Raw genomic sequence first — 101262 nt, 5'->3', positions numbered from 1 at the left:
TTTGGTAGAACGATTTGTTTTCTTTTGGATATATCCCCAATAATGGGATTGCTTTTCTTTGTTTCCGAAACAGTTTTGCTCTTGTTGCCCAGGCTGGAATGCAGTGGCACAATCTTGGCTCACTGCAACCTCCTCCTCCCGGGTCCAACTGATTCTCCTGCCTCCTGGGTAGATGGAATTACAGGTATCTGGCACCACGCCCAGCTAATTTTTTGTGTTTTTAGTAGAGACGGGGTTTCACCATGTTGGCCAGGCTGGTCTTGAACTCTTGATCTCAGGTGATCCACCCACCTCAGCCTCCCAGAGTGCTGGGATTACAGGTGTGAGCCATTGTGCCCAGCTGGGATTGCTTTTCTTGTTCCAAGGGGAATGCTCTAGTGTTTGCCTGTTCACTATGATGTTGGCTGTGGGTTTATCCAAGATGGCTCTTTTTTTTTTTTTTTTTTTTTTTTTTTTTTGAGACGGAGTTTCGCTCTTGTTACCCAGGCTGGAGTGCAATGGCGCGATCTCGGCTCACCGCAACCTCCGCCTCCTGGGTTCAGGCAATTCTCCTGCCTCAGCCTCCTGAGTAGCTGGGATTACAGGCACGCGCCACCACGCCCAGCTAATTTTTTGTATTTTTTAGTAGAGACGGGGTTTCGCCATGTTGACCAGGATGGTCTCGATCTCTTGACCTCGTGATCCACCCGCCTCGGCCTCCCAAAGTGCTGGGATTACAGGCTTGAGCCACCGCGCCCGGCTCAAGATGGCTCTTATTATTTTGACATATGTTCCTTCAATGCCTAGTTTCTTGAGGGTTTTTATCATGAAAGGATGTTGGATTTTATTGAAAGCATTTTCTGCATCTATTGGGATGACGATTTTTGCTTGTAATTCTGTTTATGTGGTGAATCATATTTACTGATTAGTGCTTTTTTTTTTTTTTTTTTTTTTTTTTTGAGACAGAGTCTTGCTTTGTTGCCCAGGCTGGAGTCCAGTGGCATGATCTCAGCTCACTGCAACCCCCACCTCCCGGGTTCAAGCTATTCTCTTGCCTCAACCTCCTGAGTAGCTGGGACACAGGTGCTCGACACCACGCCTAGCTAATTTTTGTATTATTGATAGAGACGGGGTTTCACCATATTGGCAGGGTGGTGTTGAACTCTTGACCTCCACCCACCTCAGCCTCCCAAAGTGCCGGGATCACAGGTGTGAGCCACCGTGCCTGGTCAACTTTTTGATGTGCTATTGAATTCAGTTTGCTAATATTTTCTTGAGGATTTTTGTGTGTATGTTCATCAGGGATACTGGCCTGAAGTTTTCTTTTTTTCACTGTTTCTTTGCCAGATTTTGAGGTCAGGGTGAAGCTGGCTTCATAGAATGAAGTTCTACATCAAAATAATAAGAGCTATCTAGGATAAACCCACAGCCAACATCACATCACACTGAACAGGCAAACACTAGAGCATTCCCCTTAGAACAAGAAAAGCAATCCCAGCTGGACGTAATGGCTCACGCCTGTAATCCCAACACTTTGGGAAAGGAGTCAGAAATGAGTTCCTCCTACCTGATTTTTTTGGAGTAGTTTCAGTAGAATTGGTACCAGCTCTTCTTTGTACATCTGGTGGAACGTGGCTGTGAATCTAACTGGCCCAAAGCTTTTTTTGGCTGGTGTTTTAGTACTGACTCAATTTCTGAACGTGATATTGGTTTGTCTTTCCATTTCTTTCTCATTCAATCTTGGGAGACAGTGTCTTTCCAGGAGTTTCTCTGTTGCGTCTAGATTTTCTCGTTTGTGTATATAGAGTTGTTCATAATAGTCTCTGAGGACCTTTTGTATTTCTTCTCTGTTGTGAAGTCACTTGTAATGTCACCTTTGTTATTTCTGAGTGTGCTTATGTAGATCCCTTTTTTTCTTTGTTAATCTAGCTAGCGGTATATTGATTGTGTTTATCCTTTCAAATAAGCAACTTTCGGTTTTGCTGATTCTTTGCATGAATTTTTGTGTCTCAATTTCATTTAGTTCCACTCTGATTTTAGTGATTTCTTCTATCTTCTGGGTTAGTTTGTTCTGGTTTATCTAGTTCCTCTGTGTATGATATTAGATGGTTCATTTGAGGTCTAGCTTTTTGAGGGAGGCATTTAGCACTATCGACTTTCCTCTGAACACTGCTTTTGCTGCATTCCAGAGATTTTGGTATGTTGTATCTCTGTTTTCTTTCAAAGAATTTTTTGATTTCTGCTTTGATTTTGTTGTTTACCCCAAAAATCATTCAGAAGGAAGTTATTTAATTTTCACATAGTTGTATGATTTTGAGAGATCTTCTTTTTTTATTATTATTTATTTTTTGAGACAGATGTTGCTCTGTTGCCCAGGCTGAAGTGCAGCGGTATGAACTCAGCTCACTGCAACCTCTGCCTCCCAGGTTCAAGTGATTCTCCTTCTTCAGCCTACGGAGTAGCTGGGATTACCGGTGCCCACCACCACACTTAGCTAATTTTTTTTTTATTTTTTATTTTTTGGTATTCTTAGTTGAGACAGGGTTTCACCATGTTGGTTAGGCTGGTCTCAAACTCCAGACCTTAAGTGATCTCTCCACCATTGCCTCTCAAAGTGCTAGGATTACACATGTGAGCCACCGCACCTGGTCAAAATCTTCTTAGTATTTTCTGTCTTTATTCTACTGTGGTCCAAGAGTTTGGCTGGTGTGATTTTGATTTTTTTGAATGTACTGAGACTTGCTCTTTGGCCAAGCATGTGGTTGATCTCGGAGTATGTTCCATGTGCGAATGAGAAAAATGTATATTCTGTGGCTGATGGGTGGAGTTTTCTGCAGATGTCTAATAGGTCCAATTGGTCAAGTGCTGAGTTTAAGCTCAGAATGTCTTTGTTAATTTTCTGTCTTGATGTTCTGTCTAATGCTGTCAGTGGGGGGTTGAAGTCTCCCACTATTGTGGGGCTAAAAGACCCTGTCTTTAAAAAAAAAGAAGTCCAGATCTCCTTAAGTGTTTCTTCATATATACAAGTAGAGTGCCCTGAGGTTAGCCTCCCTCTTGCTTTAATCTGATGCCCCCATTTTCCTATATGGGCATCTCAACTTCATCCACCCATCTGCCATCCTCATCATCACATCACCTGCCGAGCTCATCATTCTCTGTGAAAAATCTCTTGCCAGTAAGCTCCTGTTTCTGATCAGTCTTGCTCCCTAGAGTCTGAAACCTGTGCTTCCTGAATATTTATTTGTTTTGTTTTGGTTTGGTTTGGTTTTCCTTCCTGAATGTTTACACCTGAGAACATTAAGGAGCCAAACACTCCTGGAACTGGCCAGGTGCAGTGGCTCCTGCCTGAAATCCCAGCACTTTGGGAGGCCAAGGAGGAAGGATCACTTGAGCGCAGGTATTGGAGACCAGGCTGGGCAATGAAGTGAGATCCTGTCTCTAAAAGAAAACAAAACACTTGGCTGGGTGGTGTGGCTTATGTTTGTAATCCCAGCACTTTGGGAGGCCGAGGCGGGCAGATCACCTGAGGTTGGAAGTTTAAGACCAGCCTGACCAACATGGAGAAACCCCCCGTCTCTACTAAAAAAAGAAAAGAAAAAAAAAACATATATATATATATATATATATATATATATACACACACATACTAGCCAGGTGTGGTGGCAATGCCTATAATCCCAGCTACTAGGGAGGCTGAGGCAGGAGAATCACTCACTATAACCTAGGAGGCGGAGGTTGCAGTGAGCCAAGATTGTGCCATTGCACTCCAGCCTGGGCAACAAGAGTAAAACTGCATCCCAAAAAAAACAAAAGCAAACAAAAAAACAAAACACTTGGCTGGGTGCCATGGCTCATGTCTGTAATCCCAACACTTTAAGAGGCTGAGGCAGGTGGATCACTTGAGGTCAGGAATTCGAGACCACCTCTGGCCAACACGGAAACCCCATCTCTACTAAAAATACAAAAATTAGCCCAGTATGGTGGCAGCTGCTGCAATCCCAGCTCCTTGGGAGGCTGAGGCAGGAGAATTGCTTGAACCAAGAAGGTGGAGGTTGCAGTGAGCCGAGATCAGACTATTGCACTCCAGCCTGAGCAACAGAGTGAGACTCCATCTCAAAAAACAAAAACAAAACAAAACATCAACACTCCTGAGCTGACCACCTCTGCCCATCATCCTCCAGACCTATTTCCTGTGCCCTTGGTCTCCCAACAGGTTGGCAAATAACCATCAGCCATACCCATGCCCTGGAGGTAGGGTCATCTGGAACCAAGGCTGATCCCTTCTGGACTCAGGACTGGCTTTGTAATTTGTGAGGCCCAGTGCAAAATAAAAATATGGGGCCCTTTGGAAAATGATTAAGAATTTCAAGACAGTGACAACTAGGGCCAAATGTGGGGCCTGAGGATGAGCCCTGTGTGACTGTGGAGGCTGTACATCTATGAAGCTGCCCTGCTGGTGGCAGAGACCTTTCCAGCCCTCCAGGCCCAGTTTCCCTGGAATTCCCCATGCCCCATGTCGGCTCCCCTCCTCTGCTCTCCCTTTTCCTTCCCCAGTGCCCTCTCACATCTTCTTTTCTGCAGAGGGAGTCAGGAATCTTGGCTGGCGTGGCCTTCCCTTGATGTCTTCAGGGCTATTGGGTTTCCCTTGACATTCGTCTGGGGGACTCTGCCTCTTGCTCTGGCCTCATTTCGTCCGTCTCCTGCCATGGCTGGCTGCATGTTGGGGACCTGAATCACATGGGGCTAGATTGCAAATTGGTACCCCATGTTTCTCACACTGGGCCAGCCCACTTCTCCAGCCTCGTGCTCTCACATGCTGAGCAACAATCTCAAGGCATTCTAGGCCCTGACATGACTACGAGCTTTCGAATAGTGTGGCAGAGATGAGCTGTATAGTTACTAATTTCATTGTACACACGTCCTAGCTCACTGGAAGACTACATTTCCCAGTGGCCCTTGCATACAGGTGAGATCACATGACCTGAAACGGCCAATGAAAAGTGAAGGGAAATGAAGTACAGGACTCCTAGGCCATGTCCCTCTGCCATGCTTGCTCCCAAACTTGCCGGTTTGTGACACAGATGGTGGAGCTGTAAGATGGAAGCATTCCCTTATACTCTGTAGTCTTTCTTAGAGACTACATGATGCCCTTCTCCCAGCCAAGGGCTCAGGGAACACATCTAGGGAGTTTAGCTTTCTCCCTATTTTCTGAGGTGGGTCCTTGCCACCAGCTTCCATGTTTTCAGGAAGCTCCATGCAGCCACGGACATAACATTGGCCACAGAGGCAAAGTCATGGTGGGGGCTGGGCGCCGTGGCTCACACCTGTAATCCCAGCACTTTCGGAGGCCGAGGCAGGTGGATCTCTTGAGTTCAGGAGTTAGAGACCAGCCTGGCCAACATGGCAAAACCCCGTCTCTACTAAAAATACAAAAATTAGCTGGGCGTGATGGTGCATGCCTGTAATCCCAGCTACTTGGGAGGCAGAGGCAGGAGAATTACTTGAACCTGGAAGGTGGAGGTTGCAGTGAGCAGAGATCAAGCCACTGCACTCCAGCCTGGGTGACAAAGTGAGACTCCGTCAAACAAGAACAACAACAATAAAAAAACAAAGTCACGGTGGGGCCTTGGACATGAATTCTGCTCTCTGGGCCTCAGCTCCCCCGCTGGAAAGAAGGCAATCTCCCAGCCTCACATGATGGAAATCTGGTCCTGGGGGCAGATGACAGCTGTCCCCTCACTCTCTCTGGCTACACCCAAGGGAAGACCTGACTGTGATCTTGGCATGGAGCCCCCACAGGTCACCTCCTCTGAGCTTGGCATAGTTTGTAGAAGCCTGAAGATGATAACCCTCTGGAAGTAGTTTTCCAATATGAATAGGTGGGAATGGGCAAGTGCGGCTTCAAAGTGGTAAAAAGGGTTCAATCCAGCTTTGCCTCCACTTACCAGCAGGATGACCTTGGGCCAGGAACACCTTCTGTCTACAGAAGAGACTTTATCCACCCAGGATTAAGTGATGGCAGCACAGACTTTATTTCTCCAAGACTCAATTTCCTCATCTATAAAACGGGAATAGAACTATACCTACCTCGGCCGGGTACGGTGGCTCACGCCTGTAATCCCAGCACTTTGGGAGGCCGAGGTGGGCGAATCATGAGGTCAAGAGATCGAGACCATCCTGGCCAACATGGTGAAACCCCATCTCTACTAAAAGTACAAAAAATTAGCCGGGCATGGTGTTGCATGCCTGTTGTCCCAGCTACTCGAGAGGCTGAGGCAGAAGAATTGCTTGAAACCGGAAAATGGAAGTTGCAGTGAAAAGGGATCGCGCCACTGCACTCCAGCCTGGCAACAGAGCGAGACTCTGTCTCAAAAAAATAAAAACAAAAAAAAAAAAACAAAAAACTATACGTACCTCATGGGGTTGCTGGAAGAGTCAAAGGAAATAAGGCACCGTGTATAGAGTAGAGCAGGAAGCCTGGTCCTAGGGTGTTTGGTGAATGTCAATGTCAAGATGACCAATGCCTGCCACTCAGCAGCCTTGCTTCTCCCAGCTCTGCATGCATGCTCTGGAGCTTCCCTCAAGTGGTCTGATGAATGCTAGGGCTTCTCACAGCCCTTCATCTGGAATGGCGTGCAGCAGTGTGGGGGCCTTCTTGGTGGGGGGTCCCTAGTACCTCGTTTGGAGTTATTATTTTTTGAGACAGTTTTACTCTTGTTGCTCAAACTGGAGTGCAATGGTGTGATCTCAGCGTACCAAAACCCCCGCCTCCTGGGTTCAAGTGATTCTTCAAGTAGTTGGGATTACAGGCATGCACCACCATGCCTGGTTATGATTATTATTATTTATTATTATTATTATTTTTTTTTTAGCAGTGATGGGGTTTCTCCATGTTGGCCAGGCTGGTCTCGAACTCCTGACCTCAGGTGATACGCCCGCCTCGGCCTCCCAAAGTGCTGGGATTACAGGTGTGAGCCACCACCCCAGGCCTCATTTAGAGTTTAAGAGGCAGAGAGTGTCCTTTGCAGAGAGCATTCCAAGGCCTGGAAGCTCCACCAATCACCAAGTTATAGCCCAGGCCCAATCAATCACTCCCACAACCTTCTGCAGACCGGCTGGCAGAAGATCAGACGCCTCAGTTGCTGAGGGTTAATTACTAACTTGGCACCCATGGCTCAGGGAGAACTTGCAAGAGTCTTTCTTTCTCTTTCCAAAGGCATAAACATTTGTATTGCAAGTGGCCCAGGGGGTCTGGAGATGTTTATTTTGTAGTTAACAAAGAGAAGGACATTTTGGCTTGGGAGCTGAGTGTTCTGCTGGCCCACAGAAGCTTTTGGGAGACTCTCTGTACCAGGAGGTGTCTCCAGGAGTGACTCAGGGTGGGGCAGGGCAGTGGCGTGGGTGATGCTAGGCAGCAGGATAGATGTCCAGTCCAGTGGTATTGGCTAGGTCCCCTTCCGGGGCAAGCAGGGGAAGCAGTGTTTCTCAGTGGTCCTAGCATGTGCTGGAAACACACACACTGGCATTTTGACAGTGCTTCTGCTGAGCAGTGTGACAGTGAGAGACTTATGTAGTTCTTTTTGTTTTGTGTGCTTTCCAATTTTTTTTTTTTTTTTTTTTGAGACAGAGTTTTGCTCTTTTTGCCCAGGCTGGAGTGCAGTGGCACCATCTCAGCTCAGTGAAACCTCCGCCTCCCAAATTCAAGTGATTCTCCTGGCTCAGCTTTCCGAGTAGCTGGGATTACAGGTGCGCGCCACCACGTCTTGCTAATTTTTGTATTTTTGGTAGAGATGGAGTTTTGCCATGTTGGCCAGGCTGGTCTTGAACTCCTGACCTCAGTGGTTCACCCACCTCGGCCTCCCAAAGTGCTGGGCTTACAGGCATGAGTCACCGTGCCCGGCCTCCAAATTTTTAAATAATCATCGTGCATTTTATTTTAAACTTGCACATGTAATGCATGAATGTAAAAGATTCAAGCCACATATAAATACATCAAATAAAATGTGAAAATATAAGTGTCCTCACCTCCTCTCTTCCTTTTCTTGGAGTACAGGGTTTCACTCTGTTGCCCAGACTGGAGTGTAGTAGCGCAATCATGGCTCACTATAGCCTAAACCTCCCAGGTTCAAATGATCCTCCCACCTCAGCCTCCTCATTAGCTAGGACTACAGGCACACGCCACCATGCTTGGCTAATTTTTATATTTTCTTGTAGACACAGGGTTTTGCCATGTTGCCCAAGCTGGTCTCAAACTGAGATCCACTTACCTTGGCCTCCCAAAGTGCTGGGATTACAGGTGTGAGCCACTGTACCTGGCCTCCTGCTCTCTTCCTCCCTTTTCCAAAGGTGACCATGATAAGAGTTTGGCACAGACCTCTCAGGACTTTGCTGGTGCCTTCATATACACATTCATACACGTGACAAAAAAAAAAAATTACACTTATGCTTTAGTCTGTGACTTGATTTTTTTCACTGAAGATACTCCGATACAGTATCTGTAGAGGCACTACATTAATTTTTCTTTTTCTTTTTTTTTTTTTCAGTGCTTTGGAGATTATGCACCACGTTAATTTCCATGGTGACGTAGGATTTCATAGTATGGAGGTAAAATAATTCATCTGATCACTTCTCTGATGAAATGAGTTCTTTAGGGGGCTTAGTGAGTGAGACCTCTTAGTGAGTGAGACCCCTTAGTGAGTGAGACCTGGCTAATGTCCAGGTTTAGGGTCAGGAAACCTGTGACATTATTTTTTTCTTTTTGAGATAGGGGTCTCGCTATTTAGCCCAGGCTAATTCTGAACTCCTGGGCTCGAGCGATCCTTCCCCTCAGCTTCTGGAGTAGCTGGGATTATAAGCACGCACCACCGCGCCGGGTAAAATATCCTGATAGCAATAATGGACGGGCTTGCGTGCAGTCGGCGGTTCAGGGCTGGCTTTCTTCCGCAGATCTCCGGTCTTACCACAGGGCGGCGCTGGTGAGCAAGCCTGCGCCGGGATGGCTGCCGCAGCGGGAGCCGGGCGGACAGATGGCGGAGGCAGCTCCTTATCTCTGCCAGCTGGCCCAGGGGCCTTAGCCTGTTTGCCCACCTGCAGCATTGGGGGATCTATGAGGACATTAAATTTCTGCATTTGTTCCCTTACCTGAAGCAACAGGTGAAGAAATCCTCTGCAGGCAGGGAGTTGGCAGAAAAGGGTATTTTCACCCAACAGTTAGGTCCCTAAGAAAGTGAAGGTCAGTAGATACTTTTATTAAATGGGGTCACATATTGAAGGTCTTGGGGAAAACCAGCTACTTGGAGGAACCAAGTCAGGAATTATTTTCTAAGGAGGGAACTGCCCCTACTTCGTGCATTGTGAACTTGGAGTTTGATAAATGGGGTTCTCAATGTGAAAGGCAGGGCTCTTCTGGGGGCCCCCCTGCTCCTGGTGGTCCCCTTAGTTTACTGATAAAAATCATTAAAATTTATTGAGGACTCACAGGCCAGTCACTGAGCTAAATATTGTACCTTTATTATTTCATTTAATCTTCACAACAACCCTATGAGAAACTACTGCTGTATCTCTTTTCTTTTCCTTCCTTTTCTTTTCTCTCTCTTTTTTTTTTTTTTTTTGGAGACTGTGTCACCCAGGCTGAAGTGCAATGGTTTGATCTCTGCTCACTGCAACCTCCGCCTCCTGGGTTCAAGCGATTCTCCTGCCTCAGCCTCCCGAGTAGCTGAGACTGTAGTTTCACTCCTGACCTCAGGTGATCTGCCCGCCTCGGCCTCCCAAAGTGTTGGGATTATAGGCATGAGCCACCACACCCAGCCTGTATCTATTTGCTAGATGAATAAACGGAGGTTATAAAGGAGCCAGGCATGGTGGTTTAGGCCTATAATCTCAGCACTTTGGGAAGCCAAGATGAGAGAAAGCATCTTGAGCCCAAGAGTTCAAGACCAGCCTGGGCAAATAGTGAGACCCTGTTTTACAAGAATTTTTTTTTAAAAAGCAGCTGGACATGGCAGCTCATGCCTGTGGTCCCATCTACTCAGGAAGCTGAGATGGGAGGATTGTTCAAACCCAGGAGGTTGAGGCTGCAGTGAGCTATGATTGTGCTGTCAGAGGCATCGGAACCAGAGTGACTCCATCTTGAATAGGGGCTGAGTAAAATGAGGCTGAAACCAGCTGGGCTGCATTCTCAGGAGGTCAGGCATTCTTAGTCACAGGATGAGATACGAGGTCAGTGGGAGCGGTTTCACAAGATACAGATCACAAAGACCCTGAGGATAAAATGAGATGCAGTAAAGAAGCCAGACAAAACCTACCACAACCAAGATGGCAATGAAAGTAACCTCTGGTTGTCCCTACTGGTCATTAGATGCTAATTATGATGCATTAGCATGCTAACAGGCACTCCCACAGGGCCGTGATAGTTTATGAATGCTATGGCAATGTCTGGAAGAAGTTACGCTATGTGGTCTAAAACAGGAAGGAACCCTCAGTTCCAGGAACTCTCCACCCCTTTCCCGGAAATCTCATGAATAATCCATTCCTTGTTTAGTATATCATCAAGAAATAACCGTAAGTACACTCCAAGCAGCTCATGCCACTGCCCTGCCTATGGAGTAGCCATCCTTTATTCTTTTACTCTGTAAGAAATAGACCTGCTTTCATTTTACTCTATCAGCTCACTCTTGAATTCCCTCCTGCTCAAAGCCAGGGACCCATTCGTAGCCTCCCAGGCTGGATCCCAGTTTTGGAGTTTACCTTGTGACGGTGGCACTGCTCTCCAGCCTGGGCAACAGAGTAAGATCCCGTCTTTAGGGAAAAAAAAAAAAAAAAAAAAGGTTGTCCTTGGCAGGCAGTGCGCCAAAGCCCCAGAGTCAGCAGGGGGGAGTGGGCGAGGAGCTGAAGAAAGTTGAGCCGATTCTGTCTCCTGCTTTCCTAAGAGATACGGGGGCAGATCCCAGCCAAGTAAGTCAGCTCGCAGAAGGGCAGGCCTTGCCTGCTGGTCTCACAAGGCTGAGAAGAAAGACGAGTTTCTAAGAGACGGAAGGACTCCCTACATGGGAAAGGGAAGTGATTTTAGCCGAGTTTGGCTGGGAGTGTGGCTGACGGTTCCAACTCATGCGTATTAGCAAAGGGGAACAAGGAATTGCTGAGGGCGGCAAATTGGTTATAATTAAGAGAACCTGGGAGACGAGAAACAATGTGAAGGCCACCAGCTGTCCTGGATCTGTCCTGGGTCTGGAGCCAGGGGGTTGGAGGGATGGCTCAGGAAACCAGCCGCCCTCCCCTGCAGTGTAGACCATTCAGCAGGACGGAGCCTCTCTGCCTTACATTCCCAGGGTCCACGGGATGCCCTTGCTCTGGGTCTTCCTTCCTGCTTCACTGTCACCTTCTCTTCCTCCACAATTTAAATGCGCCCATCTTGTCACTTAGGAAAAGCAAACAGGCGTTGGAGTGGGCTCAAGTTCTGACTCTATGTTTTTTTAATTTTTTTTAAAATTTTAGACAGAGTCTTGCTCTGTCGCCCAGGCTGGAGTGCAATGGTACAATGTTGGCTCACTGCAGCCTCTGCCTCCCGGGTTCAAGCCGTTCCCTTGCCTCAGACTCCCAAGTAGCTGGGATTACAGGAATCTACCACCACGCCCAGGTAATTTTTGTGTTTTTAATAGAGATGGGGTTTTACCATATTAGCCAGGCTAGTCTCAAACTCCTGACCTCAAGTGATCCACCCACCGAGGCCTTCCAAACTGCTGGGATTACAGGCATGAGACATCATGCCTGGCTGGTTTTTACATTTTTTAATTTTGGGGGAAAAAAATCAAAAGAATAGCATTTTGTAGCATTTAATGACGTGTGAACGTTATATAAACTTCAAGTTTTGGTGTCCGTGAAGTTTTATGGGAACACAACCACGCCCATTTGTTCACATATTGTCTGTGGCTAATAACAAAGGGAGGTTGGCGGACCCTTATCCTCCACTCCTCAGGGAGTTGCCCTGATGGCTTCAGGACTTGTTGGAGTCATTGAGGGTCAAAGTGGCGCCTGTGGTTCTGGTCAATGGATCTGAGACTATAGGGTGTGCAAAGTCTAAAATATTTAGTATTTAGCCTTTTACAGAAAATGTTTGCTGACTCCTGACATAAGTGGTCAGTAAAATGTATCCTGTTATTAGTAGTATTATTACTGCTACTGTTATCTGTTTTGACTTCATTTAAACTTTCAAATAATCATGCTCATGCCTTAATAGAGAGATTCTAAACCTGAGATCCATGGAAGGGTTTCAGGAGGGGGAGGGGGAGTGGTCTCTGGACCTCTGCAGTTTGGCAGATGGAGTCCTTCTTCAGGGAAGAGGTTCCATTCCAACCCCTAGTCCTCAAAGGGGATTGTGTCATCAAATAGGTAAAGAAGGGTAGGTTTGATTCCTTCCTTGACCTAGGCAAATGGATCTGCACTTTCCCTGGGCTGTCTGGAGGCCACATCCTTAAAGATGAGCTTTTTGGGGTCCCACCCACTGCCTGTGTTGAGGGGCCTGCAGTTCAACAGGAGTGAGGACCCCCAGCTTTGGAGCCAGTGGTCCCAGGCTGAGTCCGAACCTTGGCAGCCCCTGGCTGGACCCCTTCTCTGACCCTCGGTTTCCTTGTTGGGTTGCTGCAAAGATGAAATCGGTAATGTCTGTTGGTTACTTGAAACAGCGTCTGGTACATGATAGGTACTACAGAGACGGGAGTGATTATTAATCTTATTGTCCTTGCGCATTCAAAAGTGCTTTCCTCAGCTCACTCAGACTCAGAAAAAGCTGCCTCTGTATTTGGCTGAATTTGAGATCTGAATACCCCTCGAGGGCTCTTAATCTGTATCTTTGGTACTAGCGACTAAGGCAAGTCCACTAAGCATACACATAATCAATATGCAAAGAAGCAGTTCTCTCAGTGATGTTTTTAGAAGTTCAGTGACCTCATTTGAACAGAGACAATCGTATTAAGAGTGAAATAAATGGGATCTGCAGCTTCACTATTGCAAGAGCCTTGGCTGTTGTGGAGCGTTTGGTGTTTCCCTCGGAGGGGTTACTCTGGAGCTCAAGCTTAGGTATACTTTCCCCCTGAAACGCTTCTCGCGGAGCCCCTTTTCCCAGTCCAGTCACCCAGAGCTAACAGGTTTATTCCAAAGCCCAGCAACCACCATCGGGAGGGTACAGGGTGTCCTTGCAGCCAAGCTGTCCTGGAGATGGGCGTCCTGCACACAGACTGGTTCCTATCCAGCCCGGCAGGCACTGCCCGCCCGCAGCTGCTGGGCATTGGCCCATTCAGCCGAGGCCTGGTGGCTCCAGACAACAGCTGGAGACCAGAAATGAAGACTTCCAGCTACAAGCAAATGTTGCTGCTTCTTGAGGTTGAAATATTCTATCCCTAAAAGTGTCCCTTTCAGCTGAGCAAAAACAATCCCCCATCGGGACCCGACCTCGCCACAGAGTAACAAAAGCTTCCCAGTTCTCTGAGCCCCAGAGACTGTCTGCAGTTTCAGGCACGCATGGCCCAGAGGGAAGAGAAGATGGTCATGTGACTTCCAAGCTTGGAGACAAGGTCACCCTTGTCCAGTGCTTTTCCCCTTCACAGGAAGAAAAGCTTTTGAGTGTCTGACAAAGGATGGGCTGGTGCTGCCCTGGTGCTGGCTCCCGGAGTGGTGGGCTCTCCAATATCTGTGTCCCTCAGGTTCAGAACACAGGTCAAGGTCAGTGGTCCCCAGAGGCCACTCAAATGTGTTTGGGGGTCTCACCCTGTCCTCACTGTCCCATCACCCTAAAGGGGTTCTTTAGGTAGGACAGTTGTGCGTTCTGGCTCCATTTATTTATTTTTCTGTGGCAGCCTAAAGCCTAATTTGTCTCTAGGAAATTCACCAGCAAGGCCACCCCGTTTGTTTTCCACCAGCCATTTCCTGCCATTACAAATATTTTCCTTCATGGAAGGAAAGAGCTTCTGGGAGAGAGAAGGAAAGCCCCATGAAGATAAACACTCAAGTGAGGCTGACCTTTAAAGGTGCCATCACATTGCAACAGCTGCAGCTGTGTTCGGGGTGGAGGCAGAAGTTAGCCAGGGTGGGGGACAGTGGTGAAATCAAGGGCGCAGACTCCATGTCGAGGCCACGCTTCCAGGGATTCTGACTGGGTTGGGGCCCAGGGGCCTGCAGTTTAACAGATCACGTAGGGATTCCCAGGCAAGTGGTCAAATGCATCACACCGAGAGCCACGTCTGCGTCTATGGCAGTGGTAATATTCTTTAGTGGGACTGGGCTGTGCTTTCTTTTCTCCGAGAACCCTATCCTAGCAAAAACTGGCTGGATGAGGGAGACCACCTGGCTAAACTGTCTCCTGAGAATCTGGAACTGGAACTCGAAGCACCAGCAGTTTGTGTGTGCTGGTCAGGTTAGAAGCTTTGCCAGGCCAGGTGGCTCACGTCTGTAATCCTAGCACTTTGGGAGGCCGAGGAGAGGGAGATCATCTGAGGTCAGGAGTTGGAGACCAGCCTGGCCAACATGGTGAAACCCCGTCTCTACTAAAAATACAAAATTTAGCCGGGCGTGGTGGCAGGCGCCTGTAGTCCCAGCTACTCAGGAGGCTAAGGGAGGAGAATTGCTTGAACCCAGGAGGCAGAGGTTGCAGTGACCCAAGATCATGCCACTGCACTCCAGCCTGGGTGAGAAGAGCAAAACTCTGTCTCAAAAAAAAAAAAAAAAAAAAAGGCAGCTTTGCTTGTGGGTTCTTTGGCTTCCAGGCAAGTCCCCGTCTCCTGTCCTACTCTGCCCACCCTGGTCCTGCCAGGCGCTCCCTCACTGCCTCAGTGCATCCCAGGACACTGTCCCCCACAGCCTTCTGAGGGGTGGTCCCGACACTTACCCTGAGGATGCCGCCTGTGCTCATGTTCCCATGGGTTGGGGTTCAGGCTGTCTGTCCAACACCTGCCGAACAGCTCTGCCTCAGAGTCCCACAGGGACCGCAGTGGACTTAGCTCCCAGAAGGAGCTCATCAGGTTTCTTCTCACACCTGGTGCCATTTACGTTCCTTATGTCAAACAATGGCCCCTGTCTCCACTCAGAAACCCATGTTAGGATACCCGAGCACCATCCCAGACACCTCCTCATTCTTACCCCCCACCTCTATTCTAGGATGAAAGGACCATCTACCTTTGATGGAAAACATACTGCAGGTAATAATAATTCATAGCCCAATGCCACATAAAGGCAGATACTGTAACTGCCCCCATTTGACAGGTGAGAAAACAGGTACACAGGGCTGCATTACTCACCCCAGGTCACATGGTGAGTGGTGGAGTTGGGATGTAAGCCTGAGCTACCCAGCCCCACAAATGTGCCCCTGCCCTGGGGGTGCAGTCAGCTTCTCTCTCCACAGCACTGCTGTGGGGGCCTAGGCATGCTCTCAGTATCTCCTGGCTGGGCCTGTAGAGTCTCTTGACTGGTTTCCTTGCCCTTGGTCTTACCCCACTCTGATCTGTTTCCCCAGATGCAAGGAGGAGAACTTTCTAAACTGGGACTCTGATGTCACTCCTCTGCTGAAACCCTTCAAAGGCTCCCTGTTTTACCCTCACTGGCCTCATAATCAGTGGAGGAAGCTGAATCCTGGAGGGCTGACTCCAGGGCTATGCTCCCAGCTACTGTCCCCCATGGCTTCTCCAAACCTCACCTGTCTCATCTGCAAAAGAGGGAAAGTGATACCCATGGTGAAGAACTGGAGGATGTGCACAGTGCCTGAAGCGGAGTGCCTGGTGCATGGTGGGTGGCTCATACATGGAGCTTCTAGTAGTCTTACTAAAAAGGAAAAGGTATGGCAAGAAGGGGTGGAGAGGAGGAACTGGATGCTCTGAGAGGCAAGGTAAATTCCACCTGGGATAAAAATTACATAAGCATGTCCAGAGTCTCCTGAAGAATAGATTCCATTCCTCTTTCCAGACGGGGAGGCTGAGGCTGAGGATGACAGTGATGGTTCCAGGCCGGCCTAAGCCCAGATCTTTTGGGGGCAGAGCCCTCCCCTGCCCTGGCCCTCCTCGGCTCTGCGCTGCCATGCACTGGTTTGGAATTCCTCATCTTTCGGGTCTTCCCAGCCGAAGGTCAGCTCTGGGTCAAAGCCGTGACAAGACTAGAAGAAATTTGGAGGCACTTAGGAAAAAGTGAGCAAAAGGTGAGCTGGCACTCGAGGAAAGGTAAGAATCCCACCACAGACACCCTCCTCTCGTCCCACAGTCCCTGGGGAAGGCTCATGGAAATGACAAGGTAGGGCCCATCACTGTTTCTACAACAATGAGAATATTTATTTTTTTTCCAGACAGTAAAAATAACATTTTTTTCTCTTTTGTAAAAGTACCATTACATTCCACTTTCTTAAATAACAAAATCCTAAAAATATATATTAAATTGTATACAGTGCGTCACACTTCATCTTATATTTTAAAATACATGATGTTTCTATTTCATTCTCAAAGTTGCATATTAAGAGCATATTTACAAATAAAGCCTTGTCATCCAAAGTCAAAATCCCTGCTGGAAGGTGAGTTTGGATGTGGGAAGGTCTTGACGTGCATGAGCCCCACGGATGGTAGCTCCCCACAAGTGGGGAAGGGCCCCCCAGTCTGTGTTTAAAGACCCTTCCTTTCTGAAGCAGATTTCCCTCTGACTGTCCTCCACGCCCCACTTCTGCCTCCATATCCAGCTCAGCAAGACAAAAGCCTGTGAGATGTGCCTACCAGGGGACTGCAGGCAGAGGGTGAAGCCCTGTCACCCCTGAGCCATCCAGCCTGAGGGAGATAGCTGTGGCTGGAAGGCTTGAAAAACACCCCATACCAGGGAAGCTAAGCTGAGACCTGGCCAGGAGGTAGAACAGTGAGGAAGGTAAACAAAGACACCAGAGGAAACAATCCAAACTCCCAAGGTAGGAACAAAAGCCGACATCAAACACCACACGGGAGATCTGAAACCTAATGGTGCCAGGTGACTGGGTGGTGGGTAGGGAGCTGCCTGGCTCCGTTGGAGACCTGGCCTGGTCTCAGCAGACCCAGGAGGCAGGGTCTCAGAGGCCATCGGCGTATAAGTGCTTGTGAAGAGTAAGTGTGCAGTGCTGGGATGCGTTGGGGCTGGGTGATAGTCTGGAGGAGGGCTCCTGCCTGGGCTGACAGTGGGTATGTGGGTGGAACCACACCCAGGCACACCCGTGGGTTCTGCCCGAGGGCCAGGACAGCTGAACTTACTAGTGCTTTGATCTCTGGGCTTCTGGCCGATTGAAGTCTTGAGCCAGAGCCCACTCTTCTGAAGTTAGAGCAGCCTGGTTTCCTCACTCACACCCAGAGAGGCCTCAAGCCTGTCCTGATGTGGGGGACAGGGTGGGTGAAGGCACTTGGGTTCATTCCTACTCATTCTCTGCTTTGCAAGTGACTGCACAAAAGGGGAGGAACAGGGCACTGTGTGCCTCCTGCCTGCCTTCTCAGAAGGGCCAAGAACACAGAAATGCTGCTAGAAACTAGGGGCCACAGCCGGCTGAGACACAGTAACCACGGGGAGTGACAAGATTGGCTGGTGAGGGGCCGGGCATGGTGGCTCAAGCCTGTAATCCCAGCATTCTGGGAGGCCGAGACGGGTGGATCACAAGGTCAAGAGATCGAGACCATCCTGGTCAACATGGTGAAACCCCGTCTCTACTAAAAATACAAAAATTAGCTGGGCATGGTGGCGCGTGCCTGTAATCCCAGCTACTCGGGAGGCTGAGGCAGGAGAATTGCTTGAACCCAAGGGACGGAGGTTGCGGTGAGCCGAGATCGCACCATTGCACTCCAGCCTGGGTAACAAGAGCGAAACTCCATCTCAAAAAAAAAAAAAAAAAAAAAAAAGATTGGCTGGTGAGGGCACACGTGCCAAGAAGGCAGGGCCTGGTGCCAGTGGGGAACAGGGGTGAGGATGGCACGCAGGCCCAGTGCCCCTGCAGCCTCCTCCCATGCTCTGTCACCCCAGCAGAGGCTTTGGGCAGGGTGCTTTCAGAGCTCCGTCCATAGCGGTCCCCAAAGCCCTTCCCCTGCCTCTCCCACATGCTTCTGCCATGTGTTCTGACATTTACTTTCACAGGGTTACCCTCTTCCCACCACCTCCAACCGCTACTTTATCTCGTCTAGGGAGTTTCCTAAAAGTTCAAGTGCCACCTTCTCCGTGCTCCTGGAAGCCCACATCATCTCTTCTGGGACAGTTTCTTTCTTAGGTGCTTACTTAGCCACAGTGGCCTTCTGTGGGGTGTTGATGACTTTCTAACTGGTTCTAACTGAGGCCATGGCCAGACTGCGGCAGGACCCAGTGCCCATGGAGATTTAGCCTGGGATGATTTGCAGCCCCCCTGCCCCCACTGTCCTGAGGCAGTTTTAGGTTTCTCGGGGCTGCTCCACGGATGGTAAGTTGATCCTGGAGGCACTGGGCCATGGCAGGGCCAGGCAGGAAGAGAAGCGCTGGGGCATTCCCAGCACCTCCCAGCCCCTCAGAGGAAGTGCCACCCCCATTGCAGGCTCTGACAGCACACTGGCTTGGGCAGGGCCTCCGCTGACTGAGATGTGAGGAGGGCAAGGTGTGCAGGCAGGCTGCAGGACACCCCAAAGGCCAGTGGTCAGTGTCAGCCCCAGGCAACTGAACAACTGCCCCGTGGCCAGGTGACCTCTTCCTGGGGCCACTTGCCACATTCCCTTTGTGCTGCACATGGATCTATTCACAGCACAGGACCTGCTGGGATGACACACACCTGGCACTTGTGTTTGAGATTCCACAAACAGCACTAATAGCTTGGCGGGGAGACTGCACATGTGGATGTGTTTCCAGAGGTCCTCCTCTTAGAGACAGAGGCCTGTGGACAGCTGCTCTTTCCAGATCAAAGCATGAAGGCTGCACTGTGAAGCTCTGTGCCCTCAGCAGGACTCCTGTGGGGCGGGGGGCAGCAGTCCTGCCCCTGCCTGCCTATGACACACTGCCCGGTTTCCTTCCTCTGAAGGCCTCTCCACCTGAAGCTCTGAGCATCTCTCCTGAACTCAGGCTGGCAAGTGTCACCTCTCCCTGTGGACACTTCCCTTGTGGCCCTCTCTCTTCCCAGGAGTGGCAGGTGCAGATGTGTTGCCAGACCCTCAGTAGGAGCCCCAGCAGGCAGTGGCTCAGGGCTTGGGGGAGGCAGGCCAAGTGCGGCAAAGAGGAAACACCAAGGCCAGGGGCGCAGCAAGCACCGAGGCCTGAGTGCGCTGGGGAGACGCACGTTCTGATGAGGGCCTGGGCCTGGCCAGCAGAGGCACCGGCTGCTTTCCTCAGCTGCTGTTGACAAAGCCTGCTTCCGGATGGCGAGGACTTTTAAATTAGCGATGGCACTTAATCTCGCAACTGGCAGCCGCTACAGCTGTAGCTCTCAATCTCACAGCTGATCCTTGGAGGATCTCCAATTCCCAAACCCACACTTTCCTAGCACCAATCTCTGCAGTTCACCTCCCTATCTAAGGGACAGGGTGGCATGGGGCTGGGGACAAGAGCGCTCTCCTTTCTGAGCCATTCCAAACCCCACTCGGTCCCCACAGAAGCAGCAGAGAGCACAGATGGCCCTGGGGGTGTTTTTCATCTTTTAACACGGGGGACACCAGAAGGAAGAACCGCAGGTCCCATGTCTCATATTGTACTGCCTAAAGGCAAAACCACAAGATTGATACTCTCTGTTCTGAACCGAGAGTTAGCTGAGCCAATCATGGAGAGACCAAGGCCTGGGTCAGGTTCCAAAGGACTACGAGCTGCTCAGGGGCAAGGCCAATCAACCCAATCCTGAATACTTACTAAGTGCCCATAAAAGCCTGCAGGAGAATTGGTTGTATGAGTAAATGAGTGGATGTTTTATACGACCAAAGCTCTTCAAGCTTTCTCTGCAGCTCCATGAGCTATGGAAAGAAGAATCTAGAAAGAAGCCCGTGTGTGAAAAGCGTCAGGTTTGATATAAATGGGGGTCACTAGATCTTATTCTCAGACCCTCGTAGGCTGGAGGAGGCCCTCCTAGTCCAGCATCTGGGGAGCAAAGCTGTCGGGGCAGCACAGACACCACCCTCTGTACACTTTGCTAATGTCCAGGAGTCCACACTTGTATGGGACCAGACCAACTCCCAGGAGTACCTGAGAGTTCTCCCTGTCTGGCCCTGTTCCAAACTGTAAAGACCAGGAGAAACCGATTTGTATGTGGACAAAATAGAGAAGAAGCAAGAAAGATTCAATGTAACTAAACCTACCCACCACCTGACAGTCATCTAGAATGTACCTGAGCCCAGTGCCAGCCATGATCACCTCTGTCACCTCAGCCTCACTGTCCTGACACCCCCATTGCTAGCTAGATCAGAGAGAGAGATGCAGAGAGGGCTGGGCCCCAGGGCCTTGAGTCTCTCTCCTAAGTGCAATCGATGAAGCAGGAGGAATCCAGGCTCTGCCTTCCTTGGCAGCAGGGCACCTCTTCCTGGTCTGTAGGAGAGCACCCTCCGAAGAGGCCAAGGCAGAGGGAGAGGCGGGGAAGAGTCTGTCAGAGAAGAACCACAGGAGAGGTTGACCCCAGCAGCCTTGAGCTCAAGGAGGGACCTCGAGTCCTAGGCACAGTGGGGTTTTTAGTCACTCACAAGGGGATTGCGGTCATCTTGTTGACTCTGACCCTTGAGTTTCTTCTTAAAGATGGAAATTGAAGTGGAAGGCTTGTAAAAAATGCTCCAGATTTCCCCCGAAGTCCCTGGTTGATGACAATCCCTAAGGTCCCCTGAAGCAGGAACACGATGGGATCTGTCAAGTAGAAATAATTTTTCCAACAGATCAGAACAAAGCACTCCAAACAACCTATCATCTCATGAGATGCTGTACCTATGGAAGGGGGTGGGGCAAGGTCTTGGGAAAGACCTCACAGCTACCTCTAAAGATCTGAAGGACCAGTGTGCAGCTGAAATGTGGCCTGTGGCCATCAGGGGCTGAGGCCAAGTACAGCAGAGCAGAGACCACATCAGAATAACAAAGAACTTTCTACCTAGCAGAATTCTTCAAATCTGGAAAAGTTCATCCTGAGAGATAATGAATTTTCAAATTCTTTTATTTTTAATAAAAGAACTATCTTCAAATGCCATGTACCTGGAAGCCCACCTAGCTGAAACAAGAGAAAGGCAAAACCTCTCTGCTTCAAGCAGAGACCCATCTAACCTCCAGCACCGGACTCTGTTGAGCCCCCATGGCTGCCTGGCAGGGAAGCTGCAGCTGATGTCAGAGGAGAGTCAGGCATGCACTTTAGGGCCTCAGCCATGCTGCCAGATGCTGGACGCTGCAGGAAGCATTGGGCTGTCTTGCTGCCACAGAGGATGGGTCAGGACTGAGCCTGAGAGGCTTCCCCAGAACATGTGAATTGTGACTTTAAAACACACACAGACACATAGACACGGACACAAACTGTCTATGTGGGATTTCTGCAAGATATGAAGTAGACGGGGTGGGGAGTATTCAGAATTAGGGGAGGAAATGCAAGGTAGGGGAATAGGAAGATATTTATGGCATATTAAAAGCAGGAAAAAAAAACACACACATAGACACACACACACACACACACACACACACACACGCACACACACTAGGACATTATTTCCACTGAAAAATTTCAAGTGTAGGGTGGAGGTGACTATGTAAAGTGGTTCCAGTGTGGCCAAAGGCAGCCTTCACGAGGCAATGGAAGAGCTCATATTTAATGTATAAGAAGTCTGTAGCAGAGGGCAAGTGAGACAGTCAGGAAAAAGACAGCTTTTAGTGGACATAAATTTTCAAGGACGCTGCAAAATGAGAAGAGCCTGGACTAGAAACCACAGAAAGATAGAGTGGGGGTCTAGGAAAAATTAGAATGAACTCCCTTCTAAGTACACAAACATCAGTAGCATGAACAATTACCTTTCCTGGAAGCTGGACCTGTTAGACTTGAGTAGCAAAATCAGGGAAGGAAATATATTTTTTCCCCAAATTGGTCAGAATTGGATGATAAAGCTTCCATAAGTTTCTTCAGTAACTGTTTAAAAATAACTGCTAAGCAATAGTTAATAAAATGTGAGAATTCTCTTCCTAAGGATGTCTCTCAATTTCTAGAAGGCATCAACACATACGCATGGCATTGTCCTAGGTATCTTCACTCTTGCATAAAGATCTCTGTAAGGGACTGCACAAGCCAAAAAATGAAAATTGTTGCTTTTGAAGCCAGGAATGTTGCAATCCTCCTTCAAATTGTATGCTTTGGACACACAGCAAACAAAATGCCTCAAACCTTAATGAGATTTGTCCAGTTGTACATTTCACTCTACAGAGGAGGAGGAATGTCTGCTGCCTTCGGTTCCCTCAGACTGAGGCTTTGGAATCATGTGCTGATTGTACAGTTGTACCCAGACAAATGAAGCATCATAGAAAATGAACTCTGAGCCTTCCCCTTCCTGGAATCAGGGAAGCTCCCCCTTGTACTCACTTGAATGTGACGTGCAGAAGTATCTTTGCTACAATGGCTGTGACTGTGAGGATGAGGAGAGTTGCCAGACCATATACTGTCCATCCTGCAAGTGCAAAAGACAGAGCTTACCACACCTGGTTGTGGCTGATTTTCGAAAGGAGGTCTGCAGGGATACCCAAGTGAGTAAGTCTGGCTGAGGGGCTCCCTGCAGGCCAGTGTGGGAGGGCAGCCAGCAAACCCAGCCTCAGGAGCAGCTGAGAGCCAGGCTAAGCATGAGGCCCCAGGTGTTGTGAATACTTCCCTTTGTTCTACAGTCACCCTCAGAGAGGGGCAGGCAGGATGATCCAGAGTCTACTGGACTCAGACTCTAAAGCAGGCATCCCCAATCCGGCCCCCCGCCGCACTTCAGGAAGGGGCACCTCTTTCATTGGTGGTCAGTGAGAGGAGCACAGTATGTAGCTACCCTCCAACGGTCTGAGGGACAGTGAACTGGCCCCCTGTGTAAAAAGTTTGGGAACGCCTGCTCTAAAGGGATGACATGCATTTTGTCTCTGCCACTGGACCCCTGTGCAACCAAGATGAGTTATGTAAACTCTTCGGGCCTCAGCTTCTCCTTCGAGGAATGAGATGTGTGACCCATGAGATACTGCTGAGATCCACAGCCAAATGAAGCACAGGAAGCACTGGACAGGCCCTTCCCCCTGACCTTCTATGGTGGGTCCTGCAGGGACCTGGGGCAGTTTCAAAGCCTCCAGGCTAGGTCACCACTGAGGGTACTTTCCAGTTCTACCAGCTCATAAAGGCCGCACTTCCTTGACTCACTGCATCCTCAAACTCCTGGGCTCAAGCAAACCTCCTGAGTAGCCGAGACTATAGGCATGTGCCACTATGCCCAGCTAATTTTTCTTTTCTCTTTTTGTTGAGACAGGGTCTCATTCTGTCACCCAGGTTTGAGTGTAATATAATGGTGCAATCAGAGCTCACTGCATTCTTGGGACTCCTGGGCAACTCCTATCTCAGCCTCCTAAGTAGCTGGGAACACAAGTGCACACCACCACATCCAGCTAATTTTTAAATGTTTTGTAGAGATAGCGTCTCCCTATGTTGCTCAGGCAGGTCTCGAACTCCTGACCTCAAGCAATCCTCCTGCCTTGGCCTCTCAAAGTGCTGGGATTACAGGCATGAGCCAATGCGCCTGGTCTGCATGACTTTTCTTCATAGCTGTTATCTGATTTTTATTTTGCTTTCCATCTTTCTCCTTTCATGTATATGCCACAGAGGGGCATGGATTGTGTTTGGTTCACTATATAATCCAGCGCCCAGAACACTGCCTGGCACCACTGAAGCACTTATATACCTTTTGAATGAATGAGTGAGTGAGTGAATGAATGGAGTTCTTGCAAATGCCAGTGGATGTAGGTAGTTTCAATGTGGGGCTCTAGAAAGATAATCTCAATGTGAGAAAATACGGGATTAGCTGATTAGTCACAATGTTCAAAAGGTACACTTGCCTAATCTTTGGAGGTTAGCACTTTTTCCTTGGGACTAAGGAACCAAGCTAATAAGAAAATTTCCCTCAAAAGCCAGGACAGACTATGGGTCACAGAGTCAATATCCCAACCTGCCTTTGAATGAGAAACACCCAAGTACTTTTGTCTTTGTAACTGTCAAGAGCGCTACCTTCAACTCTGTGGCTTCCAGCCCCTATGGGTGGCGCCCAGGAATTGCTACCTGGGACAGTCTGAGGTGGGTGGCTGGGGCTGGTGGTGATGACATAGAGGACTTTGGAGGACCGGGCAGCGCTGACGCTGAGGTTGGCCTGCTCTGTGATCACCTCAGCCACCGTCTGGTTGACAGTGGGCCTCTCCTGTGGCAGTTCTTCTTTGACAGCTGGAAGAAAAAAACAAATTAACCGGGCAGAGGGCTATGGAGACAACAAAGAGCTGTGCAGGAGGAGAGCATGAGTGACCTCCTTCTCTGACTCCATTCTGTGTGCAATGCCCTCCATGGGTGGGTCCTACCAGCGCCAAAACAGAACCTGTCAGGCTCTCGCCCTTTAGGAGGCAGAAGGGTGAAGCTGTCAACTTCACTGTTGGTGGCTAGTCTCATCTCAGACACCTGGGTGTGCTTTCCAGGTCCTCTGCCCCTGCACTTGGCAGCTATGGCTCCCTAGGCCTGCTAGGTTGTCTTCTTTCCTACTGATCCAGATCCTGCCTGTTCTTCAAGACTGTCCCACCTGCAGAGGAGGCCTCTTCCCATGGTTCTCCTGGAGCACACACTGCCGTAACTTTTCTTGAGGTTTGTTATCCAGGACAAAGACAAGGTCTCACACACCTTCTGTGTTTCTTGTGTCCAGGCAAAGAGACATGCCCAGCACACATGTGTTCACATTACAGAGGCAGAGGGAGTGGCTCCACCTTGGCAGGGTTTGAAGAAAGATGGTAAGCCAGTCTTTTGGAATTAGCTAAGATGTTTAGAGGCAGGAGGATGGATCAGATGACCTTTTGAGAACCTTACAATTGTCCCAATCTCAGTTGTTCCTTTTATTCTGTTTCTTTATTCTTTTAACCCTCCCGTGAAAACTGTCATTAGACTTACTAAAATAGCCAAATTGACAGGTTTTCGCCTCTTTTCTGTCTGGTGAAACATAAACGAGTTATGAAATGGGGGTGATCTACAAGTTGAGTCAGTAGTTCCTGAGGCCCAATCAGGAACTGCCCATGTCTCAAGGGTAAGGAACAGAAGCCCAAGGCACGCAGGCCCTGCATAGCCCCCAAGGAGGCGAGGATATCTTACCTTCGTATAAAACAGCAAATCCCTGGGCCTGATTGATGCGATCAGAGAAGAAATACAAGATGACGAAGTCCAGAGAGACATTGAAGGACAGAGGTGGGCGGCTCCTCCCGTGGAAGCGGGCTAGGACATGGTGGGTGTAGCCGTCCAGAAGCTCCACCATGTCCGCCGAGTCCCTGATGTCAAATAGGGGGAAGCTGAAGTGGATGCGGGAGGCCCCCGGAACCCGGATGGTCCAGTAGCAGACCCTCCCTGTAGCATAGGTGTCGGGGAAGTCAGGGGAATAGACCACAGAAGACATGGCTGAGTAGTTCCCACCACAGGCGCCGACGAGAGCTGGAGGAGAGAAAAAGACACCACGCCCTCAGTCTGGGCCTCTGCCACAGGCGTGCTTCCAACACCAAGGCACTAAGCTTCCTAATGAGCAGGATCCCATTTAGGACATTGTTTCTATCTATAAAACCAGACAGTCTTATGTTTCAGGATCCAGTCACAAAATGAATCGCTGAGACTGGACAAATGACTGTGGAGATGTTCCCCCCTCCGCAGAGACCTTAGAATTAGCACACAGCACAGTGGTGTGGCCTAGGTTGGGGCTGGGCTGGAGTCAGAGAGTCTGGATTTGGGACTGGCAGGGCCAAGTGATGGCAGGGGTGGCACTTCACTCGCAGGCCTCTTGTTTCTCTCAGTTTCAAGGCTGGAAAGAGCACCACCTGCTCCTGTATGACGGGAATGTGCGATGGCGCATGAGACAAAGCACACGAACCACTCAGGCCTCTCTGCAGGGGAGCCACCCGATAAGGTAAAGTCGTCAAAAGAGAAGGGCTTTATAGCTGCTCATGTATCCCTGATCCCCTTGCAATGCTCCCTGAGGGGTCACATTTTCAAGCAGGGAAACTGCGGCACGATAAATGACTTTATGCAGTGAGGAAACATGCTAGATTCTGACCACTCTGTACTGAGCACATTTGATTTCTCTGGACTCCTGTTTTTGATAGGTTCTAGAAAGGGGATGCAGGGATTTCCCATCTTACACTGTGAAATCTAAACAACCTCTTAGAACTGAAACTCCTTGGGAGGGAGTATAGGGCTAGGATTTAAAAAGCAGGCTTTGGGGTAATTCTTCTTCCCTTTAGGAAGAAGAAAACAACAAGCAGGCCGTTTGCAGTGGCTCACGCCTGTAATCCCAACACTTTGGGAGGCCGAGGCAGGTGGATCACCTGGGGTCAGGAGTTTGAGACCAGCCTGACCAATATCGTGAAACCCTGTCTCTACTAAAAATACAAAAATAAGCCGGGCATGGTGGCATGCAACTGTAGTTCCAGCTACTAGGGTGGCTGAGACAGGAGAATCGCTTGGACCCAGCAAGCGAAGGCTGCAGTGAGGCAAGATCATGCCATTGCACTCCAGCCTGGGCAACAGAGCGAGCTGTCTCAAAACAACATCAATAAGTGAATGCTGCTTCTAGCCTAACAATGAGAAAAAGTTTAAAACTCAGAAAGCTAAGGTTTCGTGACAACCAGGGGAACTTAATTCTACAAAATCAAAGGTCCACCAAGGAGAGTCAGGCCACACAAATAGTTTCGTCTTTGAGAGAAGACAGAAGGAAGAGGTGACTGCCAGATAAGTAACCAGAAAGCACTAAAATTTTAACAAACTCTTAAAGGCTAAGAGCGAGTGAGTGTCTCAGCTTTAGGGCAACTGGGAGTCCCAGACACGATGGGCATTTTGCACTCACTTGCGAGCTTTTCTGCACAGACTCTACTCAATGCTTTCACAAGTGACTTGGGTTGGGCAGCAAACCACAGTCCCCCTGGGTGGCATGAATGTGCAGGAGGTGACAGGCTGCCACTGGGGGACAGGCATGAAATACTGCCCACTTCCTCCTCTTTGTACCTGCAGGAGGGGACTCTCCTCTCAAAGAAAGCAAAAGCCTTCAGCTGCTAGGAGAGGGGAAGCAAATCCTCTTACTCCTAGGGCCACTGAAAACAGGCAGAAGCAAAATCTGTTTGCCTCTGGGGGAGGGAGGGAGAAATTCTCCTTCCTGTCAAAGTAACCAGGTGAAGATCCACTGCTTCTGGAGGAAGAGCAGAAGTAAAAGCCATTGGTCCCTGGTTGCCTTGAGCCCCCCACCCTTTTTTTTTTTTTTTTTTTTTTTTTTTTTTTTTTTTTTTTTTTTTTTCAGATGGAGTCTTGCTCTGTCACCAGGCTGGAGTGCAGTGGCATGATCTTGGCTCACTGAAGTCTCCACCTGCTGGGTTCACACGATTCCCCTGCCTCAGACTCCGGAGCACTCCGGACAACAGGTGCACATCACAACGCCCGGCTAGTTTTTTGTATTTTTAGAAGAGACAGGGTTTCACCATGTTGGACTGGATGGTCTTGATCTCCTGACCTTATGATCCGCCCACCTCAGCCTCCCAAGGCGCTGGGATTACAGGCATGAGCCACCACACCTGGCCCGCCTTGAGCCCTCTTGAGCCCAAGATCCTGCAGCCAATGCAAAGTAGAGCTCTACTACTCCTAGAGGGAGGGCAGGAAATTCTCTTTTCCAAGATCTACCACAGACACAAGGCAGTGCTTGGCTGCCAGGGAGAGAAGGGTATGGGAATGCTAACAAGACCTCAGGCTAGTGGCCTTTTCACATCCTGTGTAAGACTGAAGACAGGGCAGGACAACCAAGAACTAGCTCCATGACCTCACCATGAGTACAGCCAGGTAACAAGCAGCAATAACCTACCACTGAGGGAGGGAAAGAGGGTGGAGAAAGAGCTTCTCTTTGGCACAGGCATGTAAGAACACCTTAAAGCTGAGGATGGAACAGGACTACTGAGGAAAACATATGGGTACCCTAGGCTTCACACTAAACACAAGCTGATAGCAGGAGGAATTGAAAGCCTGACGTGCATTGAGAGCAGTGACAGAAACAAGCCAGCTCAACCTCTGACAGTCCGGCTCAGTCCCTACACTATACAGATCTGCGCAAGCGTAAACACTATCTCAGCCCCTTGTGTTCTTCTATACAGTGTATGACATTCAATAAGAAAATTACAACACACATATAAAAGCAAGGGTAGTGGGGGGAAAGACTTATTGTTAAGCAATAAAACAATCTACATAACTAGACTCAATAATGACCCAGATGCTAGAATTATCAGACAGAGACTACACAATGAATACAGTAAAGAATCTACTGGAGGCGAGGCATGTAGCTAATGCCTGTAATCCCAACACTTTGAGAGGCCAAGACAGGAGGATCTCTTGAGGCTAGGAGTTCAAAACCAGCCTGAGTAACAGAGTGAGAACCCATCTCTACAAAAAATTTAAAATTAGCCATGCACGGTGGTGTATGCCTGTAGTCTCAGCTACTCAGGATGCTGAAGGAGGAAGGTCACTTGAGCCCAGGAGGTCAAGGCTGCAGAGAGCTTTGATTGCACCATTGTACTCCAGCCCGGGCAACAGAGTGAGACCCTGTCTCTTTAAAAAAAAAAAAAAAGACTCTACTGGAAATCAAATAATATTGGTGATGAATTCTTTTTTTAAAAAAATTATAGAATGCTTCATGAATTTGCCTGTCATCCTTGCACAGGGGCCATGCTAATCTACTCTGTTTTGTTCCAATTTTAGTATATGTGCTGCTGAAACAACCATTGAAGAATTCCTTTGGTGGGCTTATCAGCAGACTAGACATAGCTGAGGAAAGAATCCATAAACTTGACAGGTCAATAGAATTTATCAAATGGGCCGGGCGTGGTGGCTCAAGCCTGTGATCCCAGCACTTTGGGAGGCCGAAGCGGGTGGATCACGAGGTCGAGAGATCGAGACCATCCTGGTCAACATGGTGAAACCCCGTCTCTACTAAAAATACAAAAAATTAGCTGGGCATGGTGGCACATGCCTGTAATCCCAGCTACTGAGGAGGCTGAGGCAGGGGAGTTGCCTGAACCCAGGAGGCGGAGGTTGCAGTGAGCCGAGATCGCGCCATTGCACTCTAGCCTGGGTAACAAGAGCGAAACTCTGTCTCAAAAAAAAAAAAAAAAAAAAAAAAAAAAAAAAAGAATTTATCCCCAAATGAAACAAAGAGAACAGAACACCCAACAGCTATAGGACAGTATCAAATGGTCTAACATATGTGTAACTGGTGTGCCAAAAGAAGAAAATAAGAATGGAGCAGAAGAAATATTTGAAGAAGTAATGGTGAAAAATGTTCCAAAATCAATACATGGTGACAAACTACAGACCCAAGAATCTCAGCAAACCCAAGCAAACCAACAAAAAATTAAAACAAAAGTGAAAAAAAAGAAGAAGAAGAAGAAAGAAACCAAGTAACAAACAAAGAAGATACACTTGGACACATCATAGTTAAATGTTGAAAACCAATCTGGGCATGGTGGCTCATGCCAGTAATCCCAGCACTTTGGGAGGCAAAGGCAAGAGGATTGCCTGAGCCCAGGAGTTCAAGACCAGTTTGGGTAACATAGAGAGACCTTGTCTCTACACAAAATTCAAAACGTAGCTGGGTATGGTGGCACATGCCTGTAGTCCCAGCTACTCAGAAGGCTAAGGCAGGAGGATTGCTTGAGCCCAGGATGTCAAGGCTGCAGTGGGCCATGATTGCACTACCGCACTCTAGCCTGGGTGACGGAATAAGACCCTGTCTCAAAAAAAAAAAAAAAAAAAAAAAAAGGTTGAAAACCAAAAACAAAGATAAAATCTTGAAGGCAGGCAGCGAAGGGGAAAAGATTACATACAGGGGAATAAACATAGAGCAGACATCTCTAGAAACTATACAACTCACAAGAATATGGAGCAACATCTTTGAAGTACTGAAAGAAAAAAGCTGTCAGCACAGAAATCAATACCCAGTAAAAATTACTATAAAAAAATGAAGGTGAAATAAAGCTTTTAAAAACAAAAGCTGAATGAAGCCACTGACAGTCAATCCATAATAGAGAAACTGCTAAAAGAATTTCTTTAGGGCAAAGGAATATACCAGATGGCAAATACAAATATGAAAAGATGCTGAATATCATTGGTAATTAGATAAATGCAAAGTAAAACCACAATGAGATACCACTACATACCTACTAGAATGGATCACATTTAAAAACAGATCGCACAAAAGTATCTGTAGCTGGAGAGAATGTGGAGCAAATGGAAATCTTACTATTGTTGGTGAGAATGCAAAATGGCACATCCTCTTTGGAAAATAGTTGGCATTGACTTATAATGCTAAATATGCACTTAGCACATGACCCAGCAGTCCCACTCCTAGGTATGTAAGAGAAATGACAACATATGTCCACATAAGCATCTGTACTTAGACGTTTATAGCAGCTTTATCGTAGATAAACCAATGTTTATCAGTTGGTGAATGGATGAACAAATTTCGATACATCTGTACAAAGGAATGTTTCTTAGCAATAGAAAGGAGAAAACTACTGATACAGGCAACAACCCAGGTGAATCATAAAGCGTTATTCTAAGAGACAGAAGCCAGAAGCCAGATACAAATGGTTATATGCTATGATTCCATTTATATGATATTCTGCAAAACACAAAACTATATGAACAGAATACAGATCAGTTGTTGCTGAGGAGTTGGGCTGGGAAAGGGAACTGAACACAAAGGAGCAGAGGGAACTTCTGAGGTGATAAAATGACCTAATCTTGATTGCTTAGATACTTGTCAAATCCCACTGAACTATACAACTGAAGGTGATTTTTACTGCATGTAAATTATACCTAAAATTAAAACCTAATTTAAGAAAAAATCAGGCTAGGTGCAGTGGCTCACGCCTGTAATCCCAACACTTTGGGAGGCTAAGGCAGGCTTATCACCTGAGGTTGGGAGTTTGAGATCAGTCTGACCAACATGGAGAGACCCCATCTCGACTAAAAATATGAAATTAGACAAGCATGGTGGCACGTGCCTATACTCAAGAGGCTGAGGCAGGAGAATCACTTGAATCTGGGAGGTGGAGGTTGCAGTGACTTGAGATCATGCCATTGCACTCCAGCCTGGACAACAAGAGCGAAACTCAAAAAATAAATAAATAAGCTTTGGAGAAAGACTTCCTGAGTTCGAATCCTGACTTCACCATGTATAACTATGAATTTGAGCAGATTCTGAACCTCTGTATATTTCAGTTTATTAATCTATAAAATGAAAATAATAGTTTCTCATGGGGTCATGAGAATTAGCATGAGTAATGCTTATAAAGGGTTTAGTATAAGGTGTGGCACACAGTATAAGCTCGGTAAGTGTTGGCTATTCCATTTTTACCATTATTTGAAAGAATAAAGTATCCAGCTTAAACTGGTAGTTTTCAATAGCAAGGGCAGACCTTAAACCTAAAATGTTGGATTCCATGCTGACAGCACATGTAATTCAGCAATTTTGAGAATAAACAGATGATACTTATAATAGATTATTAAAAATCAGTCATAATCCAACAGGAAACTTGAAATACAGTAGTCAAGACCTTATTTTTTGAAGGAGAGATTAGCCCGACATATACAATCTGGATGAGTGGAGGGCACAGGATATACTTGGGCAAGCCCTCCATGGCAGGGAGCTGGTGTCCTCCTGCCTTCTGTGATTTCTATTCAATCTTCCTTCTCCTCATCAATGCTAGCTGAGTCCACTTCTTTGGGAAAAAGCCTCAGGCACCAGTCAGGACAGGCAGCTTCCCTGAGCCCCAGCTGAGTGCTCAGCTTCTAGACAGAAATGATAATGGGCGTGTCTCAGGATACAAACCTCAACCAAATGGGTCCCAGCCATGAATCAGATTCCACTCAGGATGGAAAGATTCCACTCTTTCTTGGCAGCCTTAGAAAGACAGCTGGTACCATACTTCATCAATTCTAACAGATACGTTTTAATCTTTAAAACTGGGATGTCTCTTTTACTCGATGCATGTCATTGTTAAATTGGAAATTTTTTCCCTTAATGATGTATAAAATAATGTTGCACCTCAAAACTGAGGCATCTTAGAGTCTATGAAATACAGGTGCTAACACAGTCCCAGGAGCCAGACCCTACCCATCCTTAGACCCTCAATCATTTTCATAATTAATCTCTTCACTTCCTACTAAAATATAAGTTCCATGAAGACAGAATCTTTATCTGTGGGACTTTGGACAAATTACTGAACTTTTATGAGCCTCAGTTTTCTCATCTGTAAAATAAGCATAACAGTACCTGCTTCATAGTACTGTGAGAATAAGGGAGACAATGGATGTAAACTGAAGAGCACAGGACCCTGTCAATGATAAGTGTTCAACTAATGCTACAAAATGAGGCCCAATTCGGATGACTGACCCCTCCCTTCAGGGCCTGCAAGCTGAGGGAGTCCCAAGAGGCCAGCCTGGGCAGTCCCTGTGACCCACTGTTGACTCTGACCTACATGTTCTTTTATTTGGTTCTGTTAATTCAATAAATTATAATCCGAGGGGTAACAGAGGCTTTGAAGCCCCCATCAGTGTTGTGTTTACACACAACACACAGCTCACCTCAGTGACCTCTCCAAGTCCATGAGAGCTTGCTGAAAAATCAGTCAGAGAATCTGTGACAAATTACTTCATGTAGCAATGATGACCAAGCAGACAGCTTCTGCCAGCTGCCCCTTACCCCCCACCCTCGCTAGCCCCGTCGTCTCTCTCCCGAAGAGTAAACAGAGCTTGAGTGCTTCTAGTGCAGAGGAGCCTGGGTGTTCCTCTAATCAGCAGAGGTCAGGAAGATCTCGCTGACACTCTGACTGAGACCCGGATTCGAGATATGCTGGTAGCGGGGCCTCATTATCTGGGAAATAGACTGTAACCTGGTCATTTCTCACTACCTAACTTCGCCAATATCTTTAGGGAGACATCTTCACCCTCCCAAATCATGGAACAGTCTGTGGTCACCATCCAAAGTGCTCAGCCTTGTTCAATGAGTCATAAGGGGCGGTACTTGAGCTATGCAAACTATTTTACTCTCTACCAGACAAACCTTTTTTTTTTTTTTTAGATGAACTCTCACTCTGCCGCCTAGGCTGGAGTGCAGTGCGTGATTTCAGCTCACTGAAACCTCTGCCTCTCAGGTTGAAGTGATTCTCCTGCCTCAGCCTCCCACGTAGCTGAAATTAGAGGCCTGTGCACCCACGCCTGGCCTCTAGATGCACCTTTACAGAATGTTTCTACAGTGCTGCATTTTGTACCTTTCTCAGCAGAGCAATGGCATGTGAGTTACAGAACTGGCTACTGTCAGGGCTCCTGTAGTCCACACGCATCCAGGCCTCTGGAGGATGGCGTGAGCAGCCTCTCAATGCCAGCCTTCTTAGTCCTTGAGCAAGTGCAGGCCAGAAAGGGCAGCTTCTGGAAAGCTGCACAAGGGGCCAATGTGGTAATAATGAGAACTGGGAATACTTTATTCATATACCTTTAAAGCATAAAACTGGATCCATTATTATAATCTATTTTACTTTGTTAATAAAGGGGATTTTAGCTGCTGAAAATAGAAAAATTTCAAATGTGGCAAACCACTGTTTGAATCCTGGCTGTGGCACTTACTAGCACAGACAAATGACTTCATCTTTTGATCCATAGTTTTCTTATCAACAGGGCTGCTATGAGGATTAAATAACATAAAATACACAAAAGCACTTGGCATCAAGTCTAGCACACAACATGTGCTCAAAAAATAGCAATAATTTTTGTTGTAATTAATTCAGTTTAGTGCATTTTTATGGGAGGACCAGTACTATTTCCTAGTAGTACCAAAGATGCTACTTCATACATATTTTAGGGATTATTTCTACAGTGCTGCATTTAAAATTTAATCCAAATTATTTCTACTTGACACCCCCAGTAAAGACATTATACTAAAGAAAACATAATTTTATCTGCCACACAGCAGATGCACAATGAAAATGTGCTAAATGAAAAATTGTCATATAAAACCTATATTCTATTTTTTCTTGATCTAAAACAGGCGTCCCCAAACTACGGCCCGCGGGCCGCATGCGGCCCCCGAGGCCATTTATCCAGCCCCCCGCTGCACTTCAGGAAGGGGCACCTCTTTCATTGGTGGTCAGTGAGAGGAGCACAGTATGTGGCGGCCCTCCAACGGTCTGAGGGACAGTGAACTGGCCCCCTGTATAAAAAGTTTGGGGATGCCTGATTTAGAGAAAGCCTTCACACATACTAGGTACACAAGAAATATTTATTTCCTTTTCACTTAAGAATATACCAGGCATTTTGCAAGCTCAGAAAACTTACTCTCCTGACTTAGAGTGTTAAGGCACAGAATCTTACAATAATGAACTCTAGAATAAAAGGTTAAATAAATGTGCAGTGCATAATTATTTGCCAACTAAGCATTAGCAAGATGTCTTAATCATTAGCCAAAGTTCAGTCTTTAGCCAAAACAAAGGTATCAAACTAAGCACTGGTTTGGACTTAACAGGATGTATAGGAAGCAACTGGCAATCTCCAATGGGCACACTTAGCTAAAAAAAAACCAAATGACTGTGAGTTCTGTTCATTAATCCTTCTCCCATTTTCCCACCCCCAAATACAAACACACTTTAGCCAATGTCTAAGCTATAACATGCAAAAGGCTCAGTTATAAACCTGGGCTGGGTTTTACGGTCACCGTATATAGTGACTGAACTGTGATCCCCAGAAAGAATACGTTCAAGTCCTAACACTTGGTCCCTGTGAATGTTATGTAACTGAGTTAGGATGAGGCTATACTAAGTCCAATGACTGGTTCCTTTTAAGGAGACACACAGAGACGTACACACACAGACACACACAGAGGGAAGATGGCCATGCAAAGGAGAAGGCAGAGATTGGAGTGGTGCAGCCAACAAATGCCAAGGATCTCCCACAACCACCAGAAGTGAGGAAGGCAGGCTTCCCTGGAGATGTTGGAGAGAGCACAGCCCTGCTGACACCTCGATTTTGGACTTCTAGCCTCCAGAACTGTCAGAGTATGAATTTTAATTGTTTTAAGCCATCCAGTTTGTGATAATTTGTTATGGCAGCCCTAGGAAACTAATAGATGGTATGACATTTTTGCTCAAAACTAGCCACACTACCTGGTTGAGATTTCAGGAGTGTACCTCCTCTAGGCTAAAGGCTAAAGACATCACAGACACTAGAGTATTTCTCAAGCCTTTTATTTTGTCTGCCTCCACTATCTTGAAATCTGGTGCTGCACTGGTGCTGTAACTCTCATAAAGTCTCACTGCCACTGAGTGGATGCTGGTGGATTACGATGAGGAATCAGTTGGCTCAGTGGTTAGAACACGATGTTGGCAGGGTCGAGAACCCACTCCCATTCTCAACACACTTGGCCCCTGGCCAACATCTCACAAATTCAGGAGTTTAGAGAGAAGGTGGGTCAGGGCAAACCCAATGCCAGGCCTGGAAAAACAACTTAGAGCTATGTTCTCTTCTCAGGTGTATCACAATAAGATGTAAATCCCAAATGCCAATAAAAAAGGAGTAAAAAGGGCTTGGAAATTATATTAAAGCAAGAGGATAATAAAGCTGATACTGAATTGTTATATTAGTGTCTATGGAAAGGTTGTATTTTCTAGGTTGTGTAAGCATCACACAATAGGCCATGTTGCTTCAAACCATTTGGCATGACTGTAGCTAATCACTTGTTAAGTGTCTGTTCTCTCTTCTACAAGGCTGGGGATGAGTCTTCATTCATTGTGCTATATTCCCAGGATCTAGTCACAAGTATGGCCCATTGCCAAGTGAATGAATGAACGCATGAAAGGGAGGGACGGTGGGCAGCCTCCTTGCTCTGGTTCAAGGGTTCCTGTACCTTGGGCAGTGATGAGCACAGGGCATACTCACTATCAAAGAGGATGATCCTGCCATCGCCACCACACGGTTGGGTGTGATCCCCGAAGCAGACGCTGTTGCACTCGGTACTGGCTGCCTCCCCGTACTTCCAGTAATCAGGATTGTTTCCACAGAAGCAAGCATAGCCTGACTCCATCCCAGCAAACTGCCACAACAGAGAAGCAGCACACAGTAAGCATTATTAGGGATGTCAGATGGTGTGAAGAAGCCTGGCAGGGTGGGCTTCCAGTCGTCAGCTTCATCTTCCCAGGGACCCTTCCCCTGGGGCCTTCTGCTTCTTCTACTCTTGTAACACTTAATTCCAAGCTGACCAATAAGTACGTAACCACCAACGTATTTTCCTGTCAGCAAGCATCCCTTTTTAATGTTTGTGTTTCTACTGCACTTAAGTAAGTTTTAAGAGGGATAAAATCTTATAAACTTTAAACATGAGTAAGAGCTAAACATTTTATTGACTGTTTACTATGTGCCAGGTAGTGAGTGCTTTATGGCTAACCCTCAAGGCCCCATTTTACAATTTGGTTTTTATATTACTACATAGTATTTTGGTATATAATTCTGTACATTTTAACACTTGTATAGATTTGTGCAAACACAGCCAGGCATGGTAGCTTATGCCTATAATCCCAGCACTTTGAAAGTACGAAGCAGATGGATCACTTGAGGTCAGGAGTTAGAGACCAGTCTGGCCAACAAGGTGAAACCCCATCTTTACTAAAAATATAAAATATAAAAATTAGCTGGGCATGGTGATGGGCACTTGTAATCCCAGCTACTCGGGAGGCTAAGGCAGAATTGCTTGAACCCGGGAGGTGGATGTTGCAGTGAGCCGAGATTGCTCCATTGCATGCAATCTGGGCAACAGAGTGAGACTCTAACTCAAAGAGAAAAAAAAGATTTGTGCAACCAGCAGTACAATCAGGGATTCCGAACAGATGCATTACCCCGATAATTTTCTTTGCACTATTGCTTTATAGGCCCACTCCCCCAGAACCCCTGGCAACCACTGAACCGTCTTCCATTATCATAGTTTTGTCTTTTCGAGAATGTCATATATATGGAATCATGTAGTATGTAATCTTTCTGAGACTGGCTTCTTTCAGTCAGCATAATGTCTTTGAGGTTCATCCAAACTGGTGTTTTTATCAATAGTTTACTCCTTCTTTTTTTTTTTTTTTCTTTTGTAGACAGAGTTTCGCTCTTGTTACCCAGGCTGGAGTGCAATGGCACGATCTTGGCTCACCGCAACCTCCGCCTCCTGGGTTCAGGCAATTCTCCTGCCTCAGCCTCCTGAGTAGCTGGGATTACAGGCACGTGCCACTAGGCCCAGCTAATTTTTTGTATTTTTAGTAGAGAGGGGGTTTCACCATATTGACCAGGATGGTCTCGATCTCCTGACCTTGTGATCCACCTGCCTCGGCCTCCCAAAGTGCTGGGATTACAGGTGTGAGCCACCGCACCTGGCTACTTTACTCCTTCTTATTGCTGAGCACAGTTCATTGTATGGATGTATCACAGCTTGTTTATCTGTTAGGCTGTTTCTAGTTATTCATGATTATGAATAGAGCTGCTATAAGCACTTGTGTAGAGATTTTTATGTGAATATAAGTTTTCATTTCTCTAGGGCAGGCATCCCCAAACTTTCTACACAGGGGGCCAGTTCACTGTCCCTCAGACCGTTGGAGGGCCGCCACATACTGTGCTCCTCTCACTGACCACCAATGAAAGAGGTGCCCCTTCCTGAAGTGTGGCGGGGGGCCGGATAAATGGCCTCAGGAGCCTGCATGCGGCCCACAGTCCATAGTTTGGGGACACCTGCTCTAGGGTAATAACTAGAAATGGAGTTGCTAGGTCATGTTGTAGATACATATTTAACTTTATAAAAAAGTATCAAACTTTTCCAGAATGACTGTAGACAGAATGACTTTAGATCCACACCAACAACTTATGAAAGTCCCACTTGCTCTGTATCTTTGTCAGCACTTGTTATTTTCAGTATACTTTATTTTAGCCATTCTAATAGGTATGTAGTAGTATCTCAATGCAATTTAAATTAGCATTACCTTAATGGCTAATGATGTTGACTATCTTTTCTTTTTCTTTCTTTTTTTTTTTTTGAGACAGAGTCTCACTGTGTCATCCAGGCTGGAGTGCAGTGGTATGATGTTGGCTCACTGCAACCTCTGCCTCCCAAGTTCACACGATTGTTCTGCCTCAGCCTCCTGAGTAAGACTACAGGTGCACTACCATGCCCAGCTAATTTTTGTATTTTTAGTAGAGACAAGGTTTTGCCATGTTGGCCAGGCTGGTCTCGAACTCCTGACCTCAAGTGACCCTTTTGCTTTGGCCTCCCAAAGTGTTGGGATTACAGGCGTGAGCCACCCACGCCCAGACAACTATCTTTTCATGTGCTCATTTGCCATCTGTATATCCTCTCTGGCAAAATAGCTGTTCAAGTCTTTGCCCATTTTAAAATTGCTTTGTTTTTTTGTTGTTGTTGTTCGTTGTTTTTTTTTTTTTTTACTGTTGAGGTTTTTTTTTTGTTTTTGTTTTTTTTTTAATTTTACACGTTATGGATACAAGTCCTTTGTCGCATAAGTGATTTGCAAATATTTTCTCCCAGGCTATAGCTTGTCTTTCATTCTATTAAAAATATCTTTCACAGAGCAAGATCTTTAAATTTTGGTGAAGTCCAAATTAAAATGTACCAATTTTTTCTCATCATGGGTCATGTTTTTGGTGTCTCATGTAAGAACTTTTTGCCTAAACTCAGGTCATGAAGATTTTCTCTTATATTTTCTTTTTTTTTTTTTTTGAGACGGAGTTTCGCTCTTGTTACCCAGGCTGGAGTGCAATGGCGCGATCTTGGCTCACCGCAACCTCCGCCTCCTGGGTTCAGGCAATTCTCCTGCCTCAGCCTCCTGAGTAGCTGAGATTACAGGCACGTGCCACCATGCCCAGCTAATTTTTTGTATTTTTAGTAGAGACGGGGTTTCACCATGTTGACCAGGATGGTCTCGATCTCTCGACCTCGTGATCCATCCGCCTTGGCCTCCCAAAGTGCTGGGATTACAGGCTTGAGCCACCGCGCCCGGCCTATATTTTCTTCTAGAAGTTTTATGGTGCTACATTTTAGAGCTAGATCTAGGATCCATTTTGAGTTCAGTATGTAGTCTTGTGTTTAAATTCTTTCAACTGGCATACTGTTTTAAAGATTCATCCGTGTGGTGTGTATCAGCGTGTCTTAATATGTCTCTTTTTATTGCTGAGTGGCATTCCACAGTATGGATATGTTATTCTTTGTTTTTCCATTCATCTGTTAATGGGTGTTTAGATTATTGACAGTTTGGAGCTATTATGAATAATGCTGCTATGAACATTCATGTATAAGTCTTTGTGTGAACACAGGTTTTAATTTATCTTGGGTAACTATCCAGGTGTGATATTGCTGAGTTTTAAGGTATATGCATATTTAACTTTAAAAGAAACTTTAAGATCTTTCTTCAGAGAGGCTGTAGCATTTTACATTCCTACTAGCAGTCTGTGAGAGTTTCAGTTGCTCCACATCCTTATCAATTCTTAGCATTTTAACTTCAGACATTCTGAAGTAGTGTGCAGTGGTATCTCATTGTGGTTTTAATTTGTATTTCCTTGACAAATACTGGTGATGCTGAGCATCTTTTTATGTGGTTAATGGCCATCTATATATTTTTAGAGATAAAATGTCTCTTCAAATTTTTTGCTCACTTTAAAAATCAAGTTATCTTATTGTTGAGTTGTAAGTGTTCTTTCTATATTCTGCATACAAGTCCTTTATCAGATATATATTTAACAACTACTTTCTCCTGGTCTGTGGCTTGCCTTTCATATTCTTAACTCTATTTTTTGAAGATAATATTTTCACCAACTTTTAAAAATGATTTGTGTCCAATTTAAGAAATCTTTGTCTAACCCAATATTTTAGGATTTTTGTTTTTCTAGAAGTTTAGTTGTTTTAGCTTTTTAAAAAATTGAAATGTAATTCACATAACATTCACTGTTTCAGTGTATACTTCAGTGGTTGTTGGTTTAGTCACTGTGTTGTGCAATCACCACCATCTAATTCCAGAACATTCGTAACCCCGAAAAGAAACTCTGTACTGATTAGCAGTTAGTACCAATTCCTCCCACCTCCCACCATCTGGCAACCACTAACCTACTTTCTATCTCTATGGATTTGCCTCTTCTAGACACTTCATTTAAGTGGAATCCTACAATATGTGGCCTTTTGTGTCTGGCTTATTTTATTTAGCACTTATTTTTAAGTTATCTCAGCAAAATGCATGTACAGCTTTATATTTTGTTATAGTTACATAGCCACAGAGTCATCACCTTGAACCTCTGACTCCGACAAAAACTGATGCAAGTTTGTATGGTGAGTTTGTTGGATGTTTTACTGGTGCCAGTTAGAGGAGGTGGGTTTCCATGATCCTTGTAGCAGCCAAGGTTTCCGGGCACTAGAGAAAAAAGAAAAACAAAAGAATGTCACAACATCTGGCTGTGAAACACCAAGAAGGAAAAGCGATTTGTGGTTAAGTACTTTCATCTCAGCCAGTATTTCCACTCCTGAGGTACAAATAAACAATAAGCAACCAGCTTTAAAAATTGAAGCCTTAGTGTCCTCTACTAAATACCATGTTTTTGTTTTATTTTGAAGAGGAAGTGAGACCTAGGTCTATTCTTTAACTAACCAAATACTTTAAAAAAAAAAAACTGTTTAATATTGATAGGATTTAGTACTGAAGAGAACTAGGAACAATTTTCTAAAAACAGAAAGACTCCAATAATGTAAATTATGTTTCAGAGTTACCAGAGGGTAGGCAAAGCCCTCAGAAGCCCATTATCCTGTACCTTCTATGTAAGCCCCCAGTTCCTTAAAAAATTCCACAAGTGGGTTTCCTCAAGGACTTTTGGTGAGTGTATTAGTTTCCTGATGCTGCTGGGACAAATTACCATAAACCTAGTGGCTTAAAATAACATAAATTTATTATTTTTCAGTTCTGGACGTCAGGAGTATTAAGCGGGGTTTATGGAGCTAAACTCAAGGTGTTAGTTAGCAAAGCCAAGTTCCTCCTGGGGGCTCATGGGAACATCTTTGGAGGGCCCTTCTTCAGCCCACCACGCTGAGCATATTAATGTTTCACAGCCATACATCAGATGGTTTGGTCTAGTAGAAAAAGCTGTAGCTGAGAACAAAGAAAGCTAAATTATATGTACCAACTCTGGTAGACACCTTTCAAAAATGGACTTCAATGATTCTGCTATACACCAGATGTCTGCATACCCCTGTGACACCTGGTCTCTGCCCTGGCACACAGCAACTCTCTGGGAATTTTCTGGGTGACCAGAGCATCTCTCGTTCTAATGAGGCAACTTTTGGTAGGATCCTCAATGGCTTCAGGATGGAGGTTGGTCAAAAGAAAGATCAAGCCATGATTAAAAGCTTGGAACTTTCAGTCCCACACCCCAACATCCTCTAGGGAGGGGAGAGAGTCTAGAAATTCAGTTAATAATCAATCATGCCTATGTAATGAAGCCATCATTAAAATTCCTAAAAGATACAGTTTGGAGAGTTTCTGGGTTGGTGAACACACATCTGTGCCAGGTTTGGTGAACTCCACAAGAACAGAAGCTCCGGTGTACAGGATCCTTCCTGACCTCACCCTATATATCTCTTCATCTGCAGTTCATCTATAGCCTTTTAATTTTTTTATTATTGAATTGAGATGGGATCTTACTATTTTGCTCAGGCTGGTCTCGAATTCCCAGGCTCAAGAGATCCTTCTGCCTCAGCCTCCCAAAGTGCTGGGATTACAGGTATGTGCCACCATGCCCAGCCAAACCTATATTCTTTATAATAAACTGGTAAGTATAAGTGTTTTCCTGTATTTTGTGAGCTATTATAGCAAATTATCAAACCAGAGGAAGAGGTTGTGGGAACTCCCACTTTGTTTTTTTTTTTTTTTTTTTTTGAGACGGAGTTTCGCTCTTGTTACCCAGGCTGGAGTGCAATGGTGCGATCTCGGCTCACCGCAACCTCCGCCTCCTGGGTTCAGGCAATTCTCCTGCCTCAGCCTCCTGAGTAGCTGGGATTACAGGCACGTGCCACCATGCCCAGCTAATTTTTTGTATTTTTAGTAGAGACCGGGTTTCACCATGTTGACCAGGATGGTCTCGATCTCTTGACCTCAGTGATCCACCCGCCTCGGCCTCCCGAAGTGCTGGGATTACAGGCTTGAGCCACCGCGCCCGGCGGGAACTCCCACTTTGTAATTGGCATCTGAAGTTGGGGGCAGTCTTGTGGGACTGAGTTAGGTAATGCCATAACTTAATTGTAGGACTCCCAGAGGGTGTCTGGAGACTTGGAGAATTGGCTGGTTTGAGACAAATCCATCCATTTGGTGTCAGAAGAGAAGTGTATAAATTATGGGAAAAGATTTTTCCCCCAATGTTCCCTAAAATTAATATACTGAAGCCTGAATTTCCAATATGAAGGGATTTGGAGGTGAGGCCTTTGAGAGGTCATTAGGTTTAGATGAGGTTATGAGGGTTGAGCCCCCATGACAGGATCACTGCCCTTATATGAGGAAGAGACCAGAACTCCCTCTCTCTCTGCAGCAAGAAGGTAGCCCCTAGCAAACCAGAAAGAAAGGCCTCACCAGGCACTGAGCCACCAGCACCTTGACCTTGGACTTCCCAGCCCCCAGAACTGTGAGAAATAAATGTCTGTTGTTTAAGCCATCCCCTCTATGGTATTTTGTTACAGCAGCCCGAACTGCCTAAGAAAGATCCCCCCTTCCTGGTATTCATGCCCTTTTATAATCTCCTCCCCATGAGTGTGGGCTGGACTGTTGATGTTGATGTGCTTCTGACCAGTAGAATGTGGCAAAGTTGATGGGATGTCACTTCTGGGATTAGGTTACAAAAGATTATGACTTCATCTTGCTTGCAGACTTCTATTTTTTTCTCAATTTACATATTTCCATGAAGCAATATCATGCCAGGGGCTGTGTGGTAAGGAACTGAGGGTGGCCTTCAGCCAACATCCAGCAAGAAACAGAATTTCACCCAGTGGTCCACAAATAACTAAATCCTACCAATAACTATGTGAGGTTGCAAGTGGATCTTTCAGTTGAGCCTTCAGATGAGACTCCAGCCCTGGCAGACACCTGGATTGCAGCTTTGTGAGAGATCTTGAAGCAGGATCTTGCTAAGTCATACCCCAGATTTCCTGACCCATGGAATGTATGAGATAGTAAATGTGTGTTGTTTTAAGCCACTAAGTTTTGAGGTAATTTGTTAGGCAGTAATAGATCATTAATATGCCTTATAATACTAAATATAGCTTATAGCTCTATTGAGTAAAGAAATTAATTCATCATGGGTCACGGACAGTGAATCTCTGTGGACCTTAGTTTTCCATCTATCAGCTGAAGTCCTTTCCTTTTCTCCATTTCTTCCTCATGGTTTATATAACTGAAGATATAACAAAACACACACGAGGCCTGGTCTCAGCACTTCCAGGTCAGCTAAGAGTTATGTATCATACAATTCCAAAGTGACAGACATATAGACTCTGAGATAGCATTTTTTTTCCTTGATGTTTCAGACTGGAAAACAGCATGGTGCAGTTTAATAAGCTTTATATCCACATTCGTTTTTTTTTGGCATATAAAAATATATTCATGTGTATGTGTACATGTACACACACACACATTTTAACCAGCTCATTTTAAATTGGCAGGAAGTACCTCTGTTAACCTAAAGATTCACCCTTCCCCCTCTAAGCCAAATGCTTACCTTTCTCCCTTGCGTCACACATGGTTCAAATACAACAAATGTGGCTTACCACACAAAAGTTAAAATGCATCCTTCGGAAACAAACTAAATCTCTATAGTAGCAAATGTAAACAGAAAAGCTCTATGCAGTAGGAGTCCAGGGTTCGGGTGGTGGGGGTTGGCTTGGGAATGTCTGGGTTTAAGGGTTTAAACAACTGCAATGAGTCAAGCTTCTCTAGTCAAGAGCATATGATATAAACTGAGTTTGTTAAAGGGATCTTGTGCATGGAAACCCGACCAGGCATTTAATGGTTCTTAATAAGAGCTACTTGATGATGATCATCTTGGCCATTTAGTCTGATTTTTGTCTCATTTATTCCATTATGCTTATAAGTAAGCATGTTATTACGTATTAGTTTACAGAGAGCCTAAGGCATATAATCATATGTTAAGGTTAGACATAAACAAGGCCATGGCTTGCAATAACGCAGCTGGAACCTCTAAGCTTTATTAATTTGTTGAGCAAATCCAGGTGGTTTGTGTTCCAATGGGACAGTGAGGTCTTGAAACACATCATGAAGTAGATCAATGGGAATCAGACCACAGCCTACTGCCCTTCTACCCCATTTGAATTTCAATGCTTAAGGTATCAAACTTGCCCCCCAAGGCAATGACCTGCCAATTGTGACACTGTCAATTCTACCTCCTACAATATCACATACATCTGCCCTTGCCTCTCTGTTCACACTGCCACTTCCCCAGTTTGGGTCACCATTTCCTTTCACTTAGGCCACTGCATCAGACTCCTATTCTGTCTCCATTTCTAGGCTCACCCTGTTCTAATCTAGTTAACACGCTGCAACCAGAATAATCTTTATGGTACATTCCAGACAGAAGTGCAAAGGCCTGAGGCAAGAAAGATTGTGGCCTTGGCAGGAACTACAAGAATTAAGTGTGACTGGTGACAGAGAAAGGGAAAAGCAGCAGCAGCTGGAGAGGTAAGTGGAGCCCTTCCCCAAACCCTCAAAGCTCTCTGGTTGCCCCCTAGGATAAAGTCCAAACTTTCTCACATGGTATACAAAGGCCCTGCCCCATCTGTACTGCTCCTCCTTCTCTCCCTCCACCATGACCTCTCTACCCTTCAGTTCACATTCTATACAGAGGCCAAACTGTAGTGTATTTGGAAGCTTCCCAACTGCACTTTGCTCTCTGGTCTCCGGATTTTTGCACATGCTATTCCCTGTGCTTAGAATATTCTTCCCTTCTTAAGATTTCAGCCTGACATCCTTTCCCCTGGGAAGCCCCATGGCCCTCCCATCCTCCCCACCCTGCCCCCACAAAAAAGAGGGTTACATGCCCTGCTGTGTAGTCCTACAGCAGTATATGCTGAGTTGGATTCTGAACACCTGTTTACTTGTCTCTCTACCTGAATAACTAAGAACAACTTAAGGGCAGGACTGTATCTTCCACGCACCCCTATATTCCCAGGTCACAAAGCAGGTGCTCCAGGACTATATGCTGAATGAACAGGCACTTTATGTGTCACCCACTGAAATCATGGAACGAGTAGATAAAAGTACTTCTTTTTTTAAAATTTCCATAGGTTACTGGGGAACAGGTGGTGTTAGGTTACATGTGTAAGTTCTTTAGTGGTGATGTGTGATATTTTGGTGTACCCATCACCTGAGAAGTATACACTGCATCCAATTTGTAATTTTTTTTTTTTTTTTTTGAGACAGAGTTTCGCTCTGTTGCCAGAGCTGGAGTGCAGTGACATGATCTCGGCTCACTGCAACCTCCACCTCCTGGGTTCAAGCGATTCTCCTGCCTCAGCCTCCTGAGTAGCTGGGACTATAGGCACGTGCCACCATGCCCAGCTAATTTTTGTGTTTTTAGTAGAGACAGGGTTTCACCATGTTAGCTAAGATGGTCTCAATCTCTTGACCTAATGATCCGTCCGCCTCAGTCTCCCAAAGTGCTGGGATTACAGGCATGTGCCACTGCGCCTGCCTGGTTATTTATTTATTTATTTATTGAGATGGAGTCTCACTCTGTTGCCCAGGCTGGAATGCAGTGGTGCGATCTTGGCTCACTGCAACCTCTGCCTCCTGGGTTCAAGTGATTCTCCTGCCTCAGCCTCCCGAGTATCTGGGATTGCAGGTGCATGCCACCATGTCTGGCTAATTTTTTTTTGTATTTTTAGTAGAGATGGAATTTCACCGTGTTAGCCAGGAAGGGTCTTGATCTCTTGACCTTGTGATCCGCCTGCCTCAGCCTCCCAAAGTGCTGAGATTACAAGCGTGATCCACTGCACCCAGCCCAATTTGTAGTCTTTTATCCGTCACCCCCTTCCCACCTTTTCCCCGAGTCCTCAATGTTCATTGTGTCATTCTTATGCCTTTGCATCCTCATAGCTTAGCTCCCAATTATGAGTGAGAGTGTACGATGTTTGGTTCTCCATTCCTGAGTTGCTTCACTTGTAATAATAGTCTCCAATCCCATCCAGGTTTCTGCGAATGCCATTAGAGTGGATAAAGGTACTTCTTTGGCAGAGTGAATGAACAGGGTAGAGTGAAAGTGGAAAGCACTATAATGACATCCACTTATAGCTAGGAACAGTTGGTTTTGACTCCATTCTTCTCACTGTCGTCTTTGGCTTTGTAGAAACATCATTCTAGATAACCGAATTTTCCATAAAGCTTAACTTTAGGCTGGGCGCGGTGGCTCACGCCTATAATCCCAGGACTTTGGGAGGCCGAGGCGGGTGAATCACGAGGTCAAGAGATCGAGACCATCCTGGTCAACAAGGTAAAACCCTGTCTCTACTAAAAATACAAAAATTAGCTGGGAATGGTGGTGTGCACCTGTAATCCCAGCTACTCAGGAGGCTGAGGCAGGAGAATTGCCTGAACCCAGGAGGCGGAGGTTGCAGTGAGCTGAGATTGTGCCATTGCACTCCAGCCTGGGTAACGAGAGTGAAACTCCATCTCAAAAGAAAAAAAAAAAAAGCTTAACTTTAAAACAACATTTTATCTTACTCATTTTGGATGAAACCTTTGCGTTAGATCTTTCTTAAACAAATTTAACACAGTTTAGCCTACTTTAAATTTTTCCTGTTAACTTGAGGTCATCAAATATACTTTAACATGGCCCCAGGCTGGCGTGCTGTTTTATGTTCCAATGTCTGACTTCAGTTGCTGTCTCCTTGGTTGCTGTCTCAGTCAACTCAGGATGCTATAACAAAATACCATAGGGTGATGGCTGAAACAATGGACATGGCTCTGGAGGCTGAGAAGTCTAAGGGCCAGATACTGGCAGTTTCAGTTCCGGATGAGGGCTCTCTTCCTGGTTTGCAGACCAAAACCTTGCTGTGTCTTCACATGGCAGAAGGAGAGGGAGCTCTGGTTTCTCTTCCTTTTCTTATGAGGACACTATAATCCCATCATGGGAGTCCTACTCTCATGACCTCATCTAAACTGATTAACTCCGCAAGGGCCCCATCTCCAAATATCATCACACTGCAGGATTAGGGCTTCAACAGAATAATAGTGGGGGCCAGGAGGGGGTGGGGAGACAAACATTTAGTCTAAAACAGTTTGCTGTCAAGGCTGCTGTGACCTCAGAACATTAGAACTGAAAGGGGTCTCTGAAAGCATCTACTTCTTATTACTGTCAGTGCCCGCAGTCTTTGCTTATCCTCTTCTTAATTTGCTGCTTCTTAGGCTTAGAACAAAACTGTGGAGCTTATAAAAAGTGTATGAAAAATAGAACATGCAGCTTCTAAAAGAGGGAGGGGTTGGGCGTGGTCCCAGCACTTTCGGAGGCCAAGACAGGCAGATCACCTGAGGTTGGGAGTTTGAGACCAGCCTGACCAACATGGAGAAACCCCACCTCTACTAAAAATACAAAATTAGCTGGGTGTGGTGGTGCATGCCTGCAATCCCAGCTACTCAGGAGGCTGAGGCAGAAGAATCACTTGAACCTGGGAGGCTGAGGTTGCAGTGAGCCGAGATCATGCCACTGCACTCCAGCCTGGGCAAGAAGAGCGAAACCCCATCTCAAAATAAATAATAAAATAAAAATAAAAGAGGGAGGGCCTTTATGCTCCTCACTTTCTGCCATCCACATTGTGGCTCAGGAGTGGGTTTTGCTTGCTCCCTTCCTAGGACTTGGCAATGTTCTGAAGGGCACTGGTGCTACCATTATGTGTCCAGAAGCAGCTGGCCTTTTACAGTGAGACAAACCCTAGGGTAAATTTTGGCTTCTCCATGACAGCCTTTCTCAGCTCAGTTTCATCAACAACGAAATGAGAATCGATACAGACCTCAAAGGGTTCTTTTGAGAAAGAAAATGAGTTAATATAAATAAAGTAAATACCACAAGGTCTGGGAGAAAAGAATGTTCTGAATAAATAGTGTTTATTATCATTATATACAATAATGCTTTCATAATTCACCACACAAACAACTTGCTGAGTAATAGAAAAATAAAATAGACTGATTTAAAAAACAAAAATCAAAGGCAGCCACCTCAGAAAATGGTTTGATTCCGGATATTAAAATATTAATCTCTTACATCTGTATAGTATAAAGTGCATTTTCACATAAGTCCGCTCATAGGAAGCTCTAGCCCTTTCAGGAAGGCCAGGACAGATGATATTATTCCTACTGGCCAAAGAAAAAACCAGTCTAACAAGGTTAAGGGCCTTGTACGGGGACACACAAGACAGAACTAGAGAGTCAGGGTAAGCTCCAGGGTTGCAGACTCCCATTCCACGGTTTTTCTTTCTTTCTTTCTTTCTTTTTTTTTTTTTTTTTCCCCCATGTCTCTGACTCCTTTCTTATAGGACCAGTCTGGGAAACTAAATGAATGTGACTCCCTGAGATTCAAGACTGAATTCTCAAACGCATTAGTCCTTCAACACTCTGTACCATGAGGGAAGCCTCTGAGGTCACAGTCAGCCTCTGAGGAGGCCACTGCCCTCTGACTTGTTCTGGAAAGTGTGGCTCGAAGTCTAGCCAGAGAAGACACGTCATGTTGTCTTCAAAAGCATGACTTCTCAACTGAGTGGATTTCTAGATCATGTCCCACCCTTAGCTCTTCCCAGAAGCAGGGAGAAAAAGTCAATTTGAAAAAGGATATTTGTCCTCAGATTCCTTTTTCATTTCAAGCCTACTTTGAAGTCCTTGTGGCTTGCTCATGCATTTTTCCTCTTACCAAAGAGACTTCATCACTTTCAATTTTTAAAAAATTATCTTAACATACAAATAGACCCCTTGTTTATCATAGCTGAGGCTTCAAAACTCATGAACATTAATTACAAACATTCAGATGTTCAAGATAAAAATTTTAGAGGAGTTAAAGAGAGATGGTCCTCCATTCACATTAACCCAGGAACTATCATTCTTTTACTATGATAAGAAACAACTGGGAAGCAATCAGGCAGGCTCACTAAACATTGTCACATTTGAATACAACTGTGGCTTCATTGTGAAGGTGCTGCTGACACCTCCGTAGGGGCCTCCATGGCTGACAGCCCTTCTCTGAGAACCACCTATTATCCACAGCTGCTTCTCAGATAATCTGCTCCCAAAACTGCTGCTGGTTGGGGACCAAGACAAAGAGCTCCATCCTCTGGCCACAGCTGCCTGACACACTGGGGTGACCACATTCCCTTTCTTAGGAAGCTGGAATTGGGATCCACTCCGTGAATGCAGGCACTGAAATTGTAGAGATCTGTCAAGTAGGAGTTGAGGCAACCACACTCAAGTTTGGGCCATGTGAGTGGGTGAGTGAGCCAATTCTGCTGGTCCACAGAGAGGAAGAAGGATGGATAACAAGCTGAGAGAGAGGCAAAGATGGGAGAGGAAGTAGCCACAGAGAGAGATGTCTGAAAGTGCCTGCTTTCTTTCTAGTTTCTTGGGACACTGGGGTTGGGTTCTGTGATATATCCCAATGGTCTTCAAATAGATTTCTTTTGCTCAAGTTAGTTTGAGTGAGTTCCAGTCCTGGTAACCAAAATCACTCCTGTCAAAGACAGAAGGCATACCCATCACAGCAAAAGCTCAGTTTGAATCCAAATCTTCACTTGGTAATTTACTAAGAAACAGCACTGACTATTATGTTTTCGATTCCACTGCTCTGACCAGATCTGGGATATTTGCTTTAAGAAGCCAGAAGCTAAGCTCTTGTCCTCTGTCTTAGAAAACTCTTCCCAAGGCTCTGCAGAGCTCCTTTTTTTTTTTTTTCTTATAACTACAATCTGCTTCTTCAGAAATGATACAGTTCCTCTGTTGATTTTTTGTTAGTTTTAAACAGACAGGCTCTCACTCTGTTGCCCAGGCTGGAGTACAGTGATGCAATCATACTCACCGAAGCCTTGAACTCCTGAGTTCAAGTGATCTTCCCATCTCAGCCTCCTGAGTAGCTGGGACTACAGGTGTGTACTACCATGGCTGGCTAATTGTTTGTGTATCTTGTAGAAATGGGGTCTCGCTATGTTGTCCAGGCTGGTCTCAAACTTGTGGCCTCAAATGATCCTCCCACCTCAGCCTCCCAAAGTGCTTCTCTGCTGATTTTAAATGTCATTTAACCTTGTGTCAATACTATCTTCTGCCTCAAGGACCCCACACTGGTGTTTCAGTAGCTGATTTCTCTCCTCCATGGAAACAAAAACTATGTACACCTGAGGTGCAGCAGCTGGTATCCTATTCAATGACCAATCTATTTGAATACTTCTTTCAGAGCATCAACAGGTTAAGTGTGGATTTATCCACACCCTCAGACCTGTGACCGTAAGCTCACTAAACTTCATCTGCAACTTCCATTCCAAATCTGACAGCTGCCATCTTGGTCCAACTCCTTCTCACAATATGGCCCCACCCTACCTCTATAACTTTATTTCTAAACATAAACTTCCTTTTCGGTCACTCTGATTCTTCAAGCAGTCTTACTTGTGCCCCTGAGTCTTAGAGCAACACACCCAAATAAATAAATAAGCACAGCCTTTTCTTCCCCTGTGAAATTCTGCCCTTAGTGGGAGGTAGTAAGAGTTCCTAAAGATCCTTTTCCCATCAGGCCAGGATGTATCACAGCAGTAGTTCCCTCCTGTGTGAGTTCCTTCTCTGAAATTTAGTTTCCGGTGAGTTAATGTGGTAGAGGTCAAAAAAGGCTCTAGTAATTTCTCCCCTCCCTGTATATGTGTATTGCTCCCACTTTATTAGATGTCCCCACTTCTTGAATCAGGGCTGGCCTTGCAACTTGCTTTGATTCATAGAATGTGGTGGACTTCTGAGTTCACACCTTCTAGAGGAATGGCAGCTTCCGCTGCTTCTCTCTTGGAAGCCAGCCACCATATAAGAAGTCTGAATACATGGCTGTGGAAAGAAGTCACGGGATAGAGGTCTGAAGCCCCCTTGAATGCCAGCAGAGGTCCTAGTTGAATGCAGGCATGTCACTGAGCCCAGGTGACAGCAGCAGAAGGACCACTCAGCTGAAACTCAGTTGACCCACAGAACTGGGAGAAATGATAAACTGCTGGTGCTTAAGTCAATAGGACTGGGGATGGTTCATTACACAGCAATAAACAACTAGTACAGCTTACTTGGTAAAAGGTCAGTCCCAGTTCAAGAGGAAAGATAACCGCTGTGTCCCTGGGAAGAAAAGCTCGTTTGTTGACTTGGACTTTTTTTTCAGGGACACCACAAATATCCCAGGCAAGGAACCTCTTCCTGCTATTTCATCCCTTATACATTCCATTTGTCATCAAACTCTGTCTTCTTCCTAAACACATTTTGGACTTAATCCTTCCTGTCTGGTCTCACTGCTGCCATGACAGCTCAGGCTCTTATCTCCCGAGTTTAGAAATCTACACCCATCCTCTCTTTCCCAAACTTTCTTCCTTTGATCCGTCCTGTAAAGGACACTGGGCTTGCTTTTCTTCTTAAACTATGACTTTCAGCGTATTAGTCCCATCTAATCAACTCTTGCTTTCTAGGTCTGACCTGGTTCCTTTCTGTCCACTCCTCTACTCAGGAAGCCTGGATCCCAACCCACACACACATCAAGTCTGTGCTTCCTACAAGCCTCTGTCCTGTTATTCCCTGACCCATCCAGCCACCAGTCACCTTTTCCCAGTTTCCACAATACTGAGTCTTCCTGTCTTCAAAACTCACAACACTCTACCTCGTAATTCAACACTTATTTATATAATTGGTGTGCTCATCTGCAATTTTCTCTTAGGTTTATAACTCAGATTCCCAATTACATCACAAGACTGAGGGGCTATTTCTTACATTTATGTATGTTCCTTACAGGCAAGGGCTGGTATAAAGATTTTCAGTGAAGTCATCTCTATCAATTTGAATGAGTTTTCCTTTTTAAGTCAGTAGTGTGCTTTACACAACTGTGCTTTAGAACATTTGCATCTGTCACTGAACCAATATCCATTTGGTTCAGAAAGTCTGTATTTTTTGAATGGAAAATTAGATAATACCCACTGGCAAAACCAAAAAATAATTGAGTACATGCCAGATCTGAAACCCTAAAACTGCATTGTAGGAACAAACGTGGGAGCCAGGCACAGTGGCTCACACCGATAATCCTAGTACTTTGGGAGGCAGAGGTGGGAGGATTGCTTGAGCCCAGGAGTTTGAGACCAGCCTGGGAAATACAGCAAGACCCCATCTCTACAAAAAGTAAAAATATTTGCTGGGCATGGTAGTGCGTACCTGTAGTCCCAGCTTCTTGGGTGGGAGGATCACTTGGGTCCGGGAGGTAAAGGCTGCAGTGATCCATGAGCATGCCACTGCACTCCAGCCTGGGCAACAGAGCAAGACCCTGTCACAAATAAACAAACAAACCAAGAAATGTGGCTCCTCTTGTGTTCCCGGAGTTCAGTGCTGCAGCAGGCCACAGGGAACAATCACTTGCAGCAGCTGACATTAAGACCCATAGTCAGTCAGATAAAAAAGGGATGGGCAGAAATAAAATGCAGGTTATGAATAACATATTCTAGGAATTAGATAACGGGTATACTAACGATAGTCCATTCCCTGAGAAGAGCATACCATCACAGTACCTACTGGTACATTCATGTCTACTTGATATGTGCTAGGACTTGGGGTAGTATGCGCATTTTATTCATTTAATCTTCAGAATAACCCTGGAAGGCACAGATGAGGAAACCCAGCACAACTGAGAGTCATTGTTCTAAAGCTATTAAGTGGATAACGATTCAAACTAACTGGGTGTGACTCAGATGTCCACATTCTTTTCATCTTTCCACCAGCTTGTGTTGTCTCTTATGGGAAGAGAGGAAGAGATAAGAATTCATGGCATCAAGAAAGAATTTTTTTTTTGAGACAGGGTTTCACTCCCATCATCCAGACTAAAGTGCCATAGTGCAATCTAGGCTTACCGCAACCTCTGCCTCCTGGGCTCAAATAATTCTCCTGCCTTAGCCTCCCAAGTAGCTGGACTAAAGGCATATGCCCACCACACTTGGATAATTTTTGTATTTTTCGTAGAGATGGGGTTTCATCACATTGCCCAGGCTTGTCTCGAACTCGTGGGCTCAAGCGATCTGCCCATCTTGGCCTCCCGAAGTGTTGGGATTACAGGCGTGACCCATCACGTCCAACCAAGAAAGAATATTTAGCAAGCACTTACACAATTCCCACTGTACTAGGTGTGGGAAAGATTGTTGAAATACATGGCTCTTTTTAATGGCTACCAAGGAGCGGCTTGACAGGGTAAAGCCCCCATAAATTCCAACAGCACTGCTCCACAAATTAAAGTACAATCAAGCAAAACAAGGGTGTCTGTGATGCGAGCTCAGCCTCAACCTCCTGAGCTCAAGCGATCCTCCTGAGAAGCTGGGTCCATAAGTGTATGCTACCACATCTGGTGAATTTTTAAATTTTCTATAAAGACAGGGTCTCCCTATGTTGCCCTGACTAGTCTTAAGCTCCTGGGCTCAAGGTATTCTCCCATCTCAGTCTCCAAAGTGCTGGAATTATAAGTGTGAGCCACCTTGCCCAGACTATTAATGTTCATTTCAATATTGCTTTGTCTATCAAAAAAAGTTGGGAGTTTTCACTTTAGCTGTAAGGTATAAATGGTACACGGCTGGGTGCAGTGGCTCACGCCTATAATCCCAGCACTTTGGGAGGCCGAGGTGGGTGGATCACAAGGTCAGGAGTTGGAGACCAGCCTGGCCAACATGGTGAAACCTCATCTCTACTAAATATACAAAAATTAGCCGGGTGTGGTGGCAGGTGCCTATAATCTCAACTACTCGGGAGGCTGAGGCAGGAGAATTGCTTGAAACTGGAAAGTGGAGGTTGCAGTAAGCTGAGATTGTGCCACTGCACTCCAGCCTGGACAACAAGAGCAAAACTGCGTCTCAAAAAAACAGTATAAATGGGACCTAGGGATGTGTCACTTTAGAGAAGTGAACTTCAGCCCATAGCAGTGACAACATGGTATTGGGAGAGAGCCTAGGGCCCGGACAAAGCTGCTGATGAACTGTTTTGTGCAGTGGGTCCAACCCCAGGGGAGCCCTTTCCTAGCTGAAAACAGCTGGTCTGGGAACACCCACAGAGATAACCCAGCATTCTGCAGAGCAGCTCTGCTGGGCAGCAAATGCTTCCCAGATCCTGTCTCAGCCTGCTTTACTCCTGGGGCTTGGGATTTCCCAAAGCCAAAGAAGAAAAGAAAATGACTTAGAGCTAACAGCATGAACTGCAGACCCTCTGTCGCCACTGAGTTAATCCTTTGGTTTCCACAATGTCACAAAAGCAATCTTAATAATTCACCATACTATCAGAATTTCAAACTTTAATTCCCAAACAATTGACAAAGAAAATTCTGAAGAATGACCTCAACAGTAGCCCAAATCCATCCCAGAGCCCCTGTTTTCAAGGAAATAAAGGAAATGGGACTGTTCTCAAGTACTAGAAGGAAAAGGCACTGGTCTTGCTATCAGAAGTCCTAGTCAAAAATCCTGTTCGACTCAGAGTATAATCCTCACCAAATCACTTAACCATGTAGGCTCAATTTTCTTATCTGAGAAATGGAGGCAGGAGAGTAGGCATGCCTCCTGCTTCATAGGATTGTTGAAAAGGTTAAATATAATAATGTGAATATAAGTGGCTTTTTGTACATAGTAGGCACTCAGCAATAGCTGAAACATACTAAAAAGCAGTGCTGACATTGAAACACAGAAAGTGCTGACAGAAACAAAACATTTTCTATAATTGAGAAACTACCCTGACCACCACTGCCACAGCACCGTTGGCTTTTTACTCAAACTCTACACACAGTTTTAAAAACTCTTATTGGGGATCATAATAGGAAGCTTTCACATCCTATTTTTTGGGCTGATTTTTGTAAGGCAAATACTAACATCTGAAATCTATTTTAAATCTATTTTTAACAAGTCCAGGTATTATTTAGTTAAAAGAAACCTGAGCCAGTGAGGTTACCAGCTGAGATGGACCTAAGGTTCCACATGTATGGCAGAGATGTGACTGCTAGCATCCTCTTAGGGCTAATCTGTGTGAATGAGATAATCACTAAAGAACTTCTTTTTTTTTTTTTTTGAGACAGAGTTTTGCTCTTGTTACCCAGGCTGGAGTGCAATGGCACAATCTTGGCTCACCGCAACCTCCGCCTCCTGGGTTCAGGCAATTCTCCTGCCTTAGCCTCCCAAGTAGCTGGGATTACAGGTACGTGCGACCATGCCCAGCTAATGTTTTGTATTTTTAATAGAGACGGGGTTTCACCATGTTGACCAGGAAGGTCTCGATCTCTTGACCTCGTGGTCCACCCGCCACAGCCTCCCAAAGTGCTGGGATTACAGGCGTGAGCCACTGTGCCTGGCCCTGAGAATTTCTTATAGGTTAAAAGCAGGCAATCTTGATCCAAATCCCTAATAGAGGTTTAAGGAACTATGAGGAAATGTCTCCTTCAGACACTCAGCCTTCACCTCAGCTTCATCACCATCTTCCTGGATCACGCCCAAGCTTCATACCCGGACCGTAAGACCTGACATCACCTAGTCCTGTCTACTTCTCAGACCTTATCTCATGCCCCTTTCTCCTTAAAATGTATGTTTCAGCACACCAACTTGTTTGGAATTCATCAGTGCATGTGTGTGTGTGTGTGTGTGTGTGTGGGCGCGCGCATGCACATGCGGGTGCAAACTGTTTCCTTTGCCTCCAATGCCCTCACTACCTCCACCCCACCCAGCCCTAACATCTAGAACCTTGCTACTTAAAGTGTAGTCCTGCAGCTCTGGCATCCTACAACCTTGTTAGAAAGGTAGCCTCTCAGGCCTGTTCTAGACCTAATGTTAAGAATCTGTATTTTTTTTTTTTTTTGAGACGGAGTTTCACTCTTGTTACCCAGGCTGGAGTGCAATGGCGCGACCTCGGCTCACCGCAACCTCCGCCTCCTGGGTTCAGGCAATTCTCCTGCCTCAGCCTCCTGAGTAGCTGGGATTACAGGCACGCGCCACCACGCCCAGCTAATTTTTTGTATTTTTAGTAGAGACGGGGTTTCACCATGTTGACCAGGATGGTCTCGATCTCTTGACCTTGTGATCCACCCGCCTCGGCCTCCCAAAGTGCTGGGATTACAGGCGTGAGCCACCGCACCTGGCCCAAGAATTTGTATTTTAATAAGACTCCAGGAGATTGGATGTAATTTAAAGTGGAGAAGCCCTAAACTAAGACCCTACTCTTTCTAGAAGCCTTCTTTGACAGACAATAGCCCCTGCCTCCCTGCCATGCCAGACAGATGCCTCCTCTTGGGTGTTCCCAACCTTTTGCTCATCTCATTTATTATAGAGTAATTTGCATATGCTTATCTGTTCATGTGTCGGTCTTCTGTCCCAGAGTGAGGGCTCCTCACAGGCTGCAGAACATACCGTCCTTGTGTCTCCCATTTTGCACAAGTCCTGACAGATGGTCAGCGCTTAAGAAATGCCATTTGATACAACTAATAACTTTTTTTTTTTTTAATTGAGATGGAGTCTTGCTCTGTCGCCAGGCTGGAGTGCAGTGGCGCAATCTCGGCTCACTGCAACCTCCACCTCTTGGGTTCAAGCGATTCTTCTGCCTCAGCCTCCCGAGTAGCTGGGACCACAGGCGTACGCCACCACGCCCAGCTAATTTTTGTATTTTTAGTAGAGACAGGGTTTCACCATGTTGGCCAGGATGGTCTCGATCTCTTGACCTCGTGACCCACCCACCTCGGACTCCCAAAGTGCTGGGATTACAGGCGTGAGCCACTGTGCCCAGCCAAGTTCTTATGATTTTAAATTTTATATACTAACTTTAATAGGTTGTTTTTGTTTTTTGAGATGAAGTCTTACTCTGTAGCCCAGGGTGGAGTGCAGTGATGCAATCTCGGCTTACTGCAACCTCCGCCTCCCAGGTCCCAGTTCAAGCAATTCTCCTGCCTCAGCCTCCCAAGTAGCTGGGATTACAGGCATGCACCACCATGCCCAGCTAATTTTTTTTTGTATTTTTAGTAGAGACGGGGTTTCACCATTTTTGCCAGGCTGGTCTTGAACTTCTGACCTCATGATCTGCTGCCTCGGCGTCCCAAAGTGCTGGAATTACAGGCATGAGCCACCATGCCTGGCCCTTAAATAACTAATAGTTTTAACAAGTTCAGTAACTATAACTTTAATAACTAACTTTAACAATGACATCAGATACTTGTGGGCTATGTGTAAAAGTATTACAATTGGCTGGGCGCAGTGGCTCATACCTGTAATCACAGCAATTTGGGAGGCCAAGGCAGGAGGACTGCTAAACTCAGGGATTCGAGACCAACTAGGGTAACAAGGCGAAACCTTGTCTCTACAAAAAATATAAAAATTATCTGGGTGTGCCAGGCGCGGTGGCTCACGCCTGTAATCCCAGCACTTTGGGAGGCCGAGGCAGGTGGATCACAAGGTCAAGAGATCGAGACCTTCCTGGTCCACATGGTGAAACCCCGTCTCTACTAAAAATACCAAAAATTAGCTGGGCATGGTGGCGCGTGCCTGTAATCTCAGCTGCTCAGGAGGCTGAGGCAGGAGAATTGCCTGAACCCAGGAGGCGGAGGTTGCGATGAGCCAAGACTGTGCCATTGCACTCCAGCCTGGGTAACAAGAGTGAAACTCCGTCTAAAGAAAAAAAAAAATTATCCGGGTGTAATGGCATATGTCTGTAGGCCCAGCTACTTAGGAGGCTGAGGTGGGAAGACTGCTTGAGCCTAAGAGGGAGAGGCTACAATTAGCCAAGATTTCGCCACTGCACTCCAGCCTGTATGACAGGGCAAGGCTCTGTCTAAAAAAAAAAAAGCATTACAATTTAGGTTAATCATGTTACATATTTGAATCTAGATACTCAGAATGCTGTGTTTATGTATTCTTCATATTTAAAATATTATACAATTAATTTTAAATTGTATTATGTAAAGTTTCAAACACACATAAAAGTGGGGAAGAATAAAGAACCCCTCACCCAACATCGACAAATATCCACTTTTTTTTTAACCATTCTTGTTTCATCTATTTCTGTCACCCTCACTTAGTCACTCTTTGTGGGGGGCTGGATTGTTTTCAAACAAATCCAAAATATGACGCCATTTCAACCACAAATATTTCAGTATGTATCTGTAATTTTAATGGACTTAACCACCATGCCATTATTGTAGCTAATAAAATTGACAGTAATTCCTTAATATAATCTAATACTCAGTCTGTATTCAAATTTCCCTGTTGCAAAGATCAATTTTTATAGCTGGATTTGTAGAAATTAGTGGGGAGAATGTTTTTCAGCAAACAAAAAATAGTTCTCAATAGTCAAACCAACAGGCCCTAGAGATCTAAGGCGTGGGATCTAGAGACATAAACCTGATAACATTGGAATTTGCTTTTGAAGTCTGCATTTCTCCTGGCTGCAGTAAGAACTTGGGGTTTCTGAGAAACATACTGGCAGAAGCAGTTTCAGGGGTAAATCCAATTACTTCCGAGTTGTTCTTTTAACGGTAAGTTCTGATCCGTGCTCTGCAGGTCAAGAGCACAGTTCGGATTTCTCTCTGCTCCCATTTGAGTGGCACTTCAGGTCTGCCTCCTGCTTGTTGCAGCTCTACACATAACACACAAGGGGCAGAGATCTGGTTTCCATACAATGGCCCACCATTCAGCCAGATTCTGCTTTGTCCCTGTACATTCACTCCCCCTGGCTCCTGCTGGGTCTGTTATATTCAGATATGAACTTTCCAGGAATATGATCATGTCACAGGCCTTTTTCTGTATGACAAGTTCAATGCTAATCATGAATAGCAGGCTTCATACAGAGAGTTAGTATTATTCATGAAAACTGTGACTTCGCATCCAGAAATAGGACAAAAGTGGCCTAAAATAGGCAAGCTGTATCTCGGTTAAATCCACCAGGCAATTACCAACGTCTCTTGCTATGAACAGTACAAGAGTTTTTGCTCAACTATGTTAATCAGACATACTAGAAGCACAATATTCTGCCAGACTCAATGTCTGAGGTCCGGCTTGATGGGGAGCCCTGCTGCCCACAGGGTAAACTGAAGGGTTTTCCAAAGGACCAAAGCCAGACACCGCCCATCCTCTATCCCCAGAAACCAGGTTCTATAGAGCTCTCATTCCCAACTTCTACAAAGCTCTCTGCCCAGACCACTTCAAGGCCATCTTTAGAGATTTAGGAGAGTTATCAAGGGGCCACAGAAAAACTGAAATAATATTTAATTTTCCTTTTCTGGAACAGTAAAGCATATATGGTAAATATTACTAATTAGAGGCATACTAAATGGTTTGTAGCATTTTATAATTCTCTCCTCTAGAACCTGGTTTCAATGACCACATGAATCAGTTACTATTGGCCCAGATTGTATTTTAGAAATGCAAGTCGAAGATTATCTTTCCAAATAAAAGTGCCCAGATTGAAACCCCCTCTTTACCACTCCCAAGAGAATGACACAGGCTGGTACTAAAAGACCATCTTTGTGTTGAACAAATGGACCGAGGAAAATCTGCTTTCCTCTCCTTCTGCCTCTTTCTTCTTTACATAACTAGAGGCAAATGAGATGTTTTTCGTTTTAAAAATTTGATTAAGCAGACTGAGCAAAAGCCCATTCTTCTGTTCTTTACCATTTTCTCAATTTGGGGACTGGATTAAGGCACACTCAGGTTGGAAGGACAGTGAAGCTAAGGCCTAACTGCCAGGCAGTGTTGACATCTGGGCATTTAAATTACAAAATGTGAGTACTAGGTCTGCAGCACTGGTTCAGGGGCTGTCTTTCCCCCTGGAGGCCTTGGAATTCAGACTGCTATTCCAGGTGCCACTGAAAGGGTCCCCAAGTCCCATACACAAGCCTCCTGACCTGAGAGGTAAGAAAGATGGCAGGGCAAAGAATAGGTTTAAATAATAACCTACCTAAATAATTAGAAGAAAAATAACCCAGATAGAATGGTTATGAATGTACTGTCTTTTTCTTCAGCTACAGGCACTGAGCTGTTTTGGCAATTTTTTTTTTTTTTTTGAGACGGAGTTTCACTCTTGTTACCCAGGCTGGAGTGCAATGGCGCGATCTCGGCTCACCGCAACCTCCGCCTCCTGGGTTCAGGCAATCCTCCTGCCTCAGACTCCTGAGTAGCTGGGATTACAGGTGCACGCCACCATGCCCAGCTAATTTTTTGTATTTTTTAGTAGAGACGGGGTTTTACCATGTTGACCAGGATGGTCTCGATCTCTTGACCTCATGATCCACCTGCCTCGGTCGCCCAAAGTGCTGGGATTACAGGCTTGAGCCACCTCGCCTGTCCTTTTTTATTTTTAATTTTTATTTTTTTGGTGAGATGGAGTCGCACTCTGTCACCAGGCTGGAGTGCAGTGGCATGATCTCAGCTCACTGCAATCTCTACCTCCGGGGTTCAAGCAATTCTCCTGTCTCAGCCTTCCAAGTAGCTGTGACTACAGGTACCCACCACCACGCCCACCTAATTTTTTTGTATTTTTAATAGAGACAGGGTTTCACCATATTGGCCAGGCTGGTCTTGAACTATCTGACCTTGGGCAGGGGCCCTCCCTCTCTGCACTCTTAGTGTTCAGTTCTGTAAACCATCACACTAGGTATTGCGGTCTTACTCTGGCAAGCAGGTATCTCACAGTACTTCCAGTAGACACCATCCTCATGCTCCGCCACATAGCACCAGGGGCTCACATCTCCATCTGGGTTTCTGTTGGGGAAAAGGATAAAACTGATGATTTCTGATGTGTTAACGTAGCTGGTTCATTGCTTTTCAGTTTTACAGAAAAGGAAATGCTTTGCTTCTGTATTGTTTCTAATACTAGGTCTGTATCTCAGTGCCATCTCTTGTCAAAAAGGAAAATATGGTAATATTACAAGAACAAACATATCTACCATGACATATACTTCAGAGTCTGGACAAAAGTGAGCAAAGGTAATATATGTTTAGGTAAATTCACTATAGTTTAACTGGGACAAATGACCACTGCACACATCATGCCAAATAGCACTGGCACCTTGAATGTGAACACGGAGATTCCAAGGCTGAGTGAGCACAGGGGCTCTCAGTGCTGCTGATGAATATGCAAACCGACACAACCGGTCAGAGCAGCAATTTGGTAATTAGAGCCAAAGGCCCTAGAAATATGCAAACCCTCCACTTGGCAATTTCCTCTTTAGAAATTTATTCTAAGGAAAGCTCACCTATATAGATGTTCAACAAAACACTTTTTTTTTTTTTTTGAGATGGAGTTTCGCTCTTGTTACCCAGGCTGGAGTGCAATGGCGCGATCTCAGCTCACCGCAACCTCCGCCTCCTGCGTTCAGGCAATTCTCCTGCCTCAGCCTCCTGAGTAGCTGGGATTACAGGCACACGCCACGATGCCCAGCTAATTTTTTGTATTTTTAGTAAAGATGGGGTTTCACCATGTTGACCAGGACGGTCTCGATCTCTTGACCTCGTGATCCACCTGCCTGGGCCTCCCAAAGTGCTGGGATTACAGGCGTGAGCCACCGTGCCCGGCTAAAACACTTTTATAATATAAAAAACAGGTAGAAATAGCAAATATCCAACAATAAAGGATTGGTTAAATAAATAGTATATCCATAGAAGGGAATACTAGGCAGCTAGGGAAAATGTGGTATAGAAACCAGTCTTATTAATTTGCAAATATATTCAAAATGCCTTATTAGACTCTTTTTTTTTTTTTTTTTTTTTTTTTGAGACAGACTCTCACTTTGTCACCCAGGCTGGAGTGCAGTGCCGTGATCTCGGCTCACTGCAACCTCTGTCTCCCAGGCTGAAACAATTCTCCTGCCTCAAATCTCCCGAGTAGCTGGGACTACAGGTGCACACTTCCACACCTGGCTGATTTTTTTGTTTGTTTTTAGTAGAGGTGGGTTTTCATCATGTTGGCCAGTCTGGTCTCCAACTCCTGATCTCAAGTGATCTGCCCATCTCAGCCTCCCAAAGTGCTGAGATTACAGGCATGAGCAACTGTGCCCAGCCTTATTAGATTTTTTTAAAAAAGAGGCAGCTATAAAACCCAATAGATGACACAATCCCATATTCTGAAAAGACGTACTTAAGAAGGAATGTACACCAAACTCTTATAAAATATCTCTAGACACTGGAACTATTGGTGATTTCAATTTTTTTTTCTTTTCTGGTATTGTTTCCTCAATAGTGAATACTCCAATGGTGTAATTTTTAAACAGTAAAATAAAATTCACTTAATAAAGACTCCACTGACAAGCTTTCATCAGGATCAGGCTCACCATTTGCTAGAAATGGGTGCTATTCCTTCCTCAAAGTGCTGACTCCTCAGAGAATACTGAGGAAAACTGCGTCAGAGTTTCAGTTAGAACTTGTGATCCTGCCATGCGGTACCAATTTCTGATATGGAGATATTTTTAAAGATGTATTTCACATTTCTAAATGAGAATGGCCTGGAATAAATACCCTTTAAGGTCTTTTCAACCCACAGATGCCATAACAATAAACAAGCAACACTACTGAAGCAGACAAATAAAATGGCAGGGGCTACTGGACACCCAGAAAAGACTCCACTGCTTTCCAAGCCCCTTTTATTTAGACTCAGAACACTGGAAACCTGACACTCCAGTTAGGCCGGAAATGGGCATAAAGACCCTGCAGCAGGAGCTGGGGAGCAACCCCTATCAGGCCAGAGCGGGCTAAGCCTATCGTGTGGCCTGGAAGATAAGCTTTCCCAAAGCACAAAGCGTCCTTTTATTTCTTGTGCCCAAAGGCAGGTGCCAGCACCAACTCTGCTCTTCCCCATTCTCTGCCTTCCTTCTAAGCCAGTTACTTTGAGCCCAGAAAAGTGCATTCCCATCACTCGCCAACTCTCAGACATCTCTAATGTGATGGGTCTGAAAAAGTCACACAAGACAAACATGGTGTCGGGTGTCAGCTGAGAAATCAAAGTAGGAGAACTTGTACAAAGCCCTTCTTTAAACAATATTTCACTGTCATTTTCCTCCCTCTATTCAGTGTTCAGCTTTGATGTAGTATTTATTTGGTAAAGCCCTTAGAAAACAACTGTTTATTATCAATGTCAAAACCATATTGAAAAGCATCAGAATAGCTTAATAAAGAACAAGCAAATCCATCCTTGACTTTGCTGCAGTGCTAAAACAAAAGGCCTGGACTCTTTGATGTAATAATCCACAATTTCAGCCTCCCTTTTCCAAAGTATAAACTGGTATGAAATAGTTCAGGTCTCCTGCATTCCATCAAATCAAAGGAGAAGGTTTGATATGATGGCTGCCCAGGGCTAAGGAGAAAGGTCGTCCCTCCTGGCTCTCACCGCTCTCTTAATGGAAGTTTATGGGTGCATTTCTAGGAGCCTGTGAGTAGAAGTGGGTGCTAATCCATAAGAAAGAAGAATTTTTTACATAAATTAGGCCTCACTGGAAATTTGAAATTTACCTTAAAGTCATATTTAAGGCTGGGTGCAGCGCCTCACACCTGCAATTCTAACACTTTGGGAGACTGAGGCAGGTGGATCACAAGATTGGGAGTTTGATATCAGCCTGGCCAATATGGTGAAACCCCATCTCTACTAAAAATACAAAAAAAATTAGCTGGGCGTGGTGGCACATGCCTGTAATCCCAGCTACTTGGGAGGCCGAAGCAGGAGAATTGCTTGAACCCAGGAGGTGGAGGTTGCAGCTAGCCAAGATTGTGCCACTGCGATCCAGCCTGGGTGACAAAGAGAGATTGCGTCTCAAAAAAAAAAAAAAAAAAAGTCAGACTTAAAAACAGGAGTTCTTCTAAGATTTGTTTGATAGGAAGCAACAGAGCAATAGAATAAACCAACAGCCTACTACCAAGAGACACTTTGGAAAAAGAAGATAAGTAACTATGGAAAGACAAAAACCAAGTACTTGTTTCTCTTCCTAAACACTCTTCTCAACCCAACCCAACTATTCCTATAAATAGAAAACCTAGAGTAAGGTAATAAATAAAAAATGGGGTGAGACTAATTTTTTAATTAATGCAAAAAATAAATTAACATGTATAAGTTTGAAAATAAGGAAAAATTATTTAATGAGCACATGTAACTTTTTTTTTTTTTTTTTTTTTGAGACGGAGTTTTGCTCTTATTACCCAGGCTGGAGTGCAATGGTGCGATCTCGGCTCACCACAACCTCCGCCTCCTGGGTTCAGGCAATTCTCCTGCCTCAGCCTCCGGAGTAGCTGGGATTACAGGCACGTGCCACCATGCCCAGCTAATTTTTGTATTTTTAGTAGAGACGAGGTTTCACCATGTTGACCAGGATGGTCTTGATCTCTCAACCTTGTGATCCACCCGACTCGGCCTCCCAAAGTGCTGGGATTACAGGCTTGAGCCACCGCGCCCGGCCGAGCACATGTAACTTTAACAATGAAATACAACAGATAGCAAAATGTGACATGGCAAATACATAAATTGTCTCTGGGACTTGGGACTTGGTGGGGAGAGTTTCAAGAAAAATGGGTAAAATGGGAAACTTTAACTGTTTAAACAGCATACATCTGCAGTGTTTGCGAAGTTTTTTTAGAAAACAAGCTTTTAACACTTTTATAACATGCAAAATAAGTCAATGGTAACTAGGAGGGAATGGTGAGTTGATATAAGATAGGACAGAGGTGAAGGGAAGTGCTGAAGGTATGGGGATAAAGAGAACATAGACTAAAGGCCTGGTGACTTTGAGATAACTACAAGGGCCCTAGAGTGTTAGCAAAGGTATGTAGAGGGCAGAAGGTAAATAGTGTGGCCCACGAAATACAGGAAAATGTATGTTGGCTCAGCTGGGTCAATAGCACCATGGCTGAGATTCCAACATATGTAGAACCAGGGACATGGCGTATAGTTCAGCAATCATTTTTTTCCTGTCCCAATGGCTCAAGAGGCTGCCTTTGCACCTGTCCTAATAATAATTAAATTCAGTGCATTGCTGAACCGTGAGTCTCATTACCAGGATCTTGGGCACAAGCAGCACAAATGTGTAACCAGAAGTGCTTACAATCTTTTTTCTGGGCCCTACATACCAGTGATTCTGAACCTGTTTTCAATCACAGATAACTTTGAGAAGCTGATCAAAGCTATGGATCATCCCCAGGAATTGTGAATACACATTTGAAGTACCACGGATGTCAGGTTGAGAGCCCCTGCTAGGGTCAGACAGGAGGTGAAAAGCAAAGAAACACTTAGTCTACTAAAAGGAAGTAAACAGCACACATCTGATGGATACAGCTGTTCCCAGAGCAAGGTTATCCTGGGCTGGCCGGAGGTAGAATAATGTAGGCAGCTTCCTTTGCTCAGAAGCAGGAGGCTTGGGTCACAGATGGTGCTGTTTGACCATGACATTCTCAGTAGCGTAGGCTGCTCTTCTAATTGTGTATTGTCCACTGGTGGTAGGGCTAACTGAGAAAACCTTCCCAAAGAGACAAGAAGTGATCAGACAGAAAAGCAGAGCTTTGGAAACTAGCATTAAAGAATGTTAATGAGTGAAAAGAGTGTTGAAAAGAATGGCAAATTGTGTGTGTGTGTGTGTGTGTGTGTGTGTGTGTGTGTAAAGTGTGGAAGAAATATTTTAAAAGCTGACAAAATAAGTCTCTGAGGTGGCCAAAAGGTTTTCCCAAGTTGTGAGCTGGGATGAAAGGGGTTCAAAGAAGAGACCAGATATACATCTGTCTTTTTAAAGTACTGCGTGGCCCCATCTTACCTGCAGTAGTTGTGCTCACCCAGGCCCCCCTCCCCGTTGGGGTATTTCAGAGTATTGTATGGATGCTGGAAAGTTTCGTTCCAAAACAGACATGGCTTCCCGCCTTGTAGTGCTGTCCAGTTCTGTGTTCCCCTATAATCCGCACCATTGGCTGTGAAACACTCTAGGAGAAAGAAAAGACAGAGCAAACTAATTTTCTGGCAACATTCATAGTTTCCTCCCTCTTTGGTTGATGTTTTGTTTTGTTTGGACCAAGTTGGAAATGGATAGTGTCTTGCTAGATCCTGGACACAGTGCAGTTAACACTTCTGGGGCTAAATAAATCTGAAATAGGTACCCTCAAAAAGCCAGACTAATCTTGGCACTAGCTTGTCTACAGACAGTAGAACATTTTCCCGTAAAGCATGCAGATCCCAACTAGGATATAAACAGAGAGCTGAAGTGTACTGAAGTCCATGAAGTGAACCAGGAAACCCCCAAATCTGGGAACAGTTGGTAACAGCCATCCACGTGGAATTCTGGGTACTCGGAGGGGGTCACTGCTCTCGCCAGTTTCTCTGTGTGGTAACTAGAACCAGGTCACCAGCTGTAACTGAGCTCTCCCCTACAGTCTGAAAGGCTACACTGACACTTGGATTTAATAAGACCATCGGATACAGCAATGCTTTGGAATCCCAATCACACAAATCTGGGAATGACTCACATTCCCTGGTAATGAAGAACAGTCCTCCCCATGCTGTTTGAGATAGAGGTGCAACAAAACAGTCAGCAGGAGGGAGGAAGGGCCGAGTTGGCATTTTCTCTCACCTCTTTCTGAAATTCTTTCTACAAGGCACATTGAAAATCGTCTCAGGTCCAATTTAATAAAATGACAAATCCTCGCAGGTGCAACAATGTGTTTCTAAAATCTGCTTCTTAGACTTTGGGGGATGGGAACTGAGGCTGATACGATTTTCACCCACATATTGCATGCATTAAACTTGAAGAGGTTCATGAGACAAGCACAGTACAAAGAACAATTTTTAGAAAGTAGCTTAGTTGAAACCGACAGATAGAAGCACTTCAAACACTTTTTAAAGATATATCACTAGAAAACTGACAATCTGGGGGATTTATACTAGCATTCTCAGCTGTATTTCTTTCCTTCTCCTGGCATGCACTGACCTTAAACTTCTAGTATTAAGGACTCTTAATGCCATCTCTTAGTGCTGTCCATGTGCCTACTCTATTCTAAGCATGTGAACAACACGAGCACATTCTGGAAGATATTTCTTTTAATACTTCAAACTATCCACAGAACATCTTTCTTCTAGTACTCTCTTCCTCTGACCATCCAGACCCTGTGTTTTGTCTGGAATGGCACCATTTTATGGATAGCCAAAATAATCTGATTGTCCAGCTATGCAAAAAAACCCTAGCAATTTATTATTTATTATTTATTATTTTATTTTTGTTTTTTGAGTCTCGCTCTGTTGCCCAGGCTGGAGTGCAGTGGTGTGATCTCAGCTCACTGCAACCTTCACCTCCCAGGTTCAAGATTCTCCTGCCTCACCCTCCCTAGTAGCTGGGGTTACAGGCACCTGCCACCACACCCAGCTAATTTTTATATTTTCAGTAGAGACGGGGTTTCGCCATATTGGCCAGGCTGGTCTCAAACTCCCGACCTCAAATGATCTGCCCACCTTGGCCTCTCAAAGTGCTGGGATTACAGGCATGAGCCACTGCACCCGGCCAACCCTAGCAATGTATCATGTCTGGTGCAAAGCTCATGTGTTATGATAAGAGCAACTCTTCATGTACCATGAAGCCAAACCCTCAACCAAGAGTCTGCATATATAAGTTCAAAGGTAATTGAAAGAGGCAGCTCAGTGTAGCATAAAATGCACTAAACCAAGAGACTAAGCCTTGGCTTCTTATCCTGGACCTACTGCTGACCAGCTGTGTGACCTTGGATGAATAAACATCATCCAAATCACTTCTAATATTTACACAGTGTTTTACCATGTGCCAAACTCTGTTTAAGTGCTTTACAAATGTCAGCTTACCACCAATCCAGAGAGGTACCTTAGTACCCCATTTCACAGATGAGGGAACTGAGCACTCGACCATGCCTGTGCTGCCTCTTCTGGAACCCCTTTTGCATCATCCTTGTTTCCCCATTCTCTCCCTCACTCCACTTCCAATTCATCAGCAAGTCCTGTTGACTTCCTTAAAACTTGTACCCTGAAACTGGCTTCTCCTCTCCATCTTTGATGCCAACAGTATAGTCCCCTATATCATCAGAGAATGGTTTGGGTCTCACAGCTTCCACTTCTGTTCTCTTACAGTCCATTCCCCATAGGTCTTAAGAGAATGATGGCACTCAGAACAAAATCAACTCTTCCTCGGTGTTTGCAAGGCCTCTGTGATGCAGCCTCAGCCCCTTCCTCCCACTGAAACAGAGCTCTTCCCTTACTCACTTGCTGTGCTCTAGCCACACTGGTCTGCTTTTAATTCTGTGAGTACACTATGCTATTTCCTGCCCAAAATGTTCTTTCCCTAATACTTCCCATCACAGACTAAATACTACCTCCTCAGAAAGCCGTTCCCATCATCTTTACTGCTATTTTTCTAGCCTTTGTTTGCTTCACAACACTTACTATCACAAGGAATATATGTGATCTGAGAGAGAGAGAGACAGACACACCAGAGCCCTATTCCAACCCCAGAGCTAGAGTAGGAACGAGACCTGTAGTTTTGAGAAGCAGCTCAGGTGGTTCTATTAAGTAATCAGGTTTGAGAACCACCAGACTAGATGATTCTAAGAACATCAAGCCAACCAACTGCTAAATTTTAATTGCTGTGTTTTAATACATCTTTTTCTAAAATGCCAATTGCTAGAATTTTAATTGCTATGTGTTAATACATCTTTTTCTCCTATGAGAACTTGTATAGCAAAACATCATATTGTACCCCTTAAATATATAGGATAAAAATAAATTGTTTTAAAAAGCATGAGTGGTGATCCAGCAGCCAGAAATGCAACTCAATATATCAATAGAAGGTCTTAGCTATACATAGCAACCTGCAGGGCAGGAGGGGGTCTGAGACTTGGATGATTTGGTTTGTAATACAAAGGAATGTGGCAAATGTGTAATAAAAAGAATCCACACACATGACTGTCCTTATAAATGGAGACAAGATGGCATCTGAGAGTGGAAGTGGGAAAGTGCAGGCTTGTTTGCTTGGGTCTGTTCCTCTTAAACCCGATTTTGTTCTCAGTTACACTGGGGAAACTGAGGCAGTATAACACATTCTGTGATTGTTTTTTGACCAGCCTTGCCCAGTACTTATCAATTGTGGAGAAAAGCAAGAAAAACAAACCTGAAAGCTCTGAATTTTTTTGTTTTGAGATGGAGTCTCACTCTGTCACCAGGCTGCCCAATATTGCAGTCTCAGCTCACTGCAACCTCTGCCTCCAGGTTCAAGCAATTCTCCTGCCTCAGCCTCCTGAGGCCCACCACCATGCCCAGCTAATTTCTGTATTTTTAGTAGAGACAGGCTTTCACCATGTTAGCCAGGCTGGTCTCAAACTCCTGATCTCGTGATCAGCCCTCCTTGGCCTCCCAAAGTGCTGGTATTATAGGTGTGAGCCACTGCACCCTGCCAAATGCTCTGGATTTAAAGTCATCTGTGCATCTTGATTTCATCAGATACTAGGATGTGTATTAGGTAAATAGTACCCTACCTCCCTTATTTTTTTCTTCAAAATAGTGATTTTATTTCCTTTGTATATATACCTAGAACTGAGATTGCTGGAATATGGTCATTCTATTTTGAATTTTTTGAGGAACCTCCATACTGTTTTCTATAGTGATTATATTAATTTTTTTAAACTTTATTTTAGGTTCCAGTGTACATGTGAAGGTTTGTTACATAGGTAAACTTGTGTCACAAATTTACATAGGTAAATTTGTTACACAGATTACTTAATCACCCAGGTACCCAACAGTTATCTTTCCTGCTGCTTTCCCTCCTCCCACCCCCAACCCTCAAGTAGACCCCAGTGTCTATTGTTTCCTTCTTTGTGTTCCTAAGTTCTGTCGTTTAGCTCCCAGCCTCCCTTATTTTCTACTGCTATGAAACTGATGTAAGCTTTGGCTAAATAAGCAAGGAGTGGCTTAAACCAATAAACACACACACGCGCGCGCGCACACACACACACACACACGGCCAACTGTTTATGTATTCAGTGAAAAGAGAATGAGTGAAGGCAAGAGATCTAATGTCTAGGAAATTATTCATTAATTAGTTCAGCAAATATTTATTCAATATTATGTGCCTGGCACTGTTGACAGCACTGGGGCTACAGAGAAGAACAAAGATCTTGTATTCATGGAGCTTACATACTTACAGTAAACTGATCAAAGTTATTATCAGACAGTGATAAGTGCTATTAGAAGGAATGAAGCAGAGTAAAGGGAGGGATATGGAATGGGGAGGGTTCCCTCTTAGAGTGGGTCAGAGAAGGCCTAGTGAGTAGAGATGTGGATGAAGGGAGGAAGCAAACCCAGTCAAGGAAGTGGGAGGTGCTGGCAGAGGGTCCAGCAAATGCAAAGCCCCTGCAAATGGCAATATGCTTGGCAGGTCTGGGGAGCTACACAGCTGCTCCTCTAATCTGACTGAAGTAAAAGAATAAGTAGGGAAGGGCGGGCAAGGCCAGGATGTGTAAGGTCTTGGGGGTTAAATAAATGAGATTTTGGCTTTTTTTGTAAGTGTAAGGGGAAGCCACTGGAGGGCTTTGAGCAAGGGAATGACATGATGTGACTTATCTTTTATTTTTATTTATTTATTTTTGTGACCTGTTAGGTAGAGGAAAAAACATTGATAGGAACTAGGCAGGGAGAATAGTACGTAGTTACTGTGGAAGGATGGGCTAGAAAGGATGGCCTGGACTAGGCTGGCAGCTGTGGGGTGGTGAGAAGTAGACAGATTCCAGACATATTTTGAAGGTAGTGGCAAAAGCATTTGCTGGGGGTTTGGATACAGGGACTGAGAGACAGAGGGGTCATAGAGAACATCAAAGGGGCCTGAGCAACCAGGTGAAAAGTCATACCATTTACTGTAATAGGGAGGGCCCAGGAAGGTCAGAGTGTTTTGGGATAGAATCAAGAGTTTGGTTTTGGATAGGTAAAGCTTGACATCTTCAGAAAACTGAGTGGAGATGTGGAGTAAGCAAATGGCTACATGAGTCTGGAGTTGAGAAAAAAACGCTGAGGCTAGAGCTAGAAATATAGTCCCCGGCACTTATGTGTAGAGAGAATAGGGTACTGTGTCTATCAGCCCTGACATCTGGGGCTGAGCCCTGGGGTCCTCCAACATATCACACTTCGCAATGATGACTGAGAAAGTACAGCCTGTGAGGTAGGAGAAAAGCTAGGAAAGCTCTTTCAGTAATTTTTTTTTCTTTATCACACACAACCTCTAGCAACAATGTGGTACAGTGCAGAAAGCATATGTTAGGGGCTCTAGAGCCAGACCCCGGCTTTTCAGTTTACAAACTACAAGCACCTGCCTAACTTCTTTGAGCCTCAGTTTCCTGACTTGCAAAACGAGGGATTTATCTATAGCTCAGGGCAGTTGGAAGAATTGGAAGGTGTGTAAGTAAAGTATTCAGTACATGGTAGGTATCCAAAAATTATTATTGTATAATCATAAAGGCATAAAAATAATCAAACTTTATATAAGCTTAGAAACATTATAAGCATCGGCCGGGCGCAGTGGCTCAAGCCTGTAATCCCAGCACTTTGGGAGGCCGAGGCGGGTGGATCACGAGGTCGAGAGATCGAGACCATCCTGGTCAACATGGTGAAATCCCGTCTCTACTAAAAATACAAAAAATTAGCTGGGCATGGTGGCGCATGCCTGTAATCCCAGCTACTCAGGAGGCTGCGGCAGGAGAATTGCCTGAACCCAGGAGGCGGAGGTTGCGGTGAGCTGAGATCGCGCCATTGCACTCCAGCCTGGGTAACAAGAGCGAAACTCCGTCTCAAAAAAAAAAAAAAAAAAGAAGAAATATTATAAGCATCATGATAATATAGGTTATTCTGAAGCCAGGTGTGGTGGCTCACGCCTGTGATCCCAACACTTCGAGAGGCCTAGGCGGACAGACCACTTGAGCTGAGGAGTTCGAGACCAGCCTGGGCAACATGGTGAAACTCCATTTCTACCAAAAATACAAAATTAGCCAAGCATGGTGGCATGCACTTGTGGTCGCAACTACTTAAAAGACTGAGTTAGGAGGATCACTTGAGCCTGGGAGGCGAAGGTTGCAGTGAGCCAAGATCACACTACTGCACTATACCCTGGGTGACACAGTGAGACCCCATCTCAAAATATATGTGTGTATGTACATTATTCTGGTCCACAAAACAATTAGCTATAAAAGGCAATATAACATAAGTATACGAGCACATCATCCTACTACAAGTCTGTTTAAAGTTAGGCTACCATCAGCCAGGCACAGTGGCTTGCACATGTAATCCCAGCACTTTGGGAGGCTGAGGCAGGTGGATCACAAGGTCAGGAGTTCAAGACCAGCCTGGCCAACATGGTGAAACCCTGTCTCTACTAAAAAGACAAAAAAAAAAAAAAAAAAAAAATTAGTTAGGTGTGATGATGGATGCCTGTAATCCCACTTACTTGGGAGGCTGAGACAGGAGAATCACTTGAACCTGGAAGGTGCAGTGAGCCGAGATCGCGCCACTGCACTCCATCCTGAGCAACAGAGCAAGACTTCATCTCAGAAAAAAAAAAAAGTATCGGGCCGGGCGCGGTGGCTCAAGCCTGTAATCCCAGCACTTTGGGAGGCCGAGGTGGGTGGATCACGAGGTCGAGAGATCGAGACCATCCTGGTCAACATGGTGAAACCCCATCTCTACTAAAAATACAAAAAACTAGCTGGGCGTGGTGGCGCGTGCCTGTAATCCCAGCTACTTAGGAGGCTGAGGCAGGAGAATTGCCTGAGCCCAGGAGGCGGAGGTTGCGGTGAGCCGAGATCGCGCCATTGCACTCCAGCCTGGGTAACAAGAGCGAAACTCCGTCTCAAAAAAAAAAAAAAAAAAAAAAAAAAAAAAAGTTAGGCTACCATCAAGATGGAACATATATATGGTTTGACTCCTGTGTTGAATCCTAGCATTCAGTGGATACGTAGTAAAGGAAAAAGATACAGAGGAGCAAGTAGGTTTTTCTTAATCAAAATTTCAGCTATAAATACGATAAAAATACATCCTCATTTATTTATGCTACTAAAATCACATAATTGAATGTTTATACTAATCATAAGTGAGAAAAATACAAGTTAATAGAGTCCCAGAAAAAACTGCCAGGTTGTATAATACCTGCTCTGCAGTTTTAAAGTTGATGCTTTAACTACAACAAGGTATTCTTTTAAAATAATTAAAACTTGGCCAGGCAGGGTGGCTCATGCCTGTAATCCCAGCACTTTGGGAGGCCGAGGTGGGTGGATTACCTGAGGTCAGGAGTTCGAGACCAGCCTGACCAACATGGTAAAACCCCATCTCTACTAAAAATATAAAAGTAGCCAGGTATGGTGGCACATGCCTGTAATCCCAGCTACTTGGGAGGCTGAGGCAGGAGAATCACTTGAACCCAGGAGGTGGAGGTTGCTGTGAGCCAAGATTGCACCATTGGACTCCAGCCTGGGCAACAAGAGCGAAAGTCTGTCTCAAAATAATAATAATAATAAAAACTTGACATGCATAAGATAGTGGTAGGAAAACAGCAGTTAATCTAAAAGACATCCTAATCTTTGGTAAGATTTAATAAAGCTGAAGAATATGCTCTCTATAAAGCTCCATAACTAGTTAATTCTTAATTTGTCCCAAACCACACTACTGAGAAATATAACACTTTTCTCATATTGAATCTAGAATACTCCTGGTTTTCTGGTAGAATTACTAGTTAGATCTCTATTAACAATGCTTGTGAGAGTCATTGTTTTTTGTTTCTTTTTTTAATCCACCAAAGTTAAGTCTCTGTTCTCTCAAAATTCTGTGAGAGAACTCTGTTCTCTGTGGGACCACTTGGCACTTCTGCTGATCTTATGTTGGAAGAATCTGGCTGGTTTTAGCCTGGCTTGAAATCAACATGAATCAATACACATTAAATTCAATTACAGCATCTTAAAAGCAAGAGAGCAGATAACATATTCCAATGAGAATATTCTGTTCTTTAAAAAATGTCTATGAAACTTGGTAGGTAGCTAGATTACAGAAATCTAAGGGTTAGGTGGAAATGCTTTTTTTTTTTTTTTTTTTTTTAAATATTTAGAAGGTATGGCTTATGCCTATAATCCCAGAACTTTGGGAGGCAAAGGCAAGAGGATCACTTGAGCCCAGGAGTTTGAGATCAGCCTGGGCAACATAGGGAGACCCCATCTTTACAAATAAAAATAAAAGTTAAAAATGTGCTGGGTATGGTGGTGTGTGCTTGTAATCCTAGTTATTTGGGAAGTTGAGGTGGGAGGATCACTTGAGCCCAGGAAGTTAAAGCTGCAGTAAGCCATGGTCATGCACTTCAGACTGCATGATGGAGTAAGACTCTATCTCAAAAATATATATAGAGAGAGGGCAACATGACAGTATTGTCAAATATTTACAGAACACACCTGTTGCCCTGTTGGGTTTCAAATAGAGATTGGTGCCCAGTGGGAACTTGCACCACTTCAAAACTGCTGGGCAGACTACCCTTTGCCCTCAGATACTCAAAAGCACTATGGAAAAGCTTATTTCAGTTATGTGAAACCCTGTAGTAAAGGGGCATGTGGCCCTGGGAAGGCAGGGGTTCCCAGTTTTTTCCAACCCAAAACCATTGAGGATATGAGAAGACACACTCCCATCTTCAAAAATGGCTCTCCAAGACCAGTGATTTCTACAATTACATAGAGGAATGTCATCAGATCTAGACTAGAAAGAGGACAGTTTAGGGGAAAAAACAACCCTGTACACACAGAGTACGTATGGAGAATCAATGCAATAAAGGGGAAATGATATCAGAGAAGCAGTTGACATGGTGGTTTGAACAAACCACCCAGACATGTCATTGGGCCGCAGTTTCTTCCTTGGTTTCCTCATCTGTGAAATTAGGAGGGTTGAACCAGATTATCTCAATGTCCCCTCACTGTAAATGTCTACAATTTCAAGTTCAAGATCTAACAAAATGAAACTCAAGTTCAAAAGTCTGGGGTGATATGACTGGAAAGCACTAATGGCTAAACATCTCTTCCAGGCTTAAAATTGTCTAATTTTATGTTTCTCTAATGGAAGTAAGAATTCTATGGTAAACAAACAAACAAACTCACCTCCCATGTGGGTCCTCCCTCTGAGAGGCACTTAGGCAGGGTGTTGCTCTGTCACACAGGCTGGAGTGCAGTGGAGCCATCCTGGCTCACTGTGGCCAGCCTCTACCTACCAGGTTCAAGTGATCCTCCCATTTCAGCCTCCCATATAGCTGGCACTACAGGCATGTGGCATCACACCTGGCTAATTTTTAAATTTTTTGTAGATATGGGGTCTATGTTGTCTAGGCCAATCTTGAACCCCTGGACTCACTCTACCTACCTGCCTCTGCCTCTCAAAGTGCTAGAATTACAGGCAAGAGCTATTGTGCCCCCCTCCCTCCATTTAGGCATTCTTCTTGCTTAAAAGAAACTACATCTTCAACAAGTAAAATGCAAGAAAAGAAAAAAGGGGAAATCTAAGGGTTAATAGAAATTTAGGACTCACATTATCTAAATATACTCTGTTAGATCCTGACTAAAGTGTAAAAATTACTAGTAAGACGACCAGGAACATTTGAACATTGACTGGGTATTTGATGGCATTAAAGAATTATTGGGTTTATTTTAGGTGTAATAGTGGTACTGTTACTATGCTTTTGAAAGGAATCCTTAGCATTTAGAGATACATACTAAAATGTTTACAGATGAGGTGACATATCTGAAATTGGTTACAAAATAATATAGTCAGGTGAATGAAGAGGGTATAGAGGAAACAACATTAGCCATGGTTAACAATCGTGGAGGTCGGGAGATAGATGCATGAGACTTCCTTACACTCTCTTCTCTATTTGTGTCCTAAGTTCCCCATAATAAAAAATTTTTCAAAGAACATCTTGAAAATAGTTACTAACATGTTATTTTGAAATTAATCTATCTTAGCCTTTTTCCAAGAACTATAAACAAATTCAGCCATAAAGTCGGTCATCTAAATAAAAATTGACATTCATTATCATGTTCTTGGACTGTGTATTAACAATGCCAAATGACCATAGAACAAGCTGCACTTTTGCCCAAAGTGGAATTACTACAACAAAAAGCACTATAATGTCTTAAGTATTAGCTTTTCATTAAAATACCTTTTAGATCTTCTTTTCCATTTAAGGAGATGGTGTCCTTCAAAACAGTATGGAAGGAAAGGCCACGCCTCTCAAAGTTACTTTAAATAAAGAATTTATACTTTTGGAAGGGGACTTGAGGTCTTCTATTTGAATCTACCATTTATCTCTACTAAGAGATGACATATTTAATTACTTAAAAGACCATTCCAAGAAAAACTGAACTTACAGTAAACATAAGACCAGATGTTTGAATTCAGAAGAACCATGAAAATGCTTCAGAGAGGGGGCTTTATTTGTTAAATAAAAATTCAAAAAAGAAATAATTATTAAGGCAGAGAAGGTCCAGAATGCAGTGGCTTGGGTAGCACTCTTTTCCCATCTGGCTCTCATCTTGAATATGCTCTACTCCTACCCAGGCAGGACCCACTGGAAAACATGCCATGCTTGTCACTGTGAAGCATGCGTGTTTTTGCCAGGAATAGTCATCATGAATATGCATTAGTGCTTGAGGAATTATTTATCATTTACCATGTTATAAACCCATACGATAGTCAGAGGCATCTGAATCAGAGCAACTCCATGTTGAATAGCAGATGGGTAACACAAGGCTGAGACTTGCTGGGCTGTATCCCCAGTTTAGACATTCTTAGTCACAGGATGAGATAGGAGGTCAGCACAAGACACAGGTCACAAAGCCTCTGCTGATAAAACAGGATGCGGTAAAGAAACCAGTCAAACCCCCCCCAACACCAAGATGGTGACAAAAGTGACCTCTGGTCATCCTCACTGCTCATTACACACTAATTATAATATACTAGCATGCCAAAAGGCACTCCTACAAGCACCATGACAGTTTACAAATGCCACAGCAACATCCAGTTCCCTACACGTTCTAAAAAAAGAAGAACCTGGGCCGGGCGTGGTGGCTGTGGGAGGCCGAGACGGGCGGATCACAAAGTGGGCGCCTGTAATCCCAGGTACTCGGGAGGCTGAGGCAGGAGAATTGCTTGAATCCGGGAGGTAGAGGTTGTAGTGAGCCGACATCAAGTCACTGCACTCCGGCCTGGGAGACAGAGCAACACTTCGTCTCAAAAAAAGAATATAAAAGAAAAAGGAGGCCGGGCGCAGTGGCTCAAGCCTGTGATCCCAGCACTTTGGGAGGCCGAGGCGGGTGGATCACGAGGTCGAGATATCGAGGCCATCCTGGTCAACATGGTGAAACCCCGTCTCTACTAAAAATACAAAAAATTAGCTGGGCATGGTGGCGCGTGCCTGTAGTCCCAGCTACTCAGGAGGCTGAGGCAGGAGAATTGCCTGAACCCAGGAGGCAGAGGTTGCAGTGAGCCGAGATCGCGCCATTGCACTCCAGCCTGGGTAACAAGAGTGAAACTCCGTCTCGAAAAAAAAAAAAAAGAAAAAAGAAAAGAAGAGAAAAAGGAATCCTCAGTGTCAGTTCAGGGAACTCCTCATCCCTTTCCCCAAAAGCTCACAAATAATCTACCCGTTGTTTAGCCTATGGTCAAGAAATAACCATAAAAATGGCCGAATCCCTTGGGACTGCTCTGCCTATGGACCTATGGAGTAGTTATTCTTTTGTTCATTTACTTCTCTAATAAACTCACTCTCACTTTACTCTATGTACTCGCCCAGAATTCTTTTATTTATTGTTATTATTTTTTAATACAAGTCCTGCTCTATTACCCAGCCTGGAGGGCATGGTGCAATTCAGCTCACTGCAACCTCCACCTCCCAGGTTCAAGCGATTCTCCTGCCTCAGCCTCCCGAGTAGCTGGGATAACAGGTACCCACCACCATGCCCGGCTAATTTTTGTATTTTTAGTAGAGATGGGGGGGTTTCACCATGTTGGCCAGGCTAATCTCAACCTCCTGATCTCAGGTGACACCTGCCTCAGCCTCTCAAAGTGCTGGGATTACAGGCGTGAGCCACTGAGCCGGCCCCTGAATTCTTTCTTATGAAAGATCCAAGAACCTTCTTTTGGGGTCTAGAGAAGGACCTCTTTCTAGTATCACAACCATCAAATTGAAGTCCGAAAGACACTTTTTGAGGGGGAAAAAAAAAAGTCCATTAACCTATCAGCATTCACGTCTATGATATGTAGAGAGAGATTAAACCTCAGTTAAAGAATGGACTCATTCAAATAGTCAGAAGTTACAGACTCAGCAGAACTCTAAGAAAAACATTTCATTTATTAACCAAAGCACCTTGATGGATTTCACTTCCAATATCAACAGAATATATTCTATTATACTTTGGTGATATAAAGCATTTTATCTCTCAATATAATATGTGAATACAAATAAATCTACCTTAGATATTTATAAATATCTTCCAGAATCTTGAAATAAAATTTCATACTAGAAAGTTTTCCCAGCCTTGGCAACATAGTGAGACCCTGTCCCTACATATATATAATTTTTTTTTTGAGAAGTGAGTTTTGCTCTTGTTGTCCAAGCTGGAGTGCAATGGCGTGATCTTGGCTCACCTTAACCACTGCCTGCCAGATTCAAGCAATTCTTCTGCTTCAGCCTCCTGAGTATCTGGGATTACAGGCATGTGCTACCATACGCAGCTAATTTTGTATTTTCTCCATGTTGGTCAGGCTAGTCTTGAACTCCCAATCTCAGATGATCCACCGGCCTCGGTCTCCCAAAGTGCTGGGATTACAGGCGTGAGCCACTGTGCCCAGCCAAAAAACATTTTTTTTAAATTAGCCGGGCGTAGTGTTGGGTGCCTCCCAGCTACTTGGGAGGCTGGGGCAAGCAAGGGGCTCCCTTGAACCTTAGGAGGTCAAGTCTGCAGTGAGCTGTAACCATGTCTGGGTGACAGAGCGAGAACTCATCTCAAAAAAAAAAAAAAAAAAAAAAAAGTTTTCTCATAAGGATACAGGAAATGTTGAGATATTTTAAAGCTGAAAGTCCCACTTGCTGATAGACAATACCTCAGCTCATTATAAGCCAGCTCTAAAGAAAATAAAAAGACAGAAGGTTCAGGGTCTAGAGTAGGTAACACTAACTTCTAGAGAAACCAGGGGTTTTTAAACAAGTCACAAGGTGCCTGCTGCCACAGCTCTTAAAGGATTTGATTACCTTGAATTTTAATTGCTCAAGAAGCACATGGCCCTGTTTCCAATAGCCTGTGAGCTTCTTGATTGTCTTATTCACCTTTGTATCCTCAGCAACTACAGACCACATAGAAGGTACCTGGCAAAATGTGTGTTGAATGAAGGAAGCTGGTGAATGAGGGGCTAGGGGAAAGCTCCATTACAGATACATTCAGGGTGCCCTAGTTTCCTCACTAATGTGTTCCTCTAGGCCAGCCTCAAGACTTACCTAGCAATACCTATGAGAAGTTCTAGGAAAGTTTATGTAAATCAAGGAAATCAAATATTTGTGATTTAAACCAGGGGACTCTGCTATTTAAAGGAAATGGATTATGTCTGGGTACAGTGGCTCACACTTGTAATCCCGGCACTTTGGGAGGCCCAGGCGGGAGAATCACTTGAGGTGAGGAGTTCGAGACCAGCCTGGTCAGCATAATGAAACTCCATCTCTATTGAAAATACAAAAATTAGCTGTGTGTGTTGGCACATGCCTGTCATCCCAGCTACTTGGGAGGCTGAGGCATGAGAATTGCTTGAACCCAGGAGATGGAGGCTGCAGTGAGCCAGGATTGCACCATTGCACTCCAGCCTAGGCTACAGAGCGAGACTCCATCTCAAAAATAATAATAATAAAATAAAATAAAAATATGAATTTCATATTCTTAGTTTGCTTTAAGCAGAAGGCACCCAGCTCAAATCTATACCTTGCCTCACTATCACATGAGCAACCTTTTTCCATACTGTCTGAAGTTCTCAATTAGACGAAAAGGAGACAAACTGATATAATCTAGCTTCTAGACAAGTTTTGTTCGCAATGCCTGTGCCCTATGTTTAATGTCAGATGGCAAGAAAGTTCCCCAATAGTAGAGTCCTGGAGGGCAGCCAATACACTCCATGGAAGCCAGACTCTGGGCTTTTCAGCTTCCCTGGGCTGTATGGGATAGACAAATAATGCAAGAGCTCCTGAGTGCGGAGCTGATACCAAGTAGACCATATATTGCTAGAGTACATTTTCAAGGTAAAACCTGAGGCAACAAAATTGCAGTCTTCTGTCAATTGGCATAGGGATAAGTCCTAATCAGAGATGCTGAGCATACAGTAGGGATTTGATAAGCACTTTTTAATCATTCCCAACACAAAAATATGACTCAAGAGATGGGTTTCATAAGTTCTAGCCAGGGAGACAGTTTAGGGCAGAAGGAAAGGCTCAGTATAACACTGATTTATAAACGAACTATCATCTCCGGTCACTTGGAGCAATAAGAGCAGACAGTGGCCAACAGATTAATTCTGATTGTCAAAGGTTTAAAGTTTCATGGAGTGTTCCATGAAGCTTGATTAGGGTTGCCAGATTTAAAAAATAAAAACAGAATTCAGTTAAATTTGAATTTCAGATAAATACCAAAGAATTTTTTAAGACAAGTATTCCTAAATATTGCATGAAACAGACTTATAAAAAATTCGTTGGTGTTTATCTGAAATTCAAACTTAATCGGGCATCCTATAATTTATCTGACAATTATACTCTAGAGAGAATAAAAAGATACAGTGAATCACAGACCCCCTTCCTGCATTAAGGTTTCTGAAACAATGTCCACAGAAATGTTTAAAGAGGTTAGATGTGGATAATGAAGAGTCTGCTTTTTTTTTTTCTTTTTTTGAGATGGAGTCTCATTCTGTTTCCCAGGCTGGAGTGCAGTGGCACCGTCTCAGCTCACTGCAACCTCCGCCTCCTGGGTTCAAATGATTCTCCTGCCTCAGCCTTCCGAGTCGCTGGGACTACAGGCACATGTCACCATGCCCGGCTAATTTTTGTATTTTTAGTAGAGACGGAGTTTCACTATGTTGGCCAGGCTGGTCTCAAACACGTGACCTCGTCGTCTGCCCACCTCGGCCTCCCAAAGGGCTGGGATTACAGGTGTGAGCCACTGGGCCCAGCCAGAATCTGCTTTCTTAAGAGTGAAAAAAGATGCTTCTCAGTATCAACTGTTTCTGGGCAGGCAACTAACAGTAAAAAGAAGGACAAAAGAATAATACAATCAGGATGGGGTTTATCAACCTCAGCACTACTAGCATTTTAGGCTGGATAACTCTTTGGTGTAGAGGCTTTCCTGTGCATTCTAGGATGTTTAGCAGCAGCATCCCTGGCCTCTACCTGCTAGATGCCAGTAGCACCTCTTTGGCTGTGACAGCCAAAGAGGCCTCCCTCCAAGTATTGCAAAATGCCCCCTGGGGGCAAAATCTCCTCCAGTTGAAATCACTGAGTTAGAAGAAATGGTCAAATAAACAGAAAGTGTCACATCCATTAACTGGTGGTCATATAACTAAAGATCGTTCTAAAGAGAGACTTTCTCAGCTCAGCCCCCTGGCCCCTCCAAACCCCTAACAAAGACGGTCTAGTCATTCCAGCTGAGACAATCAGAAACCCTTCATCTGCCAGAAGCGCTAGAGAAGAATCTTTGGTGAGCCAAGCCAATGGAGCTCTGCATGGTCATGCACACATCACAGCAAGCAGGGCATCGCACCCAGCCTTTGAAGACACTCCTTTTAAGTTAATCTCCCCTCCAACTAAACTTTTTCCAAATCTCTTCCTGCCATTTGGAAGTTGAGTGATTCTCAACTGAAAAGGCCTGTATATACGAGGTGCAGATGGCAGCAGTTACAGCCCTCACCAGATGCTACAGTCTCTAATTTGATTGAAAGGATATAATTAGACAACAGAAACACTTTAATGAAAGAGCAAAACATGGAGGGAGGGAAGGATTGAAGGCCCTTAACTGATGCCAAAACACCCACCAGTAATAGAGGCTTTGAGTCTGGGGAAAGGAAAGGGGAAAGCCCCTTAAAAGGACAGTCCCCATCCTGTTTATTTCCCCATAGACATAGGAATAGGGATTTTATTATTGTAGATTTCCACTGTATTTTATGTGGGAACAATCTGATTAGAACCAGAAGGGTCTTCGGAAGAACATCAAAGAAAAACAAATATGGCTTCTGTGGTCATTATTAAAAATATTTTTTACCAGCCCAATAATTTTCTTTGAAGATGAATTTTTATAGATTGAACAGCAGCAAGTAATTTACATACTGTGATGGGATTGGTTACCAATCCCCACTAGTCTAGTAGGGAACTACTAGCTTGCCATGTTTTCATCCAACTTTAGGTCACTAAGGCACATACACAGGCATCTAATATGTCTGCTTGGAAGGGCTGAAGAAACCATGCAGAGTCAGTCATACATGCTGATAGCTACAACCACTCTGAATCATCTTTAAAAGTTGCCTTCACTGTTTTTACCATTTCCTAGCTTTAAAATTTTGTGTGAGTATACTGTTCTGGTTCTAACCAAGAATCCAACCAAACTGAAAGAAATCCAGCCCTCAAAGTCTGCAGTTGCTAATGTGGTGTGACACTTGGGTTTGGAAGCGGCTGCAGCCTCCTCAGCCCACTAGAAGCAGGGCCCCGCCCTTGTGGCAAATTGAACAATAAAAGTTTAATGCTTTGGCTACTTGCCAGGGATTAAATCCGTGGCAAGGGAAGCTGGGCCCAGCAGAGGGGCAGCTCTGAGAGGGTCCTGTTGTATAAACGCAGGAAGAGAGGCAACTTAGCATGTGAGGTGGCCTAAAACGTTTTGTCTACCAAGGTACTCCTAGAACCCCAAATCATTCCTCTTGAAACTGGTACAATTCCAGGCTAGGGACATGTTTACCTAGAAAGAGCATTTAAAAAGAGGGGAAGGATTCCCTTAGAGGAGGAGAAGTCACGTTTCTGTGAAGTAGCAATTTGTGAGGTGTATGGACACCCGTCTGACATTTTTCTACGATGGCCTCTTTCCCTCCTCAGTCTAAATCCAGACAAAATCTCAGAGGTGAGGTGAAGGCTGAGGGAAGCACTGCCATCTTGGGAGGAAGACTATGAAGATAAGAGAGGGAGGAAAAAGAGTGACCTCAGACTGCTCCTCCTAGACTAACACTTATGAGTTCCAGCTGGATTCTCAAGGTAAAACTGAATATGGAAGGAATGTCAGTCATCACTCTCAACAATGAGGAGGCTACACAGTGAGCCGGCCAGAAAGCAACCTGCCAAGTGGCGTCAGGGGTCTGGATCTCACTTCGAAACCTATACAGGTGGTTTTCTAAGGGACACATACACTTCCTCCTATGTTGTCCTTATTCAGGCAGCAAACACTCAGGCAAAAGCTACAGATCCAAACTTCCGGCCTCTCTCAAGTGTTTTGCATTAACTGTTCCACAGTACAAGCACAATCAACTTGGTATGTTTGAATGTTTCATTTTGTTTTTTTCAGAAATGTTTTAATTAAAACAAAATAATCGGTCATGCTAAGCACATTGTTGTTTTTTAAAACCACTGTTAATATGACAATAGAACCATGGAAATAAAAATTAACTGCTTAGCAAAGTGATAGAAGTTTGTCGTCTTTTTTTTTTTCCTGGCTGTTTTTCTGTGTCAGGGCTGGTGCCACCTGCTGCCTGGGCTTTCCTTTGAGAAACGGATCTCTCAATGGTTTGTTCTAAGCAACATCTGCAGGCATAGTTGAACAGACCACAGGCCAGTTCCAAGGCAGGCACTATTTATGTAGTGCATACTGAACCACACTGAATTTCTCCTTAGGGTGTTTTCAAAGTCTTTTTTTTTTTTTTTTTGAGACAGGGTCTCCCTCTGTTGCACAGGTGGGAGTGCAGTGGCACAATCTCAGCTCACTACAGCCCTGACCTCCCAGGCTGAATTGACCCTCCCACCTCAGCGTCCTGAATAGCTAAAACTATACAACATCCGGCTAATTTTTGTTTATTTTTTATAGAGACAAGGTCTCACTATGTTGCCTAGGCTGGTCTCAAATTCCTGGGCTCAAGGGATCCATTCAACTGGGACTTCCAAAGTACTGGGATTACAGGTGTCAGCCCCTGAGCCTGGTCCAAATGTGCCGGGCGCGGTGGCTCAAGCCTGTAATCCCAGCACTTTGGGAGGCCGAGGCGGGTGGATCACGAGGTCGAGAGATCGAGACCATCCTGGTCAACATAGTGAAACCCCGTCTCTACTAAAAATACAAAAAATTAGCTGGGCATGGTGGCGTGTGCCTGTAATCCCAGCTACTCAGGAGGCTGAGGCAGGAGAAATGCCTGAACCCAGGAGGCGGAGGTTGTGGTGAGCCGAGATCACGCCATTGCACTCCAGCCTGGGTAACAAGAGCGAAACTCCGTCTCAAAAAAAAAAAAAAAAAAGACCCAAATGTATGTGTGTGAACTTCTCCCTTATGTATTTTTTTTTTAATTAGGTAAAATAAAACATAAAATTTACCATTTTAACCATTTCTCCTATATGTATCTCAAAGTTAGTTAACAGTAAATGGTAAATGGTTCATTCATTTACCAAAATCAAGCCTCCTTGTCACCTTTTCTAGACCAGCGAATACTGAAAAAAAAATCAAAAGACATGGACCTAGAGCAGAACCCGGCAAAGCACAGCCTGCGGCTCACTGCCTGTTTCTGTATGGCCCACAAACTGAGATTTAAAATATATAAATAATTTAAAAAATATTTTAGTTTTGAAAAAAATCATACGAACAATATTTTGTTTTGTCTTGTTTTTGAGACGGAGTTTCGCTCTTGTTACCCAGGCTGGAGTGCAATGGCGCGATCTCGGCTCACCGCAGCCTCCCGCCTCCTGGGTTCAGGCAATTCTCCTGCCTTAGCCTCCCAAGTAGCTGGGATTACAGGCACACGCCACCATGCCCAGCTAATTTTTTTATTTTTAGTAGAGACAGGGTTTCACCATGTTGACCAGGATGGTCTCGATCTCTTGACCTCATGATCCACCCCCCTCGGCCTCCCAAAGTGCTAGGATTATAGGCGTGAGCCACCGTGCCAGGCGTGAACAATATTTTGTTAACATAAAATTATAGGAAATTCCCAGCCTGGGCAACATGGTGAAACCCCATCTCTACTAAGAATAAAATGCTAGTCAGGCATGGCGATACATGCCTGTAATCCCATCTAGTCAGGAGACTGAGGCAGGAGAATTGCCTGAACCTGGAAGGTGGAGGTTGCAGTGAGCCAAAATCATGCCACTGCACTCCAGTCTGGGCAACAAAGAGAAACTCCATCTCAAAACAAATTAAAAAAAAAAAAATTATAGAAAATTCAAATTTTAGTGTTTGTAAAGTTTTACTGAAACACAGTCATGCCTATTCATTTACCTTTTGTCTATGCTGCTTTTGCCCTAAAGAGTTGAATAATTGCAACAGAGATAGTATAAGGCCCACAAATCTCATATTACTGTCTTCCCTTTACAAAAAAATGTTTGCCCACACCTGACCTAGATCATCAGTTGACATTCCAGACTCAAAAATTCTAAATTAAAGATGGTATATTCCCCATCACCAAAAATCCCTAATCTGTATATTGTGAAGCTATTTAAAGTAATATATTTTATGTTACTCATTTATTGCTTTTGGTCTAACTACGCTAAGCCATGAGTGTATCAATAACATCTATATTGAGTGCATCAACTTTCTGTTTATGAGTAGTGAGCCCAAATGGAATGCTCTCTTGCTTTAAGATTGATAAAAGGGCTCATTTTGCCTATCTTTTTTTTTTTTTTTTTTGAGACGGAGTTTCGCTCTTGTTACCCAGGCTGGAGTGCAATGGCGCGATCTCGGCTCACCGCAACCTCCGCCTCCTGGGTTCAGGCAATTCTCCTGCCTCAGCCTCCTGAGTAGCTGGGATTACAGGCACGCGCCACCATGCCCAGCTAACTTTTTGTATTTTTAGTAGAGACGGGGTTTCACCATGTTGACTAGGATGGTCTCGATCTCTTGACCTCGTGATCCACCCGCCTCGGCCTCCCAAAGTGCTGGGATTACAGGCTTGAGCCACCGTGCCCGGCCGTTTGCCTATCTTATTTATTTATTTATTGACAGAGTTTTGCTCTTGTTGCCCAGGCTGGAGTGCAATGGCACAACCTTGGCTCACTGCAACCTCTGCCTCCGGGGTTCAAGTGATTCTCCTGCCTACCAAGTTGCTGAGATTACAAGCGCCTGCCACCGTGGCTGGCTACTTTTTTTCTATTTTTAGTACAGATGGGGTTTTGCCGCATTGGCCAGACTGGTCTCCAACTCCTGACCTCAGGTAATCTTCCCGCCTTTGCCTCCCAAAGTACTGGGATTACAGGTGTGAGCCACCACGCCTGGCCTCAAAGATTTAAATAGTTTGTCTAGGGGCCAAAATATATTTTCACAAAAATATCAGAGGTCTCTGATACCAGGTCGAAATGGTGTTTCTTAAAATACTCAGAGCATACAAGTAACTGGTATGCACCCTTCAATCCTTCACTGATTCAGCTCCCATGTTGCTTACAGGTAATTTTAGCATTAATGAAGTCCCCAAGAGGGCCAAGAATTGGTAGACAGTATGATGCTCTAGCTGTTAACTGAACTCACACGTTTTATGGCAAACACACTACTGGCTAGTGGGACAAATTCCAGATGAGGAGTTAAAGGAGAATGGGCATTAATCTATAAACCTATAGAAGGTATTCACAGTAAACATAACCTGAGAGAAGCTCTGTCGATGCACGTCTGATAGACCCTAAAGGCAGTAAAACACCCAATGTGAGTAGAACATAAATTCCATAAATTCCAGATGGGACCCACTACAGAGAACCCATGAACCCTATGGCCCTAGCTGTACTCCTCCTTGAAGGAAAATCTAGATTCCATTACCCTCTATCTTCCTTCTTATGAGTTGTGAAGGAAGGAAGAGAATCTTTTTTTTTTTTTTTTTCAAGACAGGGTTTCACCATGTTGGTCAGGCTGGTCTTGAACTCCCGACCTCAGGTGATCTGCCCGCCTTGGCCTCCAAAGTGCTTGGATTACAGGCGTGAGCCACTATGCCCAGCCGGAAGAGAATCTTAAAGGAAGAATGAAGAGAAGGGAGATCATTTGGGGTTGGCTACACATTGTAATTAGAAGTAGGATTGATGGGGAATGAGCTAACTGTTTTTATAAAGTCAGCATTCAAAAATGCAAACCACCAGTAATTTAAATATTACAAAATTGTACAGAATATAAATATTGAAATAATTTTTTCCATCCACAAAATTTTAGAGAAAATTACAGTATCAAAAAATATAAAATGGCAAGCCTGGCATATCCTCAGAGTAAAATATGTGTGTGTGTGTGTGTGCGCGCGCGCGCACGCACGCGTGTGTGTGTGTGTGTGTGTGTGTGTGTGTGTTTTATTGGAAAAGATTTTAAATGCTAGTGGGTAGGATCTAGACAGGATATGTTGCTGAAGACCATGTGGTATCTCCCTAAAACTGCTTCTGCAACTAAACAGGAAAAGTCAAAAAAAAAGCACTGATTTACCAGGTGGTAAGACACCAAGCTGGCAAGGCTCATGGAATTGGGAACTTGGACCATTTATCACAAATCGTTTCACGATGGTTATTTGCCCCTACCCCAGACTCTTAAATAAAAGCACACCAAGATTTGGGGTGCAAACTTCCTAAGAGCTGCATTTGACCTTAAAAAAGCAAAGATACTTGGGAAAAGAAGACCTTCCAACAAGCATGAGCAGAGTTGGCTCACTTGATGCTTTTCAGAGCTATGACTCTGCCCTTTCCAGAGGGGAAGCAGTCTATTTCCACCCATACATTTCTCTTTGTAGGGGACATTAAATCCTGACCACACAGATAGCAAAGTTGAGCTAAGGGGTTACTAGGTTACAGTTAGGTTGACATATCCTGGCTTTCGGAATGTCCCTCACTCCTCACAACAGTAGAAATGACCGTACTGTAGAAGTCCCATAAAAGGTAGTGATCACTCAGAAACCACTTACTGAGCCTCAGGTTTACAACACTTGGAAACCTCAGTTCTACCAATTTAAAGCTAAGCTTTGCCTTTTAACAGAAATTAATCAGACAGAAAGCTCTTAGCATTCCCAGGGTAAATGAGGTGTCTAGCGCTTGATGAACTGTGAGGCCCTATAAAAGTATTATTGAAATATGTTTATTGACTGCCTCCTCTATGTGAGTATGTTACCTACAGTGTATCATTTAATCTTCACAACACTCTGCGAAGAAGTTACCATCCACTCTTCACAGACGAGGAAACTGAGGCTCGGGGAGCTGAAGGCATGGCCCAAGGTCACTCCGTGACAATACCAAGTCCTAGCTTTTTCGATAATCCAAGCAAATGAGTAAACAAGGCAACTCTGAGTTTTCTTACGGAAGCAAAATCCTATCTTTTCAACATCAGTCTGCGACGTTGGGTGGAGAACCCACAGGCGGGTTTTCCTACTCCCGCAGACGGGTAATAAACTCTTCCCATCCCTTTCACAAACGTCCTATACTCAACACCCAAACAACCTGCAGAGAAATGTAACTGCGCCAAGCAACGCCCTCTTGCCTTCTCTTCAATTTAGAAAGGATTCGGCTACAAGGCTGTGTGTGGAAGTTAAGTCCAAGCTTCATCCTAGTCCAGGGCCCCACCTCAGGAAGACCTGGCCTTGGGCTTGGCCTGGGCAGTGAGTGGCCTGTTTAAGGCATGGAGTAACCCGAAACACGGAGCTCGGAGTTGCACCCTCAGGAAGAGCACCCTAAGCTCAGTAGGGGAGAAGTTTTCAATCACCCCTTTCTTTCTTCCTCTCCCCCTGCTGAGCCATCACCTGAGTCATACGGACGTTCAAAGCGGCCCAGAGGAGAGAGGGCACGTCCCGTCCCGTCCCGTCTGGGTACAGGGTCGTCCCAGGACCCTAAGCAGGGCGAGCAAGTCAATCCCGCTCCTCGCGAGGCAGAAGTTACAATGTCTGCCCAAGCGGGTGCAGCTGAGGACTCAGGAAAAGGGGGCTGAGCGCCGGCTCCTCCCGCCTCCACTCGGCTCTACGCGGGGAGGCGCCGGGTTCCACCGGTGTAGGAGGGAGGAGAGAACGGGGGGATGCGGGGGCGTCGTAGTGAGGCTCGGGGAGGGGACCCTGGCCCGGGGTAGGGATGCCACTGAGGGTTTTGGAGACGGGGGTGTAGCCTCTTGTAGCCGGGGAGCCATCCCCGTGCAAGGTGCGTCGATGGGGGACTTGGGGATGGGATCCCAGGAGGTACGGGGAGCAGGGGGCGTCCTGGCCCGGGGGGAGTCGCTGGGGTTTGGGGCGGGGTCCCAGGAGGTACGGGGAGCAGGGGGCGTCCTGGCCCGGGGGGAGTCGCTGAGGGGTTTGGGGGGAAGTCGCTGGGGTTTGGGGCGGGGTCCCAGGAGGTACCGGGGAGCAGGGGGCGTCCTGGCCCGGGGGAAGTCGCTGAGGGGTTTGGGGGGGAGTCGCTGAGGGGTCTGGGGCGGGGTCCCAGGAGGTACCGAGGAGAGGGGGCGTCCCGGCCTGGCTGGTGTCTCTGAGGTACTCGGGCAGCGCGTCCCGAGTCCCAAGACAGAGGAGATGTCCCAGCCCAGGGGGTGCCGTGGAGGGGCTTGGAGGTCTCAAGGCGGAGAGGGCGTCCTGGGCTGAGGGTCGTCGCTGAGGAGCACCGGGTCCTGCAGCCGGGGGAAGGCACCGGGCCCGGGGGTGTCGCTGAGGGGCCTGGGGGGGAGCCCGGGTCCCAGGGAAGGACCGTTCCGGCCTGAGGGGCGTCGCCAAGGGGCTCGGGGAAGGGGCCCGGAAGGTCCTGAGGCGGGAGAGGGGGCCCCCAGGCCGGCCGGCGCGAGTCGCTCCTAAAGTGGGCTCCGCGCAGGGCGGGCGGCGGGGGGTCGCTCACACTCACCGGGTACGGGGCCGAGGCCGGGGCTGGGCGCGGGCCGGGCCGCCAGCGTGAGCGCCGCGGCGGAGAGCAGGGTGAGGCGAGCGGCGGGCGGCGCCATGGGCCGTCAGTGCGGGGCCCCGGGGCGCGGCCCGGGGGAAAGGGGGCAGCACGGGGAGCCGGGGGCGGCCATGGGAGCGGGACACGGGCTCCAGCGTGGCCCCGCCCCGGCTGCCCGGCGGCCCCGCCCCGGCCCGCCCCGCTAAGCGCCGCCACCGCCCCTGCAGCCTGGGGCCCGCCCGGCTCCGCGGAGAGGCCCAGGGGGCGGAACCCACTGCGCACGCACGCCCCGCCCCGGCCGCTCGCTGCTCCTGCCACTCACGCATCAGGCCCCGCCCACCTTTCCTCACACCTGGGCCCGCCCCGCAGGGCGCCCTGTTTGTCACATGGGGGGGGGAGGAATCAGCAGGTGAGGGGCGGGGCCTCTGCCCGGCCTCCGAGTCACCAAGCTGTTTGATGAGGTTGAAATAGGCCGGGCTCCCAGTGACCCCTGCTCCACCCTCACTCGGGTCGTGACCCGCACGTGGGCTCAGCTACAGCGGTAATAATTAGAACAGCAGTTTGCAAACTGTTTTCCCTTGCTTAGCTCATTGTAATGATTAAAAAGGAATGCTTTGGAGAGTTTACATCCCACTTGGTCACCTGTAAGACCTTGGGCAGGTTTAAAGGAAAAATAGCTTTTACCTCAATTTCCTCATCTGTTAAATGAAGGTGATAATAGCTACTACTCCCCAGAGCGGCTGCACTAAATAAGAATGCCTGGAGCCCGGCGCAGTGGCTAACTCCTATGATCCCAGCCCTCTGGGAGGCTGAGATGGGAGAATCGCTTCAGCCAGGGGTTCGAGACCAGCCTGGGGAACACAGCGACACCCTCCCATCTCGACAGGAAAAAAAACAAAAACAAAAAGCAAAAAACACACCAATCAGTGGTCCCAGCTATTCAGGAGGCTGAGGCAGAAGGATCGCTTGAGCCTGGGAGGTCCGGGTTGCAGTGAGCCCGGACTCACTATGTGTTTGCACCACTGCACTGAGAGCAAGACCCTGTCTTTTTTTTTTTTTTTTTTTTTTTGAGACGGAGTTTCGCTCTTGTCACCCAGGCTGGAGTGCAATGGCGCGATCTCGGCTCACCGCAACCTCCGCCTCCTGGGTTCAGGCAATTCTCCTGCCTCAGCCTCCCGAGTAGCTGGGATTACAGGCACGTGCCACCATGCCCAGCTAATTTTTTTTGTATTTTTAGTAGAGACGGGGTTTCACCATGTTGACCAGGTTGGTCTCGATCTCTCGACCTTGTGATCCACCCGCCTCGGCCTCCCAAAGTGCTGGGATTACAGGCTTGAGCCACCGCGCCCGGCCTCTTTAAAAAAAAAAAAAAAAGAAAAGAAAAAAGCATGAAAGCTCGGCAACTTTTACGCACGCACCATAGGAGCTCAGCAAATGCTGAATTCCTTTCTCCACCCCAAGTTTGCAGTCACATACTGACCCCTGGTTCCGTAACCCATCACGCAGCCAGTGCCAGCTAGGGTGATTTTCCTGATCTGAGGCTCGGCGGTTTGCAGAATAGGAATAATAAAAGGCCTTCAGAGGATTCGATGGGATAGAAGCAAGTACAACGCCCAACGCACAGTCCAGAAATGGACCGGACAGGGCTGCTTATTCTACAGCCTGGGATGTTAGGGATGAGAGAGCTCGTGGCTTGCTTAACCTTTCGTCCCCCGCGTGGTAGGCCCTTTGCCCACCCCACCCCCAACCCCTACCCCGGCAAGGTCTTCTCCAGCCGCACCCCGGGTAGGTAGTGGGCCGCGCTTCTCCCCTGCACTCCCCCCAGGCAGAGGGGATTTTCCTACGGCTCCCGCCTAAAGCGCGGCGGTGACGCCCGGCGGGGCAGGTCCGGGCAGTGCGCCGGGCGCTTTCAAGTCCGTGGTCCCGGGCTTGCAAGTGCAGACCTGCGCCCGGCGCGGCGGCAGGAAAATCTGCCCCAGTGTGCAGACTCGCCGCACCCAGAGCGCTGCTGGGCGGGACGGGCCCCGCGGGCTCCCCCGCCCGCCTTGGGTACACTCGTCCCTGGGTCCCCTCAATCCCCGGGCGCCGCCCCCTCGCCCCCTCCCAGAGCCCGCGTCCCCCAAACTCCTTTCCCCACCCGTGGCTGCTCGCAGAGCCCGGCCCCAAGGGCGCAGCTACCTCCCACGAGGCCTCTCAGTCTCCGTCCCTCTCCACCCACACGACTCAGCGCCGCAGCAAGAAGAATCTTGTTCAGTCATTGTTTTCATGTGTCATTCCCGAGTTCAAGGATCCTCTGGGCTTCTTGGAGATTAGGGGCACCCACCATCCCCTCACCCAGCCAGCCTCTGTCCTGGGGACCCTCACCACCACGTCCCGCCAGTGATCTCCACTTTTGTACAGTTTTCCCCTGTTCCACCATTTTGGGGCCTTCCCACCTTCTCCACAAGGCCTGAGAACTCTCATTCTGGGACTTCTGTGCCCTCCCAGACAGCAGTGCCTTTGAAGAGAATGAAATGAGAAGATGCAGGTGAAGCCCTCAGCCCAAAGCAAACACTCAATAAAGGCGTACCTTCCTTCGTTCAGCAAATATTCAACGAGGAACATGCCAAGTCTAATCTTGATGGCTGAGGATACAGCCATCAAGACCAAAGCTTCCTCTTGGAACGTACATTCTAGTCAACTTGAAAATACGCAAATTCCAGAGAACAAAAAGTACTACAAAGACAAGAAAGTGATGTTAACCGAAAGCTCTAAGGATTTTTTTTTTTTTTTTCTTTTTCTGGAGACAAGGTCTCCCTCTGTCACCCATGCTGGAGTGCAGTGGTGAGATTATGGCTCACTGCAGCCTCCAACTCCTGGACGCCAACGATCCTCCAGCCTCAGACTCCTGGGTAGCTGGGACTACAGAGGCATGCCGCCACACTTGGCTAACCTTTGGACTACTTTAAACAGGATGCCTGAGAAAGACTTTAGCAAAGCAGGAAACAGTTCTCTACAGTTTACAAGGTTCTTCTGCATCTCATTTGGGTTTCAGAAGAGAAAGTAGGAAGGGCACCCAGGAGACTGGAAACATTTGTGATGGTAGCTTTGGTCTGTCCTGCCTGCTTCGGGAAGGCACCCCTCCCGGGCTGGCTGCAGCCTCCTTGTCCAATTGGCTCTCTCTGTCATGTGCACTGCCTAGGCCCAGCTATATAATTGGCATGGTACAGTGAGAAACGAAAATGTATGTCCTTTGTCCAAACTTAAGAATTTCATGACAGGCGGGCGCTGTGGCTCACTCCTGTAAACCCAACACTTAGGGAGGTCAGGAGTCTGAGACCAGCCTAGTCAACATGGTGAAACCTCGTTTCTACTAAAATACAACAAAGTAGCCAGGTGAGGTGGTGGGCGCCTGTAATTCCAGCTACTCAGGAGGCTGAGACAGAAGAATTGTTTGAACCTAGAGGTGGATGTTGCAGTAAGCAGTGATCATGCCACTGCACTCCAGCCTGAGTGACAGAGCAAGACTCTGTCTCAAAAAAAAAAAAAAAAAAAAAAAGAATAGGCCGTGTGTGGTGGCTCATGCCTGTAATTCCAGCACTTTGGGAGGCCAAGATGGGCAGATCACCTGAGGTCGGTAGTTTGAGACCAGCCGACCAACATTGAGAAACCCCGTCTCTACTAAAAATACAAAATTAGCTGGGCATGGTGGCGCACACCTGTAGTCCCAGCTACTTGGGAGGCTGAGGCAGGAAAATTGTTTGAACCCAGGAGGCGGAGGTTGCAGTGAGCTGATCGTGCCATTGCACTCCAGCCTGGACAACAAGAGTGAATCTCCATCTCAAAGAAAAGAAAAAGATAAAGCATGTGTGGGACCCTTCCAAGCAAGGGGTCCTATGTTGATATACCGATTGCACACCCATGAAGTTGGCCCTGTTGCTAAACAGGACTTGGAAATCGTGTACGAGCTCTTCCTGGCACTGGCTGCAGTGAGAAACATCCCTCTAGGCTTCTCCACCCCCACCTGCTCTTTTCCAGCTGAAAGCCCAGCACAGGTGATGGAAACAGTGCACAAGAGGCTAAAAATACAGCCCAGTGTGTCTAGGTCATGGCGCTTAACAGCTCAAGGTCTTTGCTCCGCTATGTGGTCCTGGCCTCAGGCAGGGATCGACCTGAGATATTCATTTCATTGCTTTACATGCCTGGGGTGTTTAGCAGCTTTATTTCATGGAAAGAGTGAGGACATTAAATGCAGCTCCTGGGCCTCCAGAAAGATGTTGGTGTCCGTTTGTCTGTCTGTCTGCACTCTGTACAACTCAGGCCCTTTTCATCCTCTGAGGGCAGCAGGATTTGCCAAGAAGCTGGACAACCTACACTGTTGGAGTTTGGGTCATTCTAGTGTCTTTGAAACTCCAGTTGGCATGATTTCTGCTCAAAGGGTAGTCATTTTATGGAGGGAGCCCTGGAGAAGGGGGCCTGTTTATAGTGACAGCAATAGCAAACATTTACTGAGGACTTTACTAAGGCTGTACAGTGTATTGACCATTGCGTTTCAGAAAATCCTCCCAGTAGCCTATGAGGGAGGCATTCTTACCAGCCCCACACCCATCCCAGTACAAAGAGAGGTTAAACAACTTGATCAAAGGTGACATAGTGGTAGAGCTGGGCCTTGAATCCAGGCAGTGGGACCCTAGTCTTACCCTCATAAGTATCAGGCTGAGCCACCTCCTTGTCTTTTTTGTTTTAAAGACAGGGTCTTGAGGCCAGGTGCGGTGGCTCACTTTGCTTCATTCCAGCACTTTGGGAGGCCAAGGTGGGTGGATCACTTGAGGTTAGGAGTTTGAGACTAGCCTGGCCAACATGGTGAAACCTCATCTGTACAAAAAACAAACAAAATTTAGCCAAGAGTGGGAGCATGCACCTATAACCCCAGCTATTCGGGAGGCTGAGGCAGGAGAATCACTTGAACCAGGAAGCAGAGGTTACAGTGAGCAGATAGTGCCACTGTCCTCCAGCCCAAGCAACAGAGTGAGACTCTTTCCAAAAAAATAAAAGACAGGGTTTGTTATGTGGCCCAGGTTGGAGTGCAGTGACTATTCACAATCACGGCAAACTGTAGCCTTCAATTCCTGGGCTCCGGCAAGCCTCTCGTCTCAGACTCAGTAGCTGGGGCTACAGGTGCTTGCTACTGTACCTGGTGCCTCCTTGTTCTGTCATTAGGCCTGGTGTGATGGCTCACGCCTCTAATCTCAGCACCTTGGAAAGCTGAGGTGGGAGGATCACTTGAACCCAGTAGTTTGAGGTTACAGTGAACCAGGTAGAGCCACTGCACTCCCACCTGGGCAACAAGAAAGCAAGACCCTGTCTCTAAAATTAATAATAATAGGCCGGGTGCAGTGGTTCATGCTTGTAATCTCAGTACTTTTGGAATCCAATGCTGGCAGATCACCTGAGGTCAGGAGTTCAAGTCCTGGCCAACATGGTAAACTCCCATTTCTGGCCTGGCCAACATGGTGAAACCTCATTTCTGCTAAAAATACAAAAATTAGCTGGGTGTGGTGGCTCATGCCTGCAATCCCAGCTACTTGGGAGGCTGAGGTAGGAGAATCGCTTGAACAGTGGTGGTGGAGGTTGCAGTGAGCCAAAGTCATGCCACTGCACTCCAGCCTGGGTAACAAAGCAAGACTCCATCTCAAAAAAAAAAAAAAAAGGAAAGAAAAGAAAATTAATAATAATAATTAATAAAAAATATAATAATAGGATTCTGTCACCAGATGCTCAGCAGAGTGGTCCAGAGCTAGGACTGGAATGAAGCAAGTGAGGTACTTGCTTCAGGCACAGAGTTTAAGAGGATTTTTAGAAAACACAGTAAAAAACCCAGTAATCAAGATAAATATTATTTAATAGATATTTTATACACCTAATAAATATATTTAATAATAAATATTTAATTCAATATTTTTAAATAATTTTTTTTTTTTTAAGACAGAGTTTCACTCTTGTTACCCAGGCTGGAGTGCAATGGCACGATCTCGGCTCACCGCAACGTCCGCCTCCTGGGTTCAGGCAATTCTCCTGCCTCAGCCTCCTGAGTAGCTGGGATTACAGGCACGTGCCACCATGCCTAGCTAATTTATTGTATTTTTAGTAGAGACGGGGTTTCACCATGTTGACCAGGATGGTCTTGATCTCTTGACCTCGTAATCCACCCACCTTGGCCTCCCAAAGTGCTGGGATTACAGGCTTGAGCCACCGCGCCCAGCCTAAAATAATTTTTAAAGTTTAAATGAATTGAAAACATCCATTATGAACAGAGTATCCCAAATGTAAATGAAGATAGGATCTGTATTCCCGATTTTCCTTTAGCCTCGGGCTTAGGTCTGCTCTATATCCTTACTAAGCCCATCTTCCAGGATTCTGGCTCAGACAACTAGTGATGGGAAATTCAAGAGAGGCAGTCATTTGCTTGTTCTAATGAGGTCAAAGGAAGAGAGAGAATCTGGTCTTGAACATAATGAGTTAGAGGTGTCTGTGGGGCATTCAGGTGGGCACCTCTGAAGACTCATGGTAGGGTTTGGGTTAGAAATGAGGAAGCATGAGGCATCTTCGGGACTCAGGTGAGAATTGGTGGGAAGGGAGACAGGACAGCATTATTTCACATACTTGGCCCACGATTGGTGCATATTCAGCACATGCGGTCTAAATCATTGGTCCTCGGAGTTTGCATCATAGTTCAAGGAATCTTTTCAAATTCTTTCTCATCCAAAGTGTTTCTCTTCTTCTGCATCACGAACCTCAGGTACGTTCCCACATGGGTATGGAAGCTTACTGCTTGGGTGTTAAAATAAAAACATCTGAGCAAATTAAAAACAACTAAATTCCACTACAGTTGCATGGGTGGGGCAGGGCCATAAAGGCAGAAGACAAGAATGAATAGAAATTGACTCAATTTCTTCTTTATTGGCTGATCCACCAGAAAGAGAATAAAAGCTAAGAGAAGCTAAAAAGAAGAAAGGTAGTAGTGAAGGAAAGAAAAAAAAGAAAGAAGGAAGATTATAGGTGCTAAAAATACTGTGAGGAAAGTTTGGCTAAACATCAAAGAAGGACAGATGTGTTTCCAAATAGAAGTGGTGGTTTAGATATGTCAGGAAGCACAGCTCCAAATGATGGGTGGAAAATAAAGGTTAGTGAGACTGAGTTCAGCAGAATAAAAAAGCTTCATGGGAGAATCAAGCTAAGGAACAGGTCTTTCAGCAACATGGAAGCCCCACTGCTTCAATGCCGAGTGCCTGGATCAAGTGCAGGTGCCTGTGATGGAAACTCTTGCCAGGGTTTTAGTGCCCTGGACCAAATATCATTCTATCCTGACTTTATCATTCTAAACAACCTTCGATGGGACAATCTCTGCTAAAGACTAATCACTTCCTTATCTTATCCTCAGCTACCTTCTTCCCTTTCCCTTTAACAAAGCATAGAGGCTGGGCACGGTGGCTCATGCCTGCATTCCCAGCACTTTGGGAGGCCAAGGCGGGCAGATCACGAGGTCAGGAGTTCAAGACCAACCTAACCAACATGGTGAAATCCCATCTCTACTAAAAATACGAAAATTAGCCAGGTGTGGTGGCACATGCCTGTAATCTCAGCTACTCGAGAGGCTGAGGCAGGACAATCGCTTGAACCTGGAAGGTGGAAATTGCAGCGAGCCGAGACTGCACCACTGTGCTCCAACCTGAGCAGAGCGACAAAGCAAGATTTCATCTCAAAAAACAACAACAAAAAAAACATGGAATATTCTGAACAACTCCCATATCCAAGGGTGAGCTGTAGCTCCTGTACGTGCAATACTTCTGTGAGGTCAATCAATCTGACAAATATTTAATGAACATGGATTTTTTTTTTTTTTTTTTTTTGAGACGGAGTTTCGCTCTTGTTACCCAGGCTGGAGTGCAATGGTGCGATCTCGGCTCACCGCAACCTCCGCCTCCTGGGCTCAGGCAATTCTCCTGCCTCAGCCTCCTGAGTAGCTGGGATTACAGGCACGCACCACCGTGCCCAGCTAATTTTTTGTATTTTTAGTAGAGACGGGGTTTCACCATGTTGACCAGGATGGTCTCGATCTCTCGACCTTGTGATCCACCCGCCTCGGCCTCCCAAAGTGCTGGGATTACAGGCTTGAGCCACCGCGCCCGGCCCGAACATGGATCTTGAAAGTCTGAAACCCAAGTCAATTAAGAAACGTTCCCCACTTCCAAGAGGCTTATTGCTTGGCCTTATACTCTAGATTTTTTTCTTTGTTCTTTTTTTTTTTTTTAAGAGATGGGGTCTTGCTTTGTTTCCCAAGCTCATCTTGAACTCCTGGATTCAAGTGATCCTTCCACCTCAGTCTCCCAAAATGCTGGGATTATAGGTGTGAGCCACCACACCAGCCATAAACCAAACTGATGCACATGAATGACTTGAGACAAAGATAATATCAAATGTTGGGTTATATCACTTAGACCATGGGCAACAGGCTCAAGAAAGGGTCAGATGAGTGAATGAACCATAATATTAATAATGTTCACATGGCCGGACGTGGTGTCTCATGCCTGCAATCCCAGCACTTTGGGAGGTGAAGGTGGGCAGATCATGAGGTCAGGAGTTCAAGACCAGCCTGGCCAACATGGTGAAACCCCATCTCTGCTAAAAATACAAAAATTAACCAGGCCTGGTGGTGGGCACCTATAGTCCCAGCTACTCAGGAGACTGAGGCAGAATTGCTTGAACCTGGGACTCGGAGGTGGCTGAGATAATGCCATTGCACTCAAGCCTGGGTGAAAGAGTGAGACTCCACCTCAAAAATAAATAAATAAATAAATAACGTTCATATGGGATGGGTATGTGGGCTCACAGCTGTAGTCCCAGCACTTTGAGAGGCCAAGGAGAATCACTTGAGCCCAGGAGTTCCAGACCAGGCTGAGCAACACAGGGAGACCTCATTTCTAACCTCTCCCCAAAATATATATATATATTAGCTAGGCGTGGTGGCACATGCCTGTGATTCCAGCTACTTGGGAAGCCGAGGTGGGAGGTTTGCTCGAGCCCAGGAGGTCTAGGCTACCATAAGCCATGATCACACCACTGCACTCCAGCCTGGGTGACAGAGTGAGACCCTGTCTCAAAACAAAAACAAAAACACAAAAAAGCAAATATTTATTAAGTGCTTACTGCATACCAGGAGCCATGCCAAGTCCTTCAGATGCATTGTACCACTTCACCCTCACAATAATCCTTAGGTAGAGACTATGATTAGGCCTATTTCACAGTGGGGGAAATCAAGGTTCAGGAGTACGAATTCCCTTGCCTATTGAAAGATGGATCTGGGATGCCAACATAGGCAGACTCTCTCCTGAGCCTAGATAAATGCTCATGACAGGACTAGAACTGGGCCTGGGTATGGTAGGTGGATGGGCAGAGGCCAAACATCCCGGTGATAACTGTGAGTGCTTAAGAACAAGGGCAGTAGGGCCGGGCGTGGTGACTCACACCTGTCATCCCAGCACTTTGGGAGGCTGAGGTGGGTGGATCACCTGAGGTCAGGAGTTCAAGACCAGCCTGGCCAACGTGGTGAAACCCCATCTCTACTAAAAACACAAAAATTAGCCGGGTGTGGTAGTGTATGCCTGTAATCCCAGCTACTCAGGAGGCTGAGGCAGGAGAACTGTTTGAATCTGGGAGGTGAAGGTTGCAGTGAGATGAGATTGTGCCATTGCAGTCTGGCCTGGGTGACAAGCATGAAACTCCATCTCAGACCAAAAAAAAAAAAAAGGGCAGTATAAACTTTGGTTGAGTTCAGCCTTTGTTGGTTACTTGGGGCATAATACTTGAGGAACTTGTGCCTCAGTTTCTTTATCTGTAAAACAGGGAACAGTACCCAAACTCATAGGACTCTTGGTAGCATTTCATGACATGATGCTAGTAAAGTGGCTAGAATTGCGCCTGGCTTTCAGGAAGCATTCAATAAATATTAGTTTTATTGACATAGGAGAAATAGCTTAGACCAAGGTACCCTGGGTTAGTTCTAAGGAAGGTTGAGGGTTACCTGTTGTGGCATAGTCAATTGAAGTGAGTAACATTGAAGGGAGAGGCCAAATTTGGTAGAACTTGAGGAGTATGTATCAAGTGCTGCCCCTGTGAACAGCTCTGTGATGGAAGAAGGAGACTGAGGCCGGGCACAGGCTCATGCCTGTAATCTCAGCACTTTGGGAGGCCAAGGCAGATGGATCACTTGAGGCCAGGAGTTTGAGACCAGCCTGGCCAACATGGTGAAACCCTGTCTTTACTAAAAATACAAAAATTAGCTGAGCTTGGTGGTGCGCATCTGTAATCCCAGCTTCTCGGGTGGCTGACGCACGAGACTTGCCTGAACCCAGGAGGTAGAGGTTTCAGTGAGCCAAGATGTCGCCACTGCACTCCAGCCTGGGCAACAGAGTGAGTAAAAGACCTAGCAAAGTAAATCTAACAGATGAGTGTCTGGAAAGAGGAGGTGCAGAAAAGCCAAACTCAAGATGCAGAAGGAGAAAAGAGAAACAGATGAGCTATTCCTATTATGCCTTTTTTGCTTGACATTTTCCCCCGTCCCTGCTTTGCAGAGTAAAGACAGGTGGTAATTTCCAGGTAGACCAGGAGCCTGGTGCCATTTTTCCAAGATTGACCAGCTTCAAAAAGATACTTGCCTGCCC

General features: G+C 45.7%; 2 protein-coding genes and 1 non-coding gene across 5 annotated transcripts; all 3 read right to left on the bottom strand.

Annotated features, from left to right (window-relative positions):
* Positions 1–11562: 11562 nt before the first annotated feature.
* On the bottom strand, positions 11563–90797 carry KREMEN1 (kringle containing transmembrane protein 1). Of its 3 annotated transcripts, none has more exons than XM_039462501.2 (10): positions 90527–90797; positions 66242–66404; positions 61126–61217; positions 40502–40626; positions 36122–36275; positions 25268–25600; positions 24152–24361; positions 22490–22574; positions 20631–20787; positions 11563–16114 (listed from the first exon to the last, which is right to left on the bottom strand). In XM_039462501.2, exons 1-10 carry the CDS (start codon positions 90621–90623, stop codon positions 15974–15976), a joined length of 1557 nt encoding a protein of 518 aa, XP_039318435.1. In that variant the 5' UTR covers positions 90624–90797; the 3' UTR covers positions 11563–15973. The 3 variants fall into 3 exon arrangements, with proteins under 3 accessions (XP_039318435.1, XP_039318436.1, XP_039318437.1); XM_039462502.2 differs by having other exon boundaries at positions 24203–24361; positions 90527–90796; XM_039462503.2 differs by lacking the exon at positions 11563–16114 and having other exon boundaries at positions 19579–20787; positions 24203–24361; positions 90527–90792.
* LOC141582642 (uncharacterized) lies at positions 16416–18806 on the bottom strand. Its single transcript, XM_074391308.1, is given in 2 exon segments — positions 16416–18359; positions 18361–18806. Coding segments are annotated over 2 exon segments (618 nt in total). The 3' UTR covers positions 16416–18187.
* LOC120361083 (U6 spliceosomal RNA) lies at positions 28809–28912 on the bottom strand. Its single transcript, XR_005577443.1, has one exon. It is a non-coding gene; the product is annotated as a U6 spliceosomal RNA (small nuclear RNA).
* Positions 90798–101262: the final 10465 nt, after the last annotated feature.

Source organism: Saimiri boliviensis, chromosome 21 (genome assembly GCF_048565385.1).
Source record: "Saimiri boliviensis isolate mSaiBol1 chromosome 21, mSaiBol1.pri, whole genome shotgun sequence".
Lineage (NCBI taxonomy): Eukaryota > Metazoa > Chordata > Mammalia > Primates > Cebidae > Saimiri > Saimiri boliviensis.
Note: the sequence above shows the minus strand (reverse complement) of the source record. Positions and strands in the feature narration are given on the sequence as shown.

Bases quoted from the DNA above. Each gene is read 5' to 3' on its own strand.
- KREMEN1 (XM_039462501.2), bottom strand. From the start codon at position 90,623: ATGGCGCCGCCCGCCGCTCGCCTCACCCTGCTCTCCGCCGCGGCGCTC. The intron at 61,218-66,241 runs GTAAGATGGGGC...TTTCCCCAACAG, and splicing joins GGTGAGCACAACTACTGCAG to AAACCCAGATGGAGATGTGA. The intron at 24,362-25,267 runs GTAAGATATCCT...TTTTTCTTCCAG, and splicing joins ATTTGCTGTTTTATACGAAG to CTGTCAAAGAAGAACTGCCA.